At 40.6% G+C, this 122986-nt stretch overlaps 1 protein-coding gene and 1 long non-coding RNA gene across 2 annotated transcripts in view; one reads left to right on the top strand and one right to left on the bottom strand.

Moving 5' to 3' along the window:
• Positions 1 to 2050: 2050 nt before the first annotated feature.
• GPR137B (G protein-coupled receptor 137B) lies at positions 2051 to 101495 on the bottom strand. Its single transcript, XM_077168422.1, is given in 8 exon segments — positions 2051 to 4479; positions 21517 to 21641; positions 26611 to 26739; positions 30271 to 30420; positions 32115 to 32337; positions 49933 to 49982; positions 100890 to 101258; positions 101260 to 101495. Coding segments are annotated over 8 exon segments (1203 nt in total). The 5' UTR covers positions 101305 to 101495; the 3' UTR covers positions 2051 to 4367.
• A 20278-nt stretch (positions 101496 to 121773) lies between these two features.
• Positions 121774 to 122986, top strand: part of LOC143690789 (uncharacterized) — an 11077-nt gene continuing 9864 nt past the window's right edge. The window contains exons 1-2 of the long non-coding RNA XR_013179182.1: positions 121774 to 121825; positions 122567 to 122887. This is a non-coding gene — a long non-coding RNA (uncharacterized LOC143690789). The remainder of the gene's footprint in view (positions 121826 to 122566; positions 122888 to 122986) is intronic.

Raw genomic sequence — 122986 nt, 5'->3', positions numbered from 1 at the left:
TATTATTCTCATAAGATTAAGGATTTTTTAACATATTTAAGCTATTTGCATTTCTCTTTGTGTTCCTATTTTTTAATCCACTTTTCTGCTGCATTGTTGCTGTTTTTCTTATCAATTTCTAGGACTGCTCTATCTGTTAAGAGAGATTAACCCTTTGACTGTAATGAGCTACAAATATATTTTTCGAATTTGTCATCTTTCTTTTGACCTTACTTATGGTACTTTTGCCATAATGTTTTTTTTTTAATTTTTATGTAGTCAAATTTATTTTTTAATGGTGTCTGGATGTGAGTCAGACATGCCTCCCTAACTCCAACGTAATAGAGGAATTCACCTATATTTTCTCTAAAACTTTTGTAGTTTTATTTTTCACATCTAAACTTTGATCCCTTTGGAGTATATCCTTGGCATAAAATTTAAATTAAAAATCCAACTTAATTTTTTCCTAGGTGACTACTCAGTTGTTCTAATACCATTTATTGAACAATTCATCTTTTTCTCAAGAGTGTGTGAAAGGCTACATTTATCATATCTTAATTCCCATCTGTATTTCGCTATCTGGGTTCTCATTTTATTTCATTGGTCTGTCTAGTCATGTACCAGTGTCACATTGTTTTAATTATGCAAGTTTTATGTTTCAGAATCCTGTGTGCTGGTCTCTTCTCATTCCTTCCCACTCCCCCCGTTCTCATTTTAGTTTCATAGCTATTTTCATTTTTCCCTATGAGCTTTAAAAAAAAAATCTTTAATATATGGATCATGCTAAAGTTCTGTCCAACTCAGTGTTCTCTCTCTAGGGTTGTGCTTTATACATATAACCACTGTATGTACAGTGGTACACATAACCACTGATGTGTCACTATTCCTTTATTTTACTACTTGCTGCATTTCAGTAGTCAGTTTGTCAGTGCCCAAACAGGTGATGGCAAAGAGAGGCAGGATTTCCTGCTTGTGTTGACACAATTTCATCTCAGTGCTTCTATTTTAAGGTTTGGTCTCTAAGAGTAATTTGAGGAGTGTCTTCATGTGAAATTCTCATTTCTTTTTTTTATCCCATTTTGAATCTTTTGCCCAAAAGTTAGATATTTCTCAAAGATTCATAAGGCAACAAGGAGGTACCCTTAAACAAATGAGTACTAAGCTTTTAAAATCAGCGTGCAGTGGATAAAAGTGCAGGTACAAGAAGTTGCCTAAAAAGAAAGAAAGAAAGATACTATCTACCAGGAGAATAGGATTTGACTATTCATTCACTGTTCTAGGAGCTGGAAATTAGTAGTGAACAAAACAGTCAAAAATCCCTGCCATCATGTATCTTTCTTACATTCTATAACCTAACTAGATTATGTCTTGTTCATAGTGAGAATACAACTAAAGAAGGAATATGTACAGGCATTGCTGAGTTTATACACTGCAACCCGCAGACAGATTGACAGTTGCATAGCCCAATGTCTAGCACATTAGGCACCCAAATAAACACTGGTTGAATTCTATGGTTTCATTAGTTAGAAATTGTGATGAAGTTTCAAATATATAATGTCAAGTTCACCTCTGTTAAATAAAAGCAATATTCTGTAATATCCAATATATAAATATAAATGAGAACTTTTTTTTTTACAGCACTTTCCAAGCTCTAGGGTTTACTAATACTTAGTCATTTCCTCTTAATAGGGATTAAGTGTTCAAGTCCAACAAAGAATAATTCTCCTGGATTTTGGTGAAAGGGAAAAGTTTAGAATGTACTAGTAAGTGTGTCTGATCTAAGTAGTAAACTTGAAACAGCACAGTTAAGAATGTGCTTATATAGTCAAGAGATAATTGGCATAATTAAATGTGATTTATGTGTATATTGTGGTAAAACCTTTTTATAGTGTACAACTCTGTAACATTCCAGAGGTTTTAATCATTGACTCAATTAAACAAGTTGATTATAAAAAGGAAAAAGAGTCAATGAATGATATATACACAAATCAATGGGAATTCTCAGACTATATAGAGCTAGAGACCTATTATGCATGACAGACTTAGATAAATGATGGCACAAAATTTTATTGCCTCTTACCCATATACTTTTAATTTTCAAATTATCAAGATTTTAATTCCATTGTGTTGCTTTGAAACAAGAGGCATTTGGATATATAAGAACCAACAATCACCATCCCTTTTCCTTTCAGTGTTTAATATTTTGCATGAGGAATAGTTTTATTACTGTACTTAACAGCACAAATAAGTTAGAAAGCTGAAGGAAATTTTAGTTTTTCTTCCCACATCATTCCTGCAACATTTCACAGGCTATACACGATTGTTTACTATGAGGAAAAGATAGTTAATTTAATACCATCATAGGTTTTTCTTTTTCTTGGGGGGGGGGGGGGCATGGTCTGGGAATCAAACCCAGCTCTCCCGCATGGAAGGTGAACATTCTACCACTGAACCACCTGTGCATCCCAATCACAGGTTGTATTCTTGTATGTGTTTACAACATTTTCACTTTAGCATTATCTTTTTTTTTAAAGGGAAAGAGAAAAATAGACACTTAGAACATTACATTCTTTCCATCAAAAAATAATATAGTTCAAATAAATACTAGCAGCTTTATCATTAAAATGGATTTTATCAGTTAATGCTTGGTATTTTAAAATTTCCTGCCAGCAATAACAGAATTATCAACAATATTTGCATATCATAGAACTTGAGTGATACTGTTATTTTTTGAAATATACCTACCCTTAGGTGAGCTAATTCTGAAGGACTATGAGACTTTCTGAAGGTATGATTTAAAGAAATTTTTACTAAATGTATTAAGCATATGCCAAGTTTATCTGTTAATTCTCCTGAGTATTAGTAGTAAAGACAGTGTGACACATAATAGGGTGTTCTTAAAGCTACTTAGAATGACTTGTAACATTTTATTATTTTAAGGCAGCCTGAATAATCAATCAAAATAAAAGAAGTAGACTTGATCTCTGTAAAATCAATGCTCAGAGTTAAATTATTCATAAGAACTAAAATAGAAGCATCATTTGAAATGGTTTTCATTGTGTAAGTAGGACTTAATATAAATTCCTTTTCATTTGTCCTTCCCTCTGTCTTGAGCTTTGAGCTTTCCTATGAAGAGCAGAAAGATACTTTTTCTGGGGTAAAAAGTACTTTCCCTCTCTCTTTTGTAGAAGAGCATTTAATCTCCCTGACAGAGCCATTTACCACACAATCTTCTATTTCTGGCAGAGATTTATGGCTATAGAATATACATCATGGAGGTTTTACAGTAGCATTTCTGGTTTGGTGAAATAGCATCACATGACATATTTTTCACTTAAATGAAAGATGGCTAAGAGACCAGCATTATGCTTTACAGCATTTTGTAATGCTACTTCCATTTTAAATGGGCAGTTGCCAACAGGCTGCTTTCAGCGGCTATTTAAAAAATACAGGGCACTACTTTCAATATAGTTGGAGATTACAGAAAAACTATTAGCATTTCATATTACCATTTGGCTCAATGGTTAGAGATATTTATTACCTTTTTTTGAAGCTCTTACTTTCCCATTAATAAAAGTTTAGTGAATTGGGCAAGCTACACTCTTGCTGTAGTCTTTGAAAATTAATATTAGATTTTATTGAGCTGAAAAACTATGCAAAATCTCTGAATATAGCATAGGATATTGAATAGTATACGTCAGTTCTATATACATTAACGACCTAATATCATTAAATTGTATACATTAGTGCCCTGTTGAAAAGAAGTACCAAACTTTTGGGATGTTAAGCAATAATTTGAGGAACCAAACATCTGGGCCTTTAAAAATCCTAAAGAGCCTTATATCCAGTTGATATTCTATTACTTTTGAATTTTCAACTTTATAGTTGCAATTAGCTTTCTCTGTGTCCGTTGTGTTTTAGGAGTCTAACCAATGGGGAGCTCAGAATCTCAGAGACCTGAAGTGGTAAGGATTTGAGGAACACTCCAGTCCAAAAGCCGTAAAAATCTATTAGACCATATATTGTTTACTTTAAAGTGAATTATGCATAAAAGTCTGTGCAAACTAAAACATATACTGCAATAACATTCTCAGGAAAAAAAACCCTAGTATACTTTAGCATTATTATTTAAGTTATATAAAATCCATCTTTATAAAAGTACAGACTTTGTTTAAAGTTTAAATTATAACCACTGATTTAGCCAGGCTCACTTTTTAGTACTAAAATAAGATTTTATCAATCTAAATTATTGCTTAGTCTTATGGAGCCATTAGAAACCTGTAACATATAAAATGAAGTCCTGTTTTTTAAGGGAAGTGCCCTAAAATTCATCGTTTGTCTCCGAAGTTTTTCAACTGAGGAATCTTCCATATTACTGTTAACTGATGTTACCCATGGCTTGGTTTCTCTGGATCCAAAGTTGAGTCTTGTTGCGAAGTTCCTACTTGTGCCATGAAGCTGTTAGTTTGTTGTCCCCAATCATAATAGTCTGGAGCAAAACTTAAAAATAAAAAGAAGTATTTCAGTGACTTGAAACATACTTAGCATGTATGACATGTCTGTGTTGGCAGATAGACTTGCAATGTTGTATGAACTAGAGACAATCCTAAAGTTATTACTTAAAGTGGCTTCTTGAAACACATTTTCCCACAAAACAGGGCTCTGCATGGTGGCTAAAAGCCTATCCACAAAATTCCTCTGAACCTTACACAGCCCAGAAGAAGGGGGGACTAACCCAACCATAAACCAATCAGTGTATGTAACAAAATTTTTTAGCAACAAATTGTATCTGAATCCTAACTTGTAATAGAGTTCACTAGCTATGTCTTTGAACAAATAATTTGGGTCACAATTTCTTCATCTGTAAAATGGTAACTTTTATCTGTAACTCATTGGGCAATTAATAAGTCAGTTAAGTAGTTTGTGGGAATTGAGTTAATATCTGTAAAAATGTTTAGAACAGTTTCTAATATATAGTTAGCACTCAATGTATGTAAGTTTTCATTAATATTAATGTATCTATATTTTTTAATCTTTCTTTTGCATGGGCAGGCACCAGGAAATGAACCCGGGTCTCCAGCATGGCAGCTAAGAACTCTGCCTGCTGAGCCACCATGGCCTGCCCAATATTCATATTTTATATTGTGGGAAAGGGTCTCTTCCCCCAACATAGATAGTGAGAACACTCAGTTCTGAGCTGCTCCAGCATGGTATCGGTTTAAAAGGGTGTATCTAGCTAATAGGAAATGTGAAGAGGGTAACTGGTTAAGAGAACAGTTTTAGGGAAGAGGGCCAGGACGACTTTAGACCTATGAAAAGTATTTCTTATTTATTGGCTAGCTTCCGGGTTATGTATGGTCTCTGCATTTGCTGGCCCCAGGGAGCTGATCTGCTCTCTTCTTTCCTCCTCCCCGCCCCAACCCCTTTCTGCTCTCTCCTACCCCTCTCTCCCCTTTTCCCTCCCCTCCCCCCCCCATTTTCCCCCTTCCCCTTCCTCCTCTTTTACTCCCCCCTCTCCCCTTCTCTCCCTCTTTCTTTTTTAATTAGAGAAAAACTGTGGGTTTATGGAACAATCATGCATAAAATATAGGATTGTCGTAGATCATCCTATTAATAACACATTGCATCAGTGTGGTACATTTATTACAACTGATGAAGGTATATTTTTATAATTGTACTATTAAGTATAGTCCGTAGTTTAACTAGAGTTCACTGTGTTGTACAGTTCCATGGATTTAAAAAAATTCTTATTCTAGTAACATATATAAAATCTAATATTTTACCTTTTGATCACATTCAAATATGTAATTCACTATTGTTACATATTACATATTCAAATGTGTAATCCAATATTGCCCTACTATTACTACCATTCATTAAAACTTTTCCATCATCCAAATAGAAAACTCTGCATTTTAAGACTGCACTCCATATTCTATACCCTCAATTCACCGCCCCCCCCCCCCGTAACCTTATTAAGTTACTTCTAGATTCTGAGTCTATGAGTTTACTTATGCTAATTTTTTGAATCACTGAGATCATACTCTACTCGTCTGGCTTATTTCATTCAACATGATGTCTTCAAGGTTCATTCATGTTGTCACATGTATCAGGACATCATTCCTCTTTAGGGCTGAAAAATATTCCACTGTATGTATACCACCCCATTTGATTTATCCTTTGATGAGCTGACACACGCTTGGATTGCTTCCACCTTTGGGCAACTATGAATAATGCCACTACAAATAACGACGTGCAAATACCTGTTTGAGTCCCTGCTTTCAGTTCTTTTGGTTATATACCTGGTAGAGGGACTGCCAAGCCATTTTGTAATTCTATACTTGGCTTTCTAAACAACTGCGCCAATCTGTCTTCCACATCACTTGCACCATTTTATATTTACACCAGCAATGAATGAATGTTCCCAATTTTTCCACATCCACTCCAACACTTGTAATTTTGTTTTTTTTTTACATATGCAATCAATAATTCTTAACATCATCACATAGATGTATTATCATCATTTCTTAGTACATTTGCATCGATTTAGGAAAAGAACTAGCAAAACAACAGAAAAAGATATAGAATGATAATATAGAGAAAAAAATAATAATAGTAAAAAAAAACACACAAACAAACAAACAAAAAAAAAAACCTATAGCTCAGATGCAGCTTCATTCAGTGTTTTAACATGATTACTTTACAATTAGGTATTATTGTGCTGTCCATTTTTGAGTTTTTGTATCTAGTCCTGTTGCACCATCTGTATCCCTTCAACTCCAATTGCCCATTATCTGATATGTCGTTTCCAAATATTGTCTCCCATTGTGTAGGCTGTCTTTCTGCTTTCTTGATGAAGTTCTTTGATGCACAAAAGTGTTTAATTTTGAGGAGCTCCCATTTATTTATTTCCTTCTTCAGTGCTCTTGCTTTAGGTTTAAGGTCCATAAAACTGCCTCCAATTGTAAGATTCATAAGATATCTCCCTACATTTTCCTCTAACTGTTTTATGGTCTTAGACCTAATGTTTAGATCTTTGATCCATTTTGAGTTAACTTTTGTATAGGGTGTGAGATACGGGTCTTCTTTCATTCTTTTGCATATGGATATCCAGTTCTCTAGGAACCATTTATTGAAGAGACTGCTCTGTCCCAGGTGAGTTGGCTTGACTGCCTTATCAAAGATCAAATGTCCATAGATGAGAGGGTCTATATCTGAGCACTCTATTCGATTCCATTGGTTGATATATCTATCTTTATGCCAAACCATGCTGTTTTGACCACTGTGGCTTCATAATATGCCTTAAAGTCCGGCAGCGTGAGACCTCCAGCTTCATTTTTTCTCCTCAAGATACTTTTAGCAATTCGGGGCACCCTGCCCTTCCAGATAAATTTGCTTATTGGTTTTTCTATTTCTGAAAAATAAGTTGTTGGGATTTTGATTGGTATTGCATTGAATCTGTAAATCAATTTAGGTCGGATTGACAACTTAACTATATTTACTCTTCCAATCCATGAACAAGGTATGCCCTTCTATCTATTTAGGTCTTCTGTGATTTCTTTTAACAGTTTTTTGTAGTTTTCTTTGTATAGGTTTTTGTCTCTTTAGTTAAATTTATTCCTAGGTATTTTATTCTTTTAGTTGCAATTGTAAATGGGATTCGTTTCTTGATTTCCCCCTCAGCTTGTTCATTACTAGTGTATAGAAATGATACAGATTTTTGAATGTTGATCTTGTAACCTGCTGCTTTGCTGTACTCATTTATTAGCTCTAGTAGTTTTGTTGTGGATTTTTCCGGGTTTTTGACATATAGTATCATATAGTCTGCAAACAGTGATAGTTTTACTTCTTCCTTTCCAATTTTGATGCCTTGTATTTCTTTTTCTTGTCTAAAGGCTCTGGCTAGAACCTCCAACACGATGTTGAATAATAGTGGTGATAATGGACATCCTTGTCTTGTTCCTGATCTTAGGGGGAAAGTTTTCAATTTTTCCCCATTGAGGCTGATAGTAGCTGTGGGTTTTTCATATATTCCCTCTATCATTTTAAGGAAGTTCCCTTGTATTCCTATCTTTTGAAGTGTTTTCAACAGGAAAGGATGTTGAATCTTGTCAAATGCCTTCTCTGCATCAATTGAGATGATCATGTGATTTTTCTGCTTTGATTTGTTGATATGGTGTATTACATTAATTGATTTTCTTATGTTGAACCATCCTTGCATACCTGGGATGAATCCTACTTGGTCATGATGTATAATTCTTTTAATGTGTTGTTGGATACGATTTGCTAGAATTTTGTTGAGGATTTTTGCATCTATATTCATTAGAGAGATTGGCCTGTAGTTTTCTTTTTTTGTAATATCTTTGCCTGGTTTTGGTATGAGGGTGATGTTGGCTTCATAGAATGAATTAGGTAGCTTTCCCTCCACTTCGAATTTTTGAAGAGTTTGAGGAGAGTTGGTACTAATTCTTTCTGGAATGTTTGATAAAATTCACATGTGAAGCCGTCTGGTCCTGGACTTTTCTTTTTAGGAAGATTTTGAATGACTAATTCAATTTCTTTACTTGTGATTGGTTTGTTGAGGTCATCTATTTCTTCTTGAGTCAAAGTTGGTTGTTCATATCTTTCCAGGAACCCGTCCATTTCATCTAAATTGTTGTATTTATTAGCGTAAAGTTGTTCATAGTATCCTGTTATTACCTCCTTTATTTCTGTGAGGTCAGTAGTTATGTCTCCTCTTCCATTTCTGATCTTATTTATTTGCATCCTCTCTCTTCTTCTTTTTGTCAATCTTGCTAAGGGCCCATCAATCTTATTGATTTTCTCATAGAACCAACTTCTGGTCTTACTGATCTTCTCTATTGTTTTCATGTTTTCAATTTCATTTATTTCTGCTCTAATCTTTGTTATTTCTTTCCTTTTGCTTGCTTTGGGGTTAGTTTGCTGTTCTTTCTCCAGTTCTTCCAAGTGGACAGTTAATTCCTGAATTTTTGCCTTTTCTTCTTTTCTGATATAGGCATTTAGGGCAATAAATTTCCCTCTTAGCACTGCCTTTGCTGCGTCCCATAGGTTTTGATATGTTGTGTTTTCGTTTTCATTCGCCTCGAGGTATTTACTAATTTCTCTTGCAATTTCTTCTTTGACCCACTCGTTGTTTAAGAGTGTGTTGTTGAGCCTCCATGTATTTGTGAATTTTCTGGCACTTCGCCTATTATTGATTTCCAATTTCATTCCTTTATGATCCGAGAAAGTGTTGTGTATGATTTCAATCTTCTTAAATTTGTTAAGACTTGCTTTGTGACCCAGCATATGGTCTATCTTTGAGAATGATCCATGAGCACTTGAGAAAAAGGTGTATCCTGCTGTTGTGGGATGTAATGTCCTATAAATGTCTGTTAAGTCTAGCTCATTTATAGTAATATTCAGATTCTCTATTTCTTTATTGATCCTCTGTCTACATGTTCTGTCCATTGATGAGAGTGGTGAATTGAAGTCTCCAACTATTATGGTAGATGTGTCTATTTCCCTTTTCAGTGTTTGCAGTGTATTCCTCACGTATTTTGGGGCATTCTGGTTCGGTGCATAAATATTTATGATTGTTATGTCTTCTTGTTTAATTGTTCCTTTTATTAGTAGATAGTGTCCTTCTTTGTCTCTTTTAACTGTTTTACATTTGAAGTCTAATTTGTTGGATATTAGTATAGCTACTCCTGCTCTTTTCTGGTTGTTATTTGCATGAAATATCTTTTCCCAACCTTTCACTTTCAACCTATGTTTCTCTTTGGGTCTAAGATGTGTTTCCTGTAGACAGCATATAGAAGGATCCTGTTTTTTAATCCATTCTGCCAGTCTATGCCTTTTGATTGGGGAATTCAGTCCATTAACATTTAGTGTTATTACTGTTTGGATAATATTTTCCTCTAACATTTTGCCTTTTGTATTATATATATCATATCTGATTTTCCTTCTTTCTACACTCTTCTCCATACCTCTCTCTTCTGTCTTTTCGTATCTGACTCTAGTGCTCCCTTTAGTATTTCTTGCAGAGCTGGTCTTTTGGTCACAAATTCTCTCAGTGACTTTTTGTCTGAGAATGTTTTAATTTCTCATTTTTGAAGGGCAATTTTGCTGGATATAGGAGTCTTGGTTGGCAGTTTTTCTCTTTTAGTAATTTAAATATATCATCCCACTCTCTTATAGCTTCCATGGTTTCTGCTGAGAAATCTACACATAGTCTTATTGGGTTTCCCTTGTATGTGATGAATTGTTTTTCTCTTGCTGCTTTCAAGATCCTCTCTTTGTCTCTGACCTCTGACATTCTAACTAGTAAGTGTCTTGGAGAACGCCTATTTGGGTCTATTCTGTTTGGGGTGCGCTGCACTTCTTGGATCTGTAATTTTAGGTCTTTCATAAGAGTTGGGAAATTTTCAGTGATAATTTCTTCCATTAGTTTTTCTCCTTTTCCCTTCTCTTCTCCTTTTGGGACACCCACAACACGTATATTTGTGCGCTTCATATTGTCCTTGAGTTCCCTGATCCCCTTTTCAAATTTTTCCATTTTTTCCCTATAGTTTCTTTTTGGAATTCAGATGTTCCATCCTCCAATTGACTAATTCTAGCTTCTGTCTCTTTAAATCTACCATTGTAGGTATCCATTGTGTTTTCCAGCTTTTCTACTTTGTCCTTCACTCCCATAAGTTCTGTGATTTTTTTTCAGTTTTTCTATTTCCTCTTTTTGTTCAGCCCATGTCTTCTTCATGTCCTCCCTCAATTTATCGATTTCGTTTTTGAAGAGGTTTTCCATTTCTGTTCGTATATTCAGCATTAGTTGTCTCAGCTCCTGTATCTCATTTGAACTATTGGTTTGTTCCTTTGATTGGGCCATATTTTCAATTTTCTGAGCGTGATCCGTTATCTTCTGCTGGCGTCTGGGCATTTAATCAGATTTCCCTGGATGTAAGACCCCGCAGGTTGAAAGATTTTTCTGTGAAATCTCTGGACTCTGTTTTTCTTATCCTGCCCAGTAGGTGGCGCTCGTGGCGCTCATCGGTCTGCGGGTCCCACCAGTAAAAGATGCTGTGGGTCCTTTAACTTTGGAAAACTCTCGCTTTAGGGGGAGTCGCCAGCCACAGCGGCTTGGGGGAGTGCCAATCCAACTCTCCCAGCCGGCCCGGGGATCCGCACGTGGAGAGGGTCGCCGGCCTCCGCGGCTTGGGGGAACGCCTGTCCAAATTTCCCAGCCGGCCCGGGGCGCCAAGCGTGGCGGGGGGGGCGCCAGCCGCCGCAGCTTCGGGAAGTGTCTATCCACCTTTCCCAGCCGGACCGGGAAGCCACGTGTTTGAAAGGGATCCCGGTCACCATTCTCCGCGGCTTGGGGATCTCCGATCCAATTCTCCCAGCTGGTCCGGGGGGCCGTGCGTGGGGGGGGGGGGCGCCAGCCGCCGCGGCTTGAGGGGACCACCTGTCCAATTCTCCCAGCCGGCCCGGGAAGGAGGGAGGGAGGGACTCCGGCCGCCTGCCACCCCGGCCCGGGGAAGCCCGCGCCCCTCGGCGATCTCACCAGAGCGGGTTCTCCCAGCCAGTCAGCCGTTCCAGAATGGGGTACGCTGTCTTCTTGGTCTCTGTCGTGGCTCCAGGAGCTGTTCTGAATCGATTCTACTTCTCTAGTAGCTGTTCTGGAGGAGGAACTAAGACCCACGCATCTTACTATGCCGCCATCTTCTCCAGAAGTCATTTTCTGTTTTGTTAATAGTAGCCTTCTGGTGGGCGTGAAATGGTATCTGCTTTTGAGGTTGACCATCTCTTCATGTACTTTTTGGCCATTTTTATTTCTTTAGAAAAATGTCTATTTAAGACTTAGGCCCACTTTTTCATTGGTTGGTTGTATTTTTTAAATTGAGTTGAAGGATTTCTTTATACATTCTGGTTTTTAGACCCTTATTGGATACGTGGCTTCCAGATATCCCCTCCCATTGTGTAGACTGTTGTTTTACTCTTATGGTAAAGTCCTTTGAGACACAAAAGTCTTCCATTGTGATGAGGTCCCATTTATCTTTTTTTTTTTTCTTTTGTTGTCTGTGCTTTGGGTGTAACGTCTAAGGAACTACTGCCTAACACAAGGTCCTACGTTTTCTTCTAGGAGTTTGATAGTTCTGGCCTTTATATTTAGGACTTAGATCCATTTTTATTTGATTTTGTATATGGGGTGAAGTAGGGGTCCTCTTTTCTTTTCTTTTTTTTTGCAAATAGAGATCCTTCCCAGCAACATTTGTTGAAGAGACTATTCTTAACCAGTTGAATGGCCTTTACCCCCCTGTCAAAAATAAGTTGGCCGTGAATGTAAAGGTTGGTTTCTAAACTCTCAGTTTGTTCCCTGGTCTATATATTTGTCCTTCTGCCAGTACCATGCTGTTTTGGTAAACGGGGCTTTATAGTAAGTTTTAAATTACGCCAGCTCCCTTATGGTTACTACTTGCATGGATTCTTTTTTTTTTTTTACCCTTTTACTTTCAACCTACTTAGGTCTTTGAATTTAAGATGAATCTCTTGTAGACAGCATACAGATGGGTCAGACATTTTTATCCATTCTGCCAATCTATCTTTTGACTGGAGAGTTTAATCCATTCACATATAAAGTCATTACTGATAATACAGGACTTTCTTCTGCTGTTTTGCTATTTAATCTTTGTAAGTTTTACATCTTTCTTATCCCTCAATTCTTCCATTAATGCCTACTTTCATATTTATTTGTTTTTTTTGTGTTGTACCTTATTGATTCCCTTCTTGTTTCTATCTGGGTATATTTTTCATATATTTCCTTGTAGTTACCATGGGGTTAAAATTTAATATCCTAAATCTATAACAACTGCATTTGATTTAATACAAATTTGACTCTAATAGCATACACATAACACTGTTTTTCTATACCCCACCATCTCCCCAACTTTTCATGTACTTGTTACAAATTATATTTTTGTAAATTCTATGTTCAAAACCATAGATTTATCATTACTTTTTATGCATTTGCATTGTAGCACCTGTAGGAAGTGAGAAGAAGAGTTACATATCAAAAGATAAAATAAATAGTACGGCATTTATAGCTACCCAAATGTTACCTTTACCAGGAGCCTTTATTTCTTTTTGCTGCTTTGGACCCTATAGCATTACTTGTAGAGCAGGTCTGCTGGTGATGAATTCCCTCAGCTTTGGTTTATCTGGGAATAATTAATCTCTCCCTCATTTCTGAAAGACAGTCTCCCCAGATATAAAAACCTTAGTTGACAACAGTTTTCATTCAGCACTTTACAACCCCTTGACTTCTTTCCTCCATGGTTTCTAAGGAGAAATTGGAATTTAATCTAATTGGGACTTCTTGTACATAATACACTGCTTTTCTTTTACAGCTTTCATAATTCTCTCCTTGTCCTTGAAATATGACAGTTTGATCAATATGTGTGATGGGGTGTATTTTTCTTCAACTGTATTCTGTTTGGTATTCTCTGGGCTTCTTGGATGTGTATATTCATGTCTTTTGCTAAATTTGGGAAGTTTTCAGTCATTATTTCTTTGAATATTTCTTCTGCCTCATTTCTCTCTTTCTTCTCCTTCTGGAACTCCCATAGCACATGTGGTACACCTGATGGTGTCCCACAGGTCTCTTAGACTATTTTCACTTTTTTTTTTTTTTTTTGGCATGGGCAGGCTCTTGCATTGCAGGCGAGAATTCTGCCACTGAGCCACCATTGCACTGCCCTGTTTTCACTTTTTATAATTCTTTTTTCTTTCTACTCCTTATCCTGACTCAAATCAATTTTTTGTCTTTGAGTTTGCTGATTCTTTGTTCTGCCACTTCCAGTGTGCTATTGAAATCCTCCTATGAATTATTTTCATTTCAGTTACTATGGTCTTCAGTGCAGTAATTCTATTTATATTTTATTTTAAGACTTTATATCTCTTTATTGAGATTCTCATATTGCTCATTCATTGTTTTCCTGATGTCCTTTAGTTCCTCTCTGTATTTTTCTTCATCTTCTTGAGACTACTGGCTGTTTTCCTGATATCCTTTATTTCCTTCTCTATTTCCTTTATCTCCTTGAGCATACTGAGGATCTTCTTTTTTTTTTTTTTTTTTAAGTCTTTGCCCAGTATTTTCACAGTCTGGTTTTCTTCACTGATATTTCTGGATTTTCATCCTCTTCTTCTCGATGGAGAATCATTTTGTGTTCATCTTGTAATTTTTTGTTGCATACTGGACATTTTAATATTTTTAAATGTTTTCTCTGCAATTTATTTAGGAGTTGTCTATTTCTTGAGTTCATAACCAGCTGGTGCTAAAATAGATTTTCTTGAGCTATCATCCTCCTATCAGGAAAGTCTTGCTCAAGGTGAATACAGTGTCTTTTCAGAGCCTGTGTCTTATCTGGGCTTATGCTTTCTTGTGGCTTAGGATTTTCCCTGTTTACAGCAGTTTGAACATCCCCATTACTTCCCAGGATATAGGTCTTCTCCTTTCCTGGGAGTTCCCCTGCCACACTTACAGCAGGTAAGCCTTTGCCATGGGCTTTCAGCCTCAATTATTTCTTACATTGCTTTCATTGTCTCAAGGTGCTTCTGCCTAGAAGGCAAATTCTGGGAGAGGGAATCATACCAGAAAAGAGTTTCCCAAGTCAGTCTTTCCTAGCCACAACAAGGGTAGAAAACCACAAAGGGAGTGCTGGCTCCAAAGTGCCCTGGAGAGAGGATGAGGGAGAGACCAGAAAGGGTGCCAGGAACGTCTTCCATAGCTCCCCAAAGCTGCTCTTTCTTTTTTTTTTTAAAACATAACAACATACAAAAACGAACATTCCATTCTTGGTATATAACAATAACTCACAATATCATCATATAGTTGTATATTCATCACCATGATCATTTCTTAGAATATTTGCATCAATTCAGAAAAAGAAATAAAAAGAAAAAAAACTCATACATACCATACCCCTTACCCCTCCCTCTCACTGATTGCTAGTATTTCCATCTACCCTTTTAAATTTTAGCCTTTGTTTCCCCTATTTTTTTCTATTCCCCTTTATGACTCCCTTTCACTGATCACTAGCATTTCAATCTGCTAAATTTATTTTAACATTTGTTCCCCAAGCTGCTCTTTCTTGACTTGCCCATTAAATGTAGTCCTTCAAGTGTTCTCCAGTTCTGAGCAAGCAAAGCATCTTTAGGTCTCCACTGCCTTTGTCCAGGGCAGACTGGAACAATGGCTGCCCTCAATGCTGGGACCTGGTGATCCGAAGTCACTAATCAAAAGCTGTGACCAGCAATCAGCCCATGCCCACCCAAGATCTTGGGGGAAGGGATTTTTATGTTCCTTTCTGACACCAACAAGTAATGCCAGGGGTTGGACCCTACTATGAGCTGCAGCAAGAGTGGAGGATGGGCACCAGTAACTACTGTGCAGAGACAGCATCTTATTGGTCTTTACTGTAATTTACCAGCCTCTTCTCACGTCATTCCTTAGATGCTGTGCAATGTTCTGCTGGACTTCAGAGTTCTGAAATAGTTGATCAAGCAGTTTCCACCAATTTAATAGCTGTTCTGGTTGGTGGGACTGATTCTTAGAGTTTCCTATTCCACTGTCTTCCCTTCTTTTATTCTTTCTGACCAAGATTTCTCTCCTTCCTGATCCACTGAGAAGGCAATGTATTCTTCCATCTTTCTGTCAGTTCTCCTGTCCCTAAAATAACTGCTGTTTTCAGAGCTCTTCTAAGGTTTTCTAAGAACTTTTCCCATTGGTAGTGATAGGAAAAATATGAGTAAAAAAGCAAGCGTATCTTCTCATTTCATCCCAGAAGAAGAAAATTAAGTTTACACTAAATTGCTAATCAGTGATGGGTCTATTACATTTACAACAGGTTGGATAAGATTAGCTCTCACTTCTAAGAAACATTCAGATTGAAGCTCCCCTTTCACAGGAATAGTATGGGGTCCTACAATGACAAGCAAAAAGAAGAGAAGGCAAACATCAGGTCAGTTCTTTTTGTTTGTCTTGTTTCTGTTGGTCATGCTGTCCCAGATTCACAGACTGAGAGGGGATAGGACACTAAAGTGTAACTGAAGCCTTAGAGCTTGATGAGAGGGGAAGGAAATTCAAACAGCTCCCACCTTTCATGGTTACTGACCATGCCCCTGGCAGAGGTAGGCAGTGCTCTGAGTCCTGTGGTGTAGCTCTATGGTGGCTGCAGCTAGTCTTTTCTACTTGCCTTCCTAACTCACTCAAAATTCGGTGACGGGGTGGGAAGAGCAGCTCACTTCTTGTCCTCCTACAATTTATGTATGTTGATCTCAAGTCTGTGACTTAACTGTACTCTCCTGAAAAGTAGATGCCAAAATATTGTTGGCCAAATTCTGCAGGTGGACATTCAAGAAAGGAGATGCTTCCTACTAAAACTCATATGAAGGTACAACAGAAACAGGGGTGAGACAAAGAGATGCAGTACTAAAATATGTACAAAACAGTTGGATAGTATGATGACTCAGAGCACAGACTTGAATGAGACTGCTTGAGTTGGTATCCCAGGCTCACTACCATGTAACTTTGGTCAAGTCACCGACCTCTAACTGTCTCCATTTTACCTGTACCATAAGGTTAATAACAATGAAGATTGAATGAGTTTACTTGTAAACCTCTTAGGAAAAACAGTGCCTGACACATAGCAGGTGCTATAAAAGTATATATTGAATAAATATTTGTTTGAATTAGGACCAAAATGAATATCCTTAACTTAAATGAAATATTCAAATTTGAAAAATTGGCCCTACCTAACATGTAATATATTCTAATAAATGAATATCATACAATTGAATCTCTGGCTTTACACGTTCAGGTCAAAGAAGTCTTCCAGCATTTTCCAAATCATGTTGCATTACATGATTCCAGAGTCAAGTGCTTTATTTTCCTCTTGAAGATTCAGAGGATACCTTAGCATATTACGGCTTTGAGGAGTCCTACAATTTTAAAAAATTACATACACTATGGTATGTAATAATGCTATGGTGCTTCTTTGGAATTTGATATTGATGCCTTCTCATTCCTGAATATTATACTTGACTGTAAAAATAATATAATGGCAAATAAATAAGATCAGAAATGGAAGAGGAGACATAATCACTGACCCCACAGAAATCAAGGATGTAATGACATGATACTATGAACAACTTTATGCTAATAAATACAACAATGTTTATTTATTAAATAACATAAATAAATGTTGGACAACTTCCTAGAAAGGCCTGAACAACCAACTTTCACTTGAGAAGAATGAGACAACCTCAACAAACCAATCACAAGTAAAGAAATTGAATTAGTCATTAAGAAGCTCCCTAAAAAGAAAAGTCCAGGACCAGATGGACTTTTGAATTCTACCAAACATTCCAGAAAGAATTAGTACCAATCCTGCTCAAACTCTTCAAAAAAACTGAAGAGGAGGGAAAGCTACCTAACTCATTCTACAAAGCCAACATCACCCTCATACCAAAGCCAGACAAAGATATTACAAAAAAAGAAAACTACAGACCAATCTCTCTAATGAATATAGGTGCAAAAATCCTCAACAAAATTCTAGCAAATCGAATCCAGCAACACATTAAAAGAATTATACATCATGACCAAGTAGGATTCATTCCAGGTATGCAAGGATGGTTCAACATAAGAAAATCAATTAATGTAATACACCATACCAACAAATCAAAGCAGAAAAATCACATGATGATCTCAATTGATGCAGAAAAGGCATTTGACAAAATTCAACATCCTTTTCTGTTGAAAACACTTCAAAGGATAGAAATAGAAGGGAACTTCCTTAAAATGATAAAGGGAATACATGAAAAACCCACAGCTAATATCATCCTCAATGGGGAAAAACTGAAAAATTTCCCCCTAAGATCAGGAACAAGACAAGGATGTCCACTATCACCACTTTTATTCAACATTGTGTTGGAAGTTCTAGCCAGAGCAATTAGACTAGAAAAAGAAATACAAGGCATCAAAACTGGAAAAGGAAGAAGTAAAAATCCACAGCAAAACTACTAGAGCTAATAAACGAGTACAGCAAAGTGGCAGGTTACAAGATCAACACTCAAAAATCTGTAGTGTTTCTATACATTAGGAATGAACACTCTGAGGGGGAAATCAAGAAACGAATTTCATTTACAATTGCAACCAAAAGAATAAAATATTTAGGAATAAATTTAACTAAAGAGACAAAAGACCTATACAAAGGAAACTACAAGAAATTGTTAAAAGAAATCACAGAAGACCTAAATAGATGGAAGGGCATACCATGTTCATGGACTGGAAGACTAAATATAGTTAAGATGTCAATTCTACCTAAATTGATTTACAGATTCAATGCAATACCAATTAAAATCCCAACAACTTACTTTTCAGAAATAGGAAAACCAATAACCAAATTTATCCAAAAGGGTAGGGTGCCCCAAATAGCCAAAAGTATCCCGAGAAAAAAAAAATGAAGTCAGAGGTCTCATGCTACCTGACTTTAAGGCATATTATGAAGCTACAGTGGTCAAAACAGCATGGTACTGGCATAAAGATAGATATATTGACCAATGGAATCAAACAGAGTGTTCAGATATAGACCCTCTCATCTGTGGACAATTGATCTTTGATAAGGCAGTCAAGCCAACTCACCTGGGACAGAAAGTCTCTTCAATAAATGGTGCCTACTGAACTGGATATCCATATGCAAAAGAATGAAAGAGGACCCATATCTCACACCCTATACAAAAGTTAACTCAAAATGGATTAAAGACCTAAACATTAGATCTAAGACCATAGAACTGTTAGAAGAAAACGTAGGGAAATATCTTATAAATCTTATAATTGGAGGCGGTTTTATAGACCTTATACCCAAAGCAACAGCATTGAAGAAAGAAAGGTGAACTCCTCAAAAGTAAACACTTTTGTGCATCAAAAAACTTCATCAAGAAAGCAAAAAGACAGCCTACACAATGAGAGAATATTTGGAAATGACATATCAGATAAAGGGCTAGTATCCAGAATTTATAAAGAGATTGTTCAACCCAACAACAAAAAGACAGCCAACCCAATTACAAAATGGGCAAAAGACTTGAACATACACTTCTCAGAGGAAGAAATACAAATGGCCAAAAGGCACATGAAGAGATGCTCAACTTCCCTGGCCATTAGAGAAATGCAAATCAAAACCACAATGAGATATCATCTCACACCTACCAGAATGACCATTCTCAATAAAACAGAAAATGACAAGCGCTGGAGATGATGTGGAGAAAGAGACACACTTATCCACTGTTGGTGAGAATGTCAAATGGTGCAACCGCTGTGGAAGGCAGTTTGGCAGTTCCTCAAAAAGCTGAATATAGAACTGCCATATGACCCGGCAATACCATCGCTAGGTATCTACTCAAAGGACATAAGGGCAAAGACACAAACGGACATTTGCACACCAATGTTTACAGCAGTATTATTTACAATTGCAAAGAGATGGAAACAGCCAAAATGTCCATCAACAGATGAGTGGCTAAACAAACTGTGGTATATACATACGATGGGATATTATGCAGCCGTAAGACAGAATAAAGTTATGAAGTATATAACAACATGGATGGACCTTGAGGACATTATGCTGAGTGAGATTAGCCAAAAACAAAAGGACAAATGCTGTATGGTCTCACTGATATGAACGTACATTAGTGAATAAACTTGGGATATTTTGTTGGTAACAGAGACCATCAGGAGATAGAAATAGGGTAAGATATTGGGTAATTGGAGCTGAAGGGATACAGACTGTGCAACAGGACTGAATACAAAAACTCAGGAATGGACAGCACAATACTACCTAACTGTAATATAATTATGTTAAAACACTGAATGAAGCTGCATGTGAGAATGATAGAGGGAAGAGGGCTGGGGGCATAAATGAAATCACAAAGAAAGATAAATGATAAAGAATGAGATGGTATAATCTAGGAATGCCTAGAGTGTATAATGATAGTGACTAAACGTACAAAATTTTTAAATGTTTTTGCATGAGGAAGAACAAAGGAATGTCATTACTGCAGGGTGCTGAAAATAGATGGTAATTAATATTTTAAAATTTCAACTTATGTGTGAGACTAAAGCAAAAAGTTTATTTGGTACAAAATTTATATTTTGCCTAGTGCATTTCCTAATATATCTTATGTAGATAGCTTGGTTGAACACCATAAGTACATGGAACTTTGGGTAGGACATGAGATTTTGTTGGTTTGTCCAGAGTGATGCCCCGATAAATCCCAGAGTGATTTGATCAGTGAGTGGAAAAGTATTTGCAAAGTCCCCTTCGGGGAATGGTGAGAAAGGGGGAAAATTCAACTTCCCCAAGTTGAATTCTTGATATTCTCACAAGCAGTGTGGGCAACCAAAGCTATAGGCTGAGACCCATAGCTTGGGGTTTGTTTATATGAAACTTAACCCCACAAAAGATAGGTCAAACCTACTTAAAATTTAGGCCTAAGAGTCACCCCAAAGAGAGCCTCTTCTGTTGCTCTGATGTGGCCTCTCTCTCCAGCCAACACAACAAGCAAACTCACCACCCTCCCCCTGTCTATGTGGGACCTGACTCCTGCCAGTCGTCCTGGCAACATGGGACAGAAATCCTAGAATGAGCTGAGACTCAGAATCAAGGGACTGAGAAAAACTCTAGAATGAGCTGAGATTCAGCATCAAGGGATTAAGAAAACGTTCTCACCCAAAAAGGGTAAGAGTGAAATGAGACAAAGTGTCAATGGCTGAGAGATTCCAAACAGAGTCGAGAGGTTATCCTGGAGGCTATTCTTACGCATTAAGTAGATATCACCTTGTTATTCACGATATAATGGTGAGGCTGGAGGGAACTGCCTGAAAATGTAGAGCTGTGTTCCAGTAGCCATGTTTCCTGATGATGATTGAATAATGAATGATATAGCTTTCACAATGTGACTGTGTGATTGTGAAAACCTTGTGTCTGATGCTTTTTTATCTATCTTGTCAACAGATGAGTAGAACATATGAAAAAAAAATAAATAATGGGGGAATAAATGTTAAAATAAATTTAGTTTGAAATGCTAGTGATCAATGAAAGGGAGGGGTAAGGGGTATGGTATGTATAATCTTTTTTTGTTTTTTTCATTTTATTTCTTTTTCTGTTGTCTTTCTATTTCTTTTTCTGAATTGATGCAAATGTTCTAAGAAATGATCATGATGATGAAAATGCAACTATGTGATGATATTGTGAATTACTGATTATATATGTAGAATGGAATGAACATATGTTAAGAATATTTTTGTTCGTTGTTAAATTTTTTTTTAATAAATAATATAATATAATATAATATAATGCTACTGCTATTCCAATCCTACACTACCTCCAACTGCACAATTTTTATGTAGGAATTTCTTTTAGTTTGAATCCATGTCACTGGTGCAGCTCTCTCCCTCCTAATCCAGCCTAACATGAACTAAGGTCTTACCTTCCCTGAAGTCCCTGAGGGGCAATGTTCCAGGCAAGGTCATCATCACTGTCATATCTTCGAGGGTTGTCAAAGAAATAAGATCTGGGATTGAATCCATGGCTGGGGAGCATTCCAGGGTTGGTCTGCAAAGACATTTAATCATTCCGCATGCTTCTGGACACTGTGCCTCATGTTAGACAAAGCAAAATAAGATGTCTTTCTTGCAGGAGATTTTAAGATATGCTACTCATCTGAATGGAGGCTGTAACTGTAAGATTCAGTTGCTTTTACATTTCAGGTAAACCTTCCTTCTATCAGCATGGACAAAATCTTCTATCAGAGTCCTGTTTGTTAAATACCTGATAATGAATCATCATTGTTTTAATCCCTTATTGAAAAGCCAGACAATCCCAAACTAGTTAAACTAAGAATAGTACCAAATTGGATATAAAAGTGTATAATAATCTGGGTATTCAAGACAAATTAAGATAATGACGAAACCATTTTTACTGTTTCTCATCCAATTTCCATATACTGCCTCTATAATTGATTCATCCAGTTTCCATCCCTGAGTTCACCTCTTAAAATTTCTCAGTCACTGGAGGTTATTGCCAATTATACAATGATACCTGCCCTGAGGCAACTGTTGTGGTTTGAAAAGAGTCGTCTGCCAGCAACACTGAAAAAGTAAAATCCTATTTGTTAGGAAAGATAAATAAATAGATCAGATTGGATTGCATATTAATCAGCTTTGGTTTGAAATTCTTGTATATGTATCATTAGCGGTTTATTTAAAAGTTAACCAACAAAGTATAAAACAAGGTAGTTATATGATGCATGTCTATCTATATGTGACTTCCTGCTTTTCTAAGATTAATCTAACCAGATATAAGAAGCAAAGTGGAACTTACAAAAGGTGGGATGCCTTAAAATTGAATATTTCTAACAGCACAAAAATGCCTATGATATAGGGAGTGGTTCTCAAACTTTACAGTGCACTCAGGTCCCTTGGGGTGCTTATTAAAACTGTGGATTCCCAAAACCTTTCCCCAGAGATTCTGATGTGGGCCCACAGCATAGCCTAAGGATTTTTACTTTTACTTTTACTAAGCACCCTCAGATTCTGATGCGGAGGATTAAGAGCCACATTTTGAGCATACTGCAGGGGCTCTAAAGATGGGCTCTAATGAATCCAAGTATCTTAGAGACTTGTTTGAAGCAACTGATTTAAAATAGAAATGGAAGATAACATTTTACATACAGAAGTGCAGTACCTGCAGTGTGCTCTTTTAAAGTAGAGGAGTATGAATTAAATTATAAATCCTCCCCCAAAAGAATATTAGACTGTATTCTCTTCAAGCAATTCCAGAAGTTATAGGTAATAACAGGATTATTATTAGGTGATATATAATAGGAATTCAGTCTCTTCTCCAAATCTTATTATGCCAGGGAGAGCCATGGTATAACATAGTAATTAAAATTATGGACTCTAATCTAAATTAGAGGCAAATCTAAGGTGCTTAGAAGAATGCATAGCCTATATAGTAAGTGTGGTATGTTTGTTAGCTATTACCAAATTCCATAAGTAACAATGGCATTAATTCTGGCCATCTCCCCCAAGGATATTTTAGGTACACAGTGCTTCAAGCCACATGTGACAAATTACCTGCTAATGAGAGTTGTTTAGAAGATACTTCATGAGTACAACATAAAAAAATGGAAAATATCTTCCTATTTATGATTATGCATACTTCATACAGAATCTACTCCATTGTGGTAAATTACAAGTCCTCTAAAGCAAAGAGAACATTTTAATTCAGTAGTATGCTACTGTAGATCAGTAGCTCTCAAATGTGGTCTGTGGACTCTTAGAGGTCTCTGAGATCCTTTCAGGAATCTGCAAGATCATAACTACCTATTTTCATAATTATACTAAGACACCATTTGCTTTTTTCATTGTGTTGAAATTTGCACTTAAGGTGCAAAAGCAGTGGTTAGGTTGTTGCCTGCCATGCTGGAGACCCGGGTTAGATTCCCAGTGCCCGCCCTTGCAAATAAAAAGAAAAAAAGGCAGTGTACTGACAGTTATTATATACGTCACCACGAGGTATTCACAGTAAAAAATTTAAAGAGAAAGAAAATAAAGATGGTTCACTTAAAAATTATCCTTGAGTGGTAGAAAATATTAATTTTATTAAACCTCAACCTTTGTATACATGTTTTTTAACATCCTCTGTGAGAAAGTGGGAAAGATGTATAAAGCCCTCCTGCTGCTGACCAAAGTAAGATGATAAAGAACAACTATAACTACTTGAGTTGCAAGCTGAACTACTGTTTTCATGCAATGCAATTTTTACTTGTCAAACAACTCAGCCAAACCATTCAGACTAGGGTATTAAACAGACATTGCCTTGAAAGTAATGGGGCGAGCTGTCATTTTAAGGCAAATAACTGGCAGTGTTTATTAAAGATAAAATTTGAACTTTTTGAGCAAGAAAATAAAGCTTTGGAAAACGTCTTCCTCACCATAAACTTGACAGCTTCCCAATACTTGAAGACTTTTCTTGTGAGATCAGTGGTGATATTAATGAATGAGGTTTTTGTGGGTTTTTTTGGTCTTCGATAATGAAAACTGTAAACATTTGGAAGATACTTAGTCAACCACTATTTTCCAAATGATGAAATGTATGATGTGACAAAATCATGCCTGGATAAGAAACCCAAAGTGTAAAATGAAACAATGGATTTTAATGTAGAACAGTCTGCAAAGTTCACTGATACGGCTTTAGAGCCCATATTCCAACCAGCTTCTAAGAAACCACAGATCATTCCGTTTGAGTGTAGCATCAAAGAGAAATATTCACAACTGGGTTCCAAGGCTAGTAAAACACTCTTCTTTCTTATAACTAATGAGCTGGGTATGCAAAAATAAAGCAAGACTGGATTGGGTGGGTGATGGAAAAGCACTTGATCTCTGTGAGGCTGAATTTTCCACCTATTTCTACCAAATCAACATACTGCAGCAGATTGAATGTAGAAGCAGATATGAGAATCTAGCTGTTTTTTATTAAGCCAGACATTAGACTCACAAAATTGTTAAACAGTGCTACTCTTCTCATTACTGTGTTTTGGAAAATATATTTTTAAGTTGCTATAAATTGGTTTATTATTTTCAATATGTGAATATTTCTTAAATTTCCCAGTTTTAATTTTAATGTGATAACCTTAAATAATTATATCCTAATTTTATATATATATATATATATATATATATAAAATATATATGATTTTGTCACATCATACATTTCATCATTTGGAAAATAGTGGTTGACTAAGTTAGTATCTTCCAAATGTTTACAGTTTTCATTATCGAAGACCAAAAAAAACACAAAAACCTCATTTATATATATATATATATATATATATATATATATATATATATATATAAAATCAGGATATATTTGTATGGATGTATATGTATATAAAGCCCACCAAACAAAAGTTTTTTGGGGGGGAGTCCTTAATAATTTAAGATTATAAAGAATTCTGAGACCAAAAACTTTGAAAACCATTGCTCTAAATAGTGCCCTAAACAACTGATATATTCAAGCACAATAAGCAAGAAACCTTATATACATACAGAGTGTGAGAGTTTGTTCAGGAAGATATGCTTCCCTGACATGATATCTCAAAGCACAGATTAGACTCAATATTATTCTGTGTTCACTTAATAAAATAATACTTCGAACAATATTCACATGAACCTTTCACTCCTTAGGATTCAGACAGATAATCTCTCATTCAGAACTGCCTTGGGTTTAGGGAGGATTGTTCTTAAGCCTCTAAGACCCTAAATGAGGAAAACCAGAAAGGGCTGAAAAGGGCACCTTTACCAAGTGAAGCCTCACCAAGAACTGGGATCTTTGCTTCCCTAAGCCTCCTCCCCTATGCCTTTGTCAAACAAGTTTCCAGACAACTTCAGCTATCTTCCTTCAGAGGAGAAGGAGAAACAGGGCACGTGGTAGTCATGGCCTAGAATCCACTGCCTGCCTTTCACACGTCTCTTTGCCCATGGTAGGGAAGTGTTTAGGGTCTGACCAGACAAAAGTGTCCATGTGTTCCCAATGCAAATAAAGGTCAGAAAGTGCAGCACCACTGTTCAGCAGTTGAAAATAATGAAAAGGGTGGAAACTGATCCTGAGATCTAGAAACCACTGCTGTATATCATCCCGGTTACAGCCTGAGCTGCTGAGGAAGCTCCACACATTTGAGCTGTGATTTTCCATCACCCACCCAATCCAGTCTTGCTTTATTTTTCCATACCCGGCTCATGATTAAGACAAAGCAAACTGAAACACAATAAATCAGTTTATATGGGTCCGAAGTAAGAACTGTGTGTTGTGAACTTCATTCCTCTTTCCTTATCAACCACATGCTGCTTTCATTGGCCAAAAACCACGCACTATACTTTTCTATGGGTTTCCTAGACCAGTCAGTAGAAATTCTATCACTGGTTAGTGTGACTGGAATAATTTATGGAGTGAGGCCTCAATAGGAGCTTCCTCACTCTACCAGGTTTCACATTATTCTGTCCCCTCTCCAAAAAGACATTTATATAAAGTTGGTGGAGCACAAAATCTGACCAAATTGGGGGAGTGACTTTAGCATCACAATGATTTTCCTTCCATACTAGCACTCCCCATTTTCTAATCATCATCCAGAATAATATAGGAGTGGAACACTGAATTACTAACCGACATTTTCCCTTGATAAAAGAAAAAATTACCTATTTCATTCACAGCAAGTAGAAAGTCAAGGCCAAACATTAGGGAGGCTGTGTTGCATTAGATAAAGCACTTACTTTCTCTAGGCCTTAAGGTGCAACTTTCATTTCTTTTGTAAAATAAAGTTAAACTAAAAAAACACATCTCCCTCAAAAGAGAATTAAAGGGAAAGAAAAGTCTCGATAAAAGGGGAATTTTCTATACCACAATAGAATGGAAGAGGCTCTCCTCTGTTGAAAAGCTAAGAAAATCCTAATTGTAGTGTTTCATGATTAGAATTAGAAGATATTAGTAGATATTTCTGCAAATATAAAATTGGTTTACTTACAAGGTCCTTTGTAGAATTTCTAACTCGGAAGAAGTAAACCACTAAGGTGGTAGGTAAGAGTTCCCACACAAAAAGGACCACTCCAAATACCACATATCCGGCATCTCCCAGCTGATTCTTCAAATCTGCCTGTTTAAAAGACAGTGGAGAAAGGAAGAGTAACTAGAATGGAGCAGAGGAAATAAGTTTGATTCAATCCTATTTAACATGAACCAAGAATAAATTTAAATGTAGTATAATTCCTCTCCCCTAAAATATGAATATTTAAATCTGTTCAGAGTAATGGGCGATACCTCAGGTGGAGGATTATTTAAAGCACAGTAACTTCCAATCTCAGAGATTTTATCAGTTCACTTACCAAAATCTTCCTTATTTCCAAATGAAATTTCCTACTTAAATTTAAGTTGATTTTCTCTTCAGTAATCTACGAAAGTGAGAATGCTATGTTGCCTCCTACATTCTTGAGAACAGCACATAGCTGTTATCCTTGAGTGTCAGGATAAACATGCCAAATTTAAACGTTTCTTCACAGAAACCACATCCTGTTTTTCACCTTTTAAAGTTCATTGCACACTAGCTTGTCTAGAGAAAACTTTCCAGAGTCCAGAGTATTTGGCTTCTGGACATGTAAACTGGCAACGGGAGTTGTTGTTCTACCGCTCGCTCTGGTGTAGTACCTGCTCTGGCAGATACTTGAAGAAAGTGCAACTTTTTTGGGGTTTAGCAACTGTTTCAAAAAGCCATTTTTTCCAAGGAAGAATGTACCAAAACCAAATCACCAAAAATTAATCCATTTGCCTTCTCCATTAAATTATATTTAAATTCAGTAACCAAAACTAATCATGCTACCCTTCAAAAACATTAACTCTCAATCCTTGCATCTATTTTGTCTATCATACACATCAGTAGTATGCCGTTCTTTTTCAGCATACATGAATAACATGTGCAACTTGTAGCCATCTGTTTCACTTGCACCTACATTCTTTTGGTTGCATCACATGGGTCTATATATCCTTAAGCATCCTGCAAAAACAAAATGTAAAAATTGTAACCTATTTTAAATGCATTATAAACTTAGGTGAAAGAAAATTTTTTTTAACAAAATATTTATGTATTAAAAATAAATGTCTAGGTTCCACAAGTGGTTCAGGGGTAGAATGCTTGCCTGCCACGTGTGAGACTTGGGTTCAATTTCCAGTTCATATATCCCCCTGCAAAAAGAGTAAGTGTCTAATTTATCATTAATTCAGATTTGAATTTACTTGGTTTCCTCAAAACAGGGCACTGCCCAACTTTCTCCCATCTTATATTTGAGTTATTGGTTTGGGTTAGGAATCACTATCATCTTATTATTGTTTTTATCTTTTCTAATTATAACATCTTGTACACACCTCTTCCCAATTTCATTTTGTTCTCACAGGTTGAACTTATCATGGTCATTTTTAAATTCATTCTTTCTTCCAGAGACCTAAGTTCAGGTTATGAGCACTGTAGGGACTTTAGAAATAGATTTGTATATAATTTTGTGTCTTAGTTTCCTTGCTGCTAAAACAAATATTGAACAGTGGGTGAGCATAAGTAGTGGGAATTTCAATAGAGTCAAGGGGCTACTCTGGTGTTCACTTTTATGCAAGCTTCAGTTAGACGTTGCTACCTATCATAACTTGCCAAACCCCAACCAAAACCATTCCTGCCAATCCTAAAGAATACCTAGAGCAATATATAAGATTCTACAGAGGTTCCATGCACTAGGGTAACTTTCCAGAAACCTACAACCTCCAGATAGGTCCCTGAACCAAATTAAGTCCTGAAATGCAGAGAGGCCAGCCTCTCTAGAACATCAGCTAGTTCCATCCCCACATTCTATATTATTACTGCCTCTTCCAACATGAAAATGGACACAGCCCAAATATCCCTAAAGAGTGGGAGAAACATAAAAGGTGATGATGGAGTTACACAGAGAAGGTAGGGTTTAACAAACGAGTATGAGTGCTGAATCATTACATTGACATTTCTTTTAGTCTCAGTATTTTAGAGCAGCTAGAAGTAAAAACCTTAAATTGTGGAATTGTAACTCCTACCAAACACTGAAATCTGTTCTACAACTAATTGTTGTGCTTTGCTTTGAAATTTATTGCTTTTCTGTATATATGCTATTTTTCACATACAAAAAAGTCAATTGTGATGATAAAATATATATATAAAGAAGAAAATAATGAAAGAACAGCTAAAAAAAAAATAGTGAGAATTTCTTGCCTCATGATTTTGAACTAGGAGAAATCCAAGATCACAGCATCAGCAAGGCATTGCTTTCTCACTGAAAACTGTGTCATTCTGTGGCTGGCTGTCAGCAATCCTAGGATGTCCTTAGCTTTCCTAAACATGTTAATACATGTGGTGCTGTCTTCTCCTTTCCCGAGTTCCACTGACTTCCAGCTGCTGGACTCCCCATGAATTCCTTTCTGTGCCAGTGTCCTTTGCTTATAAGGACTTGAGCCATACTGGATAAGGCCCCTCTCAACCATCTGGGCATACCTTAACTAAAGGCATCTTCCAAGGTCCTACTTACAAATTGGTTCATACCCACAGGACCAGGGGTTGGGATGTGAACATGACTTTTGTGGGGGACATGATTCAATCCCTAATATTGAGTATTTATTATTTTTCCAGGAAAAGCTAAAGAATCTTTGCAATTCAATTCAATGGCCCCTTTTATAGGAGTTATATTTATTTCTTGTAATGGCTTATGTGTGTGTCACTTTTCCCCAATGGACCATAAGCTCCTCCAGGGAAGGGAATGAATGTGTCCATTTTTGTATCCTGGAACCTCGTACAATGCCTGGGACGAAGTAGGCACTCAAACTGATACTTGTCAAATGAGTCGACGTTAGCTCATTCTCATTCATCCTAGCTTTTGTGAGCATGCATGCCAGATTAAGTTTTGCTACCTTTGTTCATTTTCTTTATAAGTAGCTTTGTTTAGATTCAGAGTACAACATAAATTAGATTTTGTTTTAAAGCTTACATTTAATTTTCTATGCATTATCCAACAAAGAAAACTCCAAGCCCAGATAGCATCACTATGAATTAACAGAATAGAGTTTTTTTTCAAAGGTATCATATAGAGACCACTGTTGAAATTTCACTAAAACCTAAATATCCTCAGTCACCTTTTCTCTGCCTTTCATCAAGTGCTGTTGGTGTGCAAATTCCATTAAAAAAATTCTCAGAACCTCATTGTTTTATTTTTTTTCTGAAACCTGAACATAATTTCTCTTTGCAAATTTCACCTCTTAATGATAACAGTTTACACTTACATTGAAGCACTTTAAAAAAAAATTACTATTTAAGAAGAGCCACATATGGTAGAAAGGAGAAGCATTCACATACACACACACACACACACACACACACACACACACACACACACATTCCCAGACCCTAGATTTCTTAGACGCCCTGTGAGATGGAACAAGGCAGTACTTTTATTCCCATTTTACAGATGAAGATGCAGATACCACAAAGATTAGTATCTTTCCAAGTTCACACAGCAATTTAGTACCAGAAATAAGGAACCTACTGCTCTATGACATGGAATGTTGAAAAGCAATTTCAAAAAAGTCACCAATCAAGTAAATGTCCTCACTGGTGACCACTGACCTGGTCTGACACATTGTACCAGTCGTAATCAAAGGAGTGGACACTCTTGTTCTGAGAAAATGATAAGATGAACAGGTTGTAGCAGGCTCGAGATGTATAAAGTAGGATGACGGTCACACCGATGGCTGTCACCTGACACACAGAAGAGCCCTGGAAAAGAGGGAACCATGAGGGGTGTACCCATTCAAGGCTTAAGACCTCAGCCTCATCCCTGGACATCTCCCCTTCACCACCTCCTTCTCCTGAACCCACTAAACCCTACAGAATCAACTGGAAATCAATTATTTATGATGCAATTTATGAGGCTACCATTTACCAAAGTCACATTACAGAACCACTGACTAGAAAAAGATAATTTACATAATCAAAAAATTAAAACTGATTTTTGTGTTTTATATTTGGAAGTCGAACTAAATTCAAAGTATTGTATTTTGCCAGAAGTAGCTAATTATCTTACTGTTTGCCACTAAATGGTGTTTTAACAATCTACAATTTAACTTCTATATCGCAGTTCTAGGTTTAAAAGTCCTGAATGTTCCCCCCTATATGGGAGACAATATAATAAAGTTAAGGGAAAATCACAGAGTCTAAAATTTATAAACAGAAAAACTACTCTGCTGCACTTTAGGGATTTGGGGAGAGTTCATTAAAATCACAGGATGCCCTGATGAAGGCTTTGTATTTTTTAAGTTTGAGGCACAGATTTTCATCTACTGACCACTACTGAAGACGAAGTATTGTGGGAGACAGAGCTGCCTCACACTCTGCAGACCAAAGCTCTATTACAGCCAGATGGGCCACATGGCCCAGGCAGACAAGGGGTCAGGAACATAGTCATCGCATTAGGGAAGGAGAATACCTTCCCTAAGGCCCAGAGAGGCAGTGTGGGGTCACACTGCCAGTGACAACCTGAGACATCCTCTCCCTGACGTCTACACTTCTTTCTTCCAGGATCTTTACTATGTTTCTGTGCTTAAATCTGGAATTTGACAATGAAGGAATTGGGTATTTGGGCTGATTAGAAAGACTTTGGTACCACGGCACCAGGCAATTTATTTGCCCTGCTTTATCACTGTGGAGAAAGGAAAAGAAAAAATAGAGACTCTAGGGTGTGAGCATAGTAGTGAGAAAAAAAAAAAAGAAGAATGGTTCAACAGCTTCTCTCCAATATCTCTGTCTCTGTAACTGAAAAGTTCATACCTTAGTGGAAGTTCTCGCTGGCTAAAGAGAACACACTCGTGGGCACAGCTGGTCAGGGATGAGATTGTCTCTTCAGCAGCACAATGAGGCGTCAGGAACACAAACCCCTGGAGCCAGGCCGCCTGGCCTGAATCTTGACTCTGTCATCTTCTAGCTGTGTGGCCTGAGGCAAGCTACTTGACCTCTTTGGGCCTCAGTTTCCTTATCTATAAAATGGGGATAATAACACTGCCTACTCCCATAGGGTTGTGAGGATTAAATGAGTTTCTACATGGTAAGGACTTATAAAACTCTTGACACACAGTAAACATTAGATATGTTTCTTATTAATACTCTTGGTACAGCCAATACCACTAGTCCTTTAAAATGTAGGTTAATTCGCTGCATCTACAAACAACAGATTTAACCCTCTGCCAGTTATTTTGCACACACCTACACTTGGGGCCATCCGAAATGGGAACTCTTCTTACCTACAAAGTTCAATGAACTACATCCCTCTGTGTTTGTGCTTGCAACCACAGTATAGCTAATCATATTGCAGGAGGTCAGGTACGAAAGACAGTTGTTCTGTCCTATTTGGACACCAAAAAATTAGTTTTAGAATAAGCTTTAATGGAAGGAGCTTTACTACATTTCCACCTTACCTTGGATTCCAAGTAGATGTTGGCTAAGGACATCTTAGAAATTTTGTAGAGACAGATGGAGAGAGAGACGGCACATAGCACAAAGAGAGTGTCGTTAACGGCCACTCGCACTGAGACAATAACCTTCCTCTCCCAAGTTCCTGCCTTTACCAGCACCGCACAGGTTAAATTCACCAACAGGAAAATGAGGCTGATGAAGAGTGAGGCCAGGTAGAGTGGTAATCTGGAAAGAACAAGAGAGAAGTTTAAAGAACCACTGCTCCATCTTGGCTGCACAATCTGGGTCCATTTAGAAGGAAATTATGATTTTTTCAGGTAAATGCTGGAAGCAGACACACCAAAGGTAGCAAACACTCAAGGGCTTGGATTCTGGAGGTTGATCTTCCTGGATTGAAATGACAAATTGGCTGCTGCTTGTGACCTCAGGAAGTCACTTCACCTCTGATTCTCAATTTCACTGTGTGTGGGGAGGGTGTGAGCGTTCACTGAGGCCCTGCTCGAGAAAAGCACCCAGTGGACCTCACTGCACCCAGCGCCGCTGAGAGTAAGGGTCTGTTTGGATGCCAGTGTGAACAATTTTGCATTTTGTGTACCTGGGCAGAACGCAACCACTTTAAGCTTAATTTCATTAGAAAGTAAGACTAATACCCACTTCACAGGTTGTCTGTAAGGATTAGGTGAGATGTTTAAAAAACATTTTACCTCCAAAAAGTCATTGATGAGGTAGGTCCAGTTGGAACTCATTTTTACCTGGCAGCGCTACCCAACACAGTGGTCTATTGGGTTTACAAACCCACCACAGCAACCTGCCCAAGGCTAAATGGGTACAAACTATTTAATTGGTCATTTTTTTTTTTAATTTTTTTATTAATCAAAAAAAAGAAAAGAAATTAACACAACATTTAGAAATCATTCCATTCTACACATGCACTCAGTAATTCTTAGTATCATCACATAGATGTATGATCATCATTTCTTAGTACATTTGCATCGATTTAGGAAAAGAACTAGCAAAACAGCAGAAAAAGATATAGAATGTTAATATAGAGAAGAGAATTAAAATAATAATACTAATAATATATATATATATATAAAGGAAAAAGAAAAAAACAAAAACAAAAGATACAAACACACAAACAAACAAACAAAAAACCATATTTCAGGTGCAGCTTCATTCAGTGTTCCAACCTAGTTACATTACACTTAGGTATTATTGTGCTGTCCATTTTTGAGTTTTTGTATCTAGTCCTGTTGCACAGTCTGTATCCCTTCAGCTCCAATTACCCATTATCTTACCCTGTTTCTAACTCCTGCTGGTCTCTGTTACCAATGATATAGTCCAAGCTGATTCTCGAATGTCGGTTCACATCAGTGGGACCATACAGTATTTGTCCTTTAGTTTTTGGCTAGACTCACTCAGCATAATGTTCTCTAGGTCCATCTATGTTATTACATGCTTCATAAGTTTAGTCTGTCTTAAAGCTGTATAATATTCCATCATAGGTATACGCCACAGTTTGTTTAGCCACTCGTCTGTTGATGGGCATTTTGGCTGTTTCCATCTCTTTGAAGTTGTAGATAATGCTGCTATAAACACTGGTGTGCAAATGTCCGTCTGTGTCTTTGCCCTTAAGTCCTTTGAGTAGATACCTAGCAGTGGTATTGCTGGGTCGTAATCCATTCTGCCATTCTATGTCTTTTGATTGGGAAATTCAGTCCATTAACTTTTAGTGTTATTACTGTTTGGATAATATTTTTCTCTACCATTTTGGCTTTTGTATTATATATATCATATCTGATTTTCCTTCTTTCTACACTTTACTCCATACCTCTCTCTTCTGTCTTTTTGTATCTGACTCTAGTGCTCCCTTTAGTATTTCTTGCAGAGCTGGTCTCTTGGTCACAAATTCTCTCAGTGACTTTTTGTCTATAAATGTTTTAATTTCTCCTTCATTTTTGAAGGACAATTTTGCTGGATATAGGAGTCTTGGTTGGCAGTTTTTCTCTTTTAGTGATTTAAATATATCATCCCACTGTCTTCTAGCTTCCATGGTTTCTGCTGAGAAATCTACACATAGTCTTATTGGGTTTCCCTTGTATGTGACAGATTGTTTTTCTCTTGCTGCTTTCAAGATCCTCTCTTTCTCTTTGACCTCTGACATTCTAACTAGTAAATGTCTTGGAGAACGCCTATTTGGGTCTATTCTCTTTGGGGTGCGCTGCACTTCTTGGATCTGTATATTTAGGTCTTTCATAAGAGTTGGGAAATTTTCAGTGATAATTTCTTCCATTAGTTTTTCTCCTCCTTTTCCCTTCTCTTCTCCTTCTGGGACACCCACAACACGTATATTTGTGCGCTTCATATTGTCATTCAGTTCCCTGATTCCCTGCTCAAGTTTTTCCATTCTTTTCCCTATAGTTTCTGTTTCTTTTTGGAATTCAGTTGTTTCATCCTCCAGTTCACTAATTGTAGCTTCTGTCTCTTTAGATCTACCATTGTAGGTATCCATTGTTTTTTCCATTTTTTCTTCTTTGTCCTTCACTCCCACAAGTTCTGTGATTTGTTTTTTCAGATTTTCTATTTCTTCTTTTTGTTCAGCCCATATCTTCTTCATGTCCTCCCTCAATTTATTGATTTGGTTTTTGAAGAGTTTTTCCATTTCTGTTCGTATATTCAGCATTAGTTGTCTCAGCTCCTGTATCTCATTTGAACTATTGGTTTGTTCCTTTGATTGGGCCATATCTTCAATTTTCCGAGCGTCATCCATTATTTTCTGCTGGTGTCTGGGCATTTGATCAGATCTCCCTGGGTGTGGGACCCAGCTGGTTGAAAGGTTTTTCTGTGGAATCTCTGGGCTCTGTTTTTCTTTTCCTGCCCAGTAGGTGGCGCTCGTGGCGGTCGTTTGTCTGCGGGGCAGTCGGCCCGGGAAACCGCGCGTGGAGGCGGGGGTCGCTGGCCGCAGCTTGGGGGAGTGCCGGTCCAAATTGCCCAGCTGGCCCGAGACGCCAAGCGTGACGGGAGGGCCCCACTATCCAATGTTCCCAGTCAGACCGGGGAGCCACATGCGTGGAGGGGACCCCAGTCGCCAGCCGCCCCAGCCGGGAAAACGTGCGCCCCTCGGGTATCTCACCGCAGTGGATTCTCCCTACCCGTTCAGCCGTTCCAGAATGGGGTACGCTGTCTTTTTGGTCTCTGTCGTGACTCCGGGAGCTGTTTCGTATTGCTTCTGTTTCTTTAGTTGCTTTTCGGGAGGAGGAACTAAGACCCGCGCGTCTTACTAAGCCGCCATCTTCTCCCTAATTGGTCATTTTTAACTCCTAGTTCCTCAGAGCTACAGATTCCTAAGTGACCTGTATAAAGTCTTTATAAAGACTTCTCAGATTTATTAATACGAAAATCAGCACTCAAAGTTTCTCTTCAGATGGTGCACACGTGCAGGTAGACATCCTTCAATAAACTTCCAAATAAGGAACAGCCTTGTTTAACTCAAAAACAGATTTAAGTTGAACATGTTTGCAATTAAAGTCTGAGGGCAGAAGCCATCAACTAAAAGTGGTCTGAAATAAGAAAGCGATGCTAGTATCTTCAAAAGCCATCAAAGACCAGGATATAGAAAACCTGGATTCTAGTCCCAGCTTCAGAAGTGCCACTGACAGAAGCCCATGTGAAGGGAAAGGAGAGAGAAGAGGGAGACAGAAAGGGAGAGAGAGAAAGACCTTGGTTTCAGATTAGTCCATGCCAATGGACAAGCTGCAGTTTTATTTCCTACCCTCAGATGTCAGTACAATATAATAAATCCCCACTTACCCAAACTAATTTGAATGAGATCAGATTGCTTGTAATTAAATGTGTCCTGAAAAGTTTACTCTCCACTGGCAAAGTCTCTCTAATTTTCAGAACCCACATTCTACCAAAAAAATGTACCTACCTGACTCCTGCCCATCCTCCAAACCTGAGCTCAAACACCACTTCTTTCCTGACCCTCTCCCTGCACACTACACACACACACTCACACCTGCTTTCCTGGTTCCCTGTCCATTAAATTCATAAAACATACATGAACCACTGTTTGATCAATGTCTGCTGCTACATGAGTGGAAAGCTCTATGAAGAGAAAGAGAATGTCTGTTTCATTCACCCCTATATCCGCATTTAAGAAGGAAAGAGAGATAGCTTCTGGGAAAGATGGCAGGGTAGGGAGCTGCAGTACTCACTAATCCTCCAGAACCAGCGAGTGGGCAGGGAGGAGCTATCTGAAACAACTGTTCTGGGGCTCTGGAGGCCAGGGCAGCATGCAGGAAAGAGTGGATCAAAGAAGCTGAGACACTGTGGCAAAGAGCTGTGAGGAAAGCACTCAGTGGCAACTGCCAGCACCCATCCCCACAGCCCCTCCCTGGCTGGCAGCTGTGGATGGAGAGGACATGGACACCCTCTTTTCCAAGCTGTGAGGGACACGGTGGAGTACTGTTCATGGTTCTTAATTGGCAAGCTGGGATTGCGGTGCTCTGGCTTTGAGCCACAGTTTTAGCTTGCTCCACACAGGGACCAACACTGTGGCTATTGTTTCAACCCTACCCCTCAACACGGGTGAAGGCGGTGGAAGCTCAAAGACGCAGGGCCCTCTTAGGGCTGTGGAGGAAATTTTGCTGAAGAGCACCATCTGCTGGGCAGGTCAGAAAAGCACACCTTTGGGGAGCTTTCAAAAAGGATTTTTAGCATCTTTCCTCTCCTCAAGGAGAACTGCTCTGCAAGCCCTTCATGAGTCCCTGGCACTGTTTTGGGTGGGAAATCCTGACTTGGGAAAGTCCTGTCAGGGTGACCGTCCACCAATTCACCCTCAAGGCAAAATCAACTAGGGGCAGTGAAAGAAGAGTAAAAAGAAAACATGCAAAGCAAAAAAAAAAAAAACAAAAAAAAACAGATCTAGGTTCCTAGAGAAGGAACAGAGAAAAGGAAGCTTTTCCTTGGGGGTAAGACAACTGCACAAATAAGGCAATCTCAAAAATTGTACAGCATACCCAGGACAAGAATTAGGTAGGTGAAGAAGTGCTGGAAAAATCTGATCACTGAATACAGTCAACTCCAAAAGTCTAGAATAAATTGAACCAAGTGTCAAAGAAGAGACTTAACACAAAGCCAATCAACAGTAAACCCCCAAGCAAGAGAGAAACTGACCTTCAGAGTAAACTCATCATCTACTAAGACACAGAAAGACATGGGCAGTCAAAGGAAGAAATTATAATTTCAGAAGAGATGGAGAAGTTGGAACAACTAAACAAAGATGCCCATATAAATCTCCTAAATCAAAGGAGATAAAAAAAATGTAAAGAGATAAAGGATATTAAGAAGACACTAAGTGAACGTAAAGAAAAACTTGAAAGATTGAAAATAAACAATTTATGGGAATGAAAGGCACAATAGAAGATATCAAAACTACACCAGATGCATACAAAGCAGACTTGAACAGAGAGAAGAAAGAATCAGTGAACAAGAAGAGAGGACAATCAAATCTTACAGAATGGAAAAAATTATCAGGGAACTGAATGATAGCTCAAAGCATATAAATATATGCATCATGGGTGTCCCAGAAGGAGAAAGAGAAGAGAAAGGGGTGAGAAAAAATTACTGAGGTAATAATTGCCGAAAATTTCCGAATTCTCATGAAATAAATAAATATCCATGTCCAAGAGTGCAAAGCACGTCAAACAGAAAAAGTCCTAGCAGATCTATTCTGAGACACATACTGTCATGGTTAGGGACAGGTGTCAACTTGGCCAAGTTGTGGTACCTGTTCATCTGATTGGGCAAGCGCTGGCCTGTCTGTTGCAATGAGGACATTTCATAGGATTAGGTCATGATCACGTCAGCTACATCCACAGCTGATTCCATTTGTAATCAGCCAAAGGGGAGTGTCTTCTGCAATTAGTGATGCTAAATCCAATCATGGGAAGCCTTTTAAGGAGGACTCAGAGGAGACAGGTTGCATTCCTGCTTTGGCTGGTGAGCCTCTCCTGTGGAGTTCGTCCAGGCCATCCATTGGAGTCATCGGCTTCGGAGCCTGCCCTGTGGATTTTGGACTTTGCGTTTCTACGGTCACGTGAGACACTTTCATAAATTTTATATTTGCAAGTGTTCCCTGTTGATTCTGTTTCTCTAGAGAACCCTAACTAATACACATACTAATCAGAATGTCACCTGTCAAATAATAGAAATAAAGAAAGAAATCCTGAAAGCAGCAAGAGAAAAGTGATTCATCACATACAGGGATCCACAAAAAGATTAAGTGCCATGAAGGTGAGAACAGGGTGGTACGATATATTTAAGGTACTTAAAGAGAAAAACTGCCCGCCAAGAACTCTTTATGTGGCAAAACTCTCCTTTAAAAATGAGGGAAGTTTTAAATATTCACAGATAAACAGAAACTGAAAGAGTTCATCAACAAGAGACAAACCCTATAAGAAATAACTAAAAGGAATTCTGCAGGCTAAGAGGTCAAAAGAGAAGAGAGAGGCTTGGAGGAGAGAGTAGAAATGAAGATTCCCAGTAAGGATACCTAAAAGAGTAAAAAGAGAGACATAAATAAGATATGACAAATAAAAGCCAAAGGATAAAATGGTTGAAGTAAGTACTGCATTTATAGTATTTACACTGAATGCTAATGGATTAAACTCCCGAATCAAAAGACAAAGATTGGCAGAAGGGATTTTAAAATACGATCTGTCTATATGCTGTCTACAAGAGACACACCTTGACCCAAGGACACAAATAGATGGAAAGTGAAATGCTGGAAAAAAGTAAATGCAAGCAGGTAAACAAAACAGTAAACAAAAACGAACTGGGGTAGGTAGCTAAACGATTAGCAGACAAAACAGACTTTTAATGCAAAAATATTAGAAGGGACAAAGAAGGACACTAGATATTAATAAAACAGGCAATTGACCAGGAAGAAACAGAAATCATAAATATTTATGCACCTAATCAGGATGCCCCAATATATATGAAGCAAATACTGGCAAAACTGAAGGAAGAGTGTGAAGATTTCTCAATACAAATACTTCCAAAATAACTGAAGGGAGAAACAGATAACAACAACAGAAAGAACATCTAAACAGAGGATCAATAAGAAAACAAAGAATGTAAATAAAATGATACATAACTAGACCTAACAGATATATACAGAACACTGCACCCCAAAACAGCAGGATATTCATTTTTTTTCAAGTGTTCATGGATTATTCTCCAGGATAAACCACATGTTGGATCATAAAATATGACAATGAATGTTAAAGGGTTGAAATTATACAAACCTCTGTTACTGATCCTAATGGAATGAAGCTGGAACTTAATAAGAGATGGAGAATGGCAAATTCACAAACATATGGAGGTTAAATAAGACACTCTTAAACCAACAGTGGGTCAAAGAAGAAATTCTAAGAAAAATCAGTAAATATCTCGAGATGAATGAAAACATGAACACAACATATCAAAATTCACAGTATGCAGTGAAGGCAGTGCTGAGAGGGAAATTTATAGACCTATGCAAAAAATTAAATAGGAAGAAAGAGATAAAATCAAAGACCTAACTATATACCTGGAGGAACCAGAAAAAGCACAACAAACTAAAAAGCAGAAGGAAAGAAATAAAGACTAGGGCAGAAATAAATGAAAGTGAGAACAATAAACAGAGGAATCAACAAAACCGAAAGTTGGTTCTTTGAGAAGATCAATAAAATTGACAAACATTTAGCTGGACTAACAAAGAAAAACAGAAAAGATACACATAAACAAAATAAGAAAGTGGGGGGAGGAGGCATTACTACTGCCCTCACAGAAATAAAAAAAAGATCACAAGATAATGAACAACTATATGCCAATAAATTAGACAACTTAGATGAAATGGATAAATTTCTAAAGAAAAGACAACCTACACTGACTCTAGAAGAAACAGAAGGCTTCAAACAGACCAATTACAAGTAAAGAGAATGAACAGGTCATCAAAACCCTCCCAACAAAGAAAAGCTCAGGACTAGGTTGCTGCACAAATGAATTCTACAAATCATTCTAAGAATAATTAATACCAATCTTGCTCAAACTCTTCTAAAAAATTGAAGAGGATGTAACACTACCTAACTCACTCTATGTAGTCAACATCTCCCTAATACCAAAGCAAGTTAAAAATACTAGGAGAAAACCACAGATCAACCTCTCTAATGAATATAGAGGCAAAAATCCTTAACAAAATACTTGCAAATCAAGTCCAACAGCACATTAAAAAAGTATACACCAAGATCAAGTGGGTCTTATCCCTGGTATGTAAGGGTGGTTCAACACAAGAAAATCAATTAATGTAATATACCACATCAACAAAATGAAGGGGAAAAACACCTGATTATTGCATCCACTGATAGAGAAAAGGCATTTGACAAAATCCAGCATCCTTACTTGATAAAAAACACTTTGAAAGATCGGAATAGAAGGAAGCTTCCTCAGCTTGATAAAGGGCAAACATGAAAAACCTACAGCTAGTATCATACTCAATCATGAACGACTGAAGGCTTTTCCTCTAAGATGTGGAATAAGATAAGGATGCCCACCGTTACCACTGTTATTCAAGATTGTGCTAGGAGTTCTAGTAAGAACGGTCAGGCAAGAAAAAGAAATAAAAAGCAGCCAAGTCAGAAGGAAGAAATAAAACATTCACTAATTGTAGATAACATGATTCTATATATGGAAAGTCCCAAAAAATTTACAACAAAATGGCCAGAACCATTAAGCAAGTTCAGCAGTGGCGAGATACAAGATTGACAAGGAAAAATCAATGGGGTTTCTCTACACTAGTTATGAGCAATCTGAGGAAATCAAGAAAAAATGTCCATGTACAATAGCATAAAAGAATCAAATATCTAGGAATAAATTTAACCAAGGATGTAAAGGACTTAAAATGCAGAAAAGTACAAAATAATGCTAAAAGAAATCAAAGAAAACCTAAATAAATCAAAGGGCATTCCATGATCACAGGTTGGTAGACTAAAGAGCATTAAGATGTTAATTCTACCCAAATTGATTCATAAATTCATCACAATCTGAATCAAAATTCCAACAGTCTACTTTGAAGAAATGGAAAAGCCAATTATCAAATTTACTTGGAAGTGTAAGGGGCCCAAAATAACTAAAAACATCTGGAAAAAGAAGAATTAAGTGGGAAGACTCATACTGCATAACATTAAAGCATATTATAAAGCCATACTGGTCAGTTTATGCTACTGGCATAAATATTTTTTATATATTTGATATATTGACCAACTGAATCAAATTCATAATTCGGAAATAGACCCTCACATCTATGGACAACTTATATTCTGCAAGGCTGCCAAGTCCACTCAACTGGGTCAGAATAGTCTCTTCAGCAAAGGGGCTGGGAAAATGGATATCCATATGCAAAATAATGAAAGAGGACCCCTATCTCACAGCTTATATAAAAATTAACTCAAAATGCAACAGAGACCTCAATTTAAGAACCAGGACCATAAAACTCCAAGAAGGAAGCGTAGGGAACAGAAAATCTAGGTTCCAGACAAAAATAAACCTTTCTTCCTTTGGTCTCAAAGAGTAACTGAGCTTCTAAAATATAGACAATGTCTTCCTTATCCCTGTATTTTGAATTACCTTAATACCAATCTGATCAGCTTCATTCTCATCTCTACATACCAGGTGATACATATATAAAACAGCCTCTCAAAATCCAGAAATAACAATTACCACTCCAGACTAAATGTGACTGCTACAAGAGTTTATAATCTACGCCCGTTTCCTTAAAAGCATTTTCTACAATAATTGCTCTTTTGTTTCTGGCGTATTTAGCCTCACCCAATGTCCCACAGGTTCATTCACAATGTTGCATGCCTCACAACTTTGTTCCTTTTTGCAGCAGCACAGTATCGGATCATATTTATACACCATAGTTCACCAATCTACTTCTCAGTCAGGGCATTCTTCAGTCACCTGCATTCATTAGGCATCACGTATACATTTAAAGTCAATTTTGTCCAAGATCAGTATAGTTACTTGCTCTAGTTTGCTAGCTGCTGGAATACAATATACCAGAAACAGAACAGCTTTTAAAAGGGGGACTTTATTAAGTTGCAAGTTTACATGTTCTAAGGCCGTGAAAATGTCCAAATTAAAGCAAGTCTATAAAAATGTCCAAATTAAGGTAACAGCAAGAGGTTACCTTCACTCAAGAAAGGCTAATGAAGTTCAGGGTTTTTCTCTCAACTGGAAAACGTGCCTAAGTCTGCTAGCTTTCTCGTCCAGCTTCTTGCGTCATAAAGCTCTCCTGGGGGCACTTCCTCCTGCATCTCTAAAGGTCTCTGGCTCTGCGGGCTCTGCCGTGACTCTAAAAGGGACTCTCTCCAAAATGCTTCCCCTTTTAGGAAGGATTCCAGTAAACTAATGGAGACCCACCTGGAAATGGGTGGAGTCACATCTCTGTGGAGATGATCTAATCAAGTTTCCAACGTAACAGTATTGAATAGGGATTAAGAGAAAGGTTGATCCCACAAGACTGGATCAGGAATAAAACCTGGCTTTTCTAGGGTACATAAATCCTTTCAAACCAGCACACTACTCCTGCTTTTCTACTGTTTGCAACTTGCATGGAAAATCTTTTTCCATCCTTTTACTTTCAATCTATTGTGTCCCTGTGTCTAAGACGAGTCTCTTGTAAACAGCATATAACTGGATTATATTTCTTAATCCATTCTGCCAATCTGTATCTTTTAATTGTTAAATTTAGTCCGTTAACATTCAAAGCTATTACTGAAAAGGCATTTCTTGAATCTACCATTTTATCCTTTCGATTTTGTTTGTCAGATCTATATATTCTTTTCCCTCTATCTCTTCTTATCCTTTAAATTACTCTTACTGGTACTCTTCAATTCTGTGCCCTCCTCCAGACCTCCCTCTCCTGCCTTTTTTTCAAATGGCAGAACTTCCTTTAGTATTTCTTGTAGGGCCGGTCTCTTGTTGATAAATTCTTTCAGGATTTGTTTGTCTGTGAAAATTTTAATCTCTCCTTCAGTTTTGAAGGACAATTTGACTGGATACAGAATTCTTGGCCAGAAGTCTTTCTTTTTCAAAATCTTAAATATATCATACCACTGCCTTCTTACCTCCACAGTGCCAGTTGAGTTGTCTGAACTCTGTCTTATATGGTTTCCTTGTATGTAGTAGACTGTTTCTCTCTTGCTGCTTTTAGGATTTTGTTTTCTCTTCAACATTTGACAGACCGATTAGTATGTATCTCGGGGAAGAACTATTTCAATTTATTTCATTTGGAGTTCTTTGGGTTCCCTTGATTTGCATATTCATGTCCTTTATAAGGGTTGGGAAGTTTTCCTCCATTATATCCTCAACTAATATTCCTACCCCTTTACTCCTCTCTTCTTCTTCTGGGACACCAATGATTCTCATATTTGTACACTTTGTTTTGTCCATCATTTCCCCGAGATCCAATTCAAAATTTTCCATCTTTTTTGCCATTTGCCATTTTGAGTGTTCAAAATCAGTTGTCCTGTTCCCTAGTTCGTTTATTCTTTCTTCTGTCTTTTCAAATCTGCTGTTGTGTGTCTCAAGTATATTTTTTAATTTGGTTTACAGCATCTAATAGTGACATCTGCTATTTTTCTCTTTATTCTTTCAAATTCTTCTTTATGCTCTTCTAGTGTCTTCTTGATCTCCTTTATGTCATCAGCCATCCTATTTACATTATTTAGTAGTTATATGAGCATCTTTGGTTAGTCATTCCAAAGTCTGTGTTTCTTCCAGTGTTTTAACTTGGTCATTAGGCAGGGCTTTATCTGTCTGCATCATGATATGCTTAGTGATCTTCTGTTGTCTTCATGGCATGTAAATATCCTGATAGGGCTACTTTGTAAGTTGATTTCCTGCAGTATTCTAAAGCTTTGTATTTGTGGGGTGGGTGTGGAGCAGCATGCAGGGTAGGGCACAACAGTGCAGTGATGTGTTGCACCGCAGTTACAGACAAAGGTTGGGGCGCTACACTGTTGCCTTGAGCATGGGGTGCAGTGTGGCAGCCGTGGGTATGGGGTGCAGCTCAGGAGTGCAGGAGCAGGGTGTGGTGTGGGGGACACAGAGGTAGAGCGCTCCTAGTCTTGGTCTCCCCGTCCATGCAATCTTGAGGGCTCTGGGTTTCCATTTGGAAACAGGAACGTCAGGCTGTTTGCACCAGCAGAATAGTCTCCAGTTCTCTGCGTTTCAATTCTGCAGCTTTGTAACCAGTGCCTTCCTGGTGTAGACGACCCTCCCAGGTCACTTACACCCTGGAACTGCCAAGTCAGTCACCCTCCCGTCCCTTCTCTAGCTGTTCCTTGGAGCAGGGTGAACTCAGCGTATCCTATTCTGCCATCTTCCCAAAACCCTGGGTGCAGCCCTCTTGCAGTATTTTGTGCTGTCCGACTCAAAAAGCTTTCGGTTTTTTGCTTTTTTTCCCCATCAGCCTTGCCCCCTCTCTGCCAGGGCAAAAACTCCTAGTACCTTTAACACTTACTCCAGGTTTCTCTGTGCTGGGGGCCTATTTTCAATAGTCAGAATTTGTTGATTAATTCTGCAAGTGGAGCTTGATTGAGCTAAGCCCTTGCTACTAATGAAGTCTTTCCTTTCCCCTTGGGGAGCCAACATGCTGCAGCCGTGGGGGAGGGGCAACAGCCTCCATGGCTTGGGGGACTCACAGTTCTGTGCGGGGTCTCAGCTGGTCCTGCTTGTCCAGTGTACACTGTGTGTCCAGTTACTGATGCGACTGCAAAAGTTGTTCTGTATTGTTTCTGGCTATTTACTAGCTGCTCTGGAGGACGACCTAAGTTCTACACCTCACTAGGCTGCCACCTTGCCCTGTCTCCTAAGAGCATTTTCAAACATCTCTGGCATCATATAAAAAAGGAATCTCATGTAAACAATGAAATGTCATCTGAACTTTTATAATACAAAGGCACAATCCAATATGAACAAATAAAATATATACAAACATAGAATATGGTCACTTCATACAGCTCTCTCTTTTTACAAATGAAAAACAATCAAGGAAACCACCTAATCACAAAAGCCCTCTTTTCTTCCAGTCCCTGTTCAGTGTCCAGAGGGAAGAGAGGACGTTGGGGTGTTGGGTCGGGGGACAGCTGGAGCCCCGTGGTCCTGTCCAGCTGTTGCTGGCGTGGGAGGGGATGACGTGGGCTGCTGTGGGCAAAGGCCCTGTGGGGGATGAGGAAGGGAAACGGCACCAGGAGCCAGTCCCACCTGGAAGCCGCCAAGCACTGGGCCGCCTTGTGGGCCGAGAAGGCGGGGCATAGCCACGCGGAGTCGATCATAGTATGGAACTGCCACGCGGGTGCCTCGGTGGCTGAGCAGCCAGGTATGCACCTCGGTGCTGAAGCCCTCGTGCAGAGACATAGGCAGGTTTCCTAGTCAGCACTCACCACGGCACAGCACTTCCACGGGACGTCACTGGGAGGCGCTTTGCTGTCATTTCCAGAACGCCCGCCTTCGCCAGCTAGGAGTGCCATGAGCCATCTTCCTTAAGGGCATTCACAGTCAGTGCTTTCAGCTGGCTCAGGCTTTCACTTATTCCTGCCCTTCATCTTTTCTGCATGATAGGCTCTGACAACTTTCTGTGCATTCTTGAATGCTGTCTTCCATTTATTCGGGGTCAGCTGACGCAGGCTGGAGTGGCAGCCAACGGGGACAAGGAATCCTCCATTATGTCAGGTGGTATTTTCTTTTCGATCCCTAGAGAATTATACTTTTGGAATCCTTCACATCAAGAAAGAGGTTACCTTCATTTAAGAAAGGCTGATGAACTTCAGGGTTTCTCTTTCAACTGGAAAGGCACATGGCAAACACGGCGATGTCTGCTAGCTTTCTCTCCAGGCTTCTTGCTTCATGAAGCTCCCCCAGGGACATTTTCCAAACGTCTCTGACTGTGTGGGCTCTCATGGTCCTCGTGGCTCTCTTGCTCTCTCCAAAATGTTTCCTCTTTCAAAGGATCCCAGTAAACTAATCAAGACCCGCTTGGAATGAGTGGAGTCACCGCTCCCTCTAATCAAAGGTTACCCACAACTGGGTGATCACATCTCTGTGGAGATCATCTGATCAAATTTCCACCCAGCAATAATGAATGAGGATTAAAAGGCATGGATTTTCTGGGGTATACCACGAATTCAAACTGGCAGAACAGGGGATTTTGGTGTCAACAGCACTAGCTCAAAATCAACTGTTTGAGCTGGTGTAACTTTTGTCATGAAAAAAACACTGAAATTTCCCCATCTTTGGCTGCAACTGTGGGAGAAAGAGAGGAATTTGGAGGAGTAGAGGGGGTTTTAAAGGGGTCATCTGACTGGGCGTTTTCAGGAGGGCATGTTTCTAAAAACACAGTCCACTGCACGCTGCCTTAAAGCTACTCTTTTTCAATGGAAAACCACAGAGTCAGGATAAACAGCCCATGCTGACAAAACTAGACAATACAAAACAAGAAAATCACTGAGAGACGGCATCTTGGAAGACCACTTCTGCTGGGGAGACAGAGGATCGGCATGGCCAACAGGTGCAGAGGGGAGATAAGTGTTCAAGGCAGAGCTTCACACACTCTTTATCATCAGCATCCACATAACCGTGATGGAGCCCGGTTCCATCAATGCTTTAATACCTTTGTGAAAAAATTCCTCTTTTGCGGATGATGGAAAACTGTTTAAATCTCCTTCCAATATCTCAGATCTCCAAAGAAAGGGAAAAGCAATGTCTGGCTCATTATACTTTTCACTTTATTAAAAAAGTAAAAGATGGAGGGGGAACAGTTGAAAATGTAAAATCAAAATACTCTTGCACAATTCCATGCCCAATGATCATGTGCCCTAAGCCAAAGAAAAATTTAGACTCAAAAATAGAGACACTGAATTAAACTCACACCAACCATGGTAAAACTCAGAGCTGGCAAATGTGTTCGTGGAAAAGGGACTTTTACTGAAAAGAAAAGTGGTTCTTGGCTGGCTTGAATACAACTGATCTTCCATCTTCTCCAGATAGCTTGGGTTGGGAAGTCTGAGCTAGTTCTAGACTAATGGCTTACATTTCAATTCAAATGAATAGTGATTAACTTAGAGAAGCCAGTCTATTTTTTAAAAACAACATATGAAAGCATCTCAAAGGATAAAGCATTGTCTGAAACACATCTGGTTTGACAGAAAGGGGGAGTTAAATATAGGAGATTAAGGATGTGCCTAAACATAAAGAAGTCCTAGCATTTCTTTATATTTGGCAACTAAATTTTTATTTGGCTCTAAGTTTCTCTCAATGAACCTCACCTTCTTGGCTTCAGCAAACATTCCACTTTCTTTGGCTCACTTTTAACATCTGTTAAAATTTCGTATTACGGTTTTTAAATTTTAATTTTATTGTGGTAACATATATCTGTATAGTAAAAAAATTGCCATTTTACCCATTTGTGAGTATACAATTCAGTGGTACTATTTTCAATCACAACGTTGTGCTACCATCACCACCATCCATTACCAAAACTTTTCCATCACCTAAAACCGAAACTCCGTGCCCATCAAGCAGTAACTCCTGACTGCCCCGCCCCCTACTCCTGGTAATCTCTAATCTACTTTCAGTCTCTATGAATTTACTTATTCTAGTTATTTCATATTAGTGGAATCATACAATATTTGTCCTTTTTTGTCTGGTTTATTTCACTTAGCATAATGCTTTCAAAGTTTATCCATGTTGTAGCATGAATCAGAACTTCATTTTATGGCTGATTAATATTCCGTTGTACCGACAGATGACATTTGGTTTACCTGTCCATCTGTACTGCCATTTTTTCCTTTCATCTCTGCTAATCCCAATCCCAATAAAAACAGTCATACACATCGTCACCTCCTATCTTAAGAGTAGAACCTAGTTCATCCCCTTGTCAACATTTCTCTCCTGAAGCACTCTACCTCCCAGTGCTCAGAGCTTTAAAAACTTTTTTCTACCAGTCTTTCCTTCTCACCAATACTTCCACATTTCACCTCTAGAAGACACCTAATTACCCCAGCATCCATTCACCAGCACCTTGCTCCATAATCCAATCAGAATATTATTCCCCGTACCAATCTTTACTTATTCTTTCCTCCCTGGTTCCCCAATCCCCACAGCTGATGTATGTTTATGTTTGACAGAATGACGGGCAAAGATAATGGTACAGGGGAAAGGCTATTTGTCATCAGAGAAGAGAGGGAATTGTCTGCCTGGACGTATTACTTTAAATTGCACTCCTCAGATTACAGTATGTCATGGTGGAATTGGAAGTTCTAGTTGAATAGCCGAGGGGACACACGACTTGGACCATCTAAAAGGTAGTCAAGGAAGCTAGCAAGATCAGGTGGCCAAAAAAATGGGATTGTGAATCTAATTACTCATATCCTGGCCTGGGCACTGTCATACAACTTTCTGAACTTCAGTTTCCTCGAATTTAAAATGAGGATTAAAATACATACTTTAAGAATTTTAAATAAAAATTCTTCATACATTTAAGATTATACATATGTTTATATATGTTTTTATATATTTGTGAAGTAATAAAATAATTTTTCCCTTGATTCAAGTAGTTTCGGGAAAACGTTGCCTTTCCATAAATGTTTGCCTGTGGGAGCAGAGTTCTCCTGGGCAGAGACACCAAAGCACTTTGACTCATGTTGTACCCCCATTGCCCTTTCTGGAAGCCTTTCCTCTCTTTCTCCCTCTAGCTACATCTAGAGATTTGTTCTCTTCTCTCACTATTGTTTAAGCCAGGGTTTCTTCACTTCTGAGGGGTCACAGACCTTGAAAATTCGGGGAAAGCTATGGGCCGTCTCCACAGGAAAAGCATGTGCACCCACCTCTCTGCAGGCACGTAGATGTACTTGAAGTGGCTCCCCCCAGATTAGGAGCCTCTCCTCTACTCTCCAGCGCAAGCCTCACTTCTTTCTCAAAATTTCTATGACTCCCACAAGCCACAGTGTCCTGCAACAGAGTCCTTCCATAAGATTGGACGCTTTGCGTATAACGCTTTGCCGTACTCTCCAAGTTTGTGCTTTTTAGGACATCTTTTCAAACAAAGTACATACTTCTCAAGGGCACAAACATGTTTGCCTTATGGTGCCTGAGTATCACATGGTCAAAAATAAATTTGAAGGATGGATACCAGTAAGCAGCAGAGCAGCAAGTTATGGTAACTTTCTGTGCACAACTTATAGCAGTTTCATGGACTATGGCATTCCAGAAAACAAAAAGCCTAACACATTCAGGAACCAGAAACAAGAAGGGTCAAGCAAGCCAGGTGGGAAGCAGGGCTGCAGGGATAACAAAGCTTTTTGGGGCTGGACCCAGACCTGCCAGCTGTGCCCCCAGGGCCTGCACTGGCATTTTCAGGAAACTGTTTGTCCGGGCGGCTAAGGCTCTTTATCTCACAAATGCCTCAGAAAGGTTTCTATGTAGCATGCATCTACTTTACACCAGCCTACTACCTCCTGGTTAAGAAAAGCAAAGGGCTTTTGTTTTTCAACAAGGTGTTAGCTCAATATGCCACAAGTTCTAGAAAGTGATGATTAAATGAGTTTTTAGGACAACGGCCATGGTATTCGAGCTCAAGCACTCATCAAGCAGGAGTGTTTCCAGCAGCCACAACACCAGAGAAGTAACCTGTGCTCACCCCAGACGGAGAAACAAGGGTAATGGGTGAGCTGCCACCAACTATCACAGAGAGAAACCTCCAGGGATACTTACCGGTATTTGAGTAATTCTGGAGAATATTTTGATTTTGCTTTGAAAATCACCTGCAAAGACAGAAAAACATGGCAGGTTGGGTATACAATACGCTGGCACCCCAAACAAATACCATCAACTGGAATTCCCCTCTTCCTTAATGCACAGGTACTGGAGCTCACTTTCTAGAACTGAGATGACCATGTTCTTGAGGAAGGTTGTTAGGCTAAATATTTTTTGCTATTGTACACACAATTTTAAAAGTAAAGGTATTACTGGTCTATGGCTCCAAGTACGTCTCCTATTTTAAGGTTCTTATTTGAGGTGGTACTTCCCCTAGAGATAAAAGAGCCCCCCCTCCCACTTTCTTAAAATTTTTCACTGACAAAACTTTAATGTCTTTGAATGTAAGTGTTCATCTACCCAGGCCTCAAACTTTGTAGCACACTTAAAGCAATAAAATCTTTGGATAACAGAAATATCAACCACGACTGTTTTCTCCTGGAGAACTGTTGTGTACTGGAAAGTCTCAAGATCTTTAGAAGCCTGCCCAATTGTTACCTCACAGGTTGGCTGTGGCTGCCACTGCCACAATGTAGGGACAGATTTGGAGGCTGAGTGATGGGTTACTGGGGTCTCCGTGGGCTGTCGGGGGGCAGAGGAGAAGAAGGAACATGTGGTCTTGTGTTCACTACACCTGGATCCCTGGTGCTTGGTGGGGTGGGATGGGGGCACAGAGTGGGTCAGCAACACAGGAAGAAGGTTAAGAAAGGACCAGGAAGAGTGGAGGTTGGAGGGTATTTTTTCAGAGATGATCTGATGCGTGTCAAAAGATCCAGAGTCTCTACTTCCAAGCAACCTATTCTCTGTGGAGCTCCTAAGCAATGCCCCCTGGGCCTCTGGGCCTTTTCTCGTGCTGTCCCTACTGCCAGGGAAGCCCTCTGCGCAGCCTCCACCGAGAACCCACCCATCCTCCAGCAACACTCCCGGTCCCACCTCGTCCTCCTCAATCCCCTAGTCCCAAGCACTCTACTGTCTTCTTCACCCAGGATTTTCTGAGCCCCTACAAGTACCTGTCTCAGGGTGAGAAGTGTATTGTCTGAGGTGGCATTAACTGAGCTGTAAGTAGAGAAGGACAAAGGAGAACCAGGGTGGGGAGTGTGAGCACAGATTCTGCTGGGAAACAAGGAAGGGCCAGGTAGCTCTGTGACCTGAGAGGCACAAGCTGGATTAGATATTGGTGCCCCCATGTGTGAGGCAAGAAATGGTGGAACTCAGGTGCCCGGAAAGGTTTGCTGATAAGATATCACAAGGAGGAGCCCCATGCGGGTGAATCTATGCTCCAAGTACCAGAAACATATGCAATATGAGAAGTCCTTTCCCTCTGGAAGCCTTTCAAAGGACATTCTTCTGACGACCTACGATGGTACTTCTCAGACACAAGTGCAAATGACTCACCTGGAGAAGTTGTTAAAAATGCAAATCCCGGGACCCACCTGTAGAGATCCCAATTCAGTGGTCTGGGAAGTGGCCCAGGTATCTGTATTTTAATAAATTCCCCATGTGATTCTGATGCAGCTAGCCCAAGGACCACCCCTTGAGAATTACTGATCTGAAGAGAATGAATATCCCTGACCTAATATTCTTGAATAGCTTTACAGTCATTTGATTTAAAACGTTAATTTAAACTATAGAAAACAGGTGACCACAATAATCAGCTGGCACCAAAAGAATCAGCGTATGGTGGTAAGATCAGAGATCGATGGGGTACGTGAACTCCACAGAAAGCCCAACACCCATGCACACTCACGCTCCATTTCAACCTTCCAATAATGTGATGCCAACAAAGAGCCCTAACTCCATGCCTGGGGAAAACTACACCTATTCTGACAGATTATAAAATTAGCCATCCCCATCCCAGACCCTTTCATAACATCTCTCAGGGTTTCACAGATGAGCCTTCTAATTTTCAGAAAAGACATGAGCCTTGTCTCAATCTGAGATCCTTTTCAGAAGTAGGTAAAAGAGAGGGGTTACATCAACAATAAATTTTAATGTCTGGTAATAGCACAATAGAAGGTACGAGTACAGCACTCTTGATTTAAAGGAATCCTAAATTCAACTCTATGTGAAAACCTACCATGGAATTTTAGGCAAATGTGTATCACCTATGGTATTTCTTCTGCAACCTACAAGAAGAGGAAATGTTACAAAATAACTTCTCTTAGGAACAAGGAATAGATTAATATATGATTATATATGATTAATGTATGATTCCACAGTTCTGTTACAACATATAATACTTACTGATTCATACAACATATAAAAATGCTCTAAAAAGGTCCCTCGTATATTTGGGGATCTTGTTTTTAATAACTGGGCGAACTCTTCACAGTTGTCAAAGTGAGGGATAGAAACTACAGTATTAAAAAGTTTTGAACTACTGGGAAGATGGCAGAGTGGGGTGGATTGAATTCATCCCTGCTCTGTGGGACAGGGAGAGAATGACCAGAACCAATGTCCTGGGGGGTGAGTGACTGAAGAGGGTCTTCAGTGTTTCTCGGGGAGAAGAGATGCAGGGGGATCAGGACGGGGAGAGCAAGTTGGGTCTAATGGGCTGTGATCCCCACCGGGGCAGATGGCAGCACGTGGGGAAATGTGGATCTGAGGGAACTGACTGTCCCTCCACTCCAGCCTGCCACAGCTGCTGGTTGGAGAAACCTCCCCAAGCAGCCCCACAGCTGGCAGTGGATAAGGAGAGCCCACAGGTGTGCCTGGCCATCTGCCACAATAAGATGTGCCCCTGGGCACTGGGAACAGTCACACAGCCAGACACTGCAAGCAGCTGTCCCATCAAGCACAGTGAGTGGCAGATCTGCCAGGCGCTACACATCAGCTGCTCCCCCAGGCTCTGTGGTCAGCTCCCTTGTCCCACGTGCCAGTACCAGCCACATGGCACTGCAGGCCAGGAGCAGACCCCACACACACACACACTGCCTGCACCATCATCCCAGCTAGGTGCTGCAGTCAGGGAGGGTCTGAGGGAGGAGGTGTCTGGGAGCACCCCCTGCTGGGAAGAAGCAGTATGTGCAGTCAAGCAAACTCCCTATCTGCCTAAGTTTTCTTAAAATACATTTTTATTAGTATTATTATTTTCTAATTTATATGCATTTTATGTTTTCATTGATTTTTAAATGTTTATTTCTTCGTATTTATTTATTTTGTTTTCTCTTCCTTCTGCAGGCACCAGTCTAAGTTCATTCCCAATATATCCTGGGGCATCTCCTTCTGACTTTGGGGCCTACTGTTTTTAAGGTGTGCTTTTTTTTTCATACTTATGCTATTTTATTGTTTACCTTGGGGGGATGCATGGGCCAGGTACCGAGCCCAGTTCTCCTGCATGGCAGGCAGGAATTCTGCCACTGAACCACCTGTGCACCGCAGCCAATTTAATAGACCCTCAAGTAGAAATGTACCCACTACATGAGATCTGGGCCTTAGCAGGGAATTACTGAGTGAAGGACACCAATTTGCAAAATAACCTTATTAAGATAATCAAATGTCCCAAACACAATAGAAAATCATAAAGTACATGAAGAGCCAAGCATAGATGGCCCAGCCAAATGATCAATTAAAACGCCAGAGGGGACAGAATATGGAACAGCTACTCAAGGATATTTATAAAGAAATAAAAGATATCAGGAAGATACTAGAAGGGCATAAAGAAGAATACGAAAGATCAAATAGAAGAATGGCAGATCTCAGAGATGAAAGATACAAGAGACCAAATTAGAACTATATTCGAGACACACAACAGTAGATCTGAAGAATAAAAAGGAGGAATAAGTGAGCTAGACGACAAAACTGAACTAGAGTGCACGAAGAACAAATACAAGAAAGACGGAAAAAACGGAATTGGATCTTGAGAAACGACAGGCAACAAGAGGACCACACACAAAAGAATCACAGGTGTCCCAGGGGGAGCAGCACAGAGAAAAGGACTGGGAAAATCAGTTGAAGATACAATAGGGGAAAACTTCCCAACCCTTATAAAAAACATAAATACACAAATCAAAGAGGCCCAACAAACATGAAATAAAATAAATTCAAACAGGTCTCCTCCAACACTCATACTAACCAAACTGCCAAATGCTGAAGAGAAGTAGAAAGTCAGGAAAGCAGCACAAGAAAAGAGATCCACCACATACAAGGGAAAACACATAAGACTGCGTTCAGTCGGCTCAGCGGGCACCACGGAGGCGGGAAGGCAGTGGTGTGATGTATTTGAGATCCTGAATAAGAAAGGCTTCCAGCCAAGAATTCTTTATCCAGTCAACCTGTCCTTCAAAACGGAGGGAGAGATTAAAATATTCAAAGACAAAGACTGAGAGAGACCTGTGCTATGTAAGAAATACTAAAGGGAGTCCTGCCAGGTAAAAAAAAAAAAGACACGATAGGAAGGTCTGGAGAATTGAAGGGCACCAGTAATGGTCATTTAAAGGATAAAAAGAGAGGGAGGGGGAAAACATACAAACCTGACATATAAAAACTGAAGTATAAGATGGAAGATTCAAGAACTGCTTTCAGAGTAATAACTTTGAATGTTAATGGACTAAACTCACCAATTAAAAGAAACAGATTGAGAGAATAGATTAACAAATATAATCCATGTATATGCTATTTTCAAGAGATACAAGGACACACACAGATTGAAAGTGAAAGGATGGAAAAAGATGTTCTACTGCAAGCTGTAAGCAAAAGAAAGGAGGAATAACTATACTAATACCAAACAGACATCATAAGAGACAAAGGACACTACATATTTTTTTAACGGGCAATTCACTAAGTGGAACTAATCATAAATGTTTATGCTTCCATTCAAGGAGCTCCAAAGCACATGAGGCAAACATTGGCAAAACTGAAGGGAGCTACAGTAGTTCCAACAATAATAGTGGGAGACATCAACATACCACTCACCTCTATCAACAGACCAACCAGACAGAGGATCAGCAAGGAAAGAGAGAAATTAAACAATGTGATAAATGAATTAGACCTAACAGACATATATAGATTAGAACACTACACGCTAAATACCTGGATATATATTGTTCTTAGTGCACACAGAACATTCTCCAGGATAGACCATATACTGGGACACAAAAAAGTCTTTATAATGTAATAAGGTTGAAATTATCCAAAGTGCTTTATCTGACAACAATGGAATAAAGCTGAAAATTAATAATCACCAAAGATATAGAGAGTAAACAACACACTCTTAAATAACCAGTGGGTCAAAGAAGAAACTGCTAGCAAAATCGGTAAATAACTGGAGATGAGTGATAGTAAGAATAACATATAAGAATGTATGGCGGGTAGGAGTATAAGGGGAGTTCAGTGGTAGAATTCTCACCTGCCATGCAGAGATTTAGATTCGATTCCCAGCCCGTGCACTCTACCCACCCTCAAAAAAACAACAAGCAAGCCAAAAGCCAACCAAACAAAAATTCAACAAACGGTGCTGCAATAATGGGATACTCACATGGAAAAACAATGAAATGTGAGTCCTGCCATAAAGCATACCAAATAAAAAGAACAGGAGACGTGGCAAAGGCAATACTCAGAAGGAAATATATTGCTCTAAATGTCTATATTAAAAAACAAGGATGAGGGTGGGCCATGGTGGCTCAGCAGGCAGAGTTCTCATCTGCCATGCTAGAGACCTGGGTTCAATTCCTGGTGCCTGCCCATGCAAACAAACAAGCAAACAAACAAACAAACAAAAAAAAATGAGCAAAATCAGGGACTTAACTGCTCACCTGAAGAAATCAGAGAAAGAACAACAAACTAACCCCAAAGCAAATTAAAAAAGAGAAATAACAAAGAGTAAAGCAGAAATAAATGAATGGAGAATAGAAAAAGAAAACAAAGCAATACAAGAGAATCAACAAAACCAAAAATTGGATTTTTTGAGAAAATCAATAAAATTGATGGACCTCAAGCTAGACTGACAAAGCAAAAAAGAGAGAGGACACAAATAAAATCAGTAATGAGATTAGGGGAATTACCATGGATCCTGAAGAAATTTTTTTTTAATTCTAAGAGAATACTATGGACAGCTATATGCCAACAAACTAGACAACTTAGAAGAAATGGAAAAATTCCTAGAAACACAAAAACTACATTTTCTGACTCAAGAAGAAATAGAAGATCTCAAAAAAACAATTAGAAGTAAAGAGATTCAGTCAGTTATCAAAAGCCTTCTCACAAAGAAAAGCCCAGGACCAGATGGCTTCACAGGGGAATTTTATCAAACGTTCCAAAAAGATCTAACACCAATTCTGCTCAAACTTTTCCAAAAGATCGAGGAAAAAGGAACACTACCCAACTCATTTTATGAAACTAACATATTCTAATACCAAAATCAGATAAAGATGTTACAAGAAAGGAAAATTACAGACCAATCTCCCTAATGAACATAGATGCAAAAATTCTCCACAAAATACTAGGAATCAAATCCAATGGCACATTAAAAAATTATACATCACCACCAAGTAGGGTTTATACCAGAAATGCAAGGGTGGTTCAACACAAGAAAACCAATCAACGTCATACAGCACATTAACAAATCAAAAGGGAAAAGTCACATGATGATATCAATTGATTCTAAAAAAGTATTCAACAAAATTCAGCATCCTTTCCATATAAAAACACTTCAAAAGGTATGAATCGAAGAAAACGTCCTGAATATCTTAAAAGACATATATGAAAAACACATAGCTAATATACTCAATGGTGAGAGATTGGAATCATTCCCCTTAAGATCAGGAACAAGGAAAGGATGCCCATTGTCCCCATTATTATTCAACACTGTACTAGAAGTCCTAGCTGGAACAATTAGTAAAGAGAAAGAAATAAAACATATCCATCCCAATAGGAAAGGAAGAAGTAAAACTTTCATTGTTTGCAGATGATGTGATTCTATACTTGGAAAGCCATGAGAAATCTATGACAGAGAAACGTGAGCTAAAAAACAAATTCAGCAAACTGGCAGAACACAAGATTAATGCACAAAAATCCATAATTTTCTATAGACAAGTAATGACCTATCTGAGGAAACAATCAAGGAAAAAAATTCCATTCAAAATAACAAAACAAAACAAAAAAATTCAGGTATCCAGGAATAAGCCTAACCAGGGATGTTAAGGACTTGTACACAGAAAACTATAAAACATTGCTAAGGGAAATAAAAAAGGATCTAAAAAAGGGAAAGACATTTCATGCTCATGGATAAGAAGGTTGAATGTCATTAAGATGTCTACTACACCCAAACTGATCTACAGATTCAATACAATACCAATCAAAATCCCAACAACCTACTTTGAAGACTTGGAAAAGCTACTTATCAAATTTATTTGGAAGGGAAAGGGACCCCAAATACCTAAAAATATACTAAAAAAAGAAAAGTGAAGTGGGAGGACTAACACTTTCTGATCTTAAAGCTTACTATAAAATGACAGTGGTTAAAACAGCATGGTACTGGCACAAAAATATAAGTATCAATCAATGAAATCAAATCAAGAGCATGGAGATGGACCATCAAATCTACTGACAACTGAGCTTCAATAAGGTCCCCAAATCCACTGAACTGGGACAGAACAGTCTTTTCAATATGGGCATGGGATATCAACAGCCAAAAGAATGAAAGAGGGCCTCTATCTTATACCCTATACAAAAATTAATTCAACATGGACTAAAGACCTAAATTTAATAGCCAGAACCATAAAACCTCTATAAGAAAAAGCAGGAAAACATTTTCAAGATGTAGTCATAGGAAGTAGCTTCTTAAACTTTACACCTAAAGCACAAGCAGCAAAAGAAAAAACAGATAAATGGGAATTCCTTAAGACCAAGAGCTTCTATGCCTCAAAGGACACAGTTGAAGAGGCAGCCAATTCAACTGGAGAAAATATTTGGAAACCACATATCAGATAAAGGCTTGATATCCTGTGTACATAAAGAAATTATACAGCTCAACAACAAAAGAAGAAACAATTATAAAATGAGCAGAGGATATGAATAGACACTTTTCTAAAGAACAAATATAAATCACTAAAAAGCACATGAAGAGATGCCCATTTTCTTTAGCTATAATGAAAATGCCAATTAAGACAATGAGATCACCTCTGACCTATAAGAATAGCTGCTATTAAACAGGAAATACAAATGTTGGAGAGGATATGGAGAAACTGGAACATTTACTCACTGTTGGTGGAATGTATAATGGTGCAGCTGCTGTGGAAACCAGTTTGGCGATTCCTCAGACAACTAAATATTGAGTTGCCCTATGACCTGGCACAACCCCTACACAGTACATACCCAGAAGAGCTGAAAGCAGTGACACAGACAGACATTTGCACACCAATGTTCATAGCAGGACTATTCACAATTGCCATAAGACGGAAACAATCCAAGTGTCCATCAACAAATGAGTGGAAAAACAAAATGTCATACACACACACACACATACACACACACACACGCGCGATGGAATATTATGCAGCAGTAAGACGAAATAAGGTCCCAAAGCATGTGACAATGTGGATAAACCCTGATGACATAATGATGAGTGAAATAAGTCAGACACAAAAGGACAGATACTGTGTGATTTTGCTAGCATGACTCTGGTAAAGGGTTACAGAGGTTACACTGTAGAATATACAGGCATAGAGGTACACAGAAGCTAGAGATGGAGGAATGGCTACACAATGAGGTTGAACTTAAATGTGAGGGAATGGATAAGGGTGACAGTAATTAATTAGAGGGATTATAAATAACATTGCCATATTAATAATGAATATGATTGAAAGGGGATGTATAGTGTCATATATCCCACTGATTAAATCTACAATTATAAATAAATTCTCACACAAACTATTTCAAAGGCTTGATTTTAGACAAAGAGTCAATAGTAGAAGGGTACAGGGGAAAACTAAAAGTGCATGCTATGGCCAATAGTTAACAGGAAGACATCAACAGTGCCACAAGCACTAGCAGGGGCAACTAGCTAGCGGGTAGAAACAAGTGATAAGGGGTAGTCTTTACTTGAAATTTGGTGAGGTTGTGTTTGTCGGTTCTTTGTCACTATGAACCAATGAAAATTTTCTAAAATTGAGAATGCTGTTGATTATACAACCAAGTGAGGAAACTGTAAGACAGGGCTATTTATTTTGGACATTATCCATGATGCCCAACAGATGGAGGGAGCCAAAGGGTACAATGACTGACTGAGAAGCAGAAAAGTGAACTGTGATACATTTATATGATGGAATACGGTGCGGCTACAAAAAAAGAAAAAGTTGAGAGGCATGCAACACCGAATAAACCTTGAGGACAATGGGTTGTGCAAAATAAGCCAGAAAGAAAAGAACAAATATGCTAAGGTCTCTTTCAGAAAATACTTATAAGAAAATTGGAGCCTATACCATAGCCCTTATAGCAGCCTCACTTATTCTGAAGTTGTAAGTGTATTTCTAGATTTTGAGCTCATCTATATGTGCATCAGCTGGTATTTCCCTGGAACTTTGAGCAACTCTGTGACACCCAAGACCCAGAAATGAGTGCTGCAGCCCTAAAAGTTTGCATAGCTATATATAATAACAGACAAAGTAACTGAAACAGAAATCAGACCTCAATTAAGAGTTAAAAACGGAGCCAGTGTAGCTGGGACTAAGGTAACTCAGAATACAGGGGTAAAAGATGACGGTGTTGTAACCTAGATATCACCTACTGTATGAGACCAAAGGCAGAGAGATTTATTATGTCTAGAACCTAAATTTTCTGTAACACAATCTAAATCAACCTGTCTGGATAGCTCATTTAAATAACCCAAACTCCTGGAATCCAGAACGGGAATGAAGCCTTGTAATCATGTATACATCTCAGACTATGAGGGGCTGATAATTAAAAAGTATTGGTAGAGTCCTGTAAGGGTCCAAAGGAAAAAAAATGGAACTATTAAACTTTCCCATCTGGGAAACTCCGGGTACCTCCTTAACCATTGGGGACTCCCAAGAAAATAGCCCAAGTCCTTGATTTTGAGGCTTGCCCTGATGAAACTTATTTCTACAGTGGAGAAGCTAAGACTACCTATAATGAAGCCTAAGAGCTGCTTTCAGGAAATCTCTTTTGTTGCTCACATATGGCTTCTGTTTCTCTAAGCCCAACTCGGCAAGGAAAATCATCACTCACCCCACTACATGGGACATGACATTCAGGGATGAAAATCTCCCTGATAATATGGGGCATGGTGCTGTGGGGTTGACAAATCCTCCCTAACCAAAAGGAGGAAAAGAAATTTCATAAGATAAAGCATCACTGGCTAAGAGAGATCAAATAGAGTCAAGAGGCTTTTCTGAAGGCAACTCTTATGCAAGCTTCAGTTAGATACGGCCAATTGCCATGTTTGCTAAACCCAACCAACATTACTCCTGTTATCGCTCAAAAACACATAGGATTGGAAGTAAGACTTGATAAACATTTCATTCACTATGTATGCTTTCCTGCAGCCTATCATTTCCAAAGGGATCCTAGGCAAGATGAATCCTGAAACCTAGAGGTACCAGCTTCTCCAGGATTATCAATTAATTATATCCCCCTTATCCTTTAGTGTTGACACCTGTTCTTAACATGAAATCGTCAGAACAGGCATTGCCTAAAAATTCCCATAGATTGGGAGAAGGATCAAAGTAGGAGGCATAACAAAGAAAACAGAATTTAACAAATGAGTATGACTTCTGAATATTGATATTTCTTCTAGCCTCCAGTGTTTTGGAGCAGCTAGATGGAAAAATCTGAAATAGTGGAACGGTAGCCCATGGCAAACTCTGAAATTTATTCTGTAACTACTTGTTGAAATGTACTCTGAAAATTATTGCTTTTTCTTTCTTTTCTTTGATATATGTTGTATTTCACAATTAAAAAAAAAAAGTTTAAAAAAGTTTTGACCTTGTTAAGGAAAACAGAAACTTTGTTTTATTGTTTTGCCACGTTTCCCATTGAACGTGTAGCCTCACCCTCATGCTACACTCCCATCCTCCTCATACAAATAAAACATGAGAATATTTCTCTAGTCCCCAATGTCCTGGACCCCAGAATACTATGCTCCTGCAATTTAGTCTGCCGACGTGTCTGCTGAATGGGTGGGGGATCAAACGGAGTGTGATACGTCAGGACAGCCTAAAGGGCCAGTCTGGACGCCAGAACCACGTTTCCCCCAGCACTGGCCATCATTGGTCCAAGACATATCCAAGCCTTATAAACATTCCTATGCCTGGACTCAATAATTCCACTTGTAAAAATTTATTCTAAGGCAGAGCTTCACAATGTGCTCCAACAAAACTGGATATGAATAATAAATGTTACTGGAAATAAGTGTCATGTGATTCATTAAATTTAGAAATTGCTAGGTTAAACAGTTTCTTCCCTGCAAGAATTTCCAAAGCCTTTTAAAGGTTAATACAGGTTGTAGATTTTCAAGAGAAGCATACAGTATACAATTTTCCAAACATATTGAACCACTGAAGTCTTCCTAATGAGTGTTCCAGGGGCATAGTTTGGGAAACACTGCCCTATGGAAATGAGCACGGGTGGAATGTTCAGTGCAGCCTTAATAACTACTACTACTAATAATAATAAATATGCATAAGAAATAAGATTAAAATTACATTCAGCCTTACCACAATACATAGAGCACGCAATGTACTGAGAATGAGAGGGTCTTGGGGGTTCTCATTCTAGCCCTAAAAGAGAACTTGATTATTCAACACCACAGAATGGCTCACAAACCCATATAGTAACTCACAAAACACAAAATCATTTCACCATACCTCCCTGCCTGGTCAAAAAAAAAAAAAAAAAGCAATCACCCATAAAGGTACAAACTGAAAATAAGTCACTTTGTACCTCTCTAAGCAAAAAGAAAAGGTGATAACATAAAAATAAAAGCCTTTACTATATTTTTAAAAGCTTTATCTACTCTTTATAAAATTTGTGGCAATTAGATGTCTTGAAATAGCTGGGCCTATTCACGCCTTGCTTAGAAAATTGGCCATAATCCTTAAAGTCAAACTGTAAAGTTATCTTTCAATTCCTGATGTTTTAAACTGCAATATAAAAATACATGTACTTTTTTTTTTATTTCAGTACAACTTTTGCCCCCATAAATTAAAGGGCATAAACGTCTGGATCAAGTTTCAAAAATAAATAAATAAACTCTCCCACACACTTCACCCCCACTCCTGTCCAAGAGACCTCATTAAAGACTGATGAGTCCTCCGAGTTTTAGTGAAACCTGCTGGGCGAACTTCTGCTCTCTGGCCTGTGGTGCTGGGATCTCTTATCCAGCTGACCTCAGCAGGAATTGAATGGGAGGAGGCGAATGCTTCCAGGATACCCCAGTTCCGGAGGAGGGAGGCAAAGACTAATAATCTTCACTATTTTATAGTGATAGGAAGATGGTGGAGTCGAGGACTCCAAGAATTAGTCTCTCCAACAGAACAACTATTAAAGAGGCAGAAACTGTCTGAATCAACTATTTTGAAACCCCAGAGTCCAGTAAAACACTGTACAGCATCCAGGAAAGACTGAGAGGAAGAGGCTAGCAAATTACAGTAACAACCAGTAAATTGCAGGCTCTGCAAAGCTGTTACCAGCGCCCATCACCCACCAGCCACCCTCACAGCAGGCAGCAGTGGGATCCGACCAGGAGATTAGCTTGCTGGTGCCAGAAAGTTCAAGGGTGGGGGCAGAGGCCAAGGACTGATCACTGCTTCTGATCAGTGACTAGATAGCTGGGGTCTGGCTATGACAGCAGGCGTTGTTCCAACCCATCCCAGACAAAAAGACTTAAGATGCTGAGCTTCCTCAGGGCTGTGGAGGGCAGCTGAAAGGCTGCATTTGCTGAAGAGATGTGGATGTGGTTGGGGCTCATTTTGTGGGTTCTCGGCCTTGTTCCAACTAGGAAAGGCTGACCTGTGTTCTCAGTGAACACCACCTTCCAGAGTTTATCCTCCAGGTAAAAGCAGCTTCTGCCTCAACTGTAAGAAATAAAGTGAGGTAGATGACCCAGGGCCACAGCTTATCTGCTCTAGACCTGCATCCGGAACACCCTAGAAAGGGAGAAGGTCTGCTCCCTGGGAAGGAGAGGGGTCATTCAAACCCCTGTGAACAGAGGAACTCCTACAGCCACTAGCCAGCTCAGGGCCAGAACAAGATAAGGTCAGAAAAGGCAGGGAAAACCCTGCACTTGGTATTCACCTTGGGCTAACCTTCCTGATAGGAGGACTGAACTCTGACGGAGAACACCATAAATGCAAAGCCTATTTGCAAAGACAATGAACGGTGTTTGTTGCTTCGTTGTGCTTGGTTTTGGTAGCTCCTGAAGAATAACACTAAGCTTACTCAAGCTCTTCTAAAAAACTGGAAAGGAAGAAATTCTCCCTAATTTCACTTCATAAGGCAACATCACCCTCATACCAAAGCCAGATAAAGTTATACAAGGAAAAAAACTACAAACCAGTATCTCTTGTGACTACAGATGCAAAAATCCTCACACACACAAAAAATACAGTTTGTTGTAGCAAACTGAATACAACAATATAATAGAAGAATTACATACCATGATCAAGTGGGATTCATCCCAGCTATGCAAAGTGTGCTGTCTTGAAAGGATTATGCTCCCCAGAAAAGACATGGCTTAATCCTAATCCAATCTCACAGAGGGAGCCCTTCTTTTGATCCCTATTCAGCACTGCATACTGGAAACTTGATTAGATTATCCCATGGAGCCGTGACTCCACCCATCCCAGGTGGGTCATGTTTGGAGACAGCCCCAGAGAATGATGAGCAGAGTCATGAGAACCATTACAGCCCACGCAGCCAGGGACCTTTGGAGATGAAGAAGGAGATGAAGAAGGTCATGTAATGAGAAGCCTACGCAGAAAGCGAGCAGACGTTGTCATGTTTGCCATGTGCCTTTCCAGCTGTCAGAGAAATCCTGAACTTCATCAGCCTTACCTGAGTAAAGGTAACTTCTTGTTGGTGCCTTAATTTGGACATTTTTATAGACTTGCTTTAACTGAGACATTTCCATAGCTTTAGAACTGTAAACTTGCAACTTAACAAATTCCCCTTTTAAAAAGCTGTTCCATTTCTGGTATATCACATTCCGGCAGCTAGCAAACTAGAACACAAGGGTACTATCAATTAATGGAATACATCATTAACAGAATGAAGGGAAAAAAATACACATGATCATCTCTACTGATGGAGAAAGGACACTTAACAAAATCCAACATCCTTACTTAATAAAAACACTCAGAAAACTAGGAACAAAAGGAAACTTCCTCAATATGATAAAAGGCCTTTATGAAAACCCAAAACTAACATATTTAATGATGAAAGAATAAAAGCTTTCCCTCTAAGATCAGAAACATTACAAGAATAACCACTGTCGCCACTGTTACTCACCACTGTACAGGAAGTTCTAGCCAGATCAATTAGGGAAGAAAAAGAAAGAAAAGGCAGCCAAACTTGAAAAGGAAACATAAAAACCCTCCCTTTTTGCAGATGACACAATCCTATATATAAAAAATCCTGTAAAATCCACAACAAAGTTCCTAGAGTTCAATGAAGTGGTGGGGTAAAATATCAACACCCCACCCCACCACAAAAAAAACCAGCATTGTTTCTCTACTTTATTAATGAACTGGAAGAAGAAATCAAGAAAAAAAATCCATTTACAGTAGTAACTAAAATAATCAAATATCTAGGAATAAATCTACTGCAGGAGGTAAAGGAACTTATGCACAAAAAAGTACAAAACATTCCTAAAATAAGACCTAAATAAATGGAAGGACATTCTATATTCATGGTTTGGAAGACTAAATATTGTTAAGATGTCCATTCCATCTAAAGTGATATACAGATTCCATGCAATTGCAGTTAATGGAATAGAAAAACCAGTCATCAAATTTTGGAAAGGTAAGGAGCCTTGTAGAGCCAAAGCCATCCTAAGTAAGAATGAAGTTGGAGGACTCACACTTTCCAATCACAAAACTTATTACAATGCCACAGTCATCAAAACTGCACAAGGACAAACATATAGTTCAATGGGATCAAGAGTTCAGTAATCAACCCTCACATTCCCGGCCAGTTGGTTTTTCTCAAGGGTATAAGACCACTCAATTGGGAAAGAACAGTCTCTTCAACAAATGCTGCTGGAAAAACTGGATCTCCATTTGCAAAAGAATGAAAATGGACCCTAACCTCACACCATATACAAAAATCAATTCAAAATTGAACAAAAACCTAAATTTAACAACCGGAAGTATTAACTCCTAGCAAAAATACATGAAGTATCTTGAGGACCTTGTGTTAAGCAATGGTTTCTTAGACTTTACACCATAAGGATCAAAAGAAATAACAGATAAATGGGACCTCATCAAAATTAAAAACTTTTGTGCCTCAAAGGAGTTTATCTTGAAAGTAAAATGACATTCTACACCATGAGAGAAAATATTTGGAAACAACATATCTGATAAGAGTTTACTATCCAGAATATATAAAGAAATCCTTCAACTCTACAACAGAAAGACAAACAATCCAATTACAAAATGGGCAAAAGACTTGAATAGACATTTCTCCAAAGAAGATAAAAAGTATATGAAAATATATTGTGCATCATCAGCCATTAGTGAAAAGCAAATCAAAACCACAATGACATACCTTTTCAGACCCACTAGAATGGCTGCCATTAAAAAATGGAAAAATACAAGTGTCGAAGAGGATAAGGAGAAACAGAAACACTCATTCATTCATTGCTGTTGCAAATGTAAAATGATGTAGCCACTATGGAAGACAGTTTGGCAGTTCCACAGACAGTTAAACAGAATAACCATATGACTTGCAATCCCATTTCTTGGTTTAAACCCAAAAGAACTGAAAACAGGGACTTGAAAACATACATGCACACTGATGTTCATAGTGGCATGAACATCATGTGAACACTTTGGCATTATTCACAACTGCCAAAAGATGGAAGGAATGTAAATGTTCAGCAACCGATGAATTAAAAAAATGTGTTGCATACATTAAATGGACTATTATTCAGCCATAAAAAGGAATGAAATCCTGATAAATGCAACAAAATGGATGAACTTTGAAGACTCAAAATTGAGTGAAATAAGCCAGACACAAAAGAACAAATGTTGTGTGATCTCAATGATATGAAGTAATTAGAATAAGCAAATTCACAGGGTCAGAATCTAGAATCTAGACTCTAGGTTACTAGGGGATGAGGTGAAGTGTGTCAGGGTTCTCTAGAGAAACAGAACCAACAGGACAGATCTGTAAATATGAGATTTATAAAGGCATCTCACACAACCATGGAAATGGAAGAGTCCAAAATCCATAGAGCAGGCTGTGAAGCTGCTGACTCTGAGGGTAGGCTGGACATACTCCACAGGAGAGGCTCACTTGCTGAAGAAGCAGTGAAAGAGTCTCTCTTCTTCCTTAAAAGCCTTCAGTTGATTGGATTTCTCACTGTGGGAGACACACCTTACTTGCTAGCAGATGTAATAAGTCACAGATGCAATCAACTCACTAATGATTTAACACACCAGACTTCGGGTTTATCAATCAGACATGAAATATCCTTGCAGCAAAGGTCAGGCCAGTGCTTGCCTGACCAGACAACTGGGCATCATCACTTGGTCAAGCTGACACCAAAACCAAACCATCACAGTAGGGAAACGGGAGCTAAGGCTTAAAATGTACAGGGCGTCTATTTGGGATGATGGGAAAGTTTTAGTAACGGATGGTAGTGATGGTAGCACAACACTGTGAACATAACAAACAACACTGAATTATATATTTGAATGTGGTTAAAAGGGGAAATGTAAAGTTGTGAAAGAAAAACAGTAAAAAAGAATACAATGTTTAAAATAAATCCATGGAACTGTACTACACAACCAGAGAATCCTATGTTAAACCATGATCTATAATTAACAGTACAATTATAAAAACGTACCTTCACCAATTGTAACAAATGTACCACACCAATGCAATGTGTTAATAATGGAGCAGTATATGGGAATCCTATATTTTATGCATGACTTTTCTGTAAATCCAAGGTTCCTCTAATAATATATATATATATATATATATATCTCATAGTGCTATTATATATATTATATATATCATAGTGCGATTGCCAGCAGTGGATACTCTCTGCTCAGTGAAAAACTAGAGCTACAAAAAATCATGGAGGAGCAAGTGGCTAAAGAGCAAATGAGGCGAAATAAAACTGCAAATATTCCCTGACATTCAGGTTGGTTGCTGTTCAAGTCAGTTCAACAACAATGGACCCTGAGTTGCTCCAAACACTGGGTGGACTCAAGAATTATGAAAAATAAAAAGCTGGCCCCTGATTGGAAGGAACTAACAGGCAGGGGTAGATGTACCAACAAGTAAGTCCCACCCAGTGTGCAGAGGGTAGAGGTCTGAGATGGTACTTAACTGCGTTTTTTGTGAGGGGGTCTGGGTACGAGTGGTGGGGAGCAGAAGGACAAGGTCAGGAATGTAATTTCAGCTGCAGGTGGGCAGCCAGAGGCCTGGTGAAGGGTTGTGCACTTCTCTTGGTAAGAGAACCAGGCAGGGAAGGTATTTGAATAGAGAGTTAATGAGTTTGGAAAATTAGATATGTGCTTCAAAAAGGGAGGGGTCAGGGACCAGAAGCAAAGGGCTAGACTAGGTGTGGGCAGAGGAAACAAAGGAATACTTTTAAAGGCTCTGGACTTAAAACTAGAGTACCTGGGCGTAGATTGGTTGTTATGAGGAAAAGAGTAGAGAAAGGGACTGTTAAGTGCAGGAGTTTACTACTCCTGATGGAATCTTCCTCATGGAGTCTTGCCCAAACCAAATAAAATAGGCAACATAAATAAATGGGAACACAGAAGCAGGGACAGAGAAAACAGGCTGTTTGTTTGTCCTTTCATTGTTTCCCTACTCTTTTGAGTGACAGTCTCAAAGCACAGGTAGAAACAGGAGTTTGATAGTTCTGGGGCTCACTGGGGATACTGAGAACCCCTAGGCACCAAGAGGCAGTTTGACGGAAATGAACTCTTTTAGTTGTGTGGTATTTTACCTGCTAATCAGTCATCCATGAGGGTAAGGAACAAGAAGAGAGACAGGCTAAGATGAGTCATTGTGGTGTTACTAAAGAGGAAAGGAGGAAAAAAACTACAGTTAACATGACAACTAATATTCTATGGTGGAAGACAGGATGCTAAGGAACAAGACACAGATGTCTGCTCTCGCCACTTCTATTCAAATACTGTACTGGGAGTTCTAGCCAGGGCAATTTGGCAAGAAAAAAAATAAAAGAAATCCAGACTGGAAAGAAAGAAGTAAAACTATCTCTATTTGCAGATGGTATGATCCTGTATATAGAATACTCTAAGAAACTCACTAAAAATCTATAAACTTACAAAGAAGTTCAGCAAAGTCAGTTACAGGATACAAGGCAGACATACAAAAATCAATGCTGGGCAGGCAATGGTGGTGCATAAGCAGAGTTCTTGCCTGCCATGCCAGAGACCTGGGTTCAACTCCCAGTGCCTGCCCATGCCAAAAAAAAAAAAAAAAAAAAAAAATGCTATTTCTATATAATGGCAATGAAAAAAATGAAGCTGAAATTTAGAAAACAATTCCATTAACAGGGGCATCAAAAAATAAAACACTTAAGAATACATTTAACCAAACAAATGCAAAACCTTTATTCTGAAAATTAATGGCAAAAACACTGTTGAAAGAAATTAAAGAAGACCTGAATAAATGGAAAGACAACCATGCTCACGGATTGGAGCACTTAATATTGCCAAGTAGGCAATAAACCCCAAATTGATCTATAGAATCTAATGTAATCCCTATCAAAATCTGAGCTAGCTATTTTGCAGATATTAATAACCAGATACTAAAATTCACATGGGAGTAAGAAGTGACACAAACAGACATTTGCACACCAATGTTCACAGCACCATTATTCACAATTGCCAAAAGAGGGAAACAATCCAAATGCCCATCAACAGAGGAGTGGATTAACAAAATGTGGCATGTACATACAATGGAATATTATACAGCATATGACAAAATGACATCCTGAAGCACATGACAAGACTGGATGAGCCTTGAGGACATAATGCTGAGCAATTAGCCAGAAACAAAAGGACAGATACTGTATGATTTCACTTTTATAACCAGCATAAAGGTATATTCAGAGGCTAATACCACAGAATATAGGGGACTTAGAGATACACAGAAGCTAGAGAAGGGTGAACCGTTAGCTAATGAGGTTGAACTCCAATGTAAGGAAACAGACAGGAGTGGAGGTGATTCTCTAGTAGGTCTAGAAGTAATATTACCATACTGAAAATAAACAGGATTGAAAGGGGTTGTATGTAAGTGCCCCACTCACACACAATAGAAATATGAATGAGTTCTCGTAAGAATTACTTCAAAAATATGATTCTTGTATAAAGAGTGTTTAAGTACAGGATACAGGGGGAAAACTCTTATTGCATGCTATGAGCTATGTTCAAAAGGGAACCATCAGCACTACCACAGCAACAGCAGAGGTAAATAATGGGATGAGGGACAAGAGTTAAGAGGTTTAGATTTCCTATTTGGTGAGGGTGTGTTTATTGGTTTTCTGACTCTTGGGAACAATGAAATTATCTAAAATTGAGAATGTTGATAGACTGTGGACTTTGGGCTCTATACATGATGCCCTATGAATGCAAGTGGCTGAAGGATGAACTGATGGAGAAATAGATTGGCAAACAATGGTGTATACTTATGAACAAAGGTTGTTCTGCTACAAAAAGGAACAGTGTCATGAGGCAGGCAAAGATGTGGATGAACACGTGGGACATTTGGTGAGACAAAATAAACCAGGAACAAAAAAGCAACAATGGTGTGGTCACCTTTAGAAAATGCTTATAAGAAAACAGGCGCATAGATTGTAAGTTTTTAGAACAGACACATTAAGTCTGAAGTGGTGATTATTATTTCTGGATTTTGAGAGGCTGTTTTATATATATAATCTGATATTTAGAGTAAGAACAAAAACGAACAGGTTGGGGTTAAAGTAATTCAGAACATAGGGGTAAGGAAGACAGTGTTTATGTTTTAGAACCACACATACTCTTTGAGACCAAAGGTTTATTTGATCTAGAACTGAAATTTTCTGTAGTGCATGATCTAATTCAACCTATCTGTATAACTCATTTGAACAACTGAAACACAGGAAGCATAGAATAAAACAGAGGTTCTTTAGTACTGTATAGATTATTGTAATGCCTGGAAACATCCTAGAGTATATTAAGCAGATAATCAAAAAGTATTGGCACAGTCCCCTGAAGGAGGGGAGAAAGACTATGTAACTGTTAAACCTTACCATCAGGGAATCCCCTGATACTGTGTCAAACCTTAGGGACACCCAGATCAATAGGCCACGCCCTCAATGAGGCTTACTCTTGTGAAGCTTATGTAGGTAGTGGAGAAGCTTAAACTACCTACAGGCATGTCTAAGAGTTACTTCTGGAGGACCTCTTTTGTTGCTCAGATGTGGCCTAGGTTTCTCTAAGCCCAACTCTGCAAGTGAAATAATTGCCCTCCCCCTATGGGGGACATGACATTCAGGGGCGAAAGTCTCCCTGGTGATGTGGGAGATGACTCCCAGAGATGAACCCAGACCTGGCACCGTGAGATTAACAATTACATTCTGACCAAAAGAGGGAAAAGAAGTGTAATTAATAAAGTATCAGTGGCAGAAAGAGTTCAAATAGAGTAGAAAGGCTACTCTAGAGGTTGCTCTTATGTAAGCTTCAGTAGACCTTGCTACCTATCATAACCTGCCAACCCCCAACCAGGACCATTCCAGCCAATCTTCAAGAACACCTAGGGTAATATATAAGATTCCACAAGGGTTCCAGGCACTAGAGTAACTTTCCAGAAACCTACAACCTCCAGATGGGTCCCTGGACCAGATAAGTCCTGAAACCTAGCCCAGCCTCTCCAGGACATCAGATAGTTCCATCTCCCTACCCCATATTAGTGATAGACCCTTTCAATATCAAAAATTTAAAATTGTCATAGCCCAAACCACCCCAAAAAGAGGTATGGAAAGATCAAAGGTGATGGTGGCATTATACATAGAAGTCAGAACTTAACAAATGAATATGAATGCTGAATCATTAAATTGATATCTTTTAGTCTCCAGTATTTTAGATCAGCTAGAAGTATGAACCTAAAACTGTAAAATTATAATCCATGTCAAACTCTCAAAATACGTTCTACAACTAATCATGGTGCTGTGCTTTGAACTGTACAGCTTTTTTGTATATATGTTATTGTTCACAAAAAAAGAAAAAAAGTTGATTGTGATGATAAAAAAGTATTTGAGGCCTCTAACCTCCTATATTCTGGAGCAGCTAGAAGGAAAAATATGAGAGGATTGTATGGTAGCCCATAACGAACTCTGGGATCAATCTATCCTGTAATCACTTTTTGAAGAGTGCTTTGAAAACTATTGCTTTTTATTTCTTTGCTTTGTATACATGTTATACTACACGATAAAAAAAAGTTTAAAAAAAAAACCTGTAGAGAGGAGGAGAAGGAGCAGCACAGGGTAGCCAAGGCCTGAAAACTGCCAGGGGAGAAAAGCCAGGGGAGGGCACAGCTGTGCAGGGCAGGGGCTAATACTGACCAGAGGTTAAACAGGACAGACTCTGAAAGCTGGCCTTTGGGTTTGGCAAAAAGGAGTCTCTGGCAGCCTGGGTGAGATCCTTGGATTGGGGCTGGGGAGAGGCAGGAGGAAGTGGGAGGGTGCGCCAACTCTACCGTACAAACTACTCTGAAAAGGTGTGGCTGGGAAATGAAAGACAGAGATTTATTCAACGGTGCTAGGGCCTTGTTTCAAAGACGGGAAGACTCAAACATGTTTGTGGGCAGGTAGGAAGGTGCCGACATCCGGAGAACAGCACAAGGGACAGAGTGGAGGAGGCAGGACATCATCTTGGAAAAATAAAACATTTTTTTCCCCAACAGCAAACTTCTTTTGGTCGTGGTGCCCTTTCTACTTTTAAAAGTCCAACCAGAACCCATGGCAGGAAAATTAAGTGGCTTTTCCTGAGGGTTTAATTCAGGAGATCAGCTTCTCCAATTATGTTTTAAAGATTTAGTTCAGGGTTGACATTATATGAAGTGGATAGCTGTCCCCCTCCAAATTTCAGTGGGAAAATGAGAGAGCCAGTGTTTGCTTCCCAGCTCTGCTAATCTCTCCTAAAATGGGTCAAGGTCATCTCTCCCCCCACCTGTGAGCAAGCCGAGTGCCCTTACAGTAAATCCCAAACCCTTCATACCACGCTATAAAATGACGCAGGAGGGCCCAAAGACCCGAATATGACGTACTTATTTCAAAGGAAGCAGAAACACTTTAGAAGCAACTGCTGAACTCTGCCCCACTTCCTTAATAAATTATCGTCTGTTAAAGTGGAACTGATTCTGTTCCCACCCTTTGAACTCCTTCCTGACTATTTTTCCTCCTATCAACTCAAGCTGCTGTTTTACAATCACTTTTTATGAACGTCACGTTGACCGCTTCTGGCAGCAGGCTATTCGTGGGTACTTCTATTTGTGGGTCCCATAGAGTTCCCCGTGCCTTCAGCGTAATTCAAGTTACCTCTTCTTCCACTGGATACAGTGTCTGTGATAACTAAGGAGAAGCACTATGCTGCTAAACTTGCACTTGATTTCAAAATTTCTCTCTGTTGCATTCTGCTTTTATGAATCCCCCCACCCAACAGTACCCACATCTGAAAAGCTCCATGTCCACGTCACCCCTCCCCAAAACACTGTCCAGGAGAAATGGAAAATTCACCATGCTCCCACCCATAAATCCAGGGACGCCTGACCCTCATGTGCCTGCGGTTCTACTGTGGGCAAGACCCTTGGAGGAGACCCGAATGACTGCAGGTGGCCAGAAACTATGCACCAAGCACAGACGGAAAGCTAAAAAACAACGTGTCTCGCACGTTTCCCCATGGTACAGGGGAAAACTGCTGTGGCATGCTATGAGCTATACATAAGATATAGCAAGATGTTACAATTAATAAAAGGCAAATGCTTTTTAAAAAATTATCAACTTATACTAGGTTTTATACTTTTTATTATCAAATATTTCATGTATATGATATACACAAAGAAATAAATCACACACTTGTGTACCTACCACTCAGTTTAGTCAACACGTAATACTTTGCCAGGTTTGCTGCAAATTCTGTTTTTTGTTTCCATTTTCACTAATGTACAGTATTCTATTGTACAAAGAGATCATAGCTGTTATTCATTTTCTGCAGAGGGACATCTAAAGCTGCTTAAGAGTGTGGACTTTGAACCTAGCCTACCTGAGTTTGAATCTTGCCTCCACCAATTATCAATGAGTGACCTTGGAAAAAGTACCTAACCTCTCCGTGCCTCAGGTACCTCATCTCTAAAAAGAGAATACTAACAGCAACTACCTCTTAGGTATTTGTGTTGATCAGGGAACTTAATACACTTGGACAAATGTCTGCCACCAAGTAAGTATTATCATTCCTGACAGATGTCTCCAATCGAAGGTTCCAAACATACAACTACTAAACTGGTGGTACAAGTTTTCTTGACTATAAAAGGAACTCTCATGCTCAAAAGGTTAGGAAACACTGACGCATTTGAGAGTTGCTCTCATGGTCTCTATGTGAAGCCCACTTCCTGCTATTTCGGGGAACTTATGCAAACCCCTACGTCTCAGTCTACCCGGGGCGGCAGTCATTAGTCACCTGCTTTGGTCTGTTTTCTCTCCAGTGCATCCTCGCGCACTGGAGCTCACCCACAGAGACACCACAGTCACAGCTGCTCCCTTTCTTCAGCAATTCCCAAAGAAGAACCAAAGACAACGTTCTAGGGGGATCTGCGTTTGAGGCCAACTGTCTAAGAAGGCGGGGCGAGCGCGGGGCTCTATGTTCATATCTAGTTAGGATTTCCTTTTCTTTCAAATTTCAAATACGGGTCTTAGGTCCACGGAACCAAAACCAGGTTAGTCTCTGCAGTCCCAACTCACTCTCCTGTGCCCCACAGTGGTCGGAATGAAATGGCCAGCTGAAAGAAGAAATCTACCACTGTTGAAGGAGGGACAGATAGAAATGGACAGAAGGTGAAAATTTCTCTTTCTCTTGTACAACCTGTCAGCTCAAGGAGACCGGGAAGGTCCTCTCCCGAGTCAGAGGAAACTTGGTGAGATGTGAATTTTCTGCTCGCATAAAAGCAGTTAGAAAAAAAAGAGACATAACTAATAATGTCTTCCGGTAGTAAGAAACAGCAAAACATGATGAAGATAGTTTAAATAAAAGATAAATATTTTTTAAAAGACAACTTACAATATCCAGAAGAAAATTCTGAGAAGAGTGAAAAGCTGCAGGGCTTCACTCCTCTTCCAAAAGCAGCTAGTGGGCAGGCAGAATCTGTCCAAAACAACTGTTCTGTGGCTCCGGAGACTAGGGGGTACTGTGCAGCATCCAGGGAAAAGCAGGACACACTGAGTAACTCCCTTGCCTGCGGCTCCTGGCGCCCACCCCACGCCCTTGAGGCAAGCAGCTTCTGGTCGACCTGGTCCTGCTTGGAGGGCTGTGGAAGCCCTCTTTCCCAAGTACAGAGAGGGAAAAGGCCCACTACTGACCCAGCTGTCCACCACTGCCCCACTACTGGTCAGTGAATTTAGAATGCTGAGTCCTGCTGCTTAGTCTTTCCTGGGTAGGTGCCACTGTGCCATTGTTTCCACCTACACAGAGGCAGAGCTGGTAGAGAGCTAAAAACACTCTGTCTTCTCAGAACAGCTGGGAATATGCTGTCAAACTGCACCATGTGCTGGACTGGTCAGGAAAGCGTACCTTCAAGGAGTGGTCAAAAAAGTCTTCTTAGCGAAGATCACCATCTGCTGGGCAGGCCAGGAAAATGCAGCCTTCTTTTTGGTCTCTTTCCTGACCCTCTCCCCAAGGTCCTTTGGAACTGCATGGGTCTCTGACCCTGTTTTGGCCAGGAAATACTCATAACAAACCAAGTATCAAAGAAAAGCCTTAACACAAACCTAATCAAGAACAAAATCCTAGACAAGAAAGAAACCTTCATTCAGAATAATCTCATCAAAACAATCAGACGCCTGGATATTAGCAAACAATTACAAGCCATACAAAGAAACAAGAAGATAAGGCTCAGTCAAAGGAACAGATTAAAGTCAGAGGAGATACAGAACTTAGAAAAACTAATCAAAGATGTTCAAGCAATGTAAGGAGGTGAAGGAAACTAGGTCTAAAGAGATAAAGGATATTAAGATGATACTGGGGGAGAATAAAGAAGAATTTGAAAGCATGCAGAGAAAAATGACAGAACTTATGGGAATGAAAGACACAATAGATGAGATTAAAAATACACAAGAGGAACAGGCAGAAGAAAGGATCAGCACACAAGAAGACAGGACATCCAAAATATTACAGACTGAAGAACACATAGAGTAAAGAAATGGAAAAATCTGAGCTGGGTCTTAGGGAACTGAATGATAACAGGAAGCAAATAAATGTACACATCATGGGGCAAAAGAAGAAGTGAAAGGAAAAGGACCAAAAAAGGATACTGAAGAAATAATCACCAAAAATTTCCCAACTATTATGAAGGACATAAATATACATGTCCAAGAAACAGAACATACTCCAAACAGAATAAATCCAAATAGACCTATTACAAGACACAGACCAGTCAGATTGTCTACTGCCAACAATAAAGAGAATTCTGAGAGCAGCAAGAGAAAAGCAATCCATCAAAATTCAAGGGCGCTCAATAAGACTAAAAGTTCAGATTTCTCATCAGAAACCATGGAGGTGAGAAGGCAGTGGTATGATATATTTAAGATACTGAAAAAGAAGGACTGCCAGCCAAGAATTCTTTATACAGCAAAACCATCATTCAAAAATGAGGGCGAGCCCCACTGCATCATTTCCAGATCTGGTTACCCGCTCGCGGCAGCCACCTCCGCCATGCACCACCACCACGAACACTGGCAGCTTTATCACCAGGATTCCCCAACTTTCGGTTTCCTTTTAATCCACCGCCTAGGCTCACCGCGAGCCCCACCATGTTAGATGAGGCCAGGTTAGATTTTGGATACCAGCTCCAAAATCACCACCAGAGACTTAAAGGAGAAGAAGAGGTTGTGGAGGAGGTGGAGAAGGGAAATAACGCACCTGCTAATGAGGAAAGTGGAGAACAGGAGGCTGGCAAGGAGACAGATGAAGAAAGAGAAGGTGAGGAGGAAGAGGAGGGGAAGGAGGTAGGAAATGGTGAGAAAGAGGATGAAGATGAAGATGAGGAGGCTGACGCAGGCAAACAAGCAGCTGAAGACGAGGATGATGATGTGGACACCAAGAAACAGAAGACTGATGAGGATGACGAGACAGCAAAAGTGGAAAACATTAAGTTTAAAAAAATAAAGGTCACCATGACCGTTTCACCTTCCACTTTCCCTCTCAGGCTCTAAACATGGTACCTTTGAGTAGAAAGACCCATCTGCACACTCAGGGTGGGCAGCACCACCTGCAGGTGACACATGCTCTCCACCACCCAATGAAAACCACAACATGAATTTGCAACAGGGAGGAAAAAAGAGCCAAAACTTCCAAGGCCATGATTCTTTTCTTAAAAGTACTTTTAAAAGGAAAATTTGTTGTATTTTTAATTTACATTTCATATTTTTGTACACATTGTTAGGGGTCAACCATTTTTAATGATCTTGGATGGCCAAGTAAGACTTCGCAACTTTCTCTATCCTACTTCTGGACTCTACTTGTGGTGTGACCATGTTCATTATAATCTCAGGGAGAAAAAAACTTGTTAAAAAAAAAAGCAAAAACAACAAAAATATACAGTCTTATTCCGAACATTCAAGTAACTTCTTTTATGTATATACTTAGTTGTACTATAAGTAGCTGGTTTGTACAAGATGGTTTAAAAAGCCAAAGACAAAAGGTTTCTTTTTCTTTTCTTTTCTTTTTTTGTCTATGAAGTTGTTATTTTTTTTTTTTTTTTGGCCTGTTTGAGGTATGTGTGCAACAATGTCCTACAATAAACCAAAATTTTCCTTTGAAAAAAAATTCGGGAGAGCTTAAAATATTCACTGATTTTCACTGATAAACAGAAAGAAGCTGAGAGAGTCCATTAACAAGAGACTTGCCTTATAAGAGATACTAAAGGGAGTTCTGAAGACAGAAAAGAAAAAAACAGGAGAGAGGCTTGAAGGAAAATACAGAAATGAAGATTATCAGTAAGGGTAATTAAGTTACTTATTTTATATGTCAAATAATAAAAACCAAAGGATAAAATAGTTGAAGTAAACACCGCCTTCACAGTAATAACATTAAACGTTAATGGATTAAACTCCCCAATCAAAAGACTAAGATTGACAGAATGGATAAAAAGTATGATCAATTTACATACTGTTTACAAAAAACTCACCTTAGACCCAAAGACAAAAATAGGTTGAAAGTAAAAGGCTGGAAAAACATATTCCACACAAACAGTAAACAAAAAAGAGTTGGGGAAGCTATATCAATATCAGATAAAATAGATTTTAAGTACAAAAATGTTATGAGACAAAGAAGAACATTATATATTAACAAAAGGGGGACGCCAACAAAAAGAAGTAATAGTCATAAATTTTAATTCACCCAACCCTGGGTGCCCCAAAATACATCAGACAAAAACTGGCAAAACTGAAGGGAATAATAGATATCTCTACGAAAATATCTGGAGACTTCAATACACCATTCTCACCAATAGACAGAATGTCTAGCAGAGAATCAATCCGGATTCAGAGAAATTGAATAATATGATGAATGAACTAGACCTAACAGACATATAAAAGACATTGTACCATAAAATAGCAGGATATACATTTTTTTCAAATGTTCATGGGTCACTCTCCAGGATAGACCACATGTTGGGTCACAAAACAGGTCTCAATAAATTTAAAAAGACTGAAATTATACCAACTGCTTTCTCTGATCATAATGGAATGAAGTTGAAAATCAGTTACAGCTGGTGTGCTGGTTTGAATGGATGTATGTCCCCTAGAGGAGCCATATTTTAATCAAAATCCCATTTCATAAGGGTAGAATAATCCCTATTCAATACTGTATGCTTGAAACAGTAATCAGATCATCTCCCTGGATGATGTGATTTAATCAAGAGTGGTTGTTAAACTGGATTAAATGACAACATGTCTCCACCCATTTGGGTGGGTCTGGAGAAGTTTCTGGAGTCCTATAAAAGAGGAAACATTTTGGACAATGAAGGAGATTAGGAGAGAGCAGAGAATGCTGCAGCACCACAAAGCAGAGAGTCCACGAGCCAGCGACCTTTGGAGATGAAGAAGGAAAACACCTCCCGGAGAGCTTCATGAAACAGGAAGCCAGGAAAGAAGATAGCAGATGACGCCGTGCTCACCATTTCCCTTTCAGCTGAGAGAGAAGCCCTGACTGTGTTCGCCATGTGCCTTCTCACTTGAGAGAGAAACACTGAACTTCATCGGCCTTCCTGAACCAAGGTATCTTTCCCTGGATGGATGCCTTTGAGTGGACATTTCCATAGACTTGTTCTAATTGGGACATTTTCTCGGCCTTAGAACTGTAAACTAGCAACTTATTAAATTCCCCTCTTAAAAAGCCATTCTGTTCCTAGTATATTGTATTCTGGCAGCTAGCAAACTAGAACAGTTGGAGAACTGGAAAATTCACAGATATATGGCAATTAAATAACAGAAATTGCAAAAGAAGCCAGTAAATATTTCAAGAAAAATTAAAATAAAAACACAGCATATCAAAACTTATGGGATGCACTGAAAGCAGTGGTGAGAGAGAAATTTATAGCCCTAAATGCCTACATTAAAAAGGAAGAAAGAGCTAAAATCAAAGACTAACTGCACACCTGAAGAAACTAGAAAAAGTACAGCAAACTAATCTCAAAGCAAGTAGAAAAAAGAACAAAGATTAGAACTGAGATAAATGAAAATTGAGAACAAAACAAAAAAATAAAACAATCGTGAGAATCAACAAAACCAAAAGTTGGTTTTTTTGAGAAAATCAATAAAATTGACAAGCCCTTAGATAGACTGGCAAAGAGAAAAAGAAAAGATGCAGATAAAGAAAATCAGGAGACAGATTTTGGGCTGATAGGCCATCTGTGCTCCTACTAAGCACCCAGTAATTAACTTCCTCTCTTTGAAACTCCGGTGTCTCCGGAATTGGTTACTGAATACGCTGGACAAAAGGCCCCACCAGCTTTGTCTAGTAACAATTTGGTGACCCTCTGATGGGACGAATGCCAACTCTCTGAGTCTTAACAGAGCAGGTAAGCCAGGTGACCGAGACTTTTGTGGCTGCTGGACTGAATTTAATCTAGAGGCTCAGCAACTGGGATTCTCTGTTCTGCTGGCACTCTGTGTTTAGCGATAAATATAAATAGATTTTTCTGTAACCTTGATTACCAGGATTTCAAAGAATTTGGCTTTTGGTTACTTGACCATTTGTTACCTCAGTATGTGGAAAAAATGTATATTTGTAGTAGCTTTGTTAATATCAATGAGTACATTTTTATTAGTAAATGCTGCTATAAATAGATAAAACCTAATCTTAGCTTCAAAGAGTTATATTCTAGTTAGAATATACATATTCTAGGGCATAGAATAAGACAACGAAAAAATTAAAATGCTGGAAGAATGTAAAAGGCAGATAGATAAAGAATGACCTAAGAAGATCCCATAGAAGAGATAACACTTGTAAGATCTTTAAATTTAAAAGCAGCATTTAAATAAATAGAACTCTGAACTAGTTTTTTAGAAGCCATCACTTAATTTTGCAAACTAACATATTCCTGGTATTTTTAGCATTTGGGAATAATGTGAAAACTTTTAGTTTTTCTGGATATAGACCCCTTAAATATTGCAAAGCTGATTATATTTCAAACTTGGGGCTTTTCTGACCTTTGAAGGAAGGTAATGCTGAATTGAACTGAGAGATTTTAGGCAAATTGTAAAGTAATCATTTGTGCGTTATGAGTACACAGTATATGGAAAGCATAGTTGTGTTCCAAACTCAAACATAAATTTCTTTCTTTTTCCATTATTTTGTAGTATCTCCATCTCTTCTCCCCTTCATGAATATTGTTATTGGAAGAAAGCATGCAGGTTCAAAACTTTGTGAATTTATTATCAAATTTATTTCTGATTATGTGGAGTGTGGATAAATAAAAACTATAGGTGGAACTGATATAGAAGATGATAGAAAGTTTAAGGACATGAATTTTGTTTGTTATAGTCACTGTTGACTATAAGCTCTGAATGAACACAGAGTTGCAAAAGAGGAGTTCATGAAAGTAAACTCTGTCACAGTCAAAATTTAATGTCTGTTTATCATCTATTTCAAAAAAGAAAGCTTTTGTATCAAACTGGATATTCATACAAAACTAGAGTTTAGTTTACTCCCTGTTAAAATAATGTGGATTTTTAGTCCGCTCTTGATGTAAAATTTTTAAAAAGTTTTTCTTAATCATCCAAGTATTCTGCCTAGAAAACAAGATTTTGTATCAGAATAAGATTCCTGCTAATGTTTATGTTGGTATTATCATTCTTTATGTCAGAAAACAAGTCTTGTCACTGTTGAGGGAAAAACTTACAAATAATTTGTTCTTCATCTTGTATAAATAAAGTGCTAGCATAGCTTAACCTATTATGTAGATGTTTGGAAGTATTACGGTGGTTAAAAGAGATTTTCTATCTTGTTGCTGGTTACATTTGTATAGGCAAAATAATATTATCCATATATTTAGAGACTGTATAAAATTCCTAAAAATTTGACAATGTTCTCACTGTCCAAGCTATATTCTGATACTAATCTGTATGATGCTAAACAATGGCATGGGTTAGCCATGGTTTAGTTAGTCTTTAAAAAGCTATGGATCACCTGGCTGCCACCATGTGGAGGGGTTGAGCATGTGCCCCAGAAATGGCAGAGAGCCCAGGGGTGACCCTGATGCCTGGAGAGAGTGGAGCCCAGAGGTGGTCTCCTCGATGTTCCCCAAGGTTGATTTGGAAAGAGGCTGGCCACTGCAGAGGCCCTTGGAAGGTGTGAGACTGCCACTTTCTACAGCCGAAGGATAAATGACTTTCAGACTTTGAAATCCAATGGTGTTTGCCTGCAGATTTTCCTTCCAGTTTCTCCCTATGGATCTGGTGTTTATCCTCCTTTGCATATTGGCATCAGATAATTTCTTTTGAGATTCACAGGCCCACAGTAAGAAGAGAAGTTTTTGCACCTGTTTAAGGTGATGCTTGAAGTTGCCAAGTTGACAGGGGGTGGACATGTGTTAGTTAAATTCAGTTGCCAACTTGGCCAGGTGAGCATACCTAGTCTTGTTGCTGTGGACATAAGCCAATGGTACATGAACCTCATCTGTTGCTAATTACATCTGCAGTCAGCTAGGAGGCGTGTCTGCTGCAATGAGTGACGTTTGACTTAGGCTGGTGCTTAAATGAGAGATCACAACATAGCACAGCTAAGCGGCATTCCTCATCTCAGCACTTGCAGCTCAGCGCAGGCTTTTGGAGATGCAGAAAGAAGTCACCCCGGGGAAAGTTGTTGGAATCCAGGGGCCTGGAGAGAAGACCAGCAGAGACCATCCTGTGCCTTCCATGTAAGAAAGAACCTCAGTGGAAAGTTAGCTGCCTTTCCTCTGAAGAATTAACAAAGTAAATCCCCTTTTATTAAAAGCCAATCCATCTCTGGTGTGTTGCATTCCGGCAGCTAGCAAACTAGAACAAGTAGATACACCACAGAAATATGTAAACACTGCTGGTTAGGGCATAATTCATTGTTTTGTGGATTGTCTATGAAGTGCTAGAGAAAATGTTAAATATACATATTTTAAAACAATATATTTATAACAATTGCATTGTGAATAGCAAAAAAGAAGGAAAAGAAAAGTAGGTGGAGATATTCTTCCAATATTCAAAACTTTCATCCAACTCTGTCATGATGAATGAGTGAAGCTCTGACATGTCTTGGCTGCTTCATATTTAACATACTCATAAATGGAAATGAAAATATCAGTCAAACATGCCAAAACTATACTCATTCTTTAATTGCAACCATATTTTGGCTACCAATACAAGAGTTTAGCAAAAGCCAATGAAAGCACCCTGCAATGATTAATTGGCTAAATGGAATTTACAGTAAAGACCATTGAATATTTTATTATTTTTAGACTGTATATTACACTTTCCTTATATCAGTCTAATTTATTTAAACTCATGTAAATATAGGCAGTATTTTTTTTTCAAGGAGTCAGTTACTTTCAAGAGGGTTGACTTGACCCTGGCTCTGGGATTGCACTAAACTGAAAAGGGTGCTTGGTTCTGGAGGACTGAGGTGAGTGTGAATTATGCTTTCAGGAAAAGAAGAGAGAGGGTCAATGTCCCACCCCATTATCTTCCTTCAAAGCCCTTTCCTGCATGAATAATTTCCCTTTTCTGTAAAATGAAGTGATTGGATCAGGTCAGTTGTTTTTTTTTACTATAAGTCACTGTTATGGCCAGATAGATAATATAGCTATGGCCCAGCTCGGATGTGTCTGAGTGTGTGTGTAACAAATTTTCATTAAAAATCCTTAATTTGAGCAGTAAAAAAAAAAAAAAAAAAAAAAGCTATGGATCAGGGCAATGCAACAGTGGTTCAGCAGGTAGAATCCACACCTGCCATGCCTGACACCCAGGATCAATTTCTGGTGCCTGCACATGCAAAAAAAACATGCCACATTTCATAGATCATAGACACAGCCACATTTACTTTTCAGCTGCACAGATTTGCTCTAATATGTCTCTAAAAGTATATGTGGTCTGCTATAGTCAGAGGTCCATCTGTAACAAGGAAAGACTTTTTTAAAAAGGCAGGACAAATACATAAATTGTATTTTATCTGTTAATTAACATAACTCTGGTAAATGTATAAAAGTGAAACAGAATAAAGCCTTTGCTCTGGTGTGTTAATATAAAACAACTGTCTAATGTTTTTATTTCTGAAAGTAGCTTCCTTTGAAAATGCTTATAAAAATTAAAGTTTAGATTGTAAGCCTTAACTGTTATCTTCAAATTCTGAAATTCTTTGCTCTTTGTATCACCTAGTAGTTCCCTGGAACTTTAAGTATCTGTGTGACACCTGAGACTCAGATTTAGTTTTCTCCAGCTCTGAAAGTCAGCATGGCTGCATACAGCAATTATTAAAAAAAAAAAAGATCAAACTCCAATTAAAGATGTAACTGAAATTGATCTGATTAAAACTAAGGTAAAAAAAATCTTGTCTGTACTATAAAGCTTTGACATTCATGTGAGACAAAATGAAAAATGCTTATTTTGTCCAAAATTTAAATTCTCTGTAGCACAATGCTAATGTAATCTCTCTAGTCAGTTTATTTAAACAACCTAGTTCAGTTTTATTTGATAGAGAGCCTAGAATAAAATAAAATCTTAATATTCTGTACAAGTTAATTTTATACCATGATGCATTTCAGAGTATTTGGGGGAGAAAATGAAAAAGTATTTACAAAGTCCCTTGAGGGACTGGGAAAAACAGAACTTTTAATCTTTCCCACCTGAGGAATTCCTGACATTGTCTTAAGCAAGAAAAGCACCAAATTTAATAATCCAAGGCCAATTTTGAGGCTTGCCCTTATGAAACCTATTTCTGTAATAGCAAACTGAACCTACTTATGATTAGTACCTAAAAGTCATCTCCAGAAAATCTCTGCTTTTGCTCAAATGCGGTCTCTCTCTAAGCCAAACTCTGACCTTCCCCTCTACGTGGGACATAATTTCCAAGGGTGTAAGACAGGCCCTGGCATCATGAGATAAAAGTTCCAAAGTGAGCTTGGCCCCTAGCAACATGAATTAGTTGGCCAAATGGGGAAAAAGAGTTTCAATGGCTAAGAGATTTCAAAGAGTTGGGAATCGTTCTGGAGGTTAGCCTTATGCAAATTTCAGCCAGATATAGCAAACTGCCACTATGGGTCAAACCTCATCCAACAGTATCCCTGGAAACCCTGAAAGATATCCTAGGTTCTATTAAATTTTACTTAAGTCTGTTCTTCAGAGACTTAAAATCTCCAGATTGCTCTAATGCCAGAAAAGCTCTGCAACTTAGAAATAATGGACTCTCCAAGAACAAGTGATTTCATCCTTTGGCCCCTAAATAACATGCCCCTTTTCAGCCTTAAAGCAGTTAGAAGAATCGTCACCCAGATATCCCTCAAAAATGAGAGACAATTATCAAATGAGAGAATTGTAACCAAGAAATCAGGATTTAGTCAGCCCAGAATTAATCCACCCCAAGATGACTTTGATTACTGAATCATTAAATATTCCTTTTTGCTTTCAGGTAGTAGACAGAGGGAAATACCTGAAATCTCTGAATTGTGATACAGCTGCCTTAATCTCTGATAATGATTGTACAGACCTTATCTTCTGCCCCTGTGATTGTAAAAACCTTGTGACTAACCTTCATTTGTACCCAATTACACAGTTTTTCAACGTTAGTCTTGTAGTCACTAAAGACAGCCCCTACCATTTATTAATGAAGGGTCTTAGGTCAGCCCAGAACTAACCCACCCCAAGTCCAAAGTTATCTTGATAATCGAGACTGGATCTAACCAAAGTAGGCCCGACTGACAAGCACAGTAGCTTAGACTTTCTAAAAATCACGCCCATCCCACCATTTTCTTACATACATTCTGTGACTAAGCATATAATCAATCTGTTCATGCTCAATAATTAGATCACCTCTAATTACATCATCTGGGGTCACTGTGCCCATTATCCTAAACCCTGTCCATTCTTTTCTCTTAAAAAAACTATCAGATTTACTGCAGTTTGGAGAGACAGATTTTGGGAAAATAGGGCATCTGTTCTACTACACACCTAATAATAAGCTCTTTCTCTTTTTGAAAAAAAAAAAAGATATTCAGAAATAAGAGATAAGAGGGGGAACATTACGATTAACCCCACTGAAATAAAAAAGATCGTAAGAGGATACTATGAACAAGTATGTCACAACAAATGAGACAACTTAGGCGACACGGACAATTTCCTAGAAACATACGAATAACTTACACTGACTCTAGAGAAAGAGAAGACCTCAACAAACCAATCACAAGAAAAGAGATTGAATCAGTCATCTAAACCTTCCAACAAAGAAAGCTCAGGACCAGACAGCTTCACAGGTGAATTCTACCAGTTATTCCAAGAAGAATTAATACCAACCCTCTGAAACGCCTTCAACTAATTGAAGAGGAGAGTACACTACCTAATTCATTCTATGAAGCCAACAACATCCTAATACCAAAGCCAGATAAAGATACTAGAAGAAAAGAAAATTACAGACCAATCTTACTACTGAATATGGATGCAAAAAACCCAAATAAAATACTTGCAAATCAAATCCAGTAATACATTAAAATAATTACACAACATGATCAAGTGGGTTTTATTCCAATAAACAGGGGCAGTTCGACACAAGAAAATCAATTAAGGTACCACAAATCAACAAATCTAAGAGAAAAACCACAGGATCATCTCAATTGATGCAATACAGGCATTTGACAAAATCCAGCATCCTTTCTTTTAAAAAAAATCACTTCGAAAGATATGAATAGAAGGAAACTTCCTCAACATGATAAAGGGTATATATGAAAAACCCACAGCTAACATCACACTCGATGGTGAAAGACTGGAAGCTTTCCCTCTAAGATCTGGAATAAGACAAGGATGCCCACTGTCACTACATTATTCAACATTGTGCTCGAACTTCTATCTAGAGCAGTTAGGCAAGAAAAAGAAATAAAAGGCATCCAAATTGGAAAGGAAGAAGTAAAACTTTCATTATTTGCAGATGACATGATCCTATATTTAGCAAGTCCTGAAAAGTCTATAATGAAGCTACTAAAGTTAATAAATTTGGCAAAGTGGCAGGATACAAGATCAATAAACAAAAATCAGTAGTGTTTCTATATACTAGTAAAATATCTGGAAAATGCTGATCTTTTCATATTGGCTGGTGAAGTCACAGCCTTTGGCCAAGAGAGCCTGGGTAGACTCTGTGGAAGTTGTTTCAGAGGAGGAAAAAAATATAAGGGCTTATTATATAGTGAGCAATTTTCTTTTTCTTGTCTGAATGGAGACAGTAATGGGGAAAATGAGTGGTAGACAAATACACAGGTTACAAACTGTCATGTGGCCCAGAAAAGCCATGTAATCCATTATTGGGAGGGCAGACCTATTGCTTGGGTGGGACATTTTGATCAGGTGGTTTTCATGGATATGCAATCCACCTGTAGGTGATTGGATGGGATTAGATGGGAATGTCACCCCGGCCATTCAAGGTGGGTCTTAGTCTACTGGAGTCTTTAAAAGAGCTCAGGGACAGAGAAAGAGCTGGGCAGAGAGCAGACACCTAGAGTCAGACATTTGGAGGTACAGAAGAAAAGCCCATCCCACCCCATCCCCACCCCCAGCAGAAGCCAGAAGGACCCACAGGAGCCAAAAGAGCCATTCTGAAACCAACCCAGGAGGGTAGCAGACATCGCCATGTGCCTTTCCCACGTGACAGAGGAACCCAGATGCTGCCTTTCCCCCAAGAAGGTGTCCTCTTGTTCGTACCTTAATTTGGACATTTTCATGGCCTCAGAATTGTAACTTGTACCTTAATAATTCCCCTTTATAAAAGCCAATCCATTTCTGGTATATTGCATTCCAGAAGCTTTAGCAAATTAAAAAAACAGATTTCCAATTAACCCAAATGCAAGTATTCACTATACAGGATTGTGTGGTGGACAATCTTTGCTCTTTGAGATGGCGTGGCCACGGAAATCTCCTCTCTCCCCTTACCTGTCTAATAGGACCCCAAATGTGTGCAGAATAGTGATGCACCCAATCAAACACTATCTTTCTCAGACTTTCCTGTAGCTAGGTGTGCTGGTCTGAAAGGATGTATGCCTCCTAGAAAAGCCACGTTTTGATCAAAATCCCATTTCATAAAGGTGGAGTAGTCCCTATTCAATATTGTATGTTTGAAACTGTAATCAGATCATCTCCCTGGATGATGTGATTTAGTTAAGAGTGGTTGTTAAACTGTATCAGGTGATGACATGTCTCCACCCATTTGGGTGGGTCTTGATTGGTTTATTGGAGTCCTATAAAAGAGGAAACATTTTGGAGGAAGAGATTCAGAGAGAGCAGAGAAGAAAGACATAGCCACAAGAAGCAGAGTCCACCAGCCAGCGACCTTTGGAGATGAAGAAGGAAAATGCCTCCCAGGGAGCTTCATGAAACAGGAGGCCAGGAGAAGAAACTAGCAGATGACGCCGTGTTCACCACGTGCCCTTCCAGATGAGAGAGGAACCCTGACCATGTTCACCATGTGCTCTTCCAGCTGATGGAGGAACCCTGAACTTCATCAGCCTTCTTGAACCACGGTATCTTTACCTGGATGCCTCAGATTGGACATTTCTATAGACTTGTTTTAACTGGGACATTTTCTCGGCCTTAGAATTGTAAACTAGCAACCTATTAAATTCCCCTTTTTAAAAGCCATTCTGTTTCTGGTATATTGCATTCCAGCAGCTAGCAAACTAGAACACAAGGGCTGCATGATTCTCCAGAGTTTCCATAAGCAGAAGTCTGCTCAGGGTTTCTAGGAAGGGTTATGCCTTCCAAAACATGGAACATGGGGTGACCCTGGAAATGCAGCATCCATCTGCAACCACAACTGACAAGTGTGAGGGAGAAAGCCACATCTCAAAAAGACAGGCTGCTACACCAGCCCGGACTCCTACGTCAGGGCTTCATGCAGACTGAGATGCCCAGATGGCGACACCACTGTCTCAGCTGAGTCTATTAACAGGCAGCCAAACACAGACCCAACTGCACAGCACCTCTCCCAGCAGGCATGGCTCAGACTTTTACCCTTTAACAGAAGGTGCTGACGAGGGGCTTCTTCTATTCTACTGGAGTTGTTTTAAACTGAACCAGGGTTTTTGTACATATAAAAGGAATCTGGGTGAAGGAGCAGTTTTTTCCCTCTTAATTTCCTTAATTCAATGCCCTAAGCAATTACAAGGCCAGAAGTTCAAAAGATGAACTAATTCATTTTATTAAAGCCATGGAACACCACGGAAAAAGAAAAAGAGAACAATTTCCAGTCCAGATAATTCTAAGGTTTAGTAGCCTATTTGACAAAGCTAAGGTCTGCTGGGTCTCTGTCCCAGGCCTGCCAGGTATAAGGGGCTGCAGGGAGGTAACCAGGTCCCAGAGTCAGGTCTTCACCGTGTCCACTCCTACCTTTGAAACTGGTCAGCACTGGGCCAGAGGAAGGAATTCTGCTCTCCTTCCTTCCTGGCCTCATGGGATCATGGAGACCCTCCCCCCAGCACTGGGAAAGCTTCTCTCATATATGATCTTGGGACCAAGGACGACATTGCCTCTTCTCTCGAAGTCTGGAAGCGTCAGAACCCTTGACAGTATTCTCCACCCTCTCCTGCTCTCCTGAGAGCTCCACTGTACTGTATCCTGCTTGACCAGCCTGACCCAGAAGATTTCTGCTTTGTGAGTGTGTTACCTCCACAGAGAGCTTTGTGAGTGTGTTACCTCCACAGAGGATTAGCTAACCCATGCACACCCTCACACTAGACGGCTCCTTCTCTCAGTACTCAGAGTACACTCCTCTTTAGTAAATGACAAGGGGATAAAGTTCTCACATGTGAATGGCATCTTCCTTTGCTTCCTCCCTTCCTGAAGAAGGAACTGTTTCCAGTTCCTACTCACCCAGCTCTCCCAGCAACTAAGTTCCTCTCTTCTCCAGCCCTGCATCATCTCACAAGGGCCTCCTACCCCTGTAAACAGACATGTGACTCCGACCAACAGCACTGTGGTGGGCTGAACAGTGCCAACCCCCTAAATTCATTCACCCAGAACCTCAGGACATGATCTCACATGGAAATAGCATCTCTGAAGAAGTAATTAGTCCAGATGAGATCACACTGGAATAAGGCGGGCCCTGAGTTCCACATGCTTGCTGTCCTCATAAGAGGGAGATGTGGACACAGATGCAGACATCCTGGGGAGAAGGCCACGGGAAGAGAGAGGCAGAGACTGCAGTGAAGTGTCTACAAGCCGAGGAACACCAAGGATTGCCGACAATCACCAGAAGCCAGGAGAGGGGCATGGAACAGATTCTCCCGACCAAGCCTTCCGAGGGAGCGTGGCTCTCCCACACCCTGATTTTGGACTTCCAGCCTCCCGAACTGAGAGAATACCTTCTGTGGCTTTAGGCCACCCAGCACATGGTACTTTGTTATGGCAACCCTAGGAAACTCATACAAGCACCAACGCCAGCCACTCTGACCAAAAAAGGCAGAGATCACTTGGGCCCTACACCGCCACGTTGGTTCAGTCGCCGGCAGGACGTGTACAGATGGGTGCATCTGGTGAACAAATGCAGAGGGCCTGGGGCCGGCAGTACCCTAGAGACCTAAATCTCCTGTTGAAAGACTCTCAAACTTACTTAACAACAAAGCATACCCTGATCATCAATTTCCTTATCTTTCTGTGCCTTGTCTTGTCACCCAAGCATCAAAATTCAGGAACAAAGCTGACCAGACTGCATTAAACTGCTCTGCTTGCCCTGCTAACTCTGCTTACCATTCTGAGCCTGAGGTCTATTTGCAAGATAAAGAGGTAAGCATAAATATTCATTAAGGGGAAGTTTCCAGAAACAGCTGAAGTATACTCAGTATTCTACGATGGTAGGTGCCATCCCAAGGGCAGCCTGTGTCCTCTGTCCTGTGGAGCCCATGGGTGCCGACGGCCGTCTTGCTCCTAGGTGGGTTGTTCCAACCTGGCCCTACTGTCGGGATGGCCAGTGCAGGTAGCCGGGCCCAGCAGCCTCAGAACAACTTCAGCTGCAGAGGCCCCAGGTACCTTCACCTGCCCTAGGCTGGCTGAGTGGAGGCTTCTAGGGAAGCCTCTCCCTTCTCACGGTCTCCCTGGCTCAGGCAGCAAAGTGGAGACTAGTAATTCAGATGGGCCTCCCCAACCAGTTTCTCTTTTCTCAGTCTGTGAGCAGAAAGGGCTGTGATTGCACAAGGTACTATTACTGTCATTATGTTTCTTAACTGCTCCTGCCACTTTAGTTTATGATAGACCGGTCAGAGCTGTACCCACAATTCTTCCAAATACACTTAAATCAGGTAATATATTAACAGCACAGAGGACACATTTCTCACCAGCAGAAAGCCTAGTTGAGGATTAACAACCAGTCAGTCCCAAAGGCATCTTGAAGATGGAGGATCCCCTTGCCAAACTTTGTCACAACTCACCCCTCTACCCCAGTCCTTGCTGGTAAATGATGCAAACGCTACACAGTAAGTTAGCAGTGAAAATGCCTACATGTTATTCCACAAAGCAACTTCTGGCCTCAGAAGTGAGAGGCAATCTGAGGTTTTAGCTGTTTCTGGAAACTTCCTCTTACAGGAGGCAGATGTGATAGGAGATGATGTTCCTTGGGTTCTGCCTCTGAGAGAAGGGTTGTCAGCACTTCCTGAGGGGAAACAGCACAGTACAACAGGAACTCCTCCACGGGAAGGCAGAGACCACGGGTCTGCTCTCAGCACTGCCACCAACCTGCTGAGTGACACCAGGAAGAGCCTTCAGAGACAGAGACCAGCATGGTGCAGGACCAAAGCCCATGTTACGTGAGGAACAATCAAGGGAATGCAAATATCCCACCCAAGAAGAGAGACTCAAGGATGGTACTATATGCCTTCCAGTATTTGAAAGGTTGTCTGTCTGTCATGGGGAAGTGGGTTTACACTGTCTACACGGCCCCAAGAGGTAGAGCAGGAAGTTAACCAGGCTTCTCCCAAGCACCACCATGCCAGTTTGGACTCTGGGAAGGTGCTGTAAGCAAACCAGGGCAGGCCAGAGGCTCCAACCTAACCTGGAGCAGGAGCCAGAGAAAGCTGGGGCTGGTCGTGGGTTAACAACCAGTCATCTGCAAGAAGGCATCTGCAAGAAGGAAGGTCCCCTTCTTCACGAAGGCTGGCATCCCCCACACAACCAAGACCAGCTAGGGAGCCCACCTGGTCACCCCATCTTCTGGAGCTGCTCTGGTAAGAGGACACCCCCTCGTGTTAACTCAAGCTTGAACCTTCATCTCCCGGTGGCATCCCAGAATTAAAATGCCTCTAGAGTAAGACTAGGGGTAATGGTGGGTGAAAAACCCAGAGGCCCAAACTATGGGAAGTAGCTTGAACCTAAGAACACTGTCCTCCGTAATACTGGCATCTCTTCTTAGGGAATATTTGGGTCTGCAAAATATTTTTATTGTTAACAAGATTTACTACAAATACAAATGGCTCTGAGTTGTATTTAAATAGTACCAAAACCACAAGTTATTAAAAATAAATAAATAAAAGTCTCCTAGAGGAAGACTCAGAAAGAAAAAGGAATGAATTAAGCCCCCTAACCTTCCATTTGAAAACATCCTACATTTGGTGGTACCACTGTATTGACTTTCACTAAGTAAAGCTGACCAACTGCACAACAGAGAACTTATTTAAAATCTGTTTTCCCTGCTCAACTGCAAGTTCCACCAAGGCAAGAGCCATGTTTGACTTTAACCCAAAGTCTACACAGAGCCTGGCATATAACAGGCATTCAAAATGAATGAAATGAGTGTCCAAGTCCCTGACCACCGAACCTTATCGCTACTCTGAAAAAGCTATTGGAAGAATAAGAGCATGGAGACTGGACACATGTGCCGCTTTCTTAGGAAGGCAGAGTATAGCACTGATGGCAGGTCTGGCCCTCTGCACTATGGCTCCCAACAGGTCCCCTTTTCTCCCCTGTCTGCCACCAGCCATTGCCACCAGAGCACCACCCCATTGTCCTTGATGGGACATGTCCTCTGATGGCTATGAGGTCTGGGAAGGCAGACTCCAGTTAGAGACACCAGAGTCATCCCAGGGAGAGGAACGTAGGAGGCAGGGTGGTTTTTTAATGCTATGTTTTACAAATTGTGTAGCTCAGCAAGTATGGTCTGCCATAAAAGAAAAGGTCAAGGGGAGAATAAGCTGATGTCACACCACTTCAAGAATGTCAGATGGCCCTCCCTGAGCCTCCCCAGCCCCAGCAGACAGGGGAGTGGTTCTTCTCTGCATGCTGTATGCAGCCCGTGGTTCATGGCACTCCCATGTCTGTTGTTCCCAATAGACTGTGGCCCTTAGGGGAGGAGATCACAATTTATTCATCTGATCTCCAGCCACTATAGAGCCCAGCACACATAAGACGCCTGATAAACCTTATTCATGGAATGGGTGAACCAGTGAATGCTCTCTAAACATTTTACCCATTCCAGACCAAGAGAGAAGAAGCCAAAGCCTGATTCCAGCTTGTCTCAAGGACTTGCCCCAGTTCCAGAATAAAAGTGGGTGGGCTGTTAGGTCTAAGACCATAAAACAGTTAGAGGAAAATGTAGGGAGATATCTTATGAATCTTACAACTGGAAGTGGTTTTATGAACCTTAAACCTAAAGCAAGAGCACTGAAGAAAGAAAGAAATAAATGGGAGCTCCTCAAAATTAAACACTTTTGTGCATCAAAGAACTTCATCAAGAAAGTAGAAAGACAGCCTACACAATGGGAGATAATATTTGGAAATAACATATCAGATAAAGGTCTAGTATCCAGAATATATAAAGAGATTGTTCAACTCAACAACAAAAAGACAGCCAACCCAATTACAAAATGGGAAAAAGACTTGAACAGACACCTACCAGAAGAGGAAATACGGATGGCCAAGAGGCACATGAAGAGATGCTCAACTTCCCTGGCCATTAGAGAAATGCAAATCAAAACCACAATGAGATATCATCTCACACCCACCAGAATGGCCATTATCAACAAAACAGAAAATGACAAGTGCTGGAGAGGATGCGGTGAAAGAGGCACACTTATCCACTGTTGGTGGGAATGTCAAATGGTGCAACCACTGTGGAAGGCAGTTTGGCGGTTCCTCAAAAAGCTGAATATAGAATTGCCATATGACCCAGCAATACCATTGCTAGGTATCTACTCAAAGGACTTAAGGGCAAAGACACAAACGGACATTTGCACACCAATGTTTATAGCAGCGTTATTTACAATTGCAAAGAGATGGAAACAGCCAAAATCTCCATCAACAGAAGAATGGCTAAATAAACTGTGGTATATACATACGATGGAATATTATGCAGCTTTAAGACAAGATAAACTTATGAAGCACGTAATAACATGGATGGACCTAGAGAATATCATGCTGAGTGAGTCCACCCAAAAACTAAAGGACAAATACTGTATGGGCCCACTGATGTGAACGGACATTCGAGAATAAACTTGAAATATGTCATTGGTAACAGAGTCCAGCAGGAGTTAGAAACAGGGTAAGATAATGGATAATTGGAGCGGAAGGGATACAGACTGTGCAACAGGACTAGATACAAAAACTCAAAAATGGACAGCACAATAATACCTAATTGTAAAGTAATCATGTTAAAACACTGAATGAAGCTGCATCTGAGCTATAGGGTTTTTTTTTTTTACTATTATTACTACTTTTATTTCTTTTCTCTATATTAACATTTTATCTTTTTCTGTTGTGTTGCTAGTTCCTCTAAACGGATGCAAATGTACTAAGAAACGATGATCGTGCATCTATGTGATGATGTTAAGAATTACTGAGTGCATATGTAGAACGGTATGATTTCTAAATGTTGTGTTAATTTCTTTTTTTTTTCTTTCTTTCCGATAATTAAATAAATAAATAAATAAATAAATAAATAAATAAAAGTGGGTGGGCTGTTAATGACAAGCAACAGGTTTGTCCTAACCCAGGGGACATGGGCCCAGTCTGACCCACTGCCTGTTTTTGGGTGGTCTGTGAACTAAGATGGTTTTCATATTTTAAAGAGTTGTTTAAAAAATAAAAGGAATATGCAATAGAAATCATATGTGGCTCAAGAGACCTAAAATACTTACACACACCACACTCTGCTACTTCCTTTCTTGTGACCCTCCACAAGCAAGTTCAAGAAAATCAACCTACTTATTAAGCAAAACTTGTCAGACCCCACCAATCCTCGGAGGTTAACAAGACCCTAAACCTTAGCCACCGGATAAATAAAAAGTAAAATACTGGCAAGTCTCTGCAGACCTCCGTGAATGCCTATACTTTGGGCATGGTTCTAAGTGTTCGCTGAGGTAAGTTCTGTCCTCTGAGAAAAGTGACCAGCCAAAATGTGAGAATGGGGACAGATCAACAAACCAGGAAGGGGCTTTTTGCCCCTCGCTGGAAATGCAAGGTGAAGAAGAACTGAATTACAAGAGCATCTCCTGGGATCACATGATTTTTTGCTTCCAAAAACCTAAGTATCTCTTACTGATGTTATTCTGGTAAGTAACCTTCAATTTTATTAATTTTTTTCTTTGGTCAGCTCTTCCCTCTCCTCTCACCCCAGCCCTTGGTTATCTGTTAACCAGGGACTAAAAACCTTGGGCTTCTGGATTACGAAACTATAACAAGTCCCCTGGCAGGGGAAGGGCTGGGGCCTCTGAACCTTTCTAAGAAGCTGCTGAGGTCATTATATGAGTCTTAAGGAAGCGCTCTCTCACTGCCTCCCCTGCCAGTCCTGCTTGTTTGACCCATGGAAAGGAAAGCAGGAAAGGACCTAAGGAAACTCTACAAGTGCTGTGCTGTGGGCCCCAAACGCAAAGGGGGATACAGTCTGTGCTAACTGCACCGCTCCAGCTCCCCTGCAGGAGGAAGCCGGCAGAGCTCAGCTCAGCCTCTGCTGCTGGTACATCAAGTCTTTGCGGTAATCAGAGTTGTATCTGGAATAGCTCTGTGAGGGGGCTAATTGTTCCCAAGAGTTCGGAGATCATGAACTAAATCTGCCCCCTCAGACACTGAAGCATCGACAATGAGAGGTAGAGAAAATCAAGACCTAACTCTTCCGAAGAGATCTTTGGAAACTGGGCTGTAAAACTGGAAGGCTTCCTCCAGGGTGTAAGATTAGAATTATTACGAAGCTACTTCCTGGCAGAAGCTGATGGTGGATGGCAGACTGAATCTGAATAAGGAAACCTCTCCTGGGTCTTGTCTGAGTGACCAAAGGGAGTCAGTGCCAGGGCCGGGAGGCCAGGGGGGTGGTGACAGAGGTGAGACTGGGCTCTATTTCCCGCCCTTGTGTGACAGTGTGAAACCAGCTTTGAAATAAGATATGTGGGGACTGGCAAAGAAAGGCTTGCTTAAGCTTCCTACTTCTTCACAATCAGCAAGTACCTAGAAGCTTCCGTCTTCAGGCCTAGATTAGGGCGTGGTATACAACAGCTATTCAATAAATCCTCTTGGCTAAACTGACTGCCAAAAGCCAGAGCGAAACCTACCTATTCCTCAGATCACCCCAGTCTGCGATGAAAAAGGCCCCAATCAGAGTTTTCGCTGCTTCCTAATTACCTATTGGCAAGGAGAAGGGCATTAGCCCTGTTGTCTGTCAAGTCTGGGGCATAATATGTGCAGCAAGCACAGGATCAGTCAGGAGACACCAGACCTCACCCTGCCTCTGCTCGCCTGGCTGGGGGACCCAGGACAAGTCACTCAACTTTTCTAGACCTCAGGCAGCTCCTCTGCAAAATGAAGGACTGGGTAACAGGATCTCACATATTCCTTTGGCTCCAGGTTTCAGGAGCCGCAGATATCATAAAGTGGTGATTGTCCATTCTCCCTGCAAGGGCATGTCAAGTGTCACTGACATTTTAGAACTACAAAGGTTGCAACTTGGCAGTAAAGTTGTTTTGATGACATACTAAGTGGGGAAAGAGCAGAAGCAGCATCAGAACTGTGGTTTGGTGGGCTTCGGGGCATTTTAACTGAGGGAAAGAGGAGAGAAAAAGGATTCAATACAGACAGTACCTCCTTTAATCTTTACCACCTCACCAGATCACCATATGATAAGTATCATGATTTCCATTTTCCTGGTGAAGAAGTCACCTCCAAGAGGTCAGTGACTGGCCGTGGTTACCCACAGTAGGAAGCAAAGCCATGATTCAAAACCAGCCCTGTCAATCCCTGCTCCTTCCACTCCCCAGTATTGCCTCCCAATTCATAAACATTCCCCAGTATTGCCTCCCAATTCATGAACCTTCATTGGCCTGGCATTCATGATGATCCCTGGCACCGTCTCATAGCAGCAGCGTGAGTAACAAACAGTCCCTGCCTGCTGCAGGCGAATGGAGGGAAATGTGGAAGCCCCCAGCAGAGTTCCAAAGCAGAGCAGGCCATCAAAAAATGCCAGCTTCCTACAAACCCCTCTACTGCGTGGTGAAATACCAGCTCCCAAGTCTGGTCCACTTAGTCATACCACCTCTTTCCCCACCAAGAGTTCACGTCTCCATTTCCTTCCCCAAACTACCCCAACTGTAAATGGCAGGAATTTGTCAGAGGCCTTCAGACCAGCTGAAGCAGGGGGAAGTTGAGCCCATTCTGTTCAACCAGACACAGGAACCTTGAGAACATGAGCTCTGCACTCTTAATTCTGAGAATGGCTATTCTAAAGCCTAGTGGTACAAGGCACTAAAATATCCCATGAGCACAGACTCCTGCATGCTTCAGGCTTCAGGGTCCTACCCTGCTCTAAAGTCCCCATTTAAAAAGAGATTTGGCATGATGCTTAGAACAGGCTCAAGTGAAAGGCTGAGGTTCAAGTCTCGGCCCTACCACTTCCTTGTGTGGGAGCAGGGTGGGAGTTTGTCTGTACCCCAGAAGTGGCACAGGTACCCATTACTGGAAACAAAAATCTGTGTCCCAAAGACAGCCACAAATATCTGGGCCAAACATAAACACACATAGCGCCTGCTAGGAGTTAGCAGAAGCAATCCCACCACAGACCACCTCCCCACCTGCCATTTATATGAGATGATGGAGAGCAGAGCCAGGAGTAAGAGTCAGTAGCTTGTTAGCAGGAGAGCAGTGTTCATGGTGGGAAGTGATTGCCCTTGCCCCAGGTCCTGGAAGGAGGAAGTACCACAGGAATTGCTCACAGGGATCAGAAGAGTCTGGTCTCTACCTCCCTGGACAGATGCTTGCTGAGCTGGGAAGCTGCAGGGCCACTATAGTAGGTATTGGAGCAAACTACATTGTGGAAAGGGTGTTCCAGGGAGGTCTGAGGGCATCAGGAATTGGAGGGGATATCTGCTTTCACCTGGGTATTTCTGCAGGTGGGAGGGGGCTCCAGAGTAGGCAGTGAAAAGGGACCACAGTAGTATGCCTGGGAGAAAAACCTGGGTCTCGCCATCCCACTGCTGTCACTGTGTGGCTCAGAGGGAGTAAGGGGGACCTCAGCAGGCCACTGGCATCATGAAAAAGGGAATGGAGGTCAGAGAGGAGGACCAAAGTCGTGTGCAGGAGTCCCACCTGAAGAGGGGACTGGAATGAAAGGCAGACAGGGCAGAAGGGGCCAGAATGAAGTTAGACAGCACCCACGGAGACACACCACACCTGCGGAGTCAACTGCAGAGGCAGAGCCAGAGCAGGGCCCAGGAGCAAACAGGCAGAGAGCCAGATGGAACCACCCTGCCCCAGAAGAGCCAGAAGAGCCAGACACAGAAGGTGCAGGGGAGGAGTTAAGAGCCAGGGACACACCCCTTACACTCCAAACCAGAGTTCTGGACAGGGGTAGAGATGAGATTTAAAAGTGATGTGACTGACAATAAATATAAGATCTTCCTGATAAGTCATTAGGAGATAGAGAGACTTACTCTAGCACAGTATAGAAACAATGATTTGGGAAAAAAAGGAAACCAAACTGTGTCTGTTCAGTTAACTGGTTCCCCATAAAATGTGACTGTGAGCAACTACTTGTGACTGTGCAGTGGGGCATCAGCCCAAGGGGACAGCAGTGCTGCTGGGACTCCACATCCACCTCAGAAAGGGCCCACACGGGCTGCACGGCACTGTGGGCCAGTTTCCTCCTCTGTATGAACCTCAGTGGGGAGAGTGTTGACACCTCTTCCATACCAGGTTAAATGAGATGAGTAAGAAAGCACCAGGCATAGAGGACGTGGACACCACAGAAAAAAGCTTCCTCCATCTCTTGGACCCACCCTTTCCAATTCATCCCCAAATCCATAGTTTTGCCCACAGCTCCCTTCCCGTGGTCCAGTGTCTTTCCTCTGTTCCATCTTGCCAACCTCAAGGAGATAGCTGCAAATCCACCTCTGGTTCTGAGCACATCCTGGACCATGCTATTTTGTTCCACCTGGCACTTCTTGCTAATATTCAAATATACATTCCCGCAAATCCCTTGAATTATTATTTATCTGTGTCTTATGTACACTATGTCTTTTCCCAACTTAATTTTAAGCTGCTGGGGAACAAGGTGGTACATTTAGAGTAGGGTATATTTTCCAGTGTAAAAGTCCTCAAATATGTACCATAAAGTTTAAGAGTTTACACTCAGAGGTGAGTCTGAATCCTGGCTCTATCTTGCACTAACAAGTGTGACCTTGAGAAAGTCATTTAACCTCTCTCGGCCTCGATTTCCTCCTCAGCAAAATGGGGGCAAAATAGCAGTGCTTTCTTCAGGGAGTTGTATGAAGAATAAATAAGAAAAACCACTTAAAACCATGCCTAAAATAGCTCATTCTTCTGTAAAACTATTATCTGCTACCTGCTCTTACTCCAAAATCTGATTTACTTGGTCTGAGATGGGGTCCTCATATCAGTAATTCTTAAAGCACACCTTTGTAGCCAAAGTTGAGAACTCTGCCTAAGAGAATGAGTGTATACAGGAAGAGAAGGGGCCAGTCAGAGCTGGCTGACCCCTTTATAACTCCCCAGCAGTGTCAGATTATTTATCAGGAAGCCAGGAATGGCTTTGATGCTGACACCTACTGCCACCTTCTCCTGTCAGCCACCCTGTACTCGCAGGTGAAAAGCTTTTTGCTGTAGAGCCCAACAAATAATAAAGAATTCACGGCTGTGACTTGGGCCTGGCAGCCTAGAGCGGCTCTGTCTGTCTGGCCCCTGGCCCTCATTCAGCATTTATTCACCAACCAGCAGACAGCACAGAAAATGGCAGCCCGGACCCTAATCCGACTTTATGTCGGATTTGCATGTGATTACCAAAGAACAATGGCAGTTGCTTATGTTTTCCTTTTTTTCTCAAAAAAGGACAAGAGTAAAGATCTCAATGTACAACATTACCAACGCCAAAGTTCTCAAGGGAACATAAACTTCCTTGACTTTCGTATCTTGCTAGAACCACTCCTTACAGTCCAATTAAAAAGTCAGTGTCTGCAACGTAGCTGACTGCCTGAACTGGTTTGAGGTTTAAAGGTAGTATTTGCACAGACAATATATATTACTCGTGGACTGGAAAATATGCTGAGATACTAGGCTTCTAGAAAGGCTCTCAGTGTAGTTCCATTTTGATAAGATTTCAATATCGACTAAATTTTACATGGGCTATTTTTTTCTAGCCAAAAGTATTTCCTCCAAATTTTCGGTCAGTGACTCTCACTATGCTAAAGCAATTCTTTTACTTTCTTTTCTTTCTTTTTCTTAATCAATGACATTCTTTTGAAAAACAGACGATATCATTAAAAAAACAGAAAGGCTACTTGCACAAGGCCTCTGCCCACCTAAATTACCCTCACCAGGCAACTCAGTTGGCATATTTCCTTGAGCAGAGTCCTAGTGAAAAGTGGACATTTTAGTGCTTGAAAATCAATGGGGATAAGAAAGGATGCTCCTGCTTTGGCACTGTGTTATTAAACTTTTGTTCAATACCTCATGTAGCGTTCACATTGCTTCACAGTTATTGTACTTTCATTAAGTCAGCCATCCCAAGAAAAGCAACAGCCAAGTCAATCAGCATGCTCTCCCTAATTAGCTTATTAACAATATGCCTCATAAAATTATTCTTGCATGCCTATAAAAGAGCCCCAGTAAACTTTCATGGCTTCTTCCTCGAGCCTCTGCAACAGAGCAAGCCTGACCTCCTGCTGCAGCTGCCCAGGAGCTGGGTATTACCCCGGACAGCTGTTTAGCAGTCCTGTGGAATGAATTAGTAAGTCGCAGTTCAGTAGGGCTCCTAACCAGAGGGGGTTCAAAACATCTCATCAAAACCTTGGAGATCACAATCTGCCATCGCTTGAAAAAAAAAACAGCATCCGACCCAAGTCCGGAGGCTAAAGTACCAATGACCTTTGCAGGCTGGAATGAAGTGCTTTGGAACCAAGGGACGGAGGAAAAACCTTAAGAGTTGAAATCTCCGGATGGGCGCACCTTCATCAGTACCAATCCTGGCATGTGCATGAAGACGTGGATGGTGTCCGCTCGGCGCTGTCGTGCAGAGCAAGCGCCCACCACGTACACTGGTTGATGCTGGAGCCAAGGGCAGCTCAGCCAGCCCTCACCTTCCTTCTCCTTCGCCTCTTTTGGGAATGGGAGGGGTGGGACGGGTCATCTGAGAGAAAGGTGTCAGGTAGGACAGGGCTCCTACGACCCCAAAACCGCTGTCTTTTCTCAACCGCTGCCTGAGCCCTGCCCCCCGCGACGGTGTGGGCCGCTGCCCGGGGGCCGCCCCGCCAGGTGAGCCCCTCCCGGCGCCGCCCGCCCGCCGGGGCCGCTCTCCGCGACTCACCTGCGTGAAGTACAAGTTCATCAGCGTGAGGGTGAAGAACTGCAGGCACACGGGGAAGCAGTAGAGCAGCCAGAAGACGAAGGGGCTGAGCGAATTGGCCGCCACGAAGTCTTTGAAGTAAAAGGAGAAGAGGACCGTCCGCAGGGAGGCCCAGAAGAGGCAGAGAAAGAGGAAGACGCTCTGGTAGCTGAGCCGCTTGTGGCGGTAGCGCAGCACCAGCCAGAGCTGTACGTAGATGAACACGAAGAGCAGCGAGTAGAACACGGTGTAGACGATGGTGAGACCGAGCTTCACGTAAGGGGGCACGGCCGGGGTCAGCGTGGGCGGCAGCGAGTCGTTGCGGAGGGGATCCCACGGCGGGGCCTCCATCCGGGCCGGGAGCGCTGTGGCGCGGCCCGGAATACTCCGGCCTCATCGGGCCTCGCGGCTGCCGCTCCTACCGCCGCCGCCGCCGCCGGCGGCACCACCCTCTTGGGGGGTCTCCGCGCTTCGCGCTCCACCCGGAGCCCGGAGACTGAAGGCAAGAAAACAAGCCGCACTTCCTCCCCGCGGCACCACATGATTCACTGGGGCGGCCTTTGTCTGCGATTGGCAGCGCCTCGCCCGCCGCCTCCGCGTGCCCGGCAGCTCCGCGCCGGCCCCCGCCTCAACCCCTTGCGCGCCCCCGGCAGCTTTGTGCCGCCTCCCGGCCCCGGCCCCGCGCGCTCCCGGCAGCTCCGCGCCGCCGCCCGCCCCACCGCCCCCTCCTGCCTCGCGCGCTCCCGGCTGCTCCGCGCCGCTCCCCGCCCCCAAAACCTCGCGACCCCGCTGTGGCCGCTGGCTGCTGGGGGGGATGGTGCGCGAGGCATCTCGCTTTCTGCTGTTGATGACTTGTTGCTTTGCAGGAGTTAATTCCTTTATTAAGCAAAAAAGCTTTGCGAGTCCTTCCCCCCTACCCCTTTAAAAATAAAACTTTACGACTCGGTGGCTGAGAACTGGCCGGAGTTTTTCCTAGGAATTGTCATGCTGAGGTGATATTTATCTCTAACTCCGGAAAACCAAAGACCTGGTTTGTGTTTTTGAGGTCAGGTTTCTAAACCCAAAGTGGAGTGGCCTAAGCAGGGATGCTTTCTCCCCGAGAGCCATAGAATGCACCAGGCGGGCATCCTGCGCCCCTCACCTGGAAATGGGGCAGAGTAAGTGTGGGCATGAGCGAGGGTGGCCTGGCCTGTGCTGGTTGTATCCTTTGCCGGCTTGACCCACCGCCCGACGGTCAGTCAGTAGAAGGAGCCGAGAGGACATTAGAGTGAAGGGTGACCACTCGTGATTACAGCATCGCCTCTCTAGTAGCCCCTAAAATGATCTTTGCGTCTGCCCAACAGGGCGCCTCGTTTGCTGGACCTGAGCCAGTCGCTACTCAGAGGCGGTCAGGTTGATTTCGTCGTCTCCTCCACCCGCACCACAGGGCGCCTCACTAGCATGAATCCCTGGGAATAATGGGTGTTGTAGGATGTTGTGGCAGAGAAGGGAAGCGGGGCCGCCCTCATGAAGCATTTCTAGGCAAGCAGTTCTTGTAAACAGAAAAAAAAAAGACCTGAATCTCCAAGGCTCCAGTAATTTGTAGTGATTTCTCTTCTCATTGTAAATTAATACTCAACCTCCTGTCAAACTGCCTGTTCCTTTTCTTAAAGAGGGCCCACAAACTGTAGAAGAAGCTCCAGGTCCCGCCCAGCGTGGATCCACTGCTGGTTTTCCTCGGTATTATTTAGTGTTTACGTGCTCCTGACATAATCCAGGAGCTTCATTAGGGCCATGTGTCTTGCTATGAAGCTCCCTTTCTGTTCTCCTATGCTTTTCCTCTCTCCCTATCACTTGAAAGAGAAGCTATGGAAACCCTGACCTTGTCCCCTTCAATCCATTCTGCACAGAGCAGCTGGAATCATCTTTCTAAAAAATTAACCTGACCGTGTTACTCCTGTGGCTTAAATTCCCTGCACTTGCTTCTCACTGTTCTGAGGAGAAAGTCTGAACTCCTACCCACTTCAAAAGGAATTCTTTCTTCCACAGGCAATTCTCAGAACAGGTTCAGATATCTGAGTCCAAGGCCAAAATACCTCTTTCCACTCCTTTCTCCAGCAGCTGGCTAAATCTTGTTCAGCCATAAAGGCGTTACTTCCTCCAGAACGTCTTCCAGACCATTCCACCCACCACTGACTCAGGATTAGGCCAGGTGCACCTCCTTTGTGCTTCCAGAGCATCTTTGCCTAACTGTCAGTGGTCCCCATTTGTCTATAAGCTTCCATAGGATAGAAACTGTGACTCATTTACCAGTGTCTCTCTTGTGATTGTCTGGCACATTCAAAAAAATATCTGTTTACATTTCATTATACTGAAAGAATAAAGTTTGCCATCGGAAAACCAGGCTCTGATATTTCTCCTCCACCATGCATGGCTTCCATTCACCAGACTATATTATGATCCAAATTGGCTGCTGGCTCTCCAGCCATCACATCTACATCCCAGGCTGGCATCAGGAGAAACTAACGGGCACTTATCTTCTCCTGTTTATGGAACCTTCCCAGAAATACCATGCAATGCATCTTTCATCTAATTGGGCAGAACTTAGCTATTAAACAAATTGGGAAATACAGTAATTGTTCTGTATGGCAATGTGACAGCTAAAAGTCAATGTTCTATTATTAAGGATAAAGGGGAGAATGAATATGGGGAGGGACTAGCAATCTTTACCGCACATCCAAAGCAGCCAAAAGAATGCTAAATGGCTACAACAGTCCATTCTTTTGACTTTCCAGAATCAGGTGTGCTTCTTACCATTCTTAAATTCTGAAATGTATGTGTGTGTGTGTGTGTATGTATATATATATGTGTGTGTGTGTATGTATATATATTTATATATATATAATTAAAATGTTCCTACTTAATATAATGCACCATCCCTTGTACAATTGAAAAGTGCATTCACTCATTTCCCTTATAGGGGTCAGACTAAAGAGTCTTCATTTATTGTATCCAGTTCCAGGTCCAGGATCTCAGGGTGATAGTCATTACTCTTTTAATTATGACAGAATTAAATTCTGTTATCTAATATTCTTTATCTGATGGACTAAATTATTAAGACATCTATCTCACCTGCCATGCCAGAGACCCGGGTTCGATTCCCAGCGCCTGCCCACACACACACACACAAACACACACACACAAAAAGACATCTACCACTAATGTTTCTAATATAAAATAGAACAAAAGTCATTAAAAGAAAAACATAATTAGTTAAAATAGTTATAAATATACAAATGACACAGCAAGGAAGAAAATACAAGTAGAAGTCAGAGTACTTGTTCCTACAACTGGTCACAGGCCGCAGTAGTTATTGATGACTCCTCTCCTCACTATACATTACGTATTCCCTTTCACCTTTATCAAGCATCGCAGGTTGTCAGGAGTCACCCAACACTTCGTTTCTGGGGGATCTGAGTTTGTTCATTTTTACCACTGGACAAATCAGTACAAAGAAGCACAATCATGGATGGATTCTACCTATCCTTCTCATCAGGACCATCATACAGCAGTAACCCTATTTTTCCATAATTGTCAATATAATTCAGCAATACCATAATAATCCTTTCTGCAGTGTGACTCAGTGGCATGAGGAACCTGAAATAGCCAGGGTCTCAATTTCACATTCAATGGAACCATGTTTGAATTTCCAGGTGGAAGAATTCCCTGAAAAGGCTAAAACTTCTGAATTATCAAAGTCCAGATTAAAGGCAACAGAAACAAGAAATGTGCAAGTGGGTCACTGGGTATATTAATGAAAAATTTCATTCTATGGGTTCCTGGACCCATGTAACCTGGCTGAGAACAAGCACCATTAATATCTACTCTACATTCAGAGGATATTCCATATACTGTCAAACAGCACTACCACCTTTCCAGGTGTTGACTCTAAAATTCCAACTTTCTATAAGGCCACCTGCTTCTGAGGAACAGAAAACATGGTAAGACCCATGAATCTTATGGAAGTTTGCCCACCACGTTTCTTTGTGTGAAATGAGTTCCTTGGTCAGAGCAATGTTGTGTGGGGTACCATCACGACAAACACAACATTCAGAATGTCAAAGGATGACCATGGAGGCGTGGTGGGCAAGGAAAGTAAATCCAACTTTAGAAACATTGTCTATTCCAGCAAGGACAAATCACTTATCCCCTCCAGGATGAAAGAGGGTCAATGTACAGTCTGTTCCAGGTGGCTGTCTCACACCTTGCCTCGGTTTGATACCTTCTAGAAGACTCGGAGTTGGCTGGTGATGCTGGTAAGAAGCCGGGTCGTCCCTGAGAAGTCTGCATTATTGGGAACAAGGACAGGCAGTCCCTGTCACCTAATTTTGTTTGTCAGTTTGGCTAGGTTATGACAGGCAATTGTTTGGTCAAATATCAGCTTAGTTGTTGCTGTGAAATTATTTCAGAGATGGGATTAACATCTATAATAAGTTAAATTAATGAAATGGCTTTAATTAGAAGATTATCCTTCATAATATGTGTGACCCTCATCCAATCAGTTAGAGGTCTTAAGAGTAAGAATTGAGGGTTCCAGGGATCAGAAGAGTTTTTGCCTCCAGAGTTCAACATCAGCTCTTACTGGAATTTCCAGCCCGATAGCTTCCCCTAAGGAGAGTGGATTCAAGACTTCAATATCACCTTTAATAGAATTTTCAGCCTGCAGCCTGACCTACAGAATTCAGACTTGCCAGTCCCCACAATTGCATGAGCCAATTCCTTATAATAAGTCTCCTGAGAGAGAGAGAGAGAGAGAGGGAGAGGGAGGTAGAGATAGAGATGTGTATATGTACACACATAGATGTATATCCTGTTGGTTCTGTTTCTCTGTAGAACCCTGACTTATACAGTCACTTTGTCCATTAGTACCTTGAATAAGCAGTGGGGTAGCTGAAGAGAGAAGTTGATAAGTTCACAACGCAGGTCAACTTGTCCACTTGAATACTTAGAGTCTCCAGTGCAGGTGGTCTTTTGGTGAATTAGTGACATGTTTGATCAAAATAACATCCAGCTCCTAGATTTTCAGGCCACATGGTAATGTGAATTCCTTGATCAGCTATTCAGTCTTTTCCATAACCCACTAGCAAGCCAAGTCTTTTTCTCAAAAGGAAATAAAACAAAGAAGGCATGTGTTTTCTCTAAAACCCTAATAGGGGACACCATGAGTCTCCTAACTGGGCTTGTCAAAGGCGCCATACACCTTTCCAATCTGCCACCAACACTTTGAGTAGCATGGGATCCACTGGGTCATAAGTGTCAGGACAGATTGCATTACAGCCTGAACCAGTTGGATAGTCTCCTTTACCACTGGGACCCCTCTCAAAATTAGCAACCTTTTGAGTCATCCAGTAAATGAATCAGAGAAGCACAGCCTAATGTGACAAATGTTCTTCCAAAATCTAAAAGAAACCTCCAAGCATTGTACCTGTCTTTCCTATTGGAGGAGGTGTAAGGTACAACAACTATTAGGGAATGTATCTCAAACTGTCCTAGATCACAAGGCTCCCTAAAAAGCTTCCTGGAGATTGCAGTTTCCTGTAGCTCCATGGGATTTATTTTCTACACTATGATACATGTTTCCTACTAATGTACCTAGATTAACTGCTATTCCTGATCTTTAGGTCCTCATAGCATGATGCCATCAATGTAGTAGTCACTGTGTGAAGGACATGACAATGATTAAGATTCTAGAGACTAGATTGTGGCATGGAGCCTGAATTGACATAACTCAGAAACAAGATAGGAAGGTATCCCTGCCAGGTGAAACAAAACAGCTTTTGGAATTCTTTATTTATTGGGAATGTGAAAAAAACAAAGCATTTCTCTGACATGTGGTTACAGAGTAGATGTCATCAGGGGCTGTGTGTATTTGCTGCATTGAAGCTTCCATTATACTAAGCTGATGGTAATCCATTGCCATTCTCCAGAACCATCCATCTTCTATACCAAATGGATAGTTCAATGGGGAGTTTGATAAGAATTTTACACTCCATAGCATTCAAATTGAAGTCTGAGAATTGGATGTGGGTACAAGACTCTCTGTTGAGATTGTTTAAGTCAGACCTAGACAGTTTTGTTTTGTTTTGACATAAGATTAAGTAGGGCGTTAGTGGACTGCCCATCTATTTGGTCATATGGGGTCCATGATCAATTAGCCTCTGCCAAAGATCTCTGAAGTACAAAAATTATGATTTTCAGATTTCTTTGCCCTGGGAAAGGGCATGGTCACCATGGCTTCTATGGAGATAACCTTTGCCCCTACTGGGGGTTATGCCACTGCTGGGTCTGGCACCCTGGGATCCTGGCAAACATATCAAGATCAGGAAGTCCATTTGACTCCACCATCTCTCAACAGCATCCCTGAGGAACAGGTAATAGCCATTACACTGCTGTTGAGGGGTGATGACACTCCCATGTCAATGTATTTCTCAATGCCTTGATGAAGGGAGTATCTTCTGGTCCCTCTCAGGGGTTGATTCATGAATAGGTCATACACAATATATTACACCAACATTTCTAGTCCCTTAGATTCCTGCTTCTACCTTATGCTAAAAAATTTCAACTTCTTTTGGTGTGGACCACCATTAAATCAAGGTTTCATTCAAGCAAACCATTAGAACCACTCACCCTATTCCAGGAAGCTCTTTGAACTAGAATCTCCTTATAAACTAAAATCCTGTTCCTCTTTCCCTGGCTTGGAACCCTTGGAATCTATTCATTCATATTTTTACCAATATAAAGAAGAAAATCTTGCAGTTAATTTGGTACATAATCCACTTCTTTCCAGGTTTGGCTTTATAATGTAAGGGGCATGTTAATATCTGGTTCTGGTTTGGGTCTGAAGACAATGAGAATGGAGGGGCAGTACAAGGAGACTTGGCTTCCCCCTTTGTACTGGTTTGAATCTGTTATGTACCCCAGAAAAGCCATGTTCTTTTTTTTTTTTTAATATGCTATATGCCTGGGGTCATATTTCATTCTTTTTCCATGTGAGTATGCCATCATTGCAGCACCATTTGTTGAATTTTTGTTTGTTTTTCATTGCCATGTCCTTCACACAGTGACTACTACATTGATGGCATCATGCTATGAGGACCTAAAGGGCAGGAATAGCAGTTAATGTAGATACATTAGTAGGAAACATGTAAATCATAGCGTAGAAAATAAATCTCATGAAACTACAGGCACCTGCAATCTTTTCTTTGTTTACTTGTTTGTTTGTTTTTGGGAAGTACATGGGCTGGGAATTGAACCCGGCTCTTCCGCAGGGTAAGCAAGAATTCTACCACTGAACTACCCTTGCACCCCACCCCCCCAAGTCGTGTTCTTTTAATCCAATCTTGTGAGGGCAAACCTATTGTTGGGTGGGACCCTTTGATTAGGTTGTTTCCATGGAGATGTGGCCCCGCCCATTCAGGGTGGGTTTTAACCATTTTATTGGAGTCCTATAAGGGAGAGGCATTTTGGAGAAAACACAGATAGAAATATGGCAGGAAATGCTAAGCAATGACCCATAGAAACTGAAGGACCCAGAATCTGGAGATTGCCGAGAGAAGCTAAAGAGATGAAATCCAGGGTTTGCCCCGAAGAAGCTAAGAGAGGACCCACAGACACTTAGGGAGAGAAATGCCCCAAAGATGCTAAGAGAAAACCTGCAGGACACAGAGAGAAAGCCACTGAACTCAGAAGCTGACAGCAGTGAACCCAGAGCCAGGACCAGCAAATGCCAGCCATGTGCCTTCCCAGCTGACAGGGGTGTTCCAGATGCCCGCAGCCTTTCTTCAGAGTCCACATCTCATCTTGTTGATGCCTTAAATTTGGAACTTTTCATGGCCTTAGAACTGTACTTGTTACCTAACAAATCCCCTTTATAAAAGACAACCCATTTCTGGTATGTTGCATTTCAGCAGCTGTAGCAAACTGAGACGCCCTTGCACAGTGTCTTTCTCAGTGACTTCCTCTATATCTTCAGGCAAAGCAGGAATAGTTTCTTCATACGGGGGAAATCTTATTTTCTCAGGTCTGCTATAACAAATACCACAGACTGGTTGGCTTAAACAATAGGGATTTAATGTCTCACTGTTTTGGAAGCTAGAAGTCCAAAATCAAGGTGTAGGCAGGGTCATGCCTTCTCTGAAGTCTGTAGTGCTCTGGTAGGGGCTTGTTGGCAAGTCATAACTCAGCTTCTGTCTCTACTACATGTCCATCTGTCGCCTACTCTGGTTGTGTCCAAATTTCCTCTTCTTATAAGGACTGCCATCATATTAGATTAAGACCTGCCCTGATTCATTTGGGTCTCACCTTAACTAATAACACCTTCAAAGATCTTATTTACAAATGTGTTCACATACAGAAGGCTGGAGGTTAGGACTTGAACATTTCTTTGTGGGGATCGGCTTCTCAAGTGTTAAGAGGAGAGAAAGGGAAAGGAAGCTTTGTATACTCTGAGTCCTTGTCCCATATGCCCCCATCCCAGGCTCCCATTCTTTCTAACCAGTACCTTAACTATCCCATAAGAGACAAGAGGAGGTTGTGAATTTAACAGATATTGTAAATCAGGAACCCAAGGATCTTCCTTTTGGTTTGGTTGTGGTTGCAAAAGATAAGATATTCTTTTAGCACGTCATTTAAAGCCCCTGGTTTTCAGCCTGTGCCTTGAACTAGAACTTAAGACCTTGCCATTTACTTCTTAAACTATCCAGTCATTAGGATCAACCACTCCACCCCACAGTTCTTAAATTCTTCATTCCCTGCATATTGTTCTCTGGTAGCAACCACTTGGCTTCTCAAAGCTACTTGGATACTTCTCGAAGCCAAGTAGGAACTTCATTGCAGGTGACCACAAATGATCATTTGCACCATGAGCTCTCTTAATCTTATTTGGCTTTTCCTTGTCCTCAGATCCAGCAAAACCAGATAATCTCAAACTCTGCCCTATTCCCTGGGGATATGTTGCCTGCCACCATTCCTCGTGTCAGTTTCTGTATTTCCCTGGGTTTTTAAGCTGCAAACAACAGAAAGAAAACTTGGTTAATTTAAGCAGAGGAAGAATTTTTTAAAAGGCCCATTATGTAGCTCACAAAAACTCCAGGAGTGCTAGAAGAGCTTGGAGGCTAAGAAGGAGGAATGACAACTAAAAGAATGTCAAAGAACTGGTTCTATAAAATGCTACTGCCGCCACTGCTGGATCTGACATGGCAGTTTGCACCACTGGCAACACCAAAGCTGGACTCTGGAAACTGGCTAGGAATGCAGACAGTTGCAAGTAACATAGGTCACTTGGCTAAATAGGTAAATGATAAATCTTTATTTTGCTTACATATCTAGATATCAGTGGTTACAAGCATCAATTCAGCTGTCTGAGCCGAGGACCTTGACTCTTTCCTTCTGCTTTACCACCCTTAGCATATAGGCTATACTCTTTTGGATTGTCTTTTCATGATTGTAAGATGCCTGCTGCAGCTAGTAAAGGCAGAAATTGAGAGAAGGCAGAAGGGGTGGATACTAAGGCAGAGTTGTCCCCAGAGATCCCAAGTCAGGCCTCCACCTGTATCACTCTGACCAGAGTGTGCCGTAAGGTCATGTGTAACTACCAAGGAAGCTGGAAGCATGCGTTTGGTATGAACAGCCTCTCATAGCAGGGCCAGGCAAAGGAAAGGGTTGTAAATAGGTGTTCAGTGACTGAATCCCTCTCTAGAATGGATTAAGAAGTCTATTTTTTCTGAGTCATAAGCTTCCAATTCAAAGTCTGGGGCAGAGGCATTTCACTGGTAGAACCTAGGTCATGGGCTTACATCTGAGTAACAAGCGTGGCTGGGAACATGAGAATCTGGCATCTTCAGCGTCAGCGGTGGGAGGGAGAGTTCCTACTTCGTAAAATAGGGAATCTCTCAAATGTAAGAAGGGAGTTCAGATGCTGTGAGGCCAAAATAGTGATGAATATCCACTGTGCCTGAAATCCTCCCATGTTGGTAAAGCTTTTCCCAGATTACTTAATGCATATAGCTCAAATTTTAGAATTAAGTTTTAGGGAAACAGATATAACATTCATATGAAATTATCTTTTTGTTATCATCTGTCAGCTGTCCTTAGAAATTCTTCTAGTGACATATGCTTCCTTTTCAGTACCGAAGGGGTGAAAAGAAGGCAGTCATCTGTTCTGCCTCTTGGCTGGTCCCTGAGATCCAGTTACCACTAGACCCATCTCCCAGCTCTAACTTCCTATCCTCACAGAGTGCCTGGTATCCAGACACGACCAACTATGAAATGGCCCCAGGCTTAGTGACACAGCCTTCCTCCCAGACCTCAGCGGCCCTCCCACACAGGCTCCCATGCCCAGTAAAACATATCTGTGTTCCACTTCAGAGGACTAGCATTTCCAAGGAGACATTTCTTTGCAATAAACAAAACCATGCTGGTATTTTCCTGGGGAAGAACACTTTGTACTATTTGATATTGCTGATTGCAGCTATAGAAATGCATTAGACTTACGAACGACATAACCACCCACAGCCTGCCTTGTCTAGAATATTAATAGAGGTCCCTAGAAGGAACTCACTCACCAGAAGAGGCAGCAATCAACCAAGGAGAACGCGGCCCTTAGGAAATAGAAATCTAATAAGAGATTCCCATTACCAAACGATGTTATTTATATTAATGGATGTAAATTGTTAGATGAAACTATTTGTGCAGTTCCAGTTGCCAGAGAATTATTGCTTCATGCACATTTTTTTCATCCAGCGTCTGAAAATTTAGTGTCATGTGGCTTTCAGTCTCCAGATTCCAACCCTGAAAGACTTTTTGTTTTACTCTAAGCAATGATGTGTCCTGCTTTACTATACCCAAATTGATAGAAAAACATGGGGAGTTCTTCATTTCCATGGTCAGCACACATTAGATGTTTGATGCATTATTGAATGAACAACTGAATAACTAGCTATAGTTTTTTGTTCCTTAGCCACTGAAGAGGAAATCAACATTTCTTGTAGGTTTTTGTGGGGGTTTTTTGGTTTAAATTGCAATCTTAAATTTTGAATGATAAAGGTTTCGAAATTGTTAAGAGAAGTAAATGAGATACCATAAGTGATAAAGGTTTTGCAGGCTAAAATTATTTTGTATAAAGACCAGGAGTTCATTTGTTTAAAAGTTACTATTCTGACCAATAGATCTTATATTTTATGAATTATGAATAATTTATATACCTAATTTTGTTCTCATGCTTATAATCCCTGAATTTAAAGACCATTAAACATATCAGATTTTTAAAGCAACTTATTTTTATTTTTTTTTATTTTACAAATACTCCCTCTTTTCCCCTCCCATTCCCCTTCCTTGGTAACCTTTAATCTGCTTTCTACTTCTGCGAATTTGCTAGTTCTAGTCATTTCTCATAAGTGATATAATGCAATTTTTTATCCTTAAGTGTTTTGCTCATTTCACTGAGCGTAATGTTTTCAAGATTCTTCCATGTTTCGGTATGTCTTGTAATTTCATTTGGTTGAATAATATTCCATTGTGTGTATGTGCCACATTTTATACATTTTATTTATCCATTCATTTGTTGATGGATACCTAGGTTGTTTCCAGCTTTGGGCTATTGAATAATGCTACTATAAACATTGTCTTATAAGTATCTGAGATTCTGTTTTCACTCTCTTTGGATGTATACCTAGAAGTGGGATTGCCAAGTCAAATGGTAATTTAACTTTTTGAGGAACTACTATACTGCTTTCCATAGTAGGCTGTAGCATTTTACATTCCCACCAACAATGCACTAGAATTCCAATTTCTCTCCAAAATTTATTTTCCTTTAAGTAATAGCCATCCTTCTGGGTATAAAGTGGTATCTCATTGTGGTTTTAATTTGCATTGCCCTAATGGCTAATGATGTTGTGCACCTTTTTATGTTTTTATTGGCCATTTGTATATCTTCTTTGGAGAAGTGTCTATTCAAGTCCTTTGCCCATTTTTAAATTGGGTTGTCATTTTGTTGTGGCATTGTCAATGTTCAATTCTGGATATTAAGCCTTATCTGACATATGATTTGAAATTATTGTCTCCTAGTCTGGTAGCTTGTCTTTTTACTTTTTGATAAGTTCCTTCAATGCACAAAAGATTTTTATTTTGATGAAATCAAATGCATCTATTATCTTTTTGGTTGCTTGTGCTTTTGGTGTCATATCTAAGAATGCATTGCTGACTCCCAGGTGAGGAACATTTGTCCCTATGTTACCATCTAAGAGTTTTATAATTTTACCTCTTGTATTTACGTCCTTGACCCGTTAAGCAACTTTATGCAATCATAAAATTCATCCATTTCAAGTGTATGAATCAATGATCTTTAGTAACTTCACTAAGTGATACATCACCATAAATCTGTGTTAGAACATTTTTATCCCTCTAATAATAGACATCAGATTTAATTCAATCAGGTAGCCCCAAGGGGACTCTTCATAACAAAATCCTCATCTACAACAACCTTCTGCCTGTGTCTAAGGAAACCCCAAGAGGCCGAGGCAGATGATGCAATTCTCATAGTTTTGCTCAAAAAACGCTCTTTCAATGAATCAATAATTTGATCAAAGCTTTGGCATTAAATTAATCTGGCGTAAAAGGGGAACATAGTACAAATTGGGACCCACAGAGGTCAGGAGCATAGAACATTTCCTATTTGCCTCAAGACAGATTTTTTTTTTTTTTTTACTACAAATAAATAACAAGAAGCAAGCTGACTGGCATGATAATCTGTCCAGGGAAGTCATTGTAAGAAGTTTGTTCAAGTTTCAGTGAGGAAAACTAGACTGGTTATTACCAGGAACTCTTGGAAAGGAATTTAAGCTGCCTGTGATTGTTCAGCGTTCTTCATCTTTATAGGTGTCTAGTTCCATCTCCAGAATAGGTAGTGTTTGGAGTAGCACATGCAGCAAGAGCAACCGATTCCACCTACAGAACTTCGTCACACCCAAGGGCCTGACAACTGACCACACTGTATTTTCACTGGTGTGAGATTCGTGCTCCTAAGGGAGACAAGTCTCAGGGAAAATGGGCAATTACGATTGATTCATAGACCTCCTGGCACACAACTCTTCTAGCCACTGGTAGTAGCTGAAATCTCTAGACTTCGGTGAATTGTGCAAGAAAGGCTTGCCAACAGCTGCAGCCCAGGGCAGAGGGACCCAGGTGAGGGATGTGATGGAAATCATTCTGAGAAAGCAGTTCAAGAGCCCAGGCCAGATCCAGTTTTTGTGGGTCCTAAGGCTTACTCATTCTTGTAGAGCCTCTTGAAGTAAAGCAAAGCAATAGTACAAATGCAAAGTTAGTACTAAACTGAATATTCATTTAGAACAAGAAATTACACATTTTAAGCAGCTGCCAATACTACAATCATCACCAATTCTGAAGAATAATGCAGTATTTTTACTGATTAATTGCCTAACGCAGCTCTAAAAACGCTTTCCCTACATTTTTTAGCTGCACACTCTTTTGATCTTTTCTTCATATAAGAGATTTTGCAATATGATTCCTGTAGAAAGAAAAGAAAGAGAATTCTTTTTTTCTGGCACAATCAATTTTTTAATTTATTATTGAAGTTCAGAAGAGTTTCTTTCAGCTTCATAACTCATTGCTGTTAATGTCATGTAAATTGTTAGGATTGTTCTCAACTGTGGGAAAACCTCAATCAAGTTTTCTTTGACTTAAGATCCATAAGCTTTCAGGACATCTCAAGTTTTCTTGTGCAGTAATTAATCTTAAATAATCTTCAAACTGATGACACTCATTACCCAATTGTTGTGATGTCCATGTCATGGGGTGTTGGGAGCTTTAAGTTATCTTCATAATTCAGGCCAGCCTGCTGAAAGGAAAACAAAAGCTGGCCCCGAGAAAAAGTGCAAGCTAGTACTTGGGGCCACAGAGGGGACTTGGTCACACCCGGAGCCTCATTTGCATCTTTTTTCTACATGGCAGTACACAGTGACCACTTTGTGTTTAGAATGGAAAGAATGAGCTCCCTGCCCACGGCGCCAGCGAGATGCTTCCCGGGCCAAAACCCATCTCACATCCTCTCATCTGAAGGCCAAGGAAAGAGGGAGAAAGAGGAGGAAAGGAAGGCGAACCAGGGGATGCTCTTGGCCCTGCATATGGGGAGACCCAGGACCGTCCTTCACCGGGATGGCTAAGATGGTAGGATTTGCACAGCAGAGGCTCCAATTCAGGCAGATCCCTTCTAGAGTAGATACAGAACTTAGACTTGGTCCATGAGCATCTAGAAGCAGGTCCCCCAAAAAGGTGCTGGCTAGTTGTCCTCTCAAAATGTGAAAAGAGCCTCAGGGATAATAATTCTAATAGTAATAATGTTTGATTTTTTGTGGTAGACTTTTATTTAAAGTCTACCACAACTAAATGAGTTAGCAGAAAGGAGAAAGGGAAATCCCAATGGCTCAGAAAAGTTGAGAAGCAATGGATTTATAGGCTTTTGAAGAGGCAGTTTGGGGAGTCAGCGGGTAGGTAGCCAACTGCTCCTTTCTGCCCACAGTAAGAACACAAAGCCACACTGTGGTCTCAGCGGCCTGTGGCCTGAACAGCTCATGCCAGCTCAGCATGTTGGGGTCATAGGAGCATTGCTTCAGGCTTATGCTTTGACAACCTAAAACCACCAAGCTTCAAAGAAATCATCTATGACAGTCCAGTGAGAGCCCCCAACCAGCTAGGAGGTGTGCCATGAACCACCTCCCATCAGCGAGCTAGGACAATGTGCAGAGCTGGATGTATTTCTGGAGCAGAAAAGGAGCAAAGGAGCCAAGGAGGCAGATCACTGTCACTCGGAGTGCTAAGCCACTGAGATAAGAAATGGGTCTCTCCAGGCATACGTCTGGGCCCTGCCTGGAACAGACAAGTGCTGTGCCCCATCGATTTACTTTAAACATGACCTTGCTGATAACCACCACTCTTCCTGTCCACACTAGGCAATCAACTTCATAGAACTCTTGTCGGCATTAATAAAGCAATGCATTTAAGTGCTGAGCTCTTACAATTGGAATATAAAGGTCCAACCAATTAGTAACAATGAAGATGAGGCTGAGCATGATGATTCAATCATGGTGCTGGTGGACTCTGGGCTGTCTTTACATCAGTGGGGCTGGGTATCTGTTGGTCAGACTGTCTCATCTCTTGCCGCAGTGCCACAAAAATGACTCAACTGCATTGGTCCCCAACTGTGCAGTGACTTAGTAGATGTGTAATCACCCAGCACCAGGACTGAGGGTCACAGGATTAATACTGAGAGAGAAGGAAGTGGATAATTAGGAAGGGCTCAAAGGACAACTAGGAACTAAAAGTGTGAAAAGAAAAAAAGAGTTTGATAAATACAAGAGTAACAGCGGTCAGATATCACAGGCTGTGTGAACTGTGAAGAATGACAGCAAACAAATCTGGGATTACCCTAAGGAAGTCAGCACATCAGAAGGTAAGGGGTAAGAAGAGGCAGGAGTAAGAAGAGCCAGGGATTTTCCTAGGCTTGAGGACAACCAAACAAGCAAGCAAGCAAACAAAACAATCATTTTAAATATGTTAGAAGAAAACACTTCCATGCACAGTATCTCATTTCCCTGTTAATTTATAACACTGTTCTCTCTGGCTAATGAATGGTGAAAGGATGATCAAGAGAGGTTACAGGCCTTCCCTAAAGGCACATAGTTAACTGAGGGGCAGAGCTGGTGCTAGAAGTCCCACATCTAACTCTGTTACCCAAAGACTGGGGACATGGTAAAGAACACAATGAAGATGAGGACCAGGGCAGTTTCTGCGAATAGCCTGGCTCCTGCAGTGGACACTGGAGCTGGCTGACTTTATGAATTGTAAGTCCCTGCAGGCAGGTCTGCTTTTCCTTAACATGCAGCCAAGGGCTGGGGTCAAGTCAGCCTTCCATGGAGGGCAGCTGGAGCCTGGGGTGGCCAGAGGACAGCCAATTCTGTTCTGTTTCAACAATCACAGAACCATAGCTCTGAGTGACTGCTCTGCAATGGCATTTTCATTATGGGTTTTTTGATAGGTTTGGTCTTTATCTGGATCCCTCCTTGAGCCTCTAAGTTATAAATAGGTTAAAAAAGGGTCAATGCCAGACAGTGAGTGCCATTTCTTGGGAAAACCACAAAGGACCTGAGAGCTGAGGGCCAAACCAAAGCCAGTGAAGAACTGAGCTGACCTCATCAACTAATTAATTAAAAGCAACAAATGTGCCAGACGCTGTGGTGAGTTGTGAGGATATAGATGGTTACAACACAGGCCTTGGCCTCAGAGAGCCCAAAACAGACAGACGGACACATACATGCTCCTACCATATGATATGTGCTCCCATAACGGTGGGCAAAAGCAGCTGGGGAAGCAGAGGAGTGAGCATCAGATGTCCCCAGGGAGCAGGTGCCATAGGGGAGGGGAGGGGAGGGGAGGTTGGTTTGGTTGGTGGGACCCAGAGGAGGCTGTTCTGGTCAGAGGCTTGTCCAGAGGCCCAGGGATGAGAAAGGGGGTACCCTTTCTCTCCAGACCCCCATCACGTTCATGCACTATCCCGCAGTAGAGAGAGAAGACTAGAACCCGGTAAGGAGCAATTGATTTGGACCTGCTGAAGAATAAGATTTAATTCGTAGAGACTGTATTGGAGGGGTCCCTTCAAACTGCATTTGTCAGAAACCAGATCTAAGTAATTTATGCAAAAAAAAAAAAAAGAGGCGGGTGGGGTAAGGGTACTGAATTAGCCAAAGGATCAAAGCTCGGGGCGGCAGGGGGCGGAGCTGGCCTGAGACGCGCTGGAATCAAGATGCAGCCTGCTCTGGAGTCGCTCGGCCACTGCGCACACTAGGCGCAGCTTCCCTGCAGGGCCGCCTCTAGGGAAAGCGCTTCGGTCCCCAAGTACGGCGGGAAAATCCCGGAAATAGATGCTGAGCGACTCATCCCCAGGCACTTACCCTCTTCTGGGCTCCCAGTGTCTGGTTGCAAACGCCTTCACAGGTGGTTTGGGGCCCCCTTGTGTCCTCCTGCCTGACACAGTGTCTACATTATTGTTAGAAACAAATGAAACAAAACTTCTCTAGTGCAGTATGTGTGGGAACTGCTGGGCTATAAGCAAGGTTTCACAGGTTGTCCGAGTTGAGCTTTGGATAGAGGTCAGACTGCACAGGATGAGACTTTCTTGGCTTCATGGTGTTCTGTCTGGGCTTTGCATCGAGTAACTCATTTTATCCGTGTTACAACCAATGAGCTGGGATTTCTCAATCAGCTGCTTACATCCATTAAAGAAAAAGGAAAACCAAATCAAAACACCAGCAGTGAAAAAACAAGAACCCAGGCCTAGGGGTTGGTCTTGGAATGAAGAAGGAGAGCCTTTTTCTCTTCTGCAGACAAGGATGCAGGCAGATATCTTAACTGAAAAAGCCCCTCTTCATATGAGCATCTTCCTCCTTGGCCAGTTATACTAGTTAATCAAATTCATCAAGAATTATCTACTGAAAATTGACTCAGTATCCCGTATAGAGCAAAACCATTAGAAAAATAGCAGATGTTTTGACTCAATACTGTGGGGAAAGATGTTTTCATGCTTGCTTGTATGTGGATGAAGAAACTCTGGCATGCTACTAAGAACCCAGTGAAAATGGTTAGCTGGGCGTGGGGGGAGGAAGGGGGTTGGTGAGCCGAGCAGATATGGCTGCAAGAGGTAGGGAGGATTGTCGCTCTCTTTCTGAATATTATAATAATTCTGAATCATGTGTCTTGTTCACAAGAATTAGGTTAACAGAGAGAAGGGGACCTGAGCCTGTCTCAAGGGGTTTCTATCTAGTCACGTCTGTATCAAGCTTTAACTTAAAAAAAAAAGTAAGTCTAAAATTATCTCACGCCCTTCACCTAACAGCCTCTGACAGTAAGTGGGACTGAAACCATGTCCTTGCTTTGCAAGTAAAGAACGGAGGCTGGCAAGGGTATAAAATGAGACCAAAGTGGAGCCAAGATTTTTGATTCCTAGTTTGAGCCCCTCTTCACTATATACATACTTGGCCCTTTGTGAGTGATGATAATTGAAGTTATCCTTCATTCAACAGATATGGTTTGAGTCTCCACTCTGTGGTAGAATATGGTACCCGTCGTTTTGGGGTTTATATTCTATTGGGCAAGACAAGTGGGCACTCAGATGAATGTGTATTTCCATGTCATGATAAGTTCAGTGAAGGGAGTTAAAGGGATGCCGTGAGAGGGAACAACTTGGGATAACCACTTGAGACTGGGAAGTTATCCAAGGGAAGACTCTGTAGAGAGTCTCATTCCACAAGGCATAGAACCTGGTGTTTATGAATAAAATGCCATTTGTGAATTCTCTGTTGACTGATCAACTACCAAGCACATCGTACATGCCTGGCTTGGAAAAGGGACTTACGGGCGTGGAAACAAAGTAGGAAACTTTGTTTGCTTGACTTCAAGAAGGTTACCACCTTGTTGGAGAGTGAAAGTAACCCAGGAAACAATTATAGAGTATTTTAGATAATTATTGGATCAGGAAAGAAAGAACAAGAGGTGGAGATGGTACCATTTGTTTAGTAGATGGTGAAATGGAAAAGGCCTGAGGGGCCAGAGACTGAGGTGATGGTGCTGGCCTTGGGAGAGGGTGCCATGGGAGGGGAATGTGTGGTCCCTGGGCTCAGGTGTGGCCTTGAATCCTCACCCCTCCATGGGCCAGTCAAGGGGCATTGGGCAAGTGATTTATTTTTTCTCTGACCCTCTATTTCCTAACCCAGATATAAAGTCTTATACTGTCTACCCCTTATGTGGTTGCGGATATTAAATGAAGGTATATCTGTAGGCCTTTAAAGAATGAGACGCCTATGCCCCATAGTAATCTAGGACATTGTCATGGTTAGGGACATGTGTCAACTTGGCCAAGTAGTACCTGTTTGTCTGGTTGGGCAAGTGCTGAACTGTCTGTTGCAATGAGGACATTTCATAGAATTAAATCGTGAGCACATCAGCTGCATCCACAGCTGATTCCATTTGTAATCAACCAAAGGGGAGTGTCTTCTGCAATGAGGGATGCTTAATCTAATCACCGGAAGCCTTTTATGGAGGATTCAGAAGAGACAGGCTCTACTCCTGCTTCCGCTGGTGAGCCTCTCCTGTGGAGTTCATCCAGACTCTCCATCAGAATCGTCAGCTTCACAGCCTGCCCTGCAGATTTTGGACTCTGTGTTCCCACGGTCATGTGAGACACTTTTATAAATTTTATATTTGCAAATGTTCCCTGTTGATTCTGTTTCTCCAGAGAACCCTAACTAATATAGACATGGTGGTGGGGGAGGGGGCAGGTGGGAGGGAAGACCCTCTCTCAAGGGCAGCCTCTGGGTTAATAAGGAGCTAGGAGAGAGCAGTTCAAATCTCTGCCCCCTAATTAGCAATCTTAACTAAATGATAGATGGGTTTTGTGGAAACCACATGCAACCACTAAGGAAGCCATCTGGGTTTGTAAAAGGAAAAGGCACACTCTGTCTCATTCCTTTCTCTCTCCCTCTCCCTCTCTCTCAGTCTCTCTGTCCTTTCCTTCTCAGCAGTGGCTCAGAACTTACTCTCGTTCGGTTTAACCAACTTTCAAAGAACTCTGAGATCTCACTCTCACTAATTAATCAACTACTATAAGATCATCTATTTCAACTTATAACATAATTAAAACTGAGAGTATTACTAAAGATCTTTATTCTAGAGAAGCATCTTAAACAACTTGCAGACTTTTATAAGTAACAATTATCTAGAAGCAGGACATAGGGGTAAGTGGCTGGCAGAAGTTGTGATGGTGTGAAACAAATTACTAGCCCCGTGAGAGGATGCAGCCATGACTGTGGTACCTCGGAAAATGTAGATCAATTTAACCTTAAAGGTATATCCTGGTGTTTAAATACAGATGTGCCCTCTTTCTGAATTTTAAAATTGAGAGAGATTTAAACAATGCCTTTGTTTTAAAGATCAGAGATCAGAGAGGCCACTTGGCATTCTGAGGTCACACAGCCAGTCGGCAGATCTAGAAAAAACACAAGACCCAACTGTCTTGATGTACACGAGGTCTATTCTGCTACACCTCTCTGCCTCTGCATCTTGTGTGGGTGCATAGAGCTTGGCAATCAGGAGGCAGGCAGAGTCCCCTGGCCTAGGGGAAGTCAATGTGACACCTCTACCCACCCACCCCCCCACACACCACCCACCCCACCCCGTCTGCCTGTTCTTCCTGGAAATTCAGAGGGAAGCAGGAGAATTACTCTCTAAAGCTGCTTTGCCAATTTGGACTTCTTTGCTTTTGAAGTGGGGCTTGATAATAAGAGTTATCATTAAACACTCCTATTTGGGGGGTTCGTAAAATGCCTTCTGGTAATAACTGATTCTACCCCATTCCAGGATTTATAGCACTCACTTAGTTTTCTTTCTGCTCCTCAGATGGATAAGAAGCAGCCACGGCACCCATCTCCTCTCAGCATCTTTGTCAGCCTAGGTGGGGGTCCAGATGTTGACCTTTCACAGAAGCTATGGGAAAGGGATGGGACTTTTCAAAACCTAAGTTCCAGTCCTAGCTCTACCCCTCACTGACTTTGAGCTCTCAATCAAAGACATGGATCTCTTTCCTAGAGCTACTTAGCACCTGTTTATTGCCCAACTATAAGGTATTATACTAAGCTTTAAGACACAAAGAGGGCAAGCCAGATCCCCGTCTCAGGAGGTTACCCTTTAGTTGGGAGAAGACACACAAACTATTATGACAACAAATTCTAGAATAGACAGACCACAGGGAATGTTTTCTAAAAGAATCAGGGCCACTTCACAGAAAAGGCAGCAATTTAGCCGAGCAGGAAAGAATCGTAAGCTTTGTCCTGGTGGACAAGCCGAGGAAGGGTGAACAATGTGTCTGTGCTAGAGATACTGGGGTGTGAGGCAGCCTGGAACTTCAAATGGTTCTGTATTTTCTGGACTGTAAAGGGGTGAGGGTGAAGATGAGGTATGAGGTCACCAAGGGTTAGGTTACAAGGATTGCTCGAAATCTAACTAGGGGGCTTGGACTTTATGGTGGCAGTTCAGGCCATACTTACCATCTCTGGAGCAGGACCATCTTTCCCTGTGGGACAGATCACCTTGATTGCACTGGGAGGTTCAGAGGTAGGGACCTGTCAGGAAGGTCTTGCAACGGTCCGAGGAATCGGAATGAGCTCCTCAGTCAGAAGGAGGAAAAGCCACAAAAAATTCCCTAGAAGGAGGAAGAAACCCAGGAGAAAGGGTATTAGGGACATCAGGTGAGGAGACGATTTCCAGGAGAGAATGGAAAACAGCCCTGTCAAATGCTGCAGATCAGAAGCTTATCAGGAGGAGAGGGAGCCCATGAGATCCAACCACCTTAGTGGGATTTGTTCCAGGGCGGTCACGGTCAAGAGCCAGACTGCCAAGTGTCGAGGAGAAACCAGGAGAGGGAGGTGAGGGGACAGGAAGTTTGCCTCTGTTTCCTCACCTGAGGACTGGGACAATAACAGAGTGGTGCGATACTGCAGATCCTAAAGCTCACAGAAAACGACAGCATTCTGTGAAAATATTATTTGCTTACTTATTAGATGACTTTGAGGAGCAGCGTGTGCGGGTCGTCAGCTGTAGATGTGGAGAGAAAAAAGGGCTGAAAGATCAGGAGTCTGAGATACTGAGGAAGCACAGAAAGAAAGGAGCCCACCCCCCTTCAGGGAACACATCCCTACGTCCTGCGAAGACATGCAGTCATCACTAAAGACGGTCGTACAATCTGGCTCTGAGCGGAACCACTTAGAAGAGGAGGACAGCACCTTCTCAGCAGGGGCACGACTGGCTTCCCTTCTTCATATGTCACTTTGAGGGTCCAATGAGAGCACTGAGCCAGGCACTGTGTACTCAACAATCCCTAGGTATGTTATCATTAGTGTCTCTGTGGTCATATTAGTTTCCCAGCTGTTAAAACAAATACCATGCAGTGGGTTGGCTTGAACACTGGGAATTTGTTGGCT

This window comes from Tamandua tetradactyla, chromosome 7 (assembly GCF_023851605.1).
Source record: "Tamandua tetradactyla isolate mTamTet1 chromosome 7, mTamTet1.pri, whole genome shotgun sequence".
NCBI classification, from domain to species: domain Eukaryota; kingdom Metazoa; phylum Chordata; class Mammalia; order Pilosa; family Myrmecophagidae; genus Tamandua; species Tamandua tetradactyla.
This window is presented reverse-complemented; position numbering and strand designations above follow the sequence as displayed.